This window comes from Heptranchias perlo, chromosome 16 (assembly GCF_035084215.1).
Source record: "Heptranchias perlo isolate sHepPer1 chromosome 16, sHepPer1.hap1, whole genome shotgun sequence".
Taxonomy (NCBI): Eukaryota; Metazoa; Chordata; class Chondrichthyes; order Hexanchiformes; family Hexanchidae; genus Heptranchias; species Heptranchias perlo.
In genome coordinates, this window is record NC_090340.1 from 56,974,584 (window position 1) to 57,118,762 (window position 144,179).

A 144,179-nucleotide genomic window follows, 5' to 3' on the forward strand; every position below is an offset into this window, starting at 1 on the left:
CCCATTCTCTCAGCTGGGGAACAGTGCCTGGTCCATAGAGGCCTAAAAAATTATGTAGAGAACATCATTTTAAAACCAACCAAAAAAAAAAAAATCATAGTAGAGCTGAATTCTGCGGCATTCACCAACTCAGAGTTTGTTCAGAAAGGGGGGTGTCTAATATGCAAACCAATAATATTTAAAAATGTCCCTTTGAAGAATACATGATGAATTAAAGCATTAAAAAGGAATTAAGAAAGTAATGGCATTTAAATGAATATAATGGAAAAACAGCTAATGGTGGTTTTCTAAAGGGATGTTTAAACCAATCCCATGTAACTGGTTGTCTGTTTGACTCTGGTCTCCAACATCTAAATCAAGAAACTGTAGATCACTTTTGTTAATAAAACTCTCCGATAAAAGCTGCACTTATTGATGGATTTTGGATCCTGCTGCCATCTTTGCTTTCACAGTTGTGGCTCTCGTTGTCATAGCAACAATTAAAGATTAGCGAGATCCCATCATTGGCCAAAACTATGTTTGGACAGTCACCTGTGGGTATTTTCAAAAATTTAAAAACAGTTTCTTTGTAATTTTAATATCAATTATTTGTAAAACACATTATTAGTGGCGACATTGAATGTTCTGAAAGTGTTCATTGTCTTGTGGTTCATAATGACTGCGTTCAATGGAGATACATGTGAACACAGACCTACTTATACTGGCAGTAGGATACTAGAATGAGTCCAGGGTCAGTGCCAGTCCAAACTTTAATGGTCAAACTCATATAAAGGAACCCAGCTCTCAGATAGTTTTATTTGCAGCACCAATGATAAGGTGGCACACTAGGGTTTAATGTAGTACAATCAGTGTGCTGGGGGTTAAGTTAGATTTTCTAGCAGCCTCCATTTTGAAAGTTAGCCATGTGAAGAGAAAGGACAGCCTGGGCTACTTTTGAAAATCTCTTTTTGAATTGCAAGCATGTTACCTGGTTGTAAGATGGAAGCTAGCTGCATTTATAAAGTTACTGTCCCTCTACTTGTTCTCTGGGCATTTAAAAAAAATTATTGAAAATTTAGATGAAATGAAGGGCAGAGGGTTCCTGGGAGAGATAGATAGCAGAGCAGCAAGACAGTCTGACAGGGGTGGGGTGGGGGGAGAAGTGGAGCGGCAGTAGGAGTGGCCAGGGAGAGCTGCCTGGGTGAGGGGGGGGGAAGTTGGGAGGGGGAGTACGATTGAGCAAAGAGACTCATTTGGGGCAGAGTGGAGCAGATAACAAGACTCAATGGGACCGAGGAAGACTGGGAGCAGCAAGAGGGATTTGTTGAGAGAAGAATGGGGCAAGAGCAGAATGGAAGACTCTCTCAGGAGAGTAGTTTTGAAGAGAGATCTGGGAGATTGCAATTGGATGGAGAAGACCCACAGAAATGCTTTGGAGGGCATAGGAGGAATGCTTGTGGCTCTCCCAATGGTTCAGTGAATTTAGCCAGTGAACTTCTGCATCCTACAGACAAGAATGGTCCCTGGTTCAATTCCTAGCCAGCCCGGAGTTTGTTGATATCAGCCGAGGAAGTGATAAAGCTACTTTAATTAGCCTCAGTACCCCTGTCTTAGAGAGGGGAAGAACAACCAGGGTTCCCACTGCTGATTGTTATGCAGTGATGGAAGTGATGATGATGCTGGGATAAGGATTGGACGCCAGCAAGGAGTCACTTGCTTCTGGAGAAGGGGAGAAAAAACAGGGGAAAAAAACTGGGACGTCCCTGCAAAGGCAGGACAGGAAGACAGAGTAAAGTTGCTCAATTCTTGCTGGAAGATTCCTTTGTAAGTAAAGAAATTCGAGTCAATTGTCACAATTTTGTCATCAGAAGTTAAGATGCTGATAATTGGCAAAAGAATCAGGGGGGAGATGAGGAGAAATTTCTTTACCAGCGAGTTGTTATGATCTGGAACGCCCTGCCTGAAAGGGTGGTGGAACCAGATTCAATAATAACTTTCAAAAGGGAATTAGATAAATACTTGAAAAGAAAACATTTGCAGAGCTATGGGGAAAGAGCGGGGGGGAGAGGGACTAATTCGATAGCTCTTTCGAAGAGCCAGCACAGGCACGATGGGCCGAGTGGCCTCCTTCTGTGCTGTATGATTCTACGAGTCCAAGGTAAGGCACTCTGTAATTAAGAGATTTTCTTTCTGAGTGTCTCGCTGAGTGATGCACGAACACACACCCAGCCACATCTCCCAGCTTCTTCACAGAGTTGTATGTAGATGTGTCTGGCAATGAAGACAGAGTTCCCAGCCCCTGTACTGGTGCTCCGTGCAGTGGGAAGATGACACTAACTGACGCCATGAGGCCGACTGACTAGGAAGAAACAGCTGTTGTCCTGACTGGTCTGCACAGACCTCACTGCATACCCTGGGAACACTGGAAGTCACACTGCAAATTGTTGAGATGTGAGGTTAATGACACAGTAATTTTATTGAAATCAGTAGGAGGACAAATTGCTGTATGTCGTTTTATAAATAAATAAAGAAAGAATGTAACATTTTTAGTGATGTTGGTGTAACTTTTTCTACCCAAGGCTGTCAAAAGCCAACTGCATTGGAGATCAATGGAGTTCCTGAACTATGTGGGTGAGAGAGGGTTAGTCTACATTTTCTCATTGAGTAAGATAAATTTGAGCCTAACTAGACTCATTTGATCCCCTCCAAGTCACACACCATCCCGACTTGGAAATATATCGCCGTTCCTTCATCGTCGCTGGGTCAAAATCCTGGAACTCCCTTCCTAACAGCACTGTGGGAGAACCTTCACCACTCGGACTGCAGTGGTTCAAGAAGGCGACTCACCACCACCTTCTCAAGGGCAATTAGGGATGGGCAATAAATGCCGGCCTCGCCAGCGACGCCCACATCCCATGAACGAATAATTTAAAAAATTGAAGAGGTGACCACCCAAATGTTTCCGGTGCATCTAATAACTTCAGCTAGGTTTCCATCATTTTTTTAAAAATGGAAATGTTTCAACAGTCAGGCCCCAATTTTAAAGGGGGAGGGGGGACTTGAGCCCCTAAGTGGGCAGTGAATCCAGGGAGTCCGGGGATGTGGAGGCCCCACTGATCTTAACGGCCCGGCCTCGTTACCGTAAACGTTCTCACTGAACAGCCCGCACCCAGCCAGATCCATTACCTGGCCGACGGGTGGGAGCGGGAATTTGGCGACAGGAGGCCACAGCCAAGGACCCGTGGGAACAGTCCCCGTTAGTCAGGAAAGTGGTGAGGTGGGTCTCTGCCCACGATCGGTGGGAGGGAGTGGGGGAAACACGGGGCAAGGGAGGCACGAGGCTCCCTCGTGAGCACTCCTGCTCCTCCTGGCCCCACAATGAAACCTGAAATTAAATTCAATTGCTTACCTGCCTGGGCCTTTTCTAGCCCACGATCCATCTCCCGACAGGTCTGGCCTGGGGGGATGGGGGAGGAGGCGCAGGGGAAGCAGTCACTGCTCCTCCGGTCTGGCCTCTGACCCAATCTGCATATTTAAAATAGGAATCCGCTTCCTTCCTGCAGGTGTCCCACTCGCCTGTTCAAAGGAGCAGGTTAACATCAGGGCACAGGTGTTTATGCGAGTGGAAGGCTGTTTCCAGTGAGGTTCCGTAAGGCTCAGTACTAGGTCCCTTGCTTTTTGTGGTGTATATTAATGATTTGGTGGTACATATTAAGGATTTGGACTTGAATGTGGGGGGCTTGATTAAGAAGTTTGCAGATGATACAAAAATTGGCCGTGTGGTTGATAATGAGGAGGAAAGCTGTAGACCGCAGGAAGATATCAATGGACTGGTCAGGTGGGCAGAAAAGTGGCAAATGGAATTCAATCCAAAGAAGTGTGAGGTAACGCATTTGGGGAGGGCAAACAAGGCAAGGAAGTACACAATAAATGGGAGGATACTGAGACGTCTAGAGGAACAAAGGGACCTTGGAGTGCATGTCCACATATCCCTGAAGGTAGCGGGACAGGTAGATAAGGTGGTTAAGAAGGCTTAGGGGAAACTTTCCTTTATTAGCCGAAGCAGAGAATATAAGAGCAGGGAGGTTATGCTAGAACTGTATAAAACATTGGTTAGGCCACAGGTTAGTACTGCGTACAGTTCAGGTCACCACATTACAGGAAAGGTGTGATTGCTCTAGAGAGGGTACAGAGGAGATTTACGAGGATGTTGCCAGGACTAGAGAATTTTAGCTATGAGAAAAATTGGATAGGCTGGGGTTGTTTTCTTTGGAACAAAGGAGGCTGAGGGGAGATTTAATTGAGGTATATAAAATTATGACGGGACTAGATAGAGTGGATAGGGAGGACCTATTTCCCTTAGCAGAGGGGTCAGTGACCAGGGGGCATAGATTTAAAGTAATTGGTCGAAGGATTAGAAGGGAGCTGAGGAGAAATCTTTTCACCCACAGGGTGGTGGGGGTCTGGAACTCACTGCCTGAAAGGGTGGTAGAGGCAGAAACCCTCAACTCATTTAAAAAGTACTTGGATGTGCATTTGAAGTGCCGTAACCTACAGGGCTATGGACCAAGTGCTGGAAAGTGGAAATAAGCTGGATAACTCTTTTTTGGCCGGCAAGGACATGATGGGCCAAATGGCCTCCTTCTGTGCCGTAACTTTCTATGATTCTATGACATGGCCCAATGTCTGCCCTCATTTTAACTCCCCCCCCCCCCCCACTCGATTTACACTGGGGGTGGAGGTAGGTGGGGGAGTCTCAGTGTTAGATTAGCAGATGGCACTCAAATATTTGGTTCTGGCAATCTTTGCATTCCTCTGTGAGCATGTGTAGTAATCAGCCTGTTATGTCTGTCCATGTACAAGGCACTTTCACAGAAATGGAGGCAGTCTCTATCTCAATGTTAGCTCTCTTGCCTTAGAGTTAGTGCTCCAGAACTTGAACATAAACCCTAGGCTGACATGTCCGTATAGTACTGAGGGAGTACTGTTGGAGCAGCTGCCTTTTGGATGAGATGTTAAAGCGATGCTCTGTCTGCCTGTTGAAGTGGACATAAAAGATCCCATGGCACTATTTAAAGAAGAGCAGGGAGTTCTCCTAGTGTCCTGGCCTTCTGGTTCCTGTAAGTTATTTGAAATTTCAATGGTATCAATGGCTCTTGAAATGATTATTCGAGTTGTCATGCCCTGCGATCGGATGCTTGAATAGCTGCAGACTGATCAGAAAGGAACAAATTGCAACTTGCTCTCTTGAGGAATATGTAGGGCAGGTTGTGTCTTTATATGGAATCATGGAGCATCATAGAGCTCAGGAGAAACCCAATAACATTACTTTCATTGATTTTTGTGAGGATTTTGGTCTATTCCCGCATGCAGACCTCAAGAAGAAGCTGGAAGCTCTTGAAGTAACATAAGAACATAAGAACATTAGAAATAGGAGCAGGAGTAGGCCAATCGGCCCCTCGAGCCTGCTCCGCCATTCAATAAGATCATGGCTGATCCGATCCTAACGTCAAATCTAAATTCATGTCCAATTTCCTGCCCGCTCCCCGTAACCCCTAATTCCCTTTACTTCTAGGAAACTGTCTATTTCTGTTTTAAATTTATTTAATGATGTAGCTTCCACAGCTTCCTGGGGCAGCAAATTCCACAGACCTACCACCCTCTGAGTGAAGAAGTTTCTCCTCATCTCAGTTTTGAAAGAGCAGCCCCTTATTCTAAGATTATGCCCCCCAAGTTCTAGTTTCACCCATCCTTGGGAACATCCTTACCGCATCCACCCGATCAAGCCCCTTCACAATCTTATATGTTTCAATAAGATCGCCTCTCATTCTTCTGAACTCCAATGAGTAGAGTCCCAATCTACTCAACCTCTCCTCATATGTCCGCCCCCTCATCCCTGGGATTAACCGAGTGAACCTTCTTTGTACTGCCTCGAGAGCAAGTATGTCTTTTCTTAAGTATGGAGACCAAAACTGTATGCAGTATTCCAGGTGCGGTCTCACCAATACCTTATATAACTGCAGCAATACCTCCCTGTTTTTATATTCTACATAGTGATAGTGATAGGATCATAGAAAGGTTACAGCATGGAAGGAGGCCATTCGGCCCATCAAGTCCACGCCGGCTCTATGCAAGAGCAATCCAGCTAGTCCCACTCCCCTGCCCTTTCCCCGTAGCCCTGCAAATTTTTTCCTTTCATGTACTTATCCAGTTCCCTTTTGAAGGCCATGATTGAATCTGCCTCCACCATCCCCTCAGGCAGTGCATTCCAGATCCTAACCACTCGCTGTGAAAAAAAGGTTTTCCTCATGTTTGCCAATCACCTTAAACCTATGTCCTCTGATCTTTGACCCTTCCGCCAATGGGAACAGTTTCTCTCTATCTATTCTGTCTGGACCCTTCATGATTTTGAATACCTCGATCAAATCTCCTCCCAACCTTCTCTGTTCCAAGGAGAACAACCCCAGCCTCTCCAGTCTATCCACGTGACTAAAGTTCCTCATCCCTGGAATCATTCTAGTAAATCTCTTCTGCATCCTCTTTAAGGCCTTCACTTCTTTCCTAAAGAACTGGACACAATACTCCAGTTGTGGCCGAACCAGTGTTTTATAAAGGTTTATCACGACTTCCATACTTTTGTACTCTATGCCTCTATTTATAAAACCCAGGATCCCGTAAGGTTTTTTTAACCGCTTTCTCAACCTGTCCTGACACCTTCAGCGATTTGTGCACAAATACCCCCGATCTCACTGTTCCTGTACCCCTTTTAGAGTTGTGCCCTCTAGTTTATATTGCCTCTCCTCTTTCTTCCTACCAAAATGTATCACTTCGCTGGGATTTTGTCTGGGAAGTGTACTCCAGTGCCAGGATCCATTTAAGGGGCGATTCGTTAAACCTATCTCCCCCACCCCACCAAAGAAGAGTGAGTAAAGATGCACTGACACCAATTTGATGCCTTCATCAGAGATGTGTTGGATGCCCTTGTTAACGGGCAGCCTCAGAGTATCTGTTCAAGGCATTTCTGAAAATATTGCAGTGATCCTTTTCACAGATGATGTTGTGTTATTGGTGGCCGTACCAGTGTGTTGCACTCACTACCTTGAAAAATGGGCTAACCAGTACGATATGGGGGGGTGGGTGACCCATGAAAGGTGTTGATTCGAAGATAAAAGGGCCATCTGTCCTGTCGCTTAATTTCAGTAGCTGGAGGTCCTGGTGACGTCAAACCAACCTGGCCATAATCCTTTGGGCGAAAGGGCACTTTGGTCTTTTTTCAATTACAGCAACGTTCCAGTGACAGGAAGTATAAAAAGGAGATTGGGTCTGTTGGGAAGAACATAGCACTGTACAAAAAATTTACACACATATATATATCAGCGGCTTAGCCATGCATATCTATGACTGCAAACTGCGTTGGTTCCAAACCCTGTGCGTAGCACTCATTGGAACCTGAGAAAAGAATGATGCTGAACACAAATGCCAGCCAGCAACCCTCCTTAAGCCGTTAAATACTTAAAACAAAAAAATGATTTTGTTTTAATTTAGTTTGGAAGTGAAAAGGAACATGTCCCTTTAAGAAGGAAGTGAAATCCATACTGTTTACTCAACTTTGAGAAAAACATTCCGAACTGAGTAACAATTGACCGATATCCCCCACACTGAGGGACATCACATGTGAACCATAAAACTGGCACAGAATTACATTAACTTGTGGTCATCTGACATTGGGAACATTCTGACCTCCAGAAACTTTCCTAATGTCCAAACATTTTTTTTTCTTTGCTGGGAAGTCTTGAAAGGTTCACTGATTATGTCAGCCATGCAAGTTCCAGCCTAATCTGACATCTTTCTAAGCTGAACAGTCAAATCTAGATAAAAGCTTGGGTCAGCTTATGGTGATGAGAAATCAAGCATGGAGCCCTTGTTACACACAATGCAAGTTGACATTCAGTGGTATATGCATGTCACTGAATTCCATTTGAATAAACCTATTGATTTTTGCATGTAGATTGGGTCCATTTGTTCCATTCCCACCATTCCTAGCTACATCAAGGTTTAACAACATTAACCCCATCATGTTTTAGCATTTTTAATGTTTTCTGAACTCCATTTTAAATCACTTTTCAGGAAAAAGGTTAAAGCCTCAATTGTCCTCTCTGTGAGTACAAAGGTTGCTTTAAAAGACTTGCATTTACATGACCTCAGGACGTCTCAAAGCGCTTTACAGCCAATGAAGTATTTTTTGAAGTGTAGTCACTGGTGTAATGTAGGAAACGTAGCAGCCAATTTGTCCACAGCAAAGTCCCACAAACTGCAAAGTGATAATGACTAGATAATCTGTTTTTTTGTGACATTGGTTGAGGGATTAATATTGGCCAGGACACCAAGAAAAACTCCCCTGCTCTTCTTTGAAATAGTGCCATGGGATCTTTTATGTCCACCTGAGAGAGCAGATGGGGCCTCAGTTTAACATCTCATCTGAAAGGCAGCACCTTCTGACAGTGCAGCACTCCCTCAGTACTTATCTAAAGTGTCAGCATAAATTTTGTACTAAACTCTCTGAAGTGGAACTTGAAGCCACAACATTTATGACTCAGAGGCGAGAGTGCAACCACTGAGCCATAGCTGACCCCATTTCTGAACCGTGTATAGTTGAGACACAACTAGAATGGTGGTATTCTCCACATTCATCCAACGGTAAACTAAAAGCCACCAAATCAGAATAGGTTTTCAATAATTCATTTAACCATCTATAAATAAGTCTCTTGGTCCCTGTAAGCTATATTGATGAATCTGGTATCCTTACTCTTACAAGATGAAGGAAAGGCAATGTGTTGCATCCAGAACGATGTTGAAGAAAGCACTTGATGTTTTTCAAATTCAGAGAACCCCATCTTGCATACTGACATAGTCAAAGTGCTTGGTGTGTTAGTCAGGTTTGCAAGGCTCCATAAATGGTTGCGTAGTATAAATCAAGGCTTTTTTCTTTACTTTGTTCTCGGGGTGTGGGTGACACTGGCAAGGCCACATCTATTGGCCATCCCTAGTTGCCATGGGGAGGTGTTGGTGAACCTTCTCCTTCAATCATAAGGTAGCACTACTGGCATAGCCAATGTCTGTAGTCCGCATTGCAAGCTAATTTTGCTGAAGTTGACACAGGAGGTTGATTGTGATCTGTTCCAAGTGGGTTCAGCTGACATTAGGAATAACTTGCAGTCGGCACTGTTAGTGGGATTGTCAGACAACTCGGATGTCTAGACCAGTCTTCAAAAGGTTAATCAATGCTTTGAGAGGTGGTGGGGCATCAGTAATTACCTGAGGTAGAACTATTTTATACTGGGCCTTGTTTCAATCAGATTTCAAGTGTCCCGTGTCCAGTGTCCATAAGCTAACTTCTGATATTTACACCATGAAATCCAGCTCTCTTATCGCAGCAGCAGAATTCTAGGGGATAATTTTAAGCTAAGGTTGCCTGTTTTACACCCCGCCCGATTTTACTTACCCCCATAGACTGAGATTTGTGGGTATTTGATTGTGCCTTTGAGTGTTAAGGATAACACGTGAGGGCAGTGCCTTTGATTATAGGGCGTTTGAAGCCAAATACCAAATAAGCGAGCACTCCTCCCTTCTGCATACTGAGTGGACTTTATAACTTTGGCACAGTCTTTCTCATCATACATCCAGACTAATCTCAAGCAGTTCATTCACAAAAATCACACAACACTGATGTTGTCGATAACTTTCACCTATATGTACTGTTCAGCCAGCCCCAAAATCAAGTGAATGTAACTCTGGTGTAGTTCTTCAATTTTCTCCTCTCCCATCCCAAAGGAATTGACTCCCTTTCTGAAGTACAGTTTCATTGGTGCCAGTCGCCCCCTTGCACCTTGTCCCATCGCCATTGTTCTCGCATGAGTCTCGACAGTGAGCGCCGGTAGGCTATTCAACTGCGGAGGACTTCATAGCTGAGCCCAATCCAGATCTCACCCGATTTGCACGTGCAGCAGGAGTTTCGGAATAACGATCGGGAATACGGGGAAATTGTTCCTTCCCTAAACCAAGAACATTGCAGCCAATTGTACTTCCCCTACTCGGTGCCCACTTGAGATCAGCTAGCGCCACATAGGCCAGGCCTTGAACCTGCGACCTTCTTAAAAATTTATGGCAGAGACACGGTTGGGTCAATTTATGAATGCACAGTACAGGAGGAAAACCTCGTTCGGCAGCTGCTCCTGTGGGAAATCGCAGGTGGGTTGCCTGTGATTTTCTGTAATTATATTAATGGAGGGAAAATCATGACAAACATCGTAAGGGAATTTAATTCCCCATTGCAAGCACATGTTCTAAAATTGTCCTGAATATTGATGGAGAGAAATATCTGGAACCATTTTTTTCTGAATAAATGAATTTCATATTATATATAAATATATATATATATGTACGTTTCTGTGGCATTATGTATGAGTGTGTGACTGTATCATCTTTGTGTGTGTGTCTGGACCATTGTGCAGGTATTTGCCTCTATATTATGTACATGTCAATGCATGTATGCATCTGTGTATCAACATGTGTTAGTGAGCAGAGCTAAATGGATTCCATCTGTACACATCCAGTGTAACTTACATGTTTTAACCTCATCACCAGCCAGTTACGGAGAAGTTTTGGGGAAAAGTTACAGTTCCGTTGTTATATTCATTTTGCCTCAATTCCTGCACCATCAATCCCCATATAAGTTCCTGAGGCAAACCAAGAATTTGCTGTCAGGTTTCTCTCGGTGTTGTTCTGAAACTGGACAGAAGCAAGCAAAAGGAGCACAAGTTAACACACACACCAAATAGTCCCTCTCCTCCCCTTGGCGAGTAGCTTGTCCAGACAACCCCGCTGAGATCAGAAACTCATCCCTTTTAGAACGTTAAGTGGAAAGCTGCATCCCGCAAGGAATCATTTTCTTGCAGCTTAAGCCAAGTGCATTGTAGCTTATGCTTTAAAATCATTCTGTTGCAGTGTTAAAGTATAGGGAACAGTTTTAATATAAAATTCCTCCCCATGTATTCAAGGAACAGCTTTGTAAAATCTGTCCCTGTTGGGGGATCCTCCATTCAGCTCTATGCTGATTCAGATCTCAAGCTCAAGGGGAGGTAACGGCAGACATGGGTTTTGTTAGTGCAGCTTTGAGCAGGCCAGAGATGATTGACAGCCTTTTCTGTCATGCGTGCTTACTGCGACGTGTCCCGTGACTTAAAATTCAGCACCAAGTAACACCATGGTGGCAAATTGCCAGAAGATCACGATGCGAGTCAGAGATTTACAGCTTTCATGGCGGGGGTGGGGCGCAGGGAATGGTCAAAATTGCTGTATGCAATTCCGAAAACACTGGGGAAAAATCCCACGTAATAAAAATGGATTTTGACTTATTCAGTTACCATAAACCAGTGAGCCCAATTGTAAAACTAAGGAATCACGGAGATTTCCAAAATACCGCATACACTGGTACACTGTAAAGGGAATTGGACTCAGTCATTGTGAACCAGAGGGCCTGAGTATGACTGGTTAGGGTTAGGAATGCACCTCTCTCCCAATGCTGGTCTCACCTTTTTGGATCTAAACCTCTACTAAACTCTTCCCACTTCGATTTGTCGACCCTACAACTCTAAATTAGGATGCAATATGGGCAATGAGGGTGTACACAGTCCCTGTCCCTAAATTCAATACCAAGCTTAGGATTTTATTAAAATTAAACTTGAGAGGAAGAGTGGAACTGGTCTGACTAATGAAAGGGCACCATGTTGTCAAAATAGGATTTTAATTATTCAGCAAATGTAGTTTTATTTCTGACCCTTTTGTACCTTCCGCCTTTTGACAACTAGTTCTCGACTCCATCTGCATTCGCACTCCCTCAGCAGGCACTGGCTCGTCTAACTCTCATTCACTGCAATAAACATTTGTCACTCTCATAAAAGATCACATGAAAAGTGTAATATGTACAACAAATTATTATAGATTCTAGTTTATTTAGTGGGATGCTTGTGGTTAAACAGGTTCTCCTCGATAAGAAAAGATCAGATGCAATATCCCACTGTTCCTGAAAGACGCTCTGTATTTGTGCATGACATTTGTTCATTGGTTTTTCCCTCAAGTATTAGGACGGCTCTTTTCTTTTTACTTGTGTCTAGCCTATGGCCCTCTGTTTGCCACGATACTTCTGCATCTACTCAACCACTCCCTCAACGCTATTGTGATGCCCTTGTTCCCAGCCAAACCTTTATTCTCTCCCATCCAAGTTGATTGCCCTGATATGGTCCCCATTTTGGCTCTCTCAAATCCAATGGGCACAGACTTGAGTGCATCTGCGCAGAACTGATTTAACTAACCCATCGCCAGATCTGGCTGCACCACGTCAAACCCTATTGGGTTGTACTCTCCACTGCCAAAACATTCCACTACTCCAAGATCATGTAGAAAGCAAAGATAACCCAAACTTCTTTTCTCCACTTCCAACCATTTCCTTCAGCCCCTCTCACCTGACCTCTATCAAGTACAGCTGCCTTTGCTGCTTTCTCTTTCCCACCAAGCCAAACCTCCCTCAGGCTTCCTGCAGCTCTAACCCTAAACTGGTGAGTTTCTTTAGTTTCTCTCTCATCTCTTATGGCCCCATTGAACTCATCTCATATATGAGACCCAACTCCCGCTCCCTTGACCCCATTCCCACGAAACAGCTGACCACCCAACTTCTCTTCCTGCTTCTAATGCTAGCTGGCAATGACCAAACCCATCACCTTTGGCATCCGCCAAAAACTCTATACCCTAGCCACCGATTCCACTCGCCTTGTCAGCCACAGTCTCGGGCTCATCTAGACTGTTTGAAATCTCAATGTCCTATTCAACCCATACCTTCTCCATCACAAAGACAGCCTACTTCCACCTCCATAATATCAGACCCTCCCCTTCTGCCTTAGCACATGGGAACACCACCACCTGCACATTCCCCTCCAAGTTACGCACCATACTGACTTGGAAATATATCGCCGTTTCTTCATCGTTACTGGGTCAAAATCCAGGAACACCCTACCTAACAGCACTGTGGGAGAACCTTCACCATAAGGACTGCAGCGGTTCAAGACGGTGGCTCATCACCACCTCCTTAAGGGCCATTAGGGATGGGCAATAAATGCTGGCCTTGCCAGCGACGCCCACTTCCCATGAACGAATAATAAAAAAAGCCCATCTGCTGCAGAAACCCTCATCCAAGCCTGTGTTACCTCCAGACTCAATTGTTCCAATAATCTCCTGGCCAGCCTCCCATCACTAAACCTCAGCTTATCTGCTGCCTGTATTCTTTTCCACACCAAGTCCCACTCACCCATCACCCCTATCCTCACTGACGTACATTGGCTTCTTGTCCCCCACCCACTGCCTCAAATTTAAAATTCTCATCCTTGTGTTTAAATCCCTTCATGGCCTTTTGTTCCTATCTCTGTGGCCGGCCATAGAAACCCTTCCCCGAACTTTCTGTCCTTCTAATTCTGACTTCCAGTGCATCCTCCTCTCTTCTATCCCCCCCACCCCCCCAATTTGCCCCATGCCTTCATCCACCTAGGCCCCATATCCTGCAACTCTCTCCATCTCCAAGACCCAGCTCTTCCACCAATTGTTTTGGTAGCCCCTCTCAATACCTCCTTTGGCTCAGTGTTAATTATTTCCTTATGCCTCTGTGAAATGTCCTGGGGGTGTTTTTCCATGTTAAAGGTGCAATATAGATGCAAAGTATTGTTATGTTTCACAGCATTTCTACAACAGAAAAGTCCCATACATCCTCTATGAGTAATCTCCTTATTCAAGTATATAGGGACCCTCATGAACAACCCCCAGAATCCCATGAACCACATAGTGGACCCCAATGCACACCCTAACCCTGTAGACCCTATTGTCTCTGACCATAACTCCGTGATGCTTATTTCTCACAACCTCGAGCCTGATAAATACACCATAAAAGTGCTTAAACCTTGATCCACATTGACATCCCATGAGACTCCATGAATTCGATTTGCTTAGATACACCATAGAAATCTATGTTTTGGAATACTCACAAGATCCTGTGACCTCAATCCACTATGAATAATCCACAGGACCCCAGGATTAATATAGATTTTTACATAAGACTTTGCGGCTGCTATTGCATTGCTGTTGATTGATCAACTTCACGAGCAGCCCAGAGGTCACGATTCAGAGATTCTCAAACAGAGGAATTTTTTTTTAATGAACTAAGCATGGGGGAACTGACCCCTGTGACTGGAGAATTTTATTAGCAAGTGGAATTATAATGTAAACTATGAGAAATTTCATCTTAAAGGTTTTTTAAAGCACTTTATGACTGATGCTCTACTGCAACTGGATGGAGGCATGAATGGTTCTTTGGGTATCCAACAGATATTTCCTTAGCCTTGTGCTCTTTACCCAAGCTGGAGCCTCAGAATTTCATTCTAGCAACACGTTTCTGTCAAACGCTGCCCACTGTACTGTAACCACCTCTATCGACAGAGTGAATGATCTCCACCAACAGTCACTCCTGAGGCACACGGCGCCGAATTCAAAGGATTCTCGCACGTTTCTCATTCTTGATCCATCCATGCAGGTCAGATCTCTCCAAAAAGCCGAGACCTGCAGTCTCATTCGAACATGGTCACAGTCAAGCCATTCAGGCGGAAGTCCTCCGCGAGCTGCTTTGAGTGTCGGATTTTAGCGGAAAGCGCTTCGAAAACGTCGGTTTGGTCAACTGCTGTTGCCATTTTGTAAATAAATTCTTCCAAGGACTCGAGGCCTTTCAGCCCAAGGTTAACTCCGCAACCTGCAAGCGAGCAGAAAAATATATTATGTGCCCCCATCAAACCAAGAGGAAAATGACACCAATTAACAAAGAGCATATGACAATATCCATAAATACAATACCAGTTTCCCAAGTGTAGATCAAGACTTTACTTCAATCAAGATTTTATTCTTTGCATTTCACACAATTAATATAGCAACTTCACATCCTCAGGATGGCCCAAAGCACTTCACAGCCAATCAATTGTTTTTTAAGTGTTTAAGTGTAGTCACTTTAGTAGGGAAATGAGGCAGACAATTTGTGCACAGCAAGGTCCCACAAACAGCAGAGAGATAAATGACCAGGTAATCTATGTTAGTGGTGTTGGGTGAGGGATAAATATTGGCCAGGACTCCGGGAGAACTCTCCTGCTCTTAGTCAAAAAATGCCATGGGGTCTTTTATGTCCAGCTAAAAGACGGCACCTTCGACAGTGCAATACTCCCCGTGTACTGCAATGAAGTGTTAACCTGGATTATGTGCTCAAACCTCTGAAGTGTGGCTTAAACCCACGACGTTCTACTTCAGAGATGAGTGCTAACACTGAGCCAAGGTTGACATCTAATATGAAGCTGTCGGTTTGTCATAAAAACCAAACTGGTTCATTAATGTCCTGCAGGGGAGGAAACCTGCTGTCCCTTACCCGGTCTGGCCTATACATGACTCCAGTCCCACATCAATGTGGTTGACTCTTAACTGCACTCTGAAATGGCCTAGCAAGTTTCAGCACCGTCTCAGGACAACTAGGTGCGGGCAATGCACACATCCTGAGAATGATTTTTTAAAAAAGCTTTTAAGAATAGTTTAGATAGGTGGTTGAAGGAAAAGAGGAGGAAGGTATATGGAAACAGCATGGGCACATGGGATCACAACTACTGCTCATGTGGAGCATAAACACCAACACAGACTGCTTAGGCTGTTTCTGTGTTGTAATTTATCCGTAGCTCTACATTTTCACCTTCACTACCCTATCTGGAAGGCCTTTGTCCCATTCCAGAGACTCGAGCACAAAATCTAGGCTGATACTCCAGTGCAGTACTGAGGGAGTGCTGCACTGTTGGAGGTGTCGTCTTTTGAATGAGACCTTAAACCTCAGGTGGAGGTAAAAGGTCCCACGGCATTATTCGATGAGCAGGGGAGTTCTCCCTGGTGTCCTGGCCAAGATTTATCCCTCAACCAACATCACTAAAACAAATGATCTGATCATCATCACATTGCTGTCTATGAGACCTTGTTGTGCACAAATTGGCTGCCACATTACAACAATAACTACATTTCAAAAATACTTAATTGACTGTAAAGCGCTTTGGGACATCATGATGTCGTGAAAGGCACTATATAAATGCAAATCTTTCTTTCTTCCTTTGTGTGAATAAGACCTACCAATCTTATTAAAGAACCTGAGACCATTGTTTCATTTTGTTCTTCCATTCTGGGTTATCTTCCCACTGCTTTGTCGAAACCTAATATTTGAGTCTTGACAGTTGCTTGAAATGAAAGATATATGCTGGGGCCCCGTTTGAAATGATATCTGACATTGAATAAACTAACAGAATACACAAAAGGTAGCAAAGATGGAAGTGAATTGTGATAAATTAAAACAAAACAGGACTCTGTTTTCATTGTTCAGTTAGGAAAAGTTTGTAAAGTCCCTTCTTTTCCATTCAGGCCAAAGACAGAGGGTTAGTCCCTCCTATGATATTCGAACAATGACACTGAACATGGTCTACAACAGGAGCGCTGCAGTCACGGTACGCAAAGGAGCAATAATTCTGTGTTACATCCTGAACATTAATAGAACAAGAAATTCCACCACAGAAAGAAGCCTTTCGTCCCACCTCATCGGTGCTAACTCAACATTCGAGCTACTTTCTATAATTCCATTTTCCCATTCCTTCCCTGAACCCTTTAATATCTTATCTTTTTCAAAGTTTTATCTAATTCCATCTTCAAATGTTCTCTTGCTTCAGTAGTCACATGTGGCAATGTATTTCATATTCTCGTAACCTTTTGCATGAATTTTATTTCTACCCTTAATAACACCCTGGAATGATTAGCACATTAGTTTAATTGGTCTCACATTCACGTTTCTGTATGGGATAAATATATCGCTGTCATTACTCACCTCATGAGAGTTAGTCCGAGACCCAGAGCTGGAGTTGATGTGGTCTTTTCCCAAAGGTAGGGGAGTCTATAACGAGGGGGCATAGATTTAAGGTGAGAGGGGAGAGATACAAAAGGGTCCAGAGGGGCAATTTTTTCACTCAAAGGGTGGTGAGTGTCTGGAACGAGCTGCCAGAGGCAGTAGTAGAGGCGGGTACAATTTTGTCTTTTAAAAAGCATTTGGACAGTTACATGGGTAAGATGGGTATAGAGGGATATGGGCCAAGTGCAGGCAATTGGGACTAGCTTAGTGGTATAAACTGGGCGACATGGACATGTTGGGCCGAAGGGCCTGTTTCCATGTTGTAAACTTCTATGATTCTATGGTCCGTGTGGGTTCCGAAACATGACTTGAGTGATGGAAATTCACCTAACCCAGCTCACTCCCTTACTATATCTGCCCATCTGCTTCAGTAAGTCCCCTTTAACTTACCCAAGCCCAGCACCCCCTGATGGTTTAGCTGCTAATTTCACCCTCCAATGTTTGACTCCCCTCCACAGGCCAGGAAGATTCCAGCTTCAATTCCTGGTCTGTGCTTATCTCAACGAGGACAACAGTATGGCTATTACAATTTAGTATTCCGTGAGCTAGGGAAGTGGGAAGAGGGAAATAAGGCAGGACTCCCAATCCTGACTGCTATCCAGTGATTCTTGTTCGAAATTAAGACATGATTGGCTGTAATTTCTACCTCATGATGAGCAGCTGAACAACATTCACTTTCTAGCCTTATGTGTAAAGAATTAATAAGAGAGAACCCTGTGTCTGTAAACCCAAAATGTAATATTCTGTCACAATGAAAATTCCATATGAATTATTGCAATTAAATGTAGGGGAGATCATCAATCATTTCCTCATATTGCAGCAATTTATCGTAAAGTCTAATAAGTTTAAAGCCAATCATCCATTGTAATCGTGTACAAGACCTTTCAAGGGAGACAAATGTAGAAAGATTGATCTTTGTAAAAAGTGGTTCTGAATCTACCGTGGTAAAATATTGATCTGACACCAATAACATCTTACACAAGACATGAAAGGAAAGGACTGCTTTTTAACGTGAGTGATGAGGAAGTCGGTCCTTTTCACATCTGAGTCATGTAGCCACTTATAGAGTTGCTGTAATCTAGAGATGCTAACAAGCCTGGGGGGGGGGGGGGGGGAGATTTCCTCTGAGCACCATTTCTTGTGAAATGGTGCACGCATTTTTCAGAATGCCATTGTGCTGTTACTATATCACTAACATGTAGCAAGCAAAGAGAATCTCGACTCCTTGTTACCTTCGGGTATAATTAAGAGGATAATTAAGTCAACTAATTGAGTTGGTACATTCCAGATCAACCTATCTGAAAGGGTGGTGGAAGCAGATACACTAGTAACTTTCAAAAGGGAGTTGGGTATATTCTTGAAAAGGAATAAAATTGCAGGGCTATGGGGAAAGAGCAGGGGAGTGGGACTAATCGGATAGCTCTTTCAAAGACCTGACAAAGGCACGATGGGCCAAATAATCTCCTCCATTAAAAATTACTGCAATTACTGGGTTGGGGGAACCACCAATAATTTTCTCATATTGCAGTAGTTCATCTTAAAGTCTAAAATGTTTAGAGTCCATCATCCTTTGATCTCCTTACCCACCTTCATTACTTCTATAATGTTCACATTTGGAAAACATGTCATTCTTCTGCAAAAAGCTTGTGAATCATTGTGCAAAATAGAAGCTTCACTGAATAGGATCATTGTCCAAACCCATAACTTCCAGTGCTTTAGACCATCTCAGTGGACTTCATAATTATCTCGGTAACTCAAATCCATCCTCCATCGCACTCATCCCCCCACCGATAAAGGGATCAAGTACAAGGAGGTGTGGGGGGAGTAGTAAATTATTTGAAATTTTTTCCCTCCCTCTCTCCCGAAGGTGCTGACTCAGTCACGGTGCATCAGGCACTGGCAGTTCTCCTGTACCTCATCCAACAAATATACATTCCATTGAGAAATAAAAACTCCACAGGTAAAGTGATTCATCCGTGGCTAGCTAAAGAAGTTACGGATAGTATTAGATTAAAAAGAGGCCTATAATGTTGCGGAGAAGAGTAGTAAGCCTGAGGATTGGGAGAGTTTTAGAAACAAGCAAAGGATGACCAAAAAATTGATAAAAAGGGAGAAAATAGAATATGAAAGTAAACCAGCAAGAAATATAAAAACAGATTGTCAGAGCTTTTATAAGTAAGTAAAAAGGAAGAGAGTAGCAAAAGTAAATGTGAGTCCCTTAGAGGCTGAGACAGGAGAAATTATAATGGGGAATAAGGAAATGGCAGAGACGTTAAACAAATATTTTTTATCTGTCTTCATTGTAGAAGACACAAAAAGCATACCAGAAATAGTGGGGAACCAAGGGACTAATGACAGTGAGGAACTTAAAGTAGTTAATGTCAGTAGAGAAAAATTACTGAAGAAACTAAAGAGACTAAAAGCCGATAAATCCCCTGGACCTGATGACCTACATCCTATGGTTTCTAAAAGAGGTGGCTGCAGAATGGAGGCATTGGTTGTGATCTTCCAAAATTCCCTAGATTCTAGAATGGTCCCAGTGGACTGGAAGGTAGCAAATGTAACCCAGCTGTTCAAGAAAGGAGGGAGAGAGAAAACAGGGAACTACAGGCCAGTTAGTCTGACATCAGTCTTCGGGAAAATGCTGGAATCCATTATTAAGGAAGTGGTAACAGGGCACTTAGAAAATCGTAATATGATTCGGGAAAGTCAACATGGTTTTATGAAAGGGAAATCGTGTTTGACAAATTTATTCGAGTTTTTTGAGGATGTAACTAGCAGGGTAGATAAAGGGGAACCAGTGGATGTGGTATATTTAGACTTTCAAAAGGCATTCGATAAGGTGCCACATAAAAGGTTGTTACGCAAGATAAGGGCTCATGTGGTTGAGGGTAATATATTAGCATAGATAGAGGATTGATTAATGGACAGAAAACAGAGAATAGGGATAAATGGGTCATTTTCAGTTTGGCAGGCTGTAACTAGTGGAGTGCTGCAAGGATCAGTGCTTGGGCCTCAGCTATTTATAATCTATATTAATGACTGAGATGAAGGGACCGAGTGTAATGTATACAAGTTTGCTGACGATACAAAGCTAGGTGGGAAAGTAAGCTGTGAGGAGGACACAAAGAGTCTGCAAAGGGATATAGACAGGTTAAGTGAGTGGGCAAGAAGGTGGCAGATGGAGCATAATGTGAGGAAATATGAGGTTATTCACTTTGGTAGGAAGAATAGAAAAACAGAATATTTTTTAAAATGGTGAGAAACTACTAAATGTTGGTGTTCAGAGAGATTTGGGATCCTCGTACAAGATACACAAAAAGTTAGCATGCAGGTACAGCAAGCAATTAGGAAGGCAAATGGTATGTTGGCCTTTATTGCAAGGGGGTTAGAGTATAAGAGTAAGGAAGTCTTACTACAATTGTACAGGGCTTTGGTGAGACCTCACCTGGAGTGCTGTGAACAGTTTTGGTCTCTTTATCTAAGAAAGGATATACTTGCCTTAGAGGCGGTGCAACGAAGGTTTCACTAGATTAATTCCTGGGATGAGAAGGTTGTCCTATGAGGAAAGATTGAGTAGAATGGGCCTATATTCTATAGAGTTTCGAAGAATGAGAGGGGATCTCATTGAAACATACTGAGGGGGCTTGACAGGGTAGATGCTGAGAGGTTGTTTCCCCTGGCTGGAGAGTCTAGAACTAGGGGGCATAGTCTCAGGATAAGGGGTCGGCCATTCAAGACTGATAATGAGGAGGAATTTCTTCATTCAGAGGGTTGTGAATCTTTGGAATTCTCTACCATAGAGGGCTGTGGATGCTGAGTCATTGAATATGTTCAAGACTGAGATAGATAGATTTTTAGACCCTAAGGGAATCAAGGGATATGGGATCGGGTGGGAAAGTGGAGTTAAGGTTGAAAGTCAGCCGTAATCTCATTGAATGGCGGAGCAGGCTCAAGGGGCTGTATGGCCTACTCCTGCTCCTATTTCTTATGTTCTTATGTTCTCCCCCCCCCCCCCCCCACCCCATGTATGAACCTAGGATGACTATGATAGACTATTTGATTGTGTGGAGCAGTACAGCCAAGTCCGATCGTGCCCTCAAACAATATCCATATTTTCCAGAAGTTGGATTCAGTGGATTAAACCCTGGACTATAGGGGAGGGGAAAATCAGCCAGAGCCCCAGCCAACTGTCGAACCCTAACTCTCTGTTAACTGAGATCACCCAACTCAGCGGAGACTCGGGGATAGTCCCTGGGATCTTCTGGATCAGTTGTACACTGGGCTGTGAATTTACCAACAGAACCATTGGAAGCTATACAAAAGACTTTTATAAAGGATTCCCCCTTCTTTGTACAGTTATTTCTTTTCTCTTTACCTGTGTCAAAGTTTAAGACTCTAGCTGCTTCTCCTTCTATGGTGACCACAACATTATCTCCTTCGATGTAAGCCGCCGTGACCCTCCTGTGTGACAGCATGATCTCAAACAGTCTTCGGCTGCACTGCAGAAGGTGGATTGTCAAGTCATTCAACCTGGGCTCTATATCCGTTTTGTACGCATTGAAAGACTGATGAAATATATTCTTCATTATCTGCAGGAAGGAAAAGAGCATTTTGTTTGTGAGATTCATCTCTCAGTAGCACTTCTGTGAATCTACAGGTGACATGCGAACCTATATCAGGGCAACTTACAGGCAAATCCTAACAAAACTATTTCCACAGTGGTAGCTGTTCACAGCAGTGGATCCCGCAAAATGGCTCAAGGACCACTTGCAGGCCATCTCTTTCCCACCCATGATCTTAGTGAGGTTCCACATGGCTGTGCTAGTGCTAGGGATTTAGTGATATTCCCACTCCTTTCCTTGCTTCCCAGCACAGTCCGGAGATGGGGCTGTCTTAGCAACCAGTGCACGAGCGATTCCCCACTGTGCCGTGGCTGGAATCAGGAGGAGGCCTGTCGCTCTGCGGTCAACAAGTTGGAACATTCCGAAGAATCGCCCTCAGGCTCGGAATTGCGATCCTCGACAAAACAAAAAGTCAGTGAGCACGGTAGTGTGGTAGTTTATGGTACTGGGCGAGCAACCGAGAGGTTGGGAGTTCACAAGGTGTGAAACTGAATTCAATAAATCTGGTCATTTGTTAGGAAAAAGAAAAAAATGTTCACAAAAGCTTGTCAAGTTGTCGTTAAAAACCCAGTTAGTTCACTGTTGTCCATTCAGGAAGGGAACTGACCATTCCGCTCTGCTCCAGTTTGGCCTCCAGATGACTTTATTCCACTTTACGTAGTTGACTCAATGTAAAAACAATTGCAACAAGAAGAAAGTAGCAAACCAGCATCCCGCTCTGAGGGCACCCAGCGATCATCCCACATCCGGAGAGCAAATAAATGTTCGGAGACATACAGGCAAAGGACATCACACGCTGCCATAGTCTATCGTCTATCAATATGATTTTGAGACGCGACTCGAAGGTGGTCCATAGCTGTGTGAATGAGCTGGGAACTGGCAAACAGTAAATGGAGGCTTTGAATTTCAGTAGGGGTTGTCTTAATCGTAACTTTGGTGGGAGATCGGTGGAAAACCCGGAGAAATGGCCCTGCGGAAATCCCGGGCCGGAAAGTTTGAGAGAGATGCTGGGAAGAATACAAGGTTTTAAAATGCTTCTGAAAATTTTGGAGGTGGAAGTCTGTCAGACAGCTACTGGTGGGGCCGGGAAATGAGGCAGGACCCGGTAACGTTTTGTCCCCGCCCCAAAGACGATTGAGAGGGAATTGCCGCTGAGGGGTGTGGGCAGAGGTTCCATCCATGCCATGTTGGCTTGCCATTAGAGGAGGCAGCAGTGGCCAGCAGGGATGGCATCATCCCTCAGAATTCCTGCTGCTGCCACCTCCTCTGCCCCGTGTCACACTGGACAGCAGCAAGATACCAGTGTCCAGTACAGCGGAGAGGCAGAAATGGTGTCCACAAGGGTGTTCCAGTTTAGGATCATGATCCAGAACACCCCAGAAGAGTAAAGGCCATCAAGTCTCAATCAGCTCTCTGATACAGGAGGCTGATCCCACAGATGGCCGTGCCTTGTGCTCGAGCAGCTTTTTGCTTTTTGCTTGTGCTTTTTGCTCCCTCCCCCAAGAGTGCCCCCACCCCCCACCCAAAGATCTGCCAATACTGGCGTGGGTGCCCGCTTGAATTATTGAAATAGCTTGTCCTGGCCCTGAACCCGGAAACTCCAACTGGATCAGGCCGTCACTCCACTGGTGCATCGAGATTGCCTCTCCGCCACATTTGTGGTGATGGAATGGTATCAAGGGTATTCAAACCCTCGCTCCACAAAAGGTGTACCTTCTTGCATCATTAGTACAATAATCGAAGCAATCCAATAGAGATGAGCGAGCAAACATTGAGTTGATAGGGCACAAAATTCAGACATTTGGAAAAATTCAAATTCAGCCAAGCTTCAGTGTTTGATGCTTCCATATCTTTTAATTGTGCAGAAAACAATCTCTCGTGTTTGCAGTTACAATGAAAATAGATCTATAGCTAAATAGGGGTTCTGTGGTAGAGGGTTTTTATGCCAGCTTTGTAAATATGCATCCAATGGCTGGCAGTTTTCTGTGAGGGAACACTGAATGGACCTGCCCCCTGGTGGTTTAGTACAGACATTCATACAACCCATGGTAGCTCAGAGATGGATTTGCATTCCAATTTTTGGTGGCCAAGTGACACAAAGCATCGACTTCCTTGCTGTTTATTGGGGGAAGGGGCCAGCCCTTGGCGGGGCTACAGTCCCGGTCAGCTCACAACTTTCACGTGCCTTTTATTCCCCCCACATGAAGTCTCACTTCCTATGCTTACCTGTAAAGTCTGTCACCTTTTGTTAAGCAGATATTTTTTCAAAAGCCAACATGTTCTTCTTCTCATTTCTCTATGAAGTCCTATCCTGCAAAGTGCATTAGAACTATAGGATAGTAGAAACCTGCTGGGGACTTACAAGGTAGTATTCAACCTCAATGTTCAGCCGACAATAAGAAACTGCAACAGCAAACCTCATCAATTTATGTATGTTAGCAAAAAAAAAAATCCAATTATTGCCCAAAGCTCACGGCCAGGAATTTTTTTTATATATTCAGTCCTCTGGTTTATTTTTAAATTTAGGTATCTACTTTTTGCATAACCCTGTAAGACTTTGAAGGAACTACTGAGAAGGACTGCAGAAATCAGCTTCGCTGTGAAGACTGGTACTCGTTAGTTTAGTTTCCTCTCACCAGTATGTGCAGGCACCCTCAAAGTACTGACACTAATACTGCGTTCATATTGGAGGTCTATTTCAGGCCCAGTACTTTGCCCAATGTCTGGGGAAAGTACTGGGCAGCACTAGCCTGTGTACGTGGGTGAGAGGGCTTCAGCTACTCAGACTGCCGGCAGTCATCAGGTGCCTCTTCCAAAGGCAGCAACAGTTGTATAGTCACCTGAGGCGGGGTTGCTGAAAATTGACTTGTTGCCTCTCTAAAGGCAACAAATAACCAATATAAAACATGCTATAAAATGATTTTAAGCACAAGATTTCAATGCAATACCAGAGGAACTAGAAATAAAAAAAGAACAAACTTGCATTTATACAGGATATTTCACGACCTCAGGACATTCCATAGTGTTTTGCAGCCAATGAAGCACTTTTTTGAAGTTTAGTCACTGTTGCAAACAACTACTTGTGTTTATTTAGCGCCTTTAACATATTAAAACGTCCCAAGGCCCTTCACGGGAGCGATTATCAAACAAAATTTGACACAGAGCCACATAAGGAGATATTAGGACAAGTGACCTAAAGCTTGATCAAAGAGGTCGGTTTTAAGGAGCATCTTAAATGAGGAAAGATAGGTAGACAGGCAGAGGGGTTTAGGGAGAGAATTCCAGAACTTGGGGCCTAGGCAGTTGAAGGCATGGCTGCCACATGGTGGAGCGATTACAATGGGGAATGCACAAGAGGTAAGAATTGGAGGAGTGCAGAGATAGCGGAGGGTTTCAAGGCTGGAGGAGGTTACAGAGATCGGGAGGAACGAGGCCATGGAGGGATTTGAAAACAAGGATGAGAATTTTAAAAATCAAGGAGTTCCCGGACCAGGAGCCAATGAAGGTCAGCGAGCATAGGAGTGACGGGAGAACGGAACTAGGTGTGAGTTAGGATACGGGCCGCAGCATTTTGGATGACCTCAAGTTGATGGAGGGTGGAAGATGGGAAGCCGGCCAGGAGAGCATTGGAATCGTAGAGTCTAGAGGTAAAAAAGGCATGGATGAGGGTTTCAGCAGCAGATGAGCAGGTGGAGACGGGAGATGTTACGGAGGTGGAAGTAGGTGGTATTGGTGATGGAGCAGATGTGTGGTCGGAAGCCAATCTCAGGGTCAAATAGGACACCAAGGTTGCGAACTTTGCAAAGTAGGAAAGACAGCAGCCAATTTGCGCACAGCAAGGTCCCGCAAATAATCTGCATGACCAAATAAATTAACCAATTTAGTGATGGTGGTTGAGGCATAATTATTTGAAAAGGACACTGGGGAGAATTCCCCTACTCTTCTTCAAATAGTGTCGTGGGATCTTTTACATCCACCTGAGGGCAGACGGGCCTTGGTTTAATGACTCATCTGACAGACGGAAGAAATGAAATGCTGTGAAAGGTGAACTGATGCTCACGAACCAAAAGAAGAGAAAATTGCCCATATTTGAAGCTGTAATTGGGAGTTTTCACCTGTCACACTGTCAGCTTCTTTCTACTGGCAAAACTTCCACTGTGAATGCTTCTGCTTTGCTCTTTGTACATCAACATATCAAACAGACGACAGGCACATTTTACAATAATGACTATTTAAGATACAACTTTGAAAACTAATTCCTACAGTTTTTTTTTAAAAAAACAGCTGTATCCATACAGCTGTATGACATTCTATCTCAGAGCTGAATGGGCCTATTTGGTCAATGCACTACCCACTGCAGCACTGATGTGTAAAAACCAGGATTAAGTGCCGAGTTAGCTGATCTCAGCCAGGGTGGCAGTAGAAGTGCTGCAACTGACAATACTGGGCCACAAATGGGGGAAAATTAAAATTAAAAAAAAAATCAGTCAGTGTTTCCTGCTAGAAAGTTGTCATGTGTCAGTCAAGGGGGTGGGGGCTAACCCAGGCTATGGTGCGTCCCATGGAGAACAATCTGCCAATATTCACTGTGTAGCCTTACATATTAGGAACAGTTACTCAGGTGCGGTAGCTATTTCGTAGAGGAGCAGGGGAGTTTTCCCCGATGTCCTGGCCAACATTTACCCCTCAACTAACATCACTAAAATAGATTATCTGCTCATTATCTCATTGCTGTTTGTGAGAGCTTGCTGTGCGCATATCGGCTGCCGCGTTTCCTACATTACAACAGTGTCTACACTTCAAAAAGTACTTAATTGGCTGTAAAGCGTTTTGGGACATCCTGAGGTCACGAAAGGCGCCAAATAAATGCAAGTCTTTCTTTTTTAATCGAAGGATTGCAAGACTAAAGTTCTTATTTTGGGTTCTTTGTAATCCAGGATCGGATGAAAAGGTTGATCTTAAAACCATTATACAGAGCTGTTCAGCCAACAAGCTCCATCTTCGTTGCTTTAGCTAGAGTACTCTGCCTCTAACCAGTTGTTCAATTGATACATTGTCAAGATATTGATTGCTAAGGGAATGTATCTACTAAAATTTACAATGAAGTAAGGAACATTTGTAATTGCTTTTAGTTTAATAATTGCATCCAGCACTTGAGGCTCCATACCTATCATCAATCACCGCTTTCAGCAGAGAAAAGCAAAGAAAATTGAAAAACAAACAATTACTTGCAACACAAAGCAAGCAGCTTGTTTCTTTTTCCACAATAGCACAACAGAGAATCCCTGTGAAGCTATTTCAGTCACTTTGAGTGCACTTGCTGTCAAACAAGGAAGAATACACGTACAGAGGTCACTTCCATTAAGAGCTGTCGTCATTAACAATTGCTTGAACAAAAAGGACAAAAGTCTTCTCCAGTTGTTCCAACTGAACTTGACACTGCACAACTCTCAATCCTTGTAAGTCAATTGATTTGAAGGTCAATGGAGAAGATGTACATCTATTTTTATAAACAAAGATAGATGAACTTGACATCACATTGCATTGGATGATACTGAAGCTGTAGCATTGAACTTTTTATGTTGTTCGCTGCCTAGGCCCCAACCTCGAATTCCCTCCATAAACCTTTCTGCCTCTCCTCCTTAAAGGCGCTCCTTAAAACCTACTTCTTTGACCAAGCATTTGATCACCTGTTCTAATATCACAAGTTGTTTGGTGTCAAATTTTGTCAGATAATCGCTCGTGAAGTGCCTTGGGATGTTTTACTACGTTAAACGCGCTATATAAATGCAAGTTGTTGTTGTCAGCGTGCGTTCATTGGGTTTGGCTGTAAAGCCTATTGACAGTCGGGGTTGGGGGGGGGGGGGGGGGTGGTGTAGGGGAGAGATTTTAACTCCCGCAATCCAGTGGAAACCAGGCAGAACGATAGTTAAAGTCGAGCGGCTCTTTCTGCTGCTCCAATACCGTTTCCCGTGGCGATTCTAACATCAGATGGCTGAGGCTTTCACCCGAGTCAGGTGGACGCCTCATTAAAATATGCTAATCGGGGCCCTAACACTCAGCTATGACCCCGAGATAATTTCAACAGTTGGCTGGCCAGACCATCCACCAGAGAAACCTGCCTAACACCCAGTGGAGGCTCCAAAAGGTAAGTACTATAAGGATTTTGGACATTGGGTCAAACCCCGTTTTACTCTTTTGAACTACTGAACGATTCAACATAAAGGGTTAACCAGTTCCTTTAAGGATTTGGACATTCACTTGGATAGTACATTTGAAAGCAAGGGTTAATCTGCCCTGGACATTACAGTATAAATGCATAATAGCAAAACAGCAAAGTGCAGACTGTTTAAATTGGACAGTTGGATATCAGTTTAACACTGCAGGAGCAATACAAGTACAGAAACTGTAAACAGGCTGTGACTTTCAGTAACAATTGATAAGAAGAAGCTTTCAGAAGGTTTTCGATGTCAACAGCAACTGTGAAGGACAAAGATAAGAGGACACCTGGCTTCATGTATAGAGGAGGATATAAAGGGTTCATACAGTCCACAAGTGGTCCAACCAGCCATCCGTCTTAATGCTATGGACAAATTGGGCCTTCTCGTAACTTGGTTCACACCCAATTGCTCAAAAGCATATAAAGACAAGACATCGTGGCAGTCAAAACACGATGAGAAGCTGGTAGAAGCTTCAAGAGTTAACGACTGCAGCATGAGCCCCACCAACGAAACTTTGTTTCTGAACTTTGATAAAAAGACTTTGATTCCGAGCTTTGACCAAACCACTCTGTCTCTAAACTTTGATGAAAAGACAAATCTCGATGAGAAGAACCTCGACACATCACTCAACGATGCACCTGTTGCTGCAGCAATTGGACATCCTACTTCTAGACCTAGACGGCTGCTTTGATGTACAAGGTTGTATATGCTACGCGCGGGTTTTGCTTCATGCCTGCATATGTGTTCTTTTTAATTATTAAATAAAGAACGTCGCGAACCCCCACTTGTATTATCGGGTAGAGTAATCCACATATTGATTGAGTTGCTTCATGCTTGCTGTGTGCTTTTTTGAAATCACTAATTAAATAATCACTTTGATTAAGGAAATACCATGTCAGGGTGGCTTTCTTTGTCTGAACCATGTCCAGGTCCAGGTCCAGGAATCACTGGGAAAGACCCTAAATTCCCTACAGTACTAAACTTTTCTTAGTGGGGCCAGGAGGAGCAGGGGTGCTCTTCCCAGGCCCCAGAAGGAAAGCGTGGGCCTCTGCTGTCCTGGGCTATCTTCTTTCTCCTCCCACAAAACCCTACCGAAACCCTGGCCCCTGGTGAGCAGTCTCTGTGCCACCGGATCTTGTCAGAATATCTTTCAGTGTCTCAAGCACTTGCAACCCCCTCATCAGTATCTCATTCAAGAATCCCTTCTTCACATGCGTGTCAAGCAATGAAGTGTAGATTTTAGCTCCCAGGCAGAAAGCTGGTGGAAGCTGTACTAAAGTCAGCAGCTTTTCTAAATATATTGTCCTGGTCAATAATCCTCACTCGCCAAAAACAGATTACCTGGTCATTCATCTTATTTGCAGCTTATGGGATCTTGCTGTGTGCAAACTGACTTGCCACATTTGCCTAAAAAAACAACAGTACCTATACTTCAAAGTAATTGATTACGAGATGCTTTGGGACATTCTGACGAAGGGATAAGATGCTTTATAAATAAAGTTCTTACTTTCTTACATATTCACTGTGGTGAAGGGTACACCAGTTAAAAACTAGTGGGAAGAGAAGTCAGGTCGAATTTTTTGACCCAAAGAATAAAGGATTTGTGCAGTACATTTCCTGAGAAGATCACCAAAGTGGACAGTATGAATGGGTTCAAGGGACAATTAGAGCGTGTCGTTCTGATTTAACTCAGGAGATTGGCAAGTGCACTAAAGCCAGGAGGTGCAAGATTCCATCCAGACGACAGTCTCACCACCTTTTGAGTTTACGCAGTATAACTCCAGTCCTCGAGGCATTTTTGGGGAGCGAAGGGATTGAGGGATATAGTGAGATGTGACTAGGTGGAATTAATCTATCAAACGGACTAAAAACTCATGACCTTGAACATAAACCTGACCAATCTCTGTCCCCTTCACTATACAAGTGAAACTCAGCTAGGGAGAAAAAGGGAGAAAATATCCTTCAGATTTAATAAGTGTTACTGGAATATTCTTATCAGAACAGCCAAACGCAAACTGATCGTATTTTCTGACATGTTTTATCTGAGTTCCAAACCCTGCCAGTTTCCTCATAAACCTAAAATGAGTTATATTGATGTTGTCTGCATTTTAAAACAGCATGTTTCTGTGTTACGAACTGTTTTAAGTGTAAAATTCATGACATTTATTCTGCGACCAGTGAAGTCTAACAGTAACTAACACTTCATACATTCTTTCAATTACATGGAGAACAGTGGATTATTTCGAAATGATTTAGTTCTCATTCCTTAGAGGCCAATGCCACTGTGCATTTTACAAGTAGCACCATCACAATCTAAACTGAGGCACGCAAAACCGCCACAGGCGATCGGTGATCGGAAGCTTCCGCAAGCTTTCATTTTGTACAGAAAAGGATAAAGAAACAGGCATGGTGTGCAGACTGTCTTCCACCCACCGTTCACCATTATCCAGTCTCTCCCCGCAGGTGCTGGCCCCGCGATTCTCTGGTGCACGAGCATAAAGTGCTGTGTAACTTAGTGCCGTCGAGGACTCAGAAAATCTACCCTCCAATTTCCACATCCTTAGTGACACTCAAAAGCATCTGGAGAGATTACAGTAGAAGCATTGCACTCCTGATCTGTACGTGTTGATGTAGATTAAAATTGCACAAGTGATTCCAGCACAGGCAGACACACTCCTCTTCATCCCAGGGCTCCTGGTCCACTGGTTTTCACATAGACAACATGCTCTGCTCCACATACTCAGTTACTTAAAAGATGGGATTGATAATTAGAATTTAATATACTTCAAAGTACATAAACTTTCTTTTCAATTACATACTTACCAAGTGCACTTTTAATCCAGCCAGTCACACCTCCATCTTGGAGGGGGTGGAGGGGAGAAGAAAGATTTTCTTCTCTGGTTGCGATGGGGTAAACTTCCCAGCACCTCTCCTTAGCTCGCATCAGGAGCACTCGTCACGAAGTTGCAAATTTCCCAGCCCAGTGATTTTGTGTTTGTTAATTGCTGGAAACCCGTGGGCTGACTGAAGCACAAAATTGGCGCACTGTCTCCACAAACTCCGTTCCCTAGCCACCGACTCCATCCCTCTCCGTGGCCACTGTGTGAGGCTGAACCAGATTGTTCACAACCTTGGCGTCCTACTTGGCCCTAAGCTGAGCTTCCGACCCCATATCCGCTCCAACATCAAGACCGCCTACTTCACTCCAAAACATCACAAGTCTCTGCCCTACCTCAGTTCATCTGCTGCTGAAACCCTCCACTATGCCTTTGTTACCTCTAGACTTGACTATTCCAATGCTCTCCTGGCTGGCCTCCCATCTTCCACCCTCCATAAATTTGAGCTCATCAAAAACTTTGCTACCTGTATCCTAATTTGCACTAAGTACCATTCACCCATCACCCCTGTGCTTGCAGACCTACATTGGCCTCGATTTTAAAATTCTCATCCTTGTTTTCAAATCCTTCCACGCCTTTGTCCCTACCCATCTCTGTAACCTCCTCCAGCCCTACAACCCTCCAAGATCTCTGCATTCCTCCAATTCTGGCCTCTTGTGCATCCCAAATTTTCACTGCTTCACCATTGGTGGCGATGCCTTCAGCTGCCTAGGTCTTAAGCTCTGGAATTCCCTTAGACCTTGCCACTTCTCTACTTCTCTCTCCTCCTTTAAGATGCTCCTTAAAACGTACCTCTTTGACCAAGCTTTCGGTCACCTGCCCGAATAGCTCCTTATGTCGCTCGGTATAAAGTTTTGTTTGATAATACTCCGGTGATGTGCCCTGGGACGTTTTACTACGTTAAAAGGCGCTATATAAATGCAAGTTGTTGTTGTTGTTTGTGCTCTCAACAGCTATACAGTAGATTTTTACCCCCGTGTGTTAATAAAAATTGGAAACAGAGCTGGAGGATTTCTTTTGATTTGCTGTTCCTACCAATTGAACCAGTATCATTAAGCTTACAACTCCTTACATACACCAACATTTACTCTGGCTGAATAATGGCTCACTTAAGCAATCAATTAACAGTTCAACATTTGCAAACATGAAAAATGAAGTCATTCATCAAATCCTTAAAAAGAAACTACAAACATTAATTTTGTAAAATGAAGACGTAAATTTTAAATACACATTTCTCATAAGGGTGCAGCCTTTTTTTTTTCCTTTTTAAAACGTGCGTTATTTTACATTAAACTAATTATGTCCAAATCAGATGCAGTCACTGTGCCACAGAGTCAGGTGTACAGGTGAGTGAGCGCAGAACTGGGCCCTGATTTTCGCCCAGCTTCAATGGCTACAGATCCTCAGCAGGAACTGAACTTTCACCCTCCAATAATGGTGCACGGACCCCGGCCCATTTTGCAGGGTCAGGGGATTTATAACAACAACAACTTGCATTTATATAGCACCTTTAACATAGTAAAACGTCACCAGGTGCTTCATACGAGCAATTACCAATCAAAATTTGACACCGAGCCACATAAGGAGATATTAGGACAGGTGACCAAAAGCTTGGTCAAAGAGGTAGAGTAAGAATGGACTGGTCAAGGAAGATTCGAGCAAGAGCCCATGAAGACATGGTGTACATATAATTTTAATTATGCTGCCTGGCAATGAAACAGTAAAAATTACAATGATGAAATAACATGTGCTTAGCATAGCTACTATAATGCTAGGTAACGTCTTTAAAATAACTTTGTATGAATGCTTTGTTGAGATAAGCTGCTCATGGTCGACTAGCCCGAGGCTGATTGGCCTCATCTCCTTCCAGTCTAAACTCATCCAGCTGACAATAAACAATCAACCTTACCTTCCCTGATCTTGTTATGTTGGAAAAGCAACGTCACATTTTGAGGCTCCAGACACAAGACTTGTACCGATTACAAGACCAATATAAGTACAGGTGATTGTAAAAGGTCAGTACTAGAGGTAAAGCTACGGAGAAGAAAATACCAGTCCGGTTATGTCTCTACTCATGAAGGGAACGCGGTAATATCATTCTGTTCTTATAACGATCGCTCGAGCATTGTGATTGTCTTAATTTGTGCTTGGTTTGATCACCTCAGTAAAGAAGCTAGTCACCACCACATAAAGTGTCAGGGTCGTATTTATTACAGTAGGTTTTACTACATTAAACGCGCAAGTTGTAGTTATTGTTCTGTTAGCATGCAATATTTTGTCTTTTGACAAACTGAAAATGGAGTGGGGATCCTACATAAATTCCGATAAGCAACTTACTACAATCAGAGTTAATTGTTAAACCCAGGTTATGTTAGTTCTGCAGGGTGGGGAGAAAAAAGCCAAAAGACATCAATTTCAGATCATACAGGATGAGGTCCTCTTACAGAAATTGTCACAAAGCTGTTCGAGTGAGAAAATTATGTTGCAAAAACTCTAACTGTAACAATATTAGAAACCGTACAAATCAAATCTGAACAAGAAGACCTGGTCAAACTTGTATGCACCAGTTATTCATGTGCGTACATCCTCTGCAACTCATCGCTTCAACATAATGACTAAACGAACGGTGTCAATGACAGCTTGCAATGAAAATGTAATCACACACAAATCATTTTTAGTATATCTCCTCAATGAGCTGAACATTAACCCGAGCTGCCTCACATGGCAGGCTACATCCATGTCTCTCCTGGCACCGGCCCGGCTGAAAAATAATCAAGATTCAACAAGCCTCATTAGCAAAGCTGAATTGCCATTATACAATGAAAAATGGGCTCCGGTAGCAGTTATAGTCATTACTTTGCAATTTGTCTTCTCATGTAAATAAAGTTTTATTATTTTATTCATTGAAGGAGCACTGTCTTCATGAAAAAAAGTGTCTGGCAAACTTTTGCAGAGCCATGCATCATTTTTAATCATGACATAACATGCAAGCGCTATGATGGATGATGCATTCCAAAGTGATTTATGTTAATCACACTGAGCGAAAGAAGAAAGGATTCACCCCCATTTTTTCCCCCAATTGAGGCAGTGTCCCTTTAATATTATCAAAGATGAGAAGCCAACAGGGCCCACCCACTCTCCCAAATCAAAAACAAAGACAGACACAACCTTGATCACTGAAACATAAAAGAAAGAACTTCCATTTATACATGCCTTTCACGACCTCAGGACGTCCCAAAGCACTTCACAGCCAATGAAGTACTTTTGAAGTGTGGTCATTGTTGTAATGTAGGAAACGGGGCAGCCAATTTGCTCACAGCAAAGTCCCACAAACAGCAATGACATAATGACCAGATAATCTGTATAACCAGATAAACTAACCTTTTAGTGATATTGGTTGAGGGATAAATATTGGCCATGGCACTGGGAGAACTCCCCTGCTCTTCTTTGAATAACGTCATGGGATCTTTTACATCAGGAGAAGGCAGACTAGACCTGGGCTTAATGTGTCATCCGAAATGATAAACCATGGATTTCTTTTATTTTAATTCTCCCCGAGGGGCTAAGACTCCAGCCCTGTGTCTCTCAGGAAATAGAAAGAGAGACATCTTGAAACGCAAAGATTTCATCTAGTTAATTCTTCACCCCTGTGCTAATGTCCCTTCTCCCGTTTTACATCTTCAACAGTTGAGACATTAACTCACCTGAATTCTCCTGGTGAAATATTAAAATAAGTTACCACAGGATTTGAATACTATTTTCCAGCCACATACAATCTGCTTGCTGCGAATTCATAGACCGAGGGCGTGACACAGTCATGGTGACCAATTCAATCTTGGTTTTTCCCACATCTTACTGGCACCCCCCCCCAGACAAGTAAACTTGTACCTGGTAGCTCCCTGTAGGTTATAGACACTTGTTTAGGTAAAGGAAACAGTCAGTCTCGGGACCACAAACTCTCTTGTGCAACACACAGCCAGTTTCAGTTTACGCGCACTGCCTGAAGCAGCCCAGAATCTAACATTCTACTTGGGTTACAAATCGAATGTTTAGAGAGAGAAAAAAAAATCATTAATTTCAGAGATTTGCTGTAACTGCACTTGATTTTGGCACTTGATTTAAACGATCAGTCAACTGCTGGCACAGGGAAAGAGTTTCACAGCAAGCAAGTTTTAATGTTAGCGAGCTTTGCCATAAAAAAAAGGAACTATTAAAATAAAGAGTAATGAGACTCCACATTTTTTAAAGATAATTTTTAGTCGTTTGGCAGTCATTAAGACTGTCAAAACTTAGTTCAGACCTGGTATTTTTAAGCGTACCTGCTTTGTGGCGATATTAGTTACTTTCCAACTGGACAGAAGAGCAAGTTGGTGCTGGTCCGTTGATTGCAGCTGGCGATATCCCTTTAAGGCGAAACAGATAGAACGCCAGCGAACCAGGAACAGCAAGTTCTGGATTTCCGTGTTGTTTGCACATGCGCAAACACTTACTCCTCGATTTGGCCACCAACAACGGTGAACGCTGTTGAGCTCACCTTTCTTTATTTAAACAATTTCTGGCCTAATATGTTCTATTGCATAGCAATTGCTATAAGGACTGCCGCACCTGCAAGTACACAGCATGTATCAGCAGCCACGTTAAGGCAGTATTGAGGGAGAGGAGCCCATTCATTGTTGCGTTGATTACAGCTCAAAGAGACGGTCTCAATACCTTTTAGCTGTGACACAATCCTTTATATTTAATGGACATCAATTGTAGAGCTGCAGTGCAGCCCATCCATGGCTTTTGTTGCTTTTAAGCTTAATGGGCCAGAATTTGCTGTCAAAATAATGGTGAGGCTAATGGTGCCCCCCGCTATTTATGTGTAAATGCTACAGCAACTTCAGACAAGGGGCAGATGTGCAGTTAAACGCGGAAATTCAAAAGATGCTGACTGAGATGCACCGCTCCACCGTTAGCTTCACGAAAACGGCATCTCGCTGTCTGCCTCACTGTCGAAATGCATTGAACGGCATGAAGTGCTGTGTTTGCGCGGTCAATACGAACCAAACTCGCCAAAGTTAAATCTTGTCCATTTCAGTCTAAGTTCCTTAAAACGGCACAATAAGTGTTAATTACTGCCAGTCAACCTCTCTGGCACTGAAAATTAACTATTAAAGTGTGGAGTCTTGTTCCTTCATGTTTTAATTGTTGTTGGAGATTTTAGAAATGTAAAATTTCAATTTTTTTCACTTTTCCTTTGGCTCTTTTTTCTCTCTTTCTTAATCCAATCTTTCTTTCCCTCTCTTTATTTCTCTTTCTGTACCTGATTTGACATTGAATTCACCCACTCTAATTTATGCTTCCTTCTCAGTCCTTGCACTGTTGTTCATTTCACAATCCTTCAATCGGAGTGGTTAAGCAGATATACAGTTGCTTGCCCTGTTCACTCAGGTCCCAGATGCCCTGTTTCCTTCGTTGTGATGTTATCAGCTCGAACTTTCAGCAACTTGCCACGCAAAAAATGTAAAAACCTTAACATGCACAGGCAAGTCTAACTATTGGCAGATGCCATTAGATGCCCTGCCAAATTATGGCTCAATAACATTTCACTCACACATCAAAACCTGCCACTTGCTTTACCTTGTTGCCGTGACGAAGAACAAAATCATTTATAGTATTCCAGGTCTCTCCACTGTCACAAATTGGTGCTCAACCAGTCAAGACTCGACCAGCGATGTGTAAGCTAAAGAGTGAGAGACCCTCAGCGTCTGGCTCAGAGTGGGATAAGGCTGGGAACAAATCATTTACTCGGTTGTAAGACTGAACAGGCTGGGGCTCTTTTCTCTCGAATAGAGAAAGCTGAGAGGTGACCTGATAGAGGTCTTTAAAATTATGAAGAGGTTTGATAGGGTAGACGTAGAGAAAATGTTTCCACTTGTGGGGGAGACCAAAACTAGGGGTCATAAATATAAGACAGTCACTAATAAATCCAATAAGGAATTCAGGAGAAACTTCTTTATCCGGAGAGTGGTTAGAATGTGGAACTCACTACCACAAGGAGTAGTTGAGGCAAACAGCATAGGTGCATTTAAGGGAAAGCTAGACAAGTGCATGAGGGAGAAAGGAATAGAAGGATATGCTGATAGGGTCTGATGAAGAGGGGTGGGAGGAGGCTCGCGTGGAGTATAAACACCGGCATAGACCAGTTGGGCCGAATGGCCTGTTTCTGTGCTGTAATTTCTATGTAGTTCTATGTAATATCAAGCATATTGGTTAGTTTGCTTTAAGAATTTTAAGGATTGTTACATGCTCTCTGGCTGTTACAAGTAATCTACATGTTTGCTTTAATTCATAAGGAGAGCACAGATTGAAACCAATTGTACAGTAAATACAGAAAATGGTCCCCTGCCCTGCCCCTCCCCCCACAAACCCCCCAGTAGTGGGAAATGGTTCATATACAGATGCAAAAAAACTCTTAAATGGAAGCGGGAGGAGATAAGTAAAACCAATCCTATTTAAATGATGTCAGGCATCACAAAGCACCTCAGACAGGAATGAATAATGAAGTATTCATAGTGGATGGAATATTTTTTGGTGTTCCAACGCAAGATTATTTTTGCATGGATGTTTTGTATGGAATAAAGCATCCAGCAAGCACACCAACTCATTCACCACCAAGAGGTATGGAATATTTAATAGACAGTATCTGTATTCATTGCAACAGCCTCAGGCAGCTACATCATGTGATAGATATTCAGCCTTGGTCTCACAGTAGTGATGAAATGAGTGCTGCTTGTTGAACACCATAAGGAATCTATTATTCAATGATGTGTTTATATGACTCTCTTCTTGTCCTCTCATCGGGTCACACACCATTCTCTAGTAGAGAGAGACAGGAGACTTGCTTCTAGGCCTCTGCTAATGCTGGTCTAGGTCAGGGACTATAACTTGGTGTTGTAAAATTGTTTACAATTGTCAACCCCAGTCCATCACCAGCATCTCCACATCTAGGTCAGGGAGATTTGCCAATTAATTGTCTGTTCCTTCACGTAGGAATTGCACAGTGTGTTAAGAGCAGTAATATGCTGTGCCATCTCTATGTTACTCGTTCCTCCCCTTTAATTTGCTCACTCCTCTCCTGAAGGTTTTAATAAAGGTTTCCCTTGTTGGTCTATTTACTTTAGAGCAGCCTAGACTCAACGGTGACCTGAAAGAGGTCCAAAAAATAATTAAAGGGCTGGATAGTGTCCATATTTATAGATTATTCCAGTTTAACAGGTTGGGGAGGACCAGGGGACATGAGTTTAAACTATGGAAGAGCAGGAATAGACTGGATGAAAGGCAGTTCTTTTCCCAGAGGGCAGTGAGACTCTGGAATACATTACCGGCTGGTGCAGTGGGTGCCGACTCTCTGCCTTCAAGAGGGAGCTGGACCAGTTCCTGGCCAGGGCAGAGGTTACATCATCTAGAAGGTAAGTGTCTTTATAGATAACACTTGGTCCATGTGATCTCCTGGACTGGTTTTGATCGCCTGAGGCGGGAGGTGCGGGGGGGGGGGGGGGGAGGGAGGGGGGGCGGTGGGGAGGAGAAGAGGAACTTTCCATAGTATTTTTGATTATTATTGACCCTGGGTTGCTTCTCTGTTTTTTTGCCTCTCCCAGGAGATTACTTGGCCATCATGAGTGTGGGGCAGGCTTGATGGACCAGCTGGTCTTTTCCAGCCCGTCAAATTTGCATGTTCGTATGTTTCTAGCTCTTGCTGGGTCTGGTGGCATGGGCACTGACCATTTTTCATGTCATGGGCACTGACCATTCTTCATGTCATGGGCACCAACTTAGATGAAGATCTGAGAGAACAAAAATGAGATGGACTGCCATTGGCTCTCCTTTTGCCACCTGATTCCCAATGCTCTGCCTGCGTCTCCCTGACACCACCCCCCCCCCCCCCGACCCCCCTTCCCATTTCCAATGATCAGACTCACCATATTCGTAGATGTCTGAAATCTTCAATGCTGCATTTGCACCAATGAACCCATCCCAACCAAGTAAAGATCAGAGGAGCATTAATATTAACACTGCCTCGCTTCCCCACATGAATGCAATCAAATCCCACCATGGCAAGTTGGGAGACGGAATTCAATAAATCTGGTAAATTGTGAACTGTCCTATTCTCATAACAAACCAAACTGGTTCACTAATGTCCTACAGAGTTTATGGAAGGTGCAAGATGGAAGGCCGGCCAGGAGAGCATTGGAATAGTCGAGTCTAGAGGTAACAAAGGCATGGATGAGGGTTTCAGCAGCAGATGAACTGAGGCAGGGGCAGAGAACCAATGATGTTACAGAGATAGAAGTAGGCGGTCTTGATGATGGAGAGGATATGGGGTCAGAAGCTTAGCTCAGGGTCAAAAAAGATGAAAGGAGGTAGGAGAAAATTTTTTAAAACTTTAAAATGGCAGGTGAGAGAATTGGTTTTAAACCTGGCAATTATGGAAACTAAAATTACAACAGCAAAAGCAAGAATTCCCCAATACTTTATCTTGTAAGGATTTTTCTTCTCATGATCTGCAGCCCTGGCAGTGCTGCGCTGGAACTGCATTACTGCCCCTTTATTTGTTTTGCTTGCTGCGATTTGCAAAGTTACCATGGTGCATGGTGCTCACAGCTTGTGTAGAAACACTGTGAGCCATTTGTTTTGGTATGAACACTGCGGTCATTAGCCATGCATATCACTATCCCACTTCTGTCAAGCCCAGACTTGAGCACATAGGGAAATCAGTGGATGGTACGAAGGGCATCAATCATAGGGGCACAGGAAAGGAAGCATGGCACGAAGCCAATGCTGGGGCCACAATATAAAGATCAAGGCCAGCAGCTAATTTGTTAAGAACGTAGCAAGAGTTGGGCATGCGTCAGGTGCCAAAAGGGCCACAATATAAAGTCCTCAACACCTCTCAGCAAGACACTCGGGAGAGATCAGGTTCTTGGAGTAGTCGGTGAACTGAAGAGGTGAAACCAATCCTTCTCCCCTGCAACAGGCAAGCTGCTCCATATTCACCAGGATGATCGCCAATTTATTGAAGGCTTTATCCTTAGCAAACTGGGTCTCTTCACAAAGACTGATTGTTTAGTGGTAACTAGGGAACTGGACACGTACTTGTTTGTTACTGGTATATTAATAATCTACTACTGAATAGGCTGCAAGAATAACCCCTTGATGCCATCATCAATACTTCGTGTGAACAACAAATGTCAAGTTGGATGGATGGAGGGAGATAAGCTGCACTTTTTTTGCGCTTCAGCGAGTAAGAAGAAAAGAAAAACAACCAGTCTTTAATCAATTCATTATGTGCTAGTGTCACATTAGTTTAACGGCGTGAGATGAAATTAAAAGTCGGCAGAAGGCCAACAACAGCTAAGGTGCAGCTGTGATGTTTATTGATCTGCATGCAGGTATTATGCTAACACCAGTCAGTCACTTACAATTCATCCTACTGCCTGCAAGAGCTAAACATTAGCCAAAACACTTCAAAGCTGACACAAGGGTGTTACCGCAGTGAAAAGAGTGTTGGTTTTGTGGCAGTAGACAGATTTCCTTCATTTAAATAGAGATAGATGGAAAGGAAAAAATAGCTTTTAACCTTTTATACATTTTGGTTGGGGACAATCTCACGAATAATGGTAGTTGGGCAGTCGCCCAATAGCAAATTCATCCTCTATTGACTAAGAACACATTAGCTGTCATATAGATTATGAAGGAGACTACATCTTGTTACCTGCTCAGCTGTAGAATGGTGGTACAAAGAGGCCAATATTGGGCAGGTTAGGGAAAGAGATCCAGCATAACATGACCCCTTACTTCAAGTAGAAACTAAAATGGGACAAAATAAATAGAAGTTTAGCGAGGAACGGGTCATTATTAAAAAGCATCTCCACAAAATAAAGTAGGGGGAGCTTCACCTGACCTAGCCATCCACTGAGGTCGATGTTCTGATCTGCAGAATGATTTTTATAGACTGGTAATCTTTTTCATAAGATCACAGCATTCTGAAGTAACTTTGTTTCTATCTTCAAATTCAAGATAACACAAAAGGCCTTGGATAACAGAACAAAACATAGCCTCACAAAATCAAAGGGCAGAGTACACAATGGTGAGTGACGAATAGACCTTCACCCACAACAACATAACTGTCTCCAAATTGATACATCCTCAAGGGCAAAGAAACACAGAAAACAGCAGAAGCTGGCAAAACAAGGCAGCCATTTAACTCCTGTGTGACTTGCTTTTGCCATGCCTATACACCTGTGCCCAGGTAGAAGGCACGGTGGTTTTCAGTCAAAGAATTGCACACAAAACAGTCACCAACTGCACTACTTTATCACTAATTGTAAACAATTTTACAACACCAAGTTATAGTCCAGCAATTTTATTTTAAATTCACAAGCTTTCGGAGATTTTCTCCTTCCTCAGGCAAATGAAAACATTTGCCTGAGGAAGGAGAAAATCTCCGAAAGCTTGTGAATTTAAAATAAAATTGCTGGACTATAACTTGGTGTTGTAAAATTGTTTACAATTGTCAACCCCAGTCCATCACCGGCATCTCCACATTATCACTAATAGTTACAAGTTATGAACACAGCAGGCACGGATTGAGGCCAATCTGAATTTATAATTAATGCGAACACCTTACTGGCCTTTGCAGAGCTGGTTTCATTGAGTCCAAGCACTGGACTAGCGATTTGAAATATTTAAACACGGATTTACATACAGGAGCTGGATAATCACAAGGTCCCGTGTAGTCACTGAGAGTTTTTGTCGATGGTAGGCGGCTCATCGGAAAATTGTGGGCGCATTGCCAATGATTATCCGCCCATTAATGGAAACAGTGGGAAAAGTACCCACAATTTTCCAAGGAGTCTCCTGCCACGCGTGAAGTCCACCAGAACAATGGAAATTTCTGCCCATGAAATTTTACCCAGTTGGGAAACTCCCATAGAAGGGTTGTGAGTAAAAGCCTCTCTGCAGCAGGTTCAGCAATTGTGCCCTGGGTTAATGCAGCTACAAAACAGGATGGTTCATCCCCCCACCCCTCGCTGGCATAGCCATGGGAGTGAGTCACCTGTCTGCTCTCTTATTCAAAAAAAAAATTAACTGAAGTGAAACTAAAACTGCTGGAGGCCAGTCAGCATTTGAAAGAGAGAAGGGTGGGTCAACATTTCAGGTGGAGGCACTTTGTCAAACCTTTCTGAAATGTTAACATGTCAGCCAGCATTCTCCTCTTTCGGATGAGACATTAAACCAAGGCTCCAGCTGCCCTCTCAGGTGGATGTAAAAGATCCCATGGCACTATTTTGAAGATCAGCAGGGGAGTTCTCCCTGATATACTGGCTAATATTTATCCCTCAACCAACAGCACTAAAAAAAAACAATTGTCCGGTCATTTATCTCATTGCTGTTTGTGGGAACTTGCTGCACACAAACTGGCTGCCGTGTCTCCTACATCATAACAGTGTCTACACTTCAAAAGTACTTCACTGGCTGTGGAGCGCTTTGGGATGTCCAGAGGTTGTGAAAAGCACTGTATAAATGCAAGTCTTTCTTTCTTTTGAGGTGGATTTCCAACCTGGTGGGAGTTCCACCCACCCCAAGCTATTTTCCTGAGTTGGGGCGGGTAGGGTCTCCCAGCGGGATTCCTGCCACCAAGAGGAAGCCCACTAGCTTGAAGAGGGGAATCCAGCGTGGACACCACTGCAGTAGCAGAGGCGGCGGGGCATCTTAAAAAGGAGCAGAGCTGTCCTGAAGACGGCATGAAGTCTACGACTGAAGGCCTCAACCAAGACAGAAGCCTTCAGCTGGTAAGTGCTGGGCACAAATTAGAGGGAAGAGAGGCCTCCACAAGGCCCTCCCCCACTCTATTGGAGCTCAAGGCCTTGATCACCACATTCTGGGGCCTACCGCTAGCTTCCACATGGCAGCCCCAGGAAACGCCGCTAAGTGGGCTAGATGGTAGGGAAATACTCTGTGGACCCAGGCCCCACCCCCACCCCACCCCCCCAAACAGCTCCATTTGCGTGTGGCAGACAGAACAGCCAGCGGTAGTCATGACGAGGGTAATTTATGGCGGGATCGCGGAGGAGAATCCTGGCCATCTTTTCTCTCTCCGATACCGACAAATCTGCAATGTATTTCCAACATTTTCTATGTTTGTTTTAGAACCTCGGCATTGGCAAATCCACCTTTGATCATGACTGAAGACTACTCTGATTGATATTCTACGTTGCATTCTTTACTCTCTCCCCGTAGAGTCAGGTCTCCACATAACTCACGCAATTTAATGTGCAAAGGAAAGTACCCAACAGAGAAGCTGTAACACTGCTTCCTTCTCTAAGTGATAAAATATATATTAAATATTCATCTGAAAAGCCATTAAAAAGAGGCACACTCAAAACCACTACTAGCTGGAGCACATTGAAGGTCAGCAGACATGTTTCAATGTTTCAAGCAGCATTACTCAATCAATAATTTAGATCACCAATGAGAGGGAATTTATACAAGATTACCATTCTCCAGCATTTGTCTATCTACATGCCGATTGAGTTTTCTAGTGCAATTCCCCAATTATATCATAAAATGCTATTGCATATAGACTCATAGAATGATACAGCACAAGAGGTCGTCATTTGGCCCATCATGCCTGTGCCTTTTTCCCCATTTTAAAATTATCCCAGGAGGGTCTCAGATCACTTGGTCCAACTTCAACTCCCAGAGCTGCAGTCAAACCTCCTAGTTGCTCTGCTCCACACCTGCCAAATTCCAGTTTAAGGTCCTCATCCTCACTTTCAAATCCATCCAAAGGCTAGCCCCTCCCTACCTTCAAGATCTCGTTGCTGTGCTCCTCACTGATTGCCCCACACTGCCTCATCATCAGCGGCCATTCCTCCAGCAGCTGTGCCTCAAGCCCTAATACTCCCTCCCAGCTTCAACACCTCTGCCTAGTCACCTCCCTTCACTCTTTCACTCCTCGAGGCTCTTCCCTTTGACTAGACTTTGACCCATCCCCTCTTTTCCCTTTCTCACCCCTGGCGCGCATCCACGAGTTCACCAATATTTAAAGTGCGCAGAGATATCTTTGTACTTGAGGAATGCCACAGCACTGTAAGTTGTTGTTCTGCCTTTCAAGTGTTACTCTTTAGGTCCTCGTTACACTTTCTCCTTCAGGTGAAGGGGCGAGAGATTCTAATCTTGATGGCTGGCAGCATCTAATGGACCCATGGGAAATTTATTTCTGTAGACAGGGACTGATTTCATCAAAATATTTTTCCAGCCTTGTTACAATCCTTGCCTGTTGAGACAGCTCAAGGTAGGATGATAGGATTTGAACTTGGGCTTCCAATTGTCCACCCAGTCAGTTATTTCCAGCTGTTTCCCCTAAACAGTTGTCATCTCCATATAGCTTTCTTTAGCAGAAGTGCTTACAAGTAGTCCTTGAACTCCTTGACTTCAACATCAATTTCCTTCCAGTCCACAAGAATGTAAGTGTTTCTCTCAGTCCCCGGGATTAGATAGGACCATTGTCTGTTAAAAGGGCACAGTCTGAAAGAAGTCAAGAGGAGATAGCAAAGGCTCTGGCCACATTTTCTCTAGTCCTCCTTAAATATGCAAATTGTGCCATTGCATTAGATAGTAGCCAATGTAAAACTTTTCTTCAAGAAGGGAGAGGAAGATAAGCCAGGCAACTATAGTCTGTGGTAAAAATTTAAAAATTCAGGGTTAATCAAGGACATGGGTTGTTAATGGCAAGTGATGTTTGACCAATTTAATAAATCTTTTGAAGAAGTGACCGATTGGATATGTAAAAAGAATGCGGTAGATTTAGTGTGTATGGATTTTCAGAAGGCGTTTGATAAGGCATCTCACAAGAGGCTTGTTAGGAACATTCAGGTGTTTGTTGTTACAGGGGATGTAGCAGTATGCCTAGAAAGTTGGTTGACAGATAGAAAACAAAGAGTTACGGTAAATGAGTATTGGTCAGATTGGAGAAGGGTTGGAAATGGTGTAACCCAGAATGCAGTGCTGGATCCTCTTTTGCTCTCGGTACATACAGATGATGCGGACTAGGGTATAGGGAACGCAATCTGAAAATTTGCTGATGACACGAAAATAGAGGATTGGCAAACAGTGAGGAGGACTGCAAAAGACTTTCAACAAGACACAGGCAGAGTATCTGAATGAGCAGACAGGTGGCAAATGAGGAGAAGTGTAAGGTTTTGATTTAAGTTTTAAAATGAATTTCTTGACATTCCACTCACCGACGAGTTAGGGGTATGACGTAGGAACTTGGCTACTTTGGAGTCGGACGCTGGACAAGCAAGAGCCATGTAACGGTTGCGGAACGTGCCATAAATTTTCAGGTGGAAGCCTGGTCTCGAGGCCGAGGGCTGCGAGCTCTGCACTTCCTTGTTGGCGGAGGCAAACTCCATCCCGTAGGCCGAAAGGTCAAAGTACAAACTGTGGGCGCGGATCTCCGGAGTGGGAACCTGCACGACATCGGGGAAAGAAACAAAAACTGGGATTAACCCGTTGAAGTGACTTGTGGCATTTTTGTACCGAAATAATCCTTTTGTAAAAGTTTTCAGCCTCTTCAAAGGATAAAAGACGCAGGTAGACTTTTTGCTGCCTGTGCATTTCTCTAATTCTAGTCAATAATTTTTTAAGACATCTGTAAAATGAATAAATCAACTTCTCATCGTATTTATGCACCAGACTTATTAGGAATCTATATAAAGCCTACTGTAGTACGACAACATGAGCTATAATGAAAGATATATTACATTTGCAACAATTAGACTCTATTAGGACTGCTTAAAGAACAGATATGAGAAACATCTGGATTGGATCAATATCTGTTGAGGGGGATTGAGGGGTATAAGGTTATTAATAGCGCTTAATCTTTTCAGAGGGAGGTGTGGGAAGGAACTTAGTGTCCTTAAAGTAGTTGACCAACAGATGGTATGGGAGGGAAAGTCATGATAGAATAATCAGATACAGACTCTGCATTTTCTTGTTGTTAAACCTAATGTGAATATTCCTAGCCTGTGCTCAAGAAATATCTTGGAATAGGATCCGTTAACATCAACAACCATCTCTGCGGCCTCACCATATATTGATCTCTCCAATTTTCTCACCGTCATGTGACAGGAGTGTGTTTGAGCAATTGGATCAAGAGGGGAGGAGGGAGGCATCACAGCAAAGTCCAAGTCACAAATGGTGTCAGCCATGGCTCAGTGGTGGCACTCTCGTCTCAGAGTCAGAAGGTTATGGGTTCAAGTCCCATTCCAGGGACTCGAGAGATATATTCCAGGCTGACACTTCAGTGGAGTACTGAGGGAATGCAGCACTGTCAGAAGTGCCATCTTTCAGATATAACGTTAAACCGAGGCCCGTCTGCCCTCTCAGATGGACGCAAAGGATCCCATGGCATTTTCTGAAGAAAAGCAGAGGTGTTCTCGCCAATATTTTATCCCTCAATCAACATCACTGAAAAAAAAGATTGTCTGGTCATTATCACATTGTTGTTTGTGGGACCTTGCTGTGTGCAAATTGACTGCTACATTGGAACAGTGATTACACTTCAAAAAGTATTTAATTGGCTGTAAAGCACTTTGAGACACCCTCAGGATGTGAAAGGCATTATATAAAGCTAAGTTCTTTCTTTCTCTCTTTCAACATCCACACACATGTACTTTCCAACAGGGGGAAACTGGACAGCAATCAAGATCAAGAACCACGTCTGATTTGTGGTTTCCCTAGCCCAGGGACACTGAAGCCAATTGTAAGATCCTTACCAACATCAGCCCACTTAGTACTGACTGGGCATTGAATCTGATCAGACATGATCTAATTGAATGGTACAACAGGCTCAAGGGGCTGAATGGCCTACTCCTGTTCTTATGATCAGTAAAACTCAGTTCCACACGCGAACATCTGAACCATTGAGGGAGTTGACAGATTGTTTTGTATTAAAATATCTTAATTTCCTAAACTGGATTGTAAAATCATCTATTATCAGGAGATATGTTTTATTTTTCTTCCATGCCTTAACCTCAGATTTTAATTGACAAGTTCTTTATGAAACAGATTCATTAATTGCCCTGAATCTTTTTTAAAAAGGCAAATGGGATAATAATTGCATTAATATTTAAACATTTATAAAGAATTTACCTATTTATTGAAGTTGAACATATTCTGGAAACATAGCTAGAAAAATAATTGACTCTCCTGAAGTGAATTGCTCCTGATCAAATGAATTCACGTCGTATGCACATATTTTGGAGTCTGAGTATCCAAACAACCTATAAACTGTACCATTAAATCATCCATCTCTTAAACTGCTTGACAATATATGAATAACTGCCCCTCCTAACCAAATCGCCATTACATCACTATAAACTGGTTGGAACGCTCACTCAATCTGAAACTGGCTTGAAATTGACTGCTGCTAATGCATCGTGCTCATCCAAAGTTTATTCCAGCACTCCTAAGACTGACAAAGAGTAGGCTGCAATTATTTTTCTTTCCCTTTCTTTCTTTCTCACATCACTCACGACCGGACATCTTATTCCAGCAGACTTCACAGCTAGTGTTGACGATCCACGATCAGCCAGCAGGAGGTGCAGTTCCAGCCATTTGAGTTGGGTCTTTGTCAGTTCTCCGATTGGAATGTCTGTGCCCAAACTACACTCAACCCAAGGGCCTGGGCGACAGACCAGAAAAAAAAGATCAGATTTGAGAGGCAGGCAGTTTTGGGGTACAGTTTTGAGAGGCGGGCAAATTTCTGAGCAGGGAGACATTCTACCACTTATGTCACAAAACAGCTCCACTGAGCCCACTTAGAAGCATAATACAGCACATGGGCTGAAAGTGATACAGCATCATTTCAAGTAGGCAAGGTCATATCTACAGTTGGCTCCTTGTGTAAATATTATGTTGTCTTTAGACCTGTGCAGTGTTCCATTAGTATGATCTATTTGTTGTGAGGTCTATTTGAAGAGTATAGAGATTGCCGGAGTAGAGTTAAGAGAGAAATCAGGAGGGCAAAAAAGGGACATGAGATTGCTTTGGCAGATAAGGCAAAGGAGAATCCAAAGAGATTCTACAAATACATAAAAGGCAAAAGAGTAACTAGGGAGAGAGTAGGGCCTCTTAAGGATCAACAAGGTCATCTATGTGCGGAACCACAAGAGATGGGTGAGATCCTAAATGAATATTTCACATCGGGATTTACGGTTGAGAAAGGCATGGATGTTAGGGAACTTGGGGAAATAAATAGTGATGTCTTGAGGAGTGTACATATTACAAAGAGGGAGGTGCTGGAAGTCTTAACGCGCATCAAGGTAGATAAATCTCCGGGACCTGATGAAATGTATCCCAGGACGTTATGGGAGGTTAGGGAGGAAATTGCGGGTCCCCTAGCAGAGATATTTGAATCATCGACAGCTACAGGTGAGGTGCCTGAAGATTGGAGGGTAGCAAATGTTGTGCCTTTGTTTAAGAAGGGCGGCAGGGAAAAGCCTGGGAACTACAGACCAGTGAGCCTGACATCTGTAGTGGGTAAGTTGTTAGAGGGTATTCTGAGGGACAGGATCTACAGGCATTTGGAGAGGCAGGGACTGATTAGGAACAGTCAGCATGGTTTTGTGAGGGGAAAATCATGTCTCACGAATTTGACTGAGTTTTTTGAAGGGGCAACCAAGAAGATAGATGAGGGCTATGCAGTAGACGTGGTCTACATGGACTTTAGCAAAGCCTTTGACAAGGTACCGCATGGTAGGTTGTTATGTAAGGTTAAATCTCACGGGATCCAAGGTGAGGTAGCCAATTGGATACAAAATTGGATTGACGACAGAAGACAGAGGGTGGGTGTAGAGGGTTGTTTTTCAAACTGGAGGCCTGTGACCACCGGTGTGCCTCAGGGATCGGTGCTGGGTCCGCTGTTATTTGTTATTTATATTAATGATTTGGATGAGAATTTAGGAGGCATGGTTAGTAAGTTTGCAGATGACACCAAGATTGGTGGCATTGTGGACAGTGAAGAAGGTTATGTAGGAATGCAACGGGATCTTGATAAATTGGGCCAGTGGGCCGATGAATGGCAGATGGAGTTTAATTTAGATAAATGTGAGGTGATGCATTTTGGTAGATCGAATCGGGCCAGGACCTACTCCGTTAATGGTAGGGCGTTGGGGAGAGTTATAGAACAAAGAGATCTAGGAGTACAGGTTCATAGCTCCTTGAAAGTGGAGTCACAGGTGGATAGGGTGGTGAAGAAGGCATTCCGCATGCTTGGTTTCATTGGTCAAAACATTGAATACAGGAGTTGGGATGTCTTGTTGAAGTTGTACAAGACATTAGTAAGGCCACACTTGGAATACTGTGTACAGTTCTGGTCACCCTATTATAGAAAGGATATTATTAAACTAGAAAGAGTGCAGAAAAGATCTACTAGGATGCTACCGGGACTTGATGGTTTGACTTATAGGGAGAGGTTGGATAGACTGAGACTTTTTTCCCTGGAGAGTAGGAGGTTTAGGGGTGATCTTATAGAAGGCTATAAAATAATGAGGGGCATAGATAAGGTAGATCGTCAAAATCTTTTCCCAAAGGTAGGGGAGTCTATAACGAGGGGGCATAGATTTAAGGTGAGAGGGGAGAGATACAAAAGGGTCCAGAGGGGCAATTTTTTCACTCAAAGGGTGGTGAGTGTCTGGAACGAGCTGCCAGAGGCAGTAGTAGAGGCGGGTACAATTTTGTCTTTTAAAAAGCATTTGGACAGTTACATGGGTAAGATGGGTATAGAGGGATATGGGCCAAGTGCAGGCAATTGGGACTAGCTTAGTGGTATAAACTGGGCGACATGGACATGTTGGGCCGAAGGGCCTGTTTCCATGTTGTAAACTTCTATGATTCTATGATTCTATTTATAGAACAGAAACAAGAAATAATGTTGCTTCTGACAAGCACTATTTTGTTTGGCATATGTGGACCAATGGGCCGGCAAGGTCATCACTGCATTGACTGGGACGCAGAAGACGTACAGATAATCAAGCAGTGCGGTGTAGAGAAGGGAAAAGATGTACAATTATGTAAAATAGCATCAGACAAGGGTAGAAAGATGGAGAAAGAGCATGCAAGGGCACGCAATGGGAACGAGAGAAAGAGCGAGGTTGGAGACTCTCCGATTAAACCAAAAAGGGGGTGAATATGGAAAGAGATTTTACAAAGCACATTTTTGCAGGATTTTGTATTTATTTCTGGGATGTAAGGAGGTTACTTAAACTCGGATGAGTGCAAAATTGGCAAGCTCCAAATGTGATTAAAGATTAGGAGAGTTCCCTCCTCCAGAACTGGAGTAGTGGAATAGACTTGCAAAGAGAAGTGAATGTGATATTGGTTAAATGCAGCTGGATAAATTATTAGGTCTGAAAGGATTAAGGTTATAGGACTAACTATAGAAGTTTCCAGCACAGGCGGCCATTCTGCCCCTTGTGATAGTGCCAGATCTGTGCTAGAGCGATCCAAAACTAATTCCACTTTCCTGCACTCGCCCCCACAGACTCTGCTTCAAGTATTTCTAAGTATATACATGGTCAAAAATACTCTGCAACACCATGTTGGGACCAACAACGACACCTGGAGCAGTGGGGTCAGCAACAAAAAGGTCTGGGTGAAGGGATGGTCATCTGTCAGCATTAAACAGTGCAGACTGTTAGGTGGGCATTCTATTTTTTTGTTGGCGGTCTCCAGACCTATTTTCCTATTTGCTACATCTAGGGAATGCTCAGTCCCAGGCACAGCGAAGAGGAAAAGGATTCAGAGATTCAAACGTGGGGATGATCCATAAAGCACCTAGTGGGATACTTGGCAGAGCAGCTACCCGAAGAAGCAATCGTGATGGATCAGCTGATGATTGTTCAGCCTTGGGGCCTTCTGGCGGTTGCTCTGCCAGCAGCTCAGGAGCAGGTCACTCAGGCCTACAGCTGCGCTCCTGTTCCCAACTCCGATTCCCAATGCAACCCCATGTAAATAGCCCAGGACAAGAAATTGGGGTAATGCGTACTCTTTATAGGTGCAACGCAACTCAAAAGATGTTGCGCCTATCTGGCACCAAGCACGGCAGGGAAGAGAGGAAAATCTTCCCTCTCCTCCCACTGCTGACTAAGGCCCCTCTGTGAATTGAGTTTAGTTGTTAGTGAACATGGGTCCAGGGCACAAAGTTAGTAAATTTGCTCAAGACGTCACAGGAACGGCTGGTGTGGGAGATGGCAATGCCGGACTGCTGCAGCACGGGATGCTGTTCTAAAGTTGTGGCCATTGTTGGGGCAAAGCAGAGGAGCTTTACTCAGCGCAGACTGGACATCGAACCTGGGAGCTTCCTAACCTGTACAACCCAGCTACTCAACGCCTTCACCAAGCCACGAGGAGAACGGTTACGACTTTTAACACTGTATCCTAAAAATTCCCTGGACCCTATTGAGGGGATGGAAGTGAGGCATGGCGAGACTTCACTCCGCCGCATTGGCCAGCCAGCCAGTGATGCCATCCCAAATCTTGGAGATGGGATCATTTAAGCAATCAGGCCAGGCGCGATATACCTGCTGCCGCACAACAGAGGAGTCCACCCTGCTGAAGAGGCAGAAGTTGGAGCAGCAACCTGCACACCTAAAGGGGGCGCCAGGGGACGAATCTGGATGCAGAAGGATCATGGAAAAATGGCACAAAAACTTGCGCCAACCCACAGGCCATTAGTTCAATGGTTATTTATCCCTTGGAGATGGATTGCCGTTCTCCTCTGACTGCTGGGATCTTCCTCGGGCTCTCAGCAGACGCAAGTCCCGCCAGACCGCAACAGAGCAAAATTCATGGGACCTAAAAAATGACCCCCTCACCCCCCCCACTCTGGAAGCGCAATTTAGTGCAGAAGGTGGGGGGGTGGGGGGGGAGGGAGCAAGAACCCAGCAGATCCCGATTCTGACCCAAATTGCGGGCCCTCCTCCTGCATCATGCCGCATTTAGACCCCCTCCTACCACCCCATCCTGTTGGGAATTTTTAGACTACTGTCTCACCAAGTCCTGAAGGCTGAAAAACTTGCAACAGCTGGAGGCAGTTTCATACATTTTGATAAATGCATTCTCTTAAATTTCTCCCACACTGCAAAACTATGAGGGGGCAGAACCTAGAGATTATATTCTCAAAACAAAGCGAACTGCCTTCAACTGTGAGAGTCACTTGGTAACAAACTGTGATAAACATGCAGTGTTATTTTTCTGAAAGATTTATAATGACTAGGAGGAATTATTTTTATATATACATTCATACGCGCACACACACACACACAAGTTATGAGGTGGGGAATGGTCAAAACTATTCTATTTAGGTTGCCCTGGCTAGTGTTTTATCCTGGCCAATATTCCTCCCTCAACCAGTATTATTGAAATAAAATGCAGCTCATTGTTGATCATGGGGCAAAATGGCTGCCATGTTTGCCATCATAACAACTGTCACTGCACTTCAAATAGTGCCAGTTGGGAGCACACTTGCCACCCAAGTTAGACGGTTGTGGGTTCAAGGCCCAGTTAAGGACTTCAGCGCACAATCTGTGCCGACACTTCACTGCATTACTGAGGGAGTGCTATTGTTGGGAGATGACGTCTTTTGGATGTGACATTAAATCCTGTCTGCCCGTTGAAGTGGACATAAAGTGATATTTTCTGCAAAGGGAATCCTCCTGACATGCTGGCCAACATTCCCCTCTCAACCAAAAAACAAATGAATTGGTCATTTTTCTCATTCGAACTTGCTGGGTGCAATTTGGCTCTCGTGTTTGCCTACAGAACAAGAGTGACGAGGCGTCAGAAGTAATTCATTAGCTGTGAAGCACTTTAGGGTGTCCTCAGAACATAAAAAAATGCTATATAAATTCCTTTCTTATTGTACGCGAAGCATTTTGAGAAGTTTCTGAGACATAAAAGTCACTATATATATATATGTAGGTCTTCCTTTTTATTTCTTTATTGTTATGGGCCAATAAGATCCCTAATCTAATCCTCCCTGTGATTTGAAAAAACGTTACAGCTCATTTTTACCGTCATTCATTTGGAATAGACTCTCCTCACTCAGTATAGGCTGGAAATGTTGAGTGCCCGATGGACCTCAGAATGGGAAAAGTTAAGATTTCAAATAGGGCCTTTCCTCCAAATCAAACTGTGTAAAGGATCTGAATTAACATCAGCAGAGATACAGTCATTGCCCTGGTCTGAACTGCTAACCTGATTTGTTCCTTCAGATGCTGACTGGCCTGATGTGCATTTCCATCATTTGGGCTTTTCTCTCATCCCTCCGCAGCATAAAATTAATTTTGCTTCCCTGCTTTGTTTTTTGAGCATTGCTTCACCACCCCCTCCACACCCCTCCCCTCCCCGGCTGACCCTGCCTCACTCCAGACACACTGGCATCACGACGTGCCGTCTGGCAGCCTGTGAAGCGGAGTCAGTCTGCAGTCAACTCAGGCCCAACCACACCAAAGATGTTTGATTTGATCAAAGACTTTCCAAATTTTATATTTTTACTTGGCTGTTGGTTGATAGAACCCCAACAATTAGCTCTTGGTGCCAAATAAATAATATCAGTGTCCATATTTGGTTAAATAATGGCACATTTTAGTCCATTTTGCACCAGCAATGTTACACATTGAGATATTAGGACCAAGCCAAAATGAGAAATCACCAGGTACACAACTTATGATTTTCCCTCCATTCATTTTGCGGGGTAAAATATCACGGCTGTGCACCCACGATGTGCGCCCTGAAAATGCCACTCCCAATGAACGTGCAGAATTGGCCCCCCACTGGGCTGCACACACTAGATGGCACCACACGTCCAGTGGGTCAAGGCTTCTTGCTGAAGAGGCAGAGTGCTTTTTGGGACTCAGTGCATTGGTCAAGCTGAAGGATGTTTGATGAGGAAGGTGTTTCAACACATTAATCCACACCACTACTGCCTACAGCTTTGGGGTAAGTGGTGTCCTGTCAACATATCACTGCTGGTCATTCGGTCCATCTTGAGCAAGTGATGATTAAATATTGAACAAAGTGATGGCGTAGGAACTTAGAAACAGGAGTAGGCCATCCAGCTCCTTGAGCCTGTTCTGCCATTCAATTAGATCATGGCTGATCTGTATCTTAACTCCATCTACCCGCCTTGGTTCCATAACCCTTAACCCTTGCCCAACAAAAGTCTATCAATCTCAGTTTTGAAATTTTTAATTGACCCCCAGCCTCAACAGCTTTTTTTGGGGAGGGGGGGGGGGAAAGAAAGTTCCAGATTTCCACAATCTTTTGTCTGAAGAAGTGCATTCTGACATCACCCCTGAACGGCCTAGCTCTAATTTTAAGGTTATGCCCCCTTGTTCCAGACTCCCCCCACCAGAGAAAATAGTTTCTCTCTATCGACCCTATCAAATTGTTTAATCATCTTAAAGAGTTCAATTAGATCACCCCTTCATCTTCTACACTCAAGGGAACACAAGCCTGTTCTATGCAACCTATCGTCATAATATGTTTCCTCAAACCCTTGCATTCAAAACTTTGGTTTCAATCAAGAGTACTGTCAGCTTCAGAGACATTTTGGGCCCGATATTGCCAGGGCTGCGGGTTCACGGCGGGGGGGGGCTTTGGGCGCGTGGGTAACGCGCCCGGCGAAATCAGTCTGCCCCACGCGTGATCGCAGCCTAATTGGATCCACTTACCTGGTCTTCCGGGTTTCCCACTGCTGATCTGCGCGGCAGGCGGACTGCGCATGCGCAGTAAGATCTGTCAGCTGGAGGAGCCCTATTTAAAGGGGCAGTCCTCCATTGACAGATGCTGCAGGAAATAGGAAAAATTACTGCATGGAGCAGCCCAGGGGGAAGGCTGCTCCCAGTTTAATGATGCCTCACTCCAGGTATCATTAGATGGGGTGAAGAGGAGGGGGAGGACAGAGATCTTCCCCCCGGCGGGCAGGAGGAAGCGGCCTGCCTCTGCCACCAGGAAGGCCTGGCTCGAGGTGGCAGAGGGGGTCACCTGCACCACCAACATATCGCCCACCTGCATACAGTGCAGGAGGCGCTGCAATGACCTCAGTAGGTCGGCCAAAGTGAGTACACTTACTCTTTCCCTTACACTCCGTCTGCCACATCACCGCCCCCACCCCACATCTCCTTCTGCACTGCCAACACTACTCTATCACGTCACTCCTCACACCCACTCAAAGCTCATCCTCATCTTACCTGCACTTACTCACCTCGCCAGTACTCATCCCGCCACTACCACTCAACCCAATCCTCATACAATCTCATGGCTCTATCTCATACTCACCCTCTCATGCATCTCTTTCACAGTCAGCCTCACTCAACCTGCCACGACCTGTGCTGCAGCCACAGGGCATGCATCAGATATGTGCAGTAGGAAGCGTAAGGCAAACGTGCTGTGAGCATGAAGGGAATGCACAAGAGTGTTTGAGGGTTTGTCATGGTTTTTACTTCTATTTAATTTCTGATCAACTCACATTACATATTACATTGGCACCACTACTGCCGCGTCTTTGCGAATCTTGTCTGATTTGTGCAATAATGCCCTTTCCTGAGGATCAGAATGAAGACCCACACCTGATGCCACCCATTGTGTCACTGCAAAGTGGGTGTAGGTGTATTTGCAGGGCTCTTTTGTGCAGACGACTGAACGACGTTGGCGATGTCCCCCGTGGCACCCTGGAAGGATGCGGAGGAGAAGTTGTTGAGGGCAGTGGTGACTTTGACAGCGACAGGTAAGAAGATGGTGCTCGGGCCAGCCGGGAGCAGCTCAGCATGAAGGAGGCTGCAGATGTCCACGACTACATGTAGAGTGACTCTGAGCCTCCATGTGCACTGCTGCTGAGAGAGGTCCAGGAAGCTGAGCCTCGGTCTGTGGACCCTGTGGCGAGGGTAGTGCCCCCTGCGACGCATCTCTCTCTGCGGTTGCCCTCCCTCCTGCTGTGCAGGTGGATGTGTCACAGCACTGTGTTGTGGAGCTCCACGTGTCAGAGGTGGACGGCTTGGCCGGCGAGGCTGGTGATGCTGTTCGCCCTCCGAGGAGGTCATGACTGCAGCTACGGCGGCCCCCATCCGGAAGATGTACATCTGAGGGAGTCCGCAAGGTAGGTACATGTCTCTGGACCCCGGAGTAAGTGTGCAGGTTGGTGACTTTGACTGTCAGGAGGAGGGTGGTGGAGGCCAAACTTTGTCCCAAGTGACAGAGTGGCCTCCTACAATGAGTGAGGGTTTCCCCCCTCCACCTGTCAAATGGACCTTTGCAGCTGCCACAGGCTGATAGCTGCAACACGTCCATTTCAACTGGGAGTGTTTCCCCCAGTATGGGAAACAGTCCCAGTTGTTTCTAAAATCCCACCCCTGCTGACATATTCCCTTAATCAGGTCTGTTAATGACCTGAAATAGCTAGATAAATACTGTCAAGTGACACCCCGCTGGCTTTAATTGCCTGCGGGAGTCCCACATGCGGGGGCTGCGCACGCACGTCGGCGCGTCTGTGGGGAACCCGGAAGTGGGCGGGTTGGAACTGGGCTCCCGACCCGCTCCGGGATTCCCCAATTTTCGGAGCCCCCCCCGCCAGGAACGCACCCGATAGCGGGTGCTAAAATAGAGCCCTTTGTGTTTAACACAATCTGCAGTCTGTGTACTAACGCACATGCAGGTCAAAGTTTCCTCACTATTTTGCCACCACAGGTAGTGATTGTTACACCCTTTCATTCTTTGACTCTCTTCATACAATAATCACACAAACTCACTAACCACCGGGTCTTCTGACCTCCTGGCTGGTGGGTGTGTGTGTGTGTGTGCGTGCGCGCGCGCCAATTTGCATTACTCCGTTTTTGCGGAATGAATGCATTGGTCACAGGGCTCTCACGAAGTCAGCAAAACAAGCCTTTGCTACACCCAAAATCGCCAACCTTTTTCACAGTTAAGAGCTGAATTAATTACTACCAATCAGATGTTCAAAATCAACCACTGTCAATTTGCTGTTGTTCATAATTTTCTTCTGTAGTTAACTGTTCAGTCAGACGATAAGAAATATCCCAGCACAATAATCAGATGCTTAATTTGAATTTTTTTTTAAAAAAAAGACATTTTTCCGCCTTTCTTTACTGTAAGTTCATAGTAAACTAGTTAAAGAGGTTAATATCTGAGGTCCTGGATAGGCGTGCTTTAATTCCAGGCTCCCTCCTACATTAACTACCACTCTCTTGTATGTTCATGTCATATCTTGGTACAGCATCAGTTGGGTCACATATTAACTCTCACAATGCTAGTCTCTGCAGTTTTCCTAGGCTGCCCACTCTGATTGTAAAATATATTCACCACAACTGATTACTCATTAAGGTACATTTTCTGAGTCTGTGCTGGTGCAGAGGTCCTGCCACTGCACAGCAGAAAATAGCAATACTCAAACATAAAGTAAAAGGCCTATAAATTCGGCCATGCAGTGCCCATTCTTCAGGTGCTAAAAGGCCCAGTAAGCCCCCAACATGGCGGGCGGAAAGTGCATGCACATTTTGACCGGTAGCGCACCGCCCACCATATTGGGAAAGGATAAAAAAAAATCATCGCCGAGTTCCCACGCCAAAAGCAGGCGTTAGGCCCTTTGCTTATGCAAATAAGGTCAACAGCTGTTTGAGGTCCCCGCTGCAAGAATGGTTTCTTTGGTAAAGGCCTGAGAGTTTAGCACTGAAGGAAAGGCCAAAAAATAATTCAAGAAGAGATTGTGTCTACCTCCCAAAAAAATAGATCTGCAAAAATAAAACTTTAAGAAAATAACAGGCATGTGGCTCCTTTAACACATTGCAGGATGATGGTGTGTGTGTGAGCGTTTACGTGTACAGAGAGTTAATTCCTGAGACAACTAGGGAATATGATTCAAGACAAAATATTTCCAGCTGGTTAACATCCTCATGCTTTCTTTGATCCTCCGGCAGTAGGACATCTGCGGTGGAAGATCAAAGGAACTGCGATCCACTTCGTTGAAGTGTTAGAACTAGCCTTGCTCACTAAAAACAGACTGTAACCAGGCTCCATTCAGTCTGTTCCGAGAATGCTATAAGAATCGTTATGTCGCTCTATATGCATTGAGCAGTAGGCGTGTCAAGGGACGGAGTACAAGAGCGTGTTTTGGAAGCTGTCGAGCACATTAAGTACTCGAGTTATTTAGGTTAGAACCGCCTGACACTCTTAGCAGGGCACAGTGTGACAGTTTTGGCAAAGGAGCAAGTAGCTTCAAATTTAAGACACTCTAAGCTCAAACCTTGGTCATTTTTTTTTTTGCACGCTTCACTAAAGAAGCTGTTTGCCAGACAATTTCTTCTTCCAATTTTTCTCCCAATTCCAAAGGCAACGACTCATGAAGGGGTGTGATCCCCGAGGCACCGCCATCAACAACAACTTGTATTCATATAGCGCCTTTAATATAGCAAACCGTCCTAAGGCCCTTCAGGCAAAATTTGACACCGAGCTACATAAGGAGATATTAGGATAGGTGACCAAAAGCTTGGTCAAAGAGATAGGTTTTAAGGAGCATCTCAAAAAGGAAGGCGAGAGGTAGAGAAGTTTAGGGAAGGAATTCCAGAGCTTAGGCCCTAGGCAGCTGAAGGCACGGCCACCAACGGTGGAGCAAAAGAAATTGGGGATGCACAAGAGGCCAGAATTGGCGGAGTGCAAAGATCTCAGAGGGTTGTAGGATTAGAGGAGGTTACAGAGATAGGGAGGGGCAATGCACTGGAGTGATTTGAACACAAGGATGAGAATTTTAAGAGGTGACTGAAGACATGATTGATGGCCCAGAAGGCTTTTAAAATTGAGGAGAGTATTAGCAAGCCAGAAGAGGTTTAGTGAGAGTTCCGGAGTGTGGGGCCAAAATAGCTGAAGTTTCATTTCAAAGTATTTAACTTCCTTGTGTTAACGTGTTCATAGAAAATTCCTTGTGTGTGCCATATTAACACAATCATTAACCAAAGAGGTATTAAACCCTCCGCAAACATTCCCAATGTTTAACTGGAGTAAAGTACAGCTCATTCAAGACTGGATGTCGGACAAGCAGACAGAAGAAGTGGAGGGGTCAACAGAGGTGGTGGAGAGCTGGAGACGGGCATCAGCAGCGTATATCTGGAGCCTGTCGTCAGGCGAGTGGCCCCCTCCAAAAAGCAGTCTCACAATGGTTTTGGTTCACAAAGTGCAGTATAACTACAGCCACATAGACAGTCCACTCAAAAACTGGACTGTCTAGTCCAAAGCTTGACAGGCAGCAATTCTACACCTTCCCACCATGCATGAAACACCTTTGATGGGAAAGTGAGAAGACTGAATGGGTAGTAGGATCTCGATGTCATCAGAGTACTAGGGAAACCGGTTCTGCTACTACAGACCCTTTGTGCTGCTGCAAATGTTTTGAAAATTCATCCTCAAAACCATGTAGATACTTTACTTTATAGAGCCCAGCCTTGGTGAAAAGGTGTTGAGTTAACTCTTTTGTTTCGAAGAAAGGCAGCAACCATTTTCATCTCGTGAATGCAATATGCAAAAGGCACAAAAATGTCATGCACAACTCCCGCCAGAAGAAATTACCATGAACATTGCTGGATTGTCATGAAAACCCAACTTGTTCATTAATGTCCTACAGGAATGGGAATGACCCCTACCTAGTCTGGTCTACAAGTGACACCCATCCACACTAAATTGTTGACTTTAATGCCCTCTGAAGTGACCAAGCAAGCTACTCAGTTAGAGTGCTTCAAGCAGGTGACCCACCACCACTTTCTCAGGACAACAATGGACAATAAATGCGGTCTTACCAGCACTGCAAACATCTTAACAAAGAAAAAAGTAATCCTTTAATGCAATTTATGTGGTTACATTACTTAAACATTTTTTTTCCAAGTTTGCCAAACTTTTATTTATTTATGTTGGTACCATTAATCTCAGGGTCTGAAAATTGTGGGTTCAAGTCCCACACCCGGAGTCCAGCATATTGGTTCCAACGACATAGGTAAAAAAAGCGATGGGGTCCTGCAAGGTGAATTTAAGGAGTTAGGAGATAAATTAAAAAGCAGGACTTCAAAGGTAGTGATCTCAGGGTTACTACCGGTGCCACGTGCTAGTGAGTATAGGAACAGGAGAATAGACAGGATGAATGCGTGGCTGCAGGGATGGTATAGGAGGGAGGGTTTTAGATTCCTGGGACATTGGGACCGGTTCTGGGGAAGGTGGGACCTGTACAAGCGTGACGTGTTACACCCGAGCAGGACCGGGACCAATGTCCTCGCGGGGGTGTTTGCTAGTGCTGTTGGGGAAGGTTTAAACTAGAGTGGCAGGGGGATGGGAACCTGAGCGGGGAGTCAGAAGGGAATAAAGTTGAGAGCAGCAAGAGAGGGGAAGACCCAGGGGAAATCTACAATACAAATAGTACAAACAGTTGTTCAAGAACAAGTGAAAGGGAAAAGCGTAGAGCAGCGGAAAGAAAGTGTACTTTAGGCACGACAGATAAAATAAAAACTAGAAGGCGTAAGGCTATTTAACCCAGCATCAAAGCTGTGGCAGGGGGTTGGGAACCTGAGCAGGGAGACAGAGGAAAGCGTGTCAGGAAGGGACAGAAGGTATGGAGTAAAAGGTTAAGTGTTAAAAAAGGAAAAAGCAGGAACTAAGTGTCACAAAACATATTTGAAAGTTCTTTATCTGAATGCACGAAGCATTCGTAACAAAATGGACGAGTTAACGGCACAAATAACTACGTATGGGTATGATCTTGTGGCCATTACAGAAACATGGCTGCAGGGTGACAACGAATGGGAATTAAATATGCCAGGGTATTTAACAATCAGGAAGGACAGGCAGGAAGGAAGGGGAGGTGGGGTGGCTATGTTAATAAAGGAAGGAATCACTGTAATACAGAGAAATGATATTGGGACAAAGGATCAGGATAATGAAACAGTTTGGGTAGAGATAAGGAATAATAAGGGGAAAAAAACACTAGTGGGCGTAGTATATAGGCCTCCTAATAGTTGCAACTCTGCTGGAAGAAGTATTAATCAGGAAATAGTCGGGGCATGTAATAAGGGAACAGCTATAATTATGGGGGATTTTAACTATCATATTGACTGGACAAATCAAATTGGGCAGAGCAGCCTTGAGGACGAGTTCATTGAGTGCATCAGGGATGGATTTCTTGAGCAGTATGTAACTGATCCTACAAGGGGGCAAGCAACCTTGGACCTAGTCCTGTGTAATGAGCCAGGATTAATTAATAATGTCCTAGTTAAGGATCCCCTTGGAATGAGTGACCATAACATGTTTACATTCCATATCCAATTAGAGGGTGAGAAGGTTGGTTCTCAAACAAGCGTACTGAGCTTCAATAAAGGAGACTATGATGGTATGAGAGCGGAATTGATTAAAGTGGACTGGGAAAATAGATTGAAGGGTAAGATGGTACATGAGCAGTGGTGTTCATTTAAGGAGTTATTTTACAACTTTCAAAAAATATATATTCCACTGTGGAAAAAACGGTGTAAAAGAAATGACAGCCATCCGTGGCTAAGTAAAGAAATTAAGGATAGTATCCGACTAAAAACAAGGACCTGTAAGGTAGCCAAACTTAGTGGGAGGATAGAAGATTGGGAAGTCTTCAAAAGACAGCAAAAAGTAACTAAAGGATTGATTAAGAAAGGGAAGATAGATTATGAAAATAAATTAGCAAAAAATATAAAAACAGATAGCAAGAGTTTCTACAGTTATATAAAAAGAAAAAGGGTGGCTAAGGCAAGCATAGGTCCCTTAGAGGATGAGAGCGGGAAATTAATGGTGGGAAACATGGAGATGGCAAAAATGCTGAACAAATATTTTGTTTCAGTCTTTACGGTAGAGGACACTAAGAATATCCCAACACTGGACAAACAGGGGGCTCTAGGGGGGGGGGGGAGGAGCTTAATACGATTAAAATCACTAAGGAATTGGTACTCAGTAAATTAATGGGACTCAAGGCGGATAAATCCCCTGGACCTGATGGCTTACATCCCAGGGTCTTGAGGGAAGTGGCAGTAGGGATTGTGGATGCTTTGGTAATAATTTTCCAAAATTCTCTGGACTTGGCAAAGGTCCCGGCAGATTGGAAAACTGCTAATGTAACACCCTTATTTAAAAAGGGTAGTAGACAGAAGGCTGGAAATTATAGACCAGTTAGCCTAACATCTGTGGTGGGTAAAATTTTGGAGTCTATTATTAAGGAGACAGTAGCGGAACATTTGGATAAACATAATTTAATTGGACAAAGTCAGCATGGCTTTACGAAGGGGAAGTCATGTCTGACAAATTTGCTTGAGTTTTTTGAGGACATAACGTACAGGGTGGATAAAGGGGAACCAGTGGACGTAGTGCATTTAGACTTCCAGAAGGCATTCGACAAGGTGCCACATAAAAGATTATTGCTCAAGATAAAGAATCACTGGATTGGGGGTAATATTCTGGCATGGGTGGAGGATTGGTTATCTAACAGGAAGCAGAGAGTTGGGATAAATGGTACATTCTCGGACTGGCAACCAGTAGCCAGTGGTGTTCCGCAGGGGTCGGTGCTGGGTCCCCAACTCTTTACGATCTATATTAACGATTTGGAGGAGGGGACCGAGTGTAACATATCAAAGTTTGCAGATGATACAAAGATGGGAGGGAAAGTAGAGAGTGAGGAGGACATAAAAAACCTACAGGGGGATATAGACAGGCTGGGTGAGTGGGCGGAGATTTGGCAGATGCAATATAATATTGGAAAATGTGAGGTTATGCACTTTGGCAGGAAAAATCAGAGAGCAAGTTATTATCTTAATGGCGAGAAACTGGAAAGTACTGCAGTTCAAAGGGATCTGGGGGTCCTAGTGCAAGAAAATCAAAAGGTTAGTATGCAGGTGCAGCAGGTGATCAAGAAGGCCAACGGAATGTTTGCTTTTATTGCTACGGGGATAGAATATAAAAACAGGGAGGTATTGCTGCAGTTATATAAGGTATTGGTGAGACCGCACCTGGAATACTGCATACAGTTTTGGTGTCCATACTTAAGAAAAGACATACTTGCTCTCGAGGCAGTACAAAGAAGGTTCACTCGGTTAATCCCGGGGATGATGGGGCGGACGTATGAGGAGAGGTTGAGTAGATTGGGACTCTACTCATTGGAGTTCAGAAGAATGAGAGGCGATCTTATAGAAACATATAAGATTGTGAAGGGGCTTGATCGGGTGGATGCGGTAAGGATGTTCCCAAGGATGGGTGAAACTAGAACTTGGGGGGCATAATCTTAGAATAAGGGGCTGCTCTTTCAAAACTGAGATGAGGAGAAACTTCTTCACTCAGAGGGTAGTAGGTCTGTGGAATTTGCTGCCCCAGGAAGCTGTGGAAGCGACATCATTAGATAAATTTAAAACAGAAATCGACAGTTTCCTAGAAGTAAAGGGAATTAGGGGTTACGGGGAGCGGGCAGGAAATTGGACATGAATTTAGATTTGAGGTTAGGATCAGATCAGCCATGATTTTAATGAATGGCGGAGCAGGCTCAAGGGGCCTATTGGCCTACTTCTGCTCCTATTTCTTATGTTCTTATGTTCATATAAACTAAAATGATGCTTCAGTGCTATACTGGGAAAATGATGCACTGTTGGAGATGATGGCTAGAATTCTCCTCCCAGCAGCAGTACTCAACAGGGCACCATGACCCAATTTGATTTGAGGATCTTCTAATATGCAGGGGTAGCTCGTGGTGGCATGGGGCTTAGGTGCCTGAAGGCATGGTGACCAATACTGGGGGGGGGGGAAGCACAAAAGGTCAGAGTTCGAGGAATGGAGACGTTGTAGACCTGGACGAAATTTGCGAGCTAGGGAGGTATTTAAAATTCTCATCTTGTGATTAAATTTGAGGCAGTGGAGAGGATTGGAGCTGGCATAGGTCAACATGGACATGGGAAATGGGCAAGAAGGACTTGGTGTGGGATAGAACATGGGCAGCAGGGTTTCGGTTGAACTGAAATTTACAGAGGGTTGAGGATGGGAAACCAGCTGGGAGAGTGTCGGAGTAATTACATCTGGAGGTGGTGAAGGGGTTTCAGCGGCAGATAGGGTGAGGTAGGGAAGGAGGCAGGCGATGTTATGGAGATAGAAGTCGGCAGTCTTTGTGATGGAAAGGATGTAAGATCAGAAACTCAGCTCAGGGTTGAACAGGACACCAAAGTAGTGAACAATCTGGTTCAGCCGGAGACAGCGGCCAGTGAGGAAGTGGGGGGGGGGGGGGGTGGGTGTGGGACTGTTGGCAAGGGTATGGAGTTTGTGGTGGGGGCAGAAGACAAAGGTTTTGGTCTTCATGTTCAGCTGGAAGAAATTGTGGCTTATCTAAGACTGAATGTCAGAGGCAATGAAGGGGTCAGAACAGTTGGTAGAGAGGTACAGCTGGGTGTCATCAGTGTACACGTGGAATCTGACCCCATGTCTCTCGATGATGAAGAGGGGGCCAAGGGTGGATCTTCGCGGAACCCGAAATGAGAGTTGCCTCACTTCATCTGGAGGATAGCACCTCTGGCAATGCAGCACTTCGTCAGAACTGTACTGAAGTGTCAGCCAAGATTATGAATTTAAGTCCTGTAACCCGCAACTTTCTGATTAAAGGAGACAGTGAATGGATGTGGAGAAGTTGTAGGATGTATTTTAAATGAACGCTTAAATTTACATTTACAGTACCGCTGGCGTCCTCAATGCTTTGATATATTATACCCTCTGTGGAACTCTTACCTTAACCCTTCTGTCCTTCCAACTCTCGCCCTTTTGTTTCCCCTCTGCAAAGACCCTTAAAACCAATTAGGGATGAGCAATGAATGCAGCCATGCTCGTGTTACCCACATTCTGTGAACAAATTTTTAAAAAATGATTTAATGCAATTTGTGTCGTTGCATTTCCCTCATTCAATTTTCTCTCAAGCTCACTGGGCCTTGATCGTGTTTAATGCCACAGCTGCCAGTCACTGTTTTTTTCTTATTCGTTCATGGGATGTGGGTGTCGCTGGCGAGGCCGGCATTTATTGCCCATCTCTAATTGCCCTTGAGAAGGTGGTGGTGAGCCGCCTTCTTGAACCGCTGCAGTCCGTGTGGTGACGGTTCTCCCACAGTGCTGTTCGGAAGGGAGTTCCAGGATTTTGACCCAGCGACGATGAAGGAACGATTAAGATACTGTCCCGTACCTTACCCAATTGGCAATTCTCCACATGCCAACCCAGACTGCAAATGTCAACAGGCTGTTGGACTGTGGGAGGACATCACAGAGGAGGCCAATCTTGCCCTCGGCGGGCACACTGCTGTATTTTCCAGCTGAGGCCCATGCGTAGCAATCAGGAAAGAGAACCTTGGGCAGTCTTCTCCCTCCCCAACCCAGATATGTAGATGGCAATTGTATCACTGCATCCTGGTGCGCATGGAAGTCACAGATTATGCTCTAGGTCTGCATTTTGATTTTAATTAGACTTGTTAATATTTTTAAAAATTTTAATAGCAGATACAATTACATCACAATATCGCCTTCGAGTTCGTATCCCCTTTACAACCAGATTAAAAAGTCCAATTTATTTTCCCAGGCCAAAGATGCCCTCAATTAAACTTTGCCTTATTTCTATAAATGTAAAGACACAGAGCTGCCAATATCAATAACAAAATTAGATTTTTTTTCTCTTACCCAGAATAAGCTTACGAGCCAAGTTTTCGCTTAAAAGGGGAACAAGTCATCCAAAAAAGTGTGAGCCACTTTTAAACACTTGGTGCTCCGATGAAAATCACATTGAGGTGCATCATTACAATAACAACTTACATTTATACCGTGCCTTTAATGTCCCAAGGTACTTCAAAGGGATGGAATCAGCCCAGCCAAAGGAGGAGATATTTGGAGTGGACAAAAGCTTGGTCAAAGAGGTTGGTTTTAAGGAGTGTCTTAAAAGTAGAAGAGGGAGGTGGAGAGGTTTAAGCAGGCATTACACATACCACAACACTGCTGTGACAGAAAGGACACGTGACTGATCAAACTCTTTTACCTATCGAGACAAGACAGAAGGGTGATCCAGCAGACACTTATTTGTGTGTAGATGTTACCCCAAGTTGTTTGAACTGATTACAGATGTATAGATAGGATGGACCGGGGAAAGAGAACAAGTTGTTTCAGATTAGTTTTTCCTAGAGTATATTGAAAGTCTCCAGCATAGACTGTTCTTGCAAGAGTCTTGTTTACTTCCTACAACACTTTTCCAGTCAGAGATTGTTGATAAAGCCCCTATTGTTATAAGGCACTGTATCCTCTGACTCACTGTGAGCCATGTCATGGGAGATCTAATTCATTATTAGACAGCAACCAAAAAAAAAGACGCGGTGGTATCTCAGTGAGGGGCAGCCTTCAGCGCACGTTCTTGTGCGCGGGGAGAGGGAAGAAAGTCAATTAAAACTTGCTTAAAGAGCACAAGGAAATTAAATGGTACCTGTCGCTGGTCCGCTCTCTCTATGGCTGCATTAGCACCATATGCATTGCAGGATTCCACAATGTAATCTGCGCTGACTCCAAGTACAGAACTCGACCCACCACACGAACCGTCACAAACTATGATCACACGGGGCAAGTCGGAAGTTGGGATCTTCTTCAAGTATTCCTCGGTGAACTTGGAGGGAGTGGGTGGGGGGGGGGTGGGGGAATAAAGGAAAAGATAAATGTTACCGACAAATGCACAGAAAATTCCATCAAGTCCAAGGCAGTCAATAGGATTAAAATGTGCCGGTTCGCTACGTTGTTTAATAAGATGGAAATATCTGTCTGATTCAGTCGGCTGTCAAAGAAAATAAAATCAGAGGTCAGACATGGAGCCAAATCTCCATGGCAACCATACCAGAGGCTTATAATATTAAATTTAATTAGCATCTGCTATGGTTACAAAATGTAGACAGGAATCGGACAAGTTTAGCAGTGTCTTTTATTAATAAGGGCAATGGCCAACCTGATGCAAAGCAAGACAATCATTTAAAAAGGGGATTTGATTTAAATTCAGAAGACACTGAAAAATTAATCTAGCATTTTAGTTCCTAGACTAAACATTTTTATAAAAAGTCTCTAAGTTAGTCTTTCACATGACAGTTAAAAGCCTAAAAGCAAGTTTAAAAAAAAATTCTGATCAGACAAAGGCAGAACATAGAGAATGAGGGTGTATGTGCTCAGGAGATAAGTGAAGGCGAGGGTGGTGGTGGAAGAGAGGTTAGGAGCGAGATTTATCAGAAAGAATAAAATAGTTTGGAAACACATTAAATACATCGGAGAGAGATTTGTGCTGCATTCTGTGTAACAAAACTGTAACTCCATTTATAAGGAAAGTGTTTAGGATTTTGCTACACAGCACTGAGAGTAAATCTTCCTCCAGGGAAGTGTATCTGTCTTTAAAACTGAGGTAGATCAAGATAGGTGACATTTTTATACCAAGATATCTGGCTCCAAATGAGTTAATCACTTTGGTAAAGAGCACTCTATTAAATTTAAAAGAGGAATCATATTTGTGCATATTTTCCCACTGATCTGTCAGTAAGGTACTGTCTGTATTCAATGTGATTAACCACCAGAAAAACCTAGCCAGCCAATAATAAATTGACTGTTATCTTCTCAAACAGCACATAACTCTAAGCTATGCTCAAAGAAAACCAGACTCCACAATATACATATATTAAAAAAAAACTGAAAAGGCATTAGAGTACAGGAATATATATGAACATAGGAAACTGCTGGACCAAAAAAAGACCATGGTCCAATTAGTTCACCTTCTACCATCCTGGTAGTTGCATGGTACAACAATGGAGTTGTTGGCTAATCATATCAATCAACCTCTATCAATTAGTCTATAACAGACCCAGACATGAGGCGAGGAAACCCCCAATGGTGGAGAGCTTTGGGAACCATAGGTCCAAAGTCACCTGTTCCTCCCAAGCATGTTACACTTACCAAGTCAAGTCTCAAATTACTCATACTGTATCCCAAAATATTGCCCACAACAGTCTCAATCTTCAGGAGAGTCAGAATGGCCAACAAGGTACCCCACATTAACAGGGATACAACGGAGAGTTATTTTATGGATGGGAAAAGTGGGTGGGTTCCCTTATGCGAATGTGGTCTATCCTGTATTTTGCTGCAGCCAGGAGATCCTTTACAGCTGTGCTCAGGCCCAGGAACATCTCCCCTTTTATCTCTTCGGTAATAATTTTGAATGCATGCATGTGGAAGGTGACTTACTCAGTGCAAGTAAAATGTGAAACGTGTGTCAATTTACCTCTAGTGCATCATATACTGAAAACAAAAGGGCTGTTGTCAAAGATCACCCATCATTTACAATATTGGACAATCAAAGAATAAGGAGGCAGTTGCATAAGTCACAGCAGATTTACATTTGAAAATGAAAACCTGTGGACAATTATCAGTGTAAGGGTATTGAATCTAAATTCTGATTGGATTTGGATAACTCATTTGCAACAGCCAGACAGCAGAAAGTGTGGAACTCCGTACCTCTGTCTTCCCTGCTCCTACAATCCAAGCTATCTACTTTTTTCAATCTTGGCGGTGTCTTACATTACGGCACCTGGCCCTCCAACCTAGGTCCTCAATTTTAAAAAAGTGATGCCGGTTTGGTTTATTTTAACACAATCCAACCCTTATTGTCATCTTACTCTACGTCAATCACCTTGCACTATTCTATTTCGAATGCATTTAGTTGACAGTGGCAATATAGAGTAATGGTAGGTAGGGCATTAATGTGAATGGTAACATATGACAATTTGTGATAACATTAACCCACACTGGACAAGCCAGGCATTGGCCATTAAAAAGAATAGACTCTGAAAAGTACACACTTTGAAAGAGGAAGATAATTTTTGGAGTATTATTAAAAAATTACTACCTATCTGGGACATAACCAAAGTATAAGCAATTGTATTACTCGAGCGACCTTCTTCTCTAAAGATGAATGTGTCACTCAAATAGAATGAAATTATATGCTGTGCGCTATTAGCACATGAACATATATTGCACCTGCATGAAGTTCCCTTCCTATTTCAATGGCGGCATTAGCCCCATCAAAATAAACTGGCTGTACAATTTCTCATTTTCTTCATGATGACAATCGTTAAAATTTATATATTTTTTTTACAATGATTTGCTCTGAAGAGTAGGGAATGTTCTGTAAGCAAATGCAGCAGCCATTTTGCACGCAGCAAGATCTCACATCAGCAATGAGATGAGTGAGCAATTAAACTGATGATGGTCGAGGCAGGAATGTTAGCCGGGGAACAGTCCGTTTTTCTTCGAATAGTGCTGGTGACCTTTAACCTCCATCCGGACGTCCCATCCAAAATACAGCACCTGTCACTCAGCAGTCTACTGGAGCGATTATTAAAATCTTCTGTTCAGCCTTCGGGCTCAGGGGCACAAGCTACCAACAGAGCCAGGCTGATATTGTTGAATCTCGGCCATGTGCCCTTGCTTTATTTATTCAGCTTAAACCATTTTGCAGTGGTGTAGCTCATTTGAGAAGAGAACAACTTTTCTTTGCCAATAAAATGCCTGCCAGTAGATTCAGGATACCAAGCTTTCCAGCTACATTTCAGTTTATTTGTTTTAAATCCCATTTTATAAGTTATTATCTCTACATCTTAAGCGTCTCCCTGTGGGATTGGCAGGCTATCCGTTGCCAGGATTTGGAGGGAGAGGGAAAACGGAGAGGGCTGATGGGCAATTTTCCTGATTAAAGTGGTATGTATGAGAGGCAGGAATTCTAGAGATTAAATGACCAATGAATGTGAAGTTAGTGACAGGAATGCTCACATGAAGCGATCTCCACCACTGACGATTCCCTAATTGTTATGTCCGAATAAACACTCATATTGGTGTGGTAATAACTAGCTGTTTTTATTTCTAGACCCTCTAAAACATTCCCGTACAAAGAATAACAAAGCAATACAAGAGAGACCTTGGAGTGTAATTGCTACAATGTGCTAACTCCCATCCGGTACCCCTCTAGTGTTCAGTTAACAATATGCCAGTAACATGCATATCACTAACAACTTGACAGTTCAAGGAGGTGAAAAGCAAAATATGTGGATGCTTATTTGTACTTCATTCAATTTAGTATACTGTATTTGCTGCTTACAATGCAGTGAAAGGGAAAGTGTATATATATGTACACACTTGTACCAAGTCACAGAATAGTCATCTGTTCTTTTCCATCTTTCAACTGAGACCAGCCAGCTGGACCTGCTCTAAATTGTAAGGTAAGGGTCACAGTATCTTGTTTCTATATACCCTCTCTTGGTTGGGAAGATAGAACAGAAAGAATTGCTGTTGGACTTTGCAGACAAGGCCAGCACACACTGTGCAGCATTATGGACCCTATCACTGATGGATCTTCAATCAGCTCCGTCGAAGGAAGTTAAAGAATTTTCATTAAAAAACAATTACTTTTGGCCCACAGTCAGATCTATTCTAGTTCTTTTCTCCCCACAAAATATCCCTATTCTTTAAGTGTGTATATTTTCACAAGATCTCATATTTTGAAATAGTTTAGAAATTAAGAAATGGATGGCTTTGACTTGGAGAACCATTTTTCTTTTCTGTTGTCTGAATGGCAAATCATAATCCTGCAGACAGAAATTAATGTTTTATTTTTGCTCTCTTTCTCACTTTGACTACACTCACATATGTCTTCGCTAAACCAAAGCCCGATTTTGATAACCATCAACCCACCTGCGAACACGAATACAGCCCCTGAATGCCCATTTATGCCTAGACTGCCAGAACTACTAAAGACCATAGAACCTCTCTCACTGGATCACCAAAGAAGTTGCCTCAGACCAGCAGTCAGGAATCAACTGCATCAAGGGCAAAAGGAAAATTATAGTGACATATATTTTTAAACAATCTAAAATCAAAAAGGGTCCGGACACAAATCAACCACTTGTCAAAGAATAGAGTTAGATCATCCGAAATATAATCCAAGTTTTGGTAAGTATAGTTTCAAAACTATTATACATTATATTTTTGATTGCATTCTCTACATAGTCCGTAAGATTTTAATCTATTGGGAATCATTAATTGGAATTTCTTTTAAAATTCTTTCAACCCTCCTGTTCCAAAGGCAGTAATTCGTATTGGTCAAGGTTTCACAGGCAGTAGGATATCTCCAGCACATTGCTCAAGCGGCTTTTCTTTATTTGTGACCCTGGACTGTCACAGGTGGTCGGGGACAGGCAGCTACTGAACCATGGGGAGGACATGATAGCCAAGCCGCAGCACCCTTACTGCTTAGGAGATCGAAGGGAGGGAGTTTCTGGTCCTGATCACAACCAAAGAAGTAGGGTACGTGTGACTGGCATGTGAAGGAAAATGGATTGAAAAGCTACCAAATCAGTGACTAAGCACACAGGAAAACAATAAGTCCAGCATGGACCTTCCGTAAAATCTACCAACAAACGGAAGCAGAGGAACCAATCAAATCAATCCAAATATTTGTTTTAAAAATCCTTTTGGCAATCATCTTAATTTCGACACTAAGTGAATATCTTACTGCTGGAAAAACAAGACATTGAAAATGATAACGTTTTCACAAAAATGTTTAAATTTACATATTCAACAACTTTTCTTGTGTTTGAAGTGTATCAAAGGATGTGTTCTGTTGGAATAAGCCTAGGGCTCAAGTTCATGGGACTTCTGAGAGCAATCACTGTCAAATGAAGAGACTCAACAAGGGATTCGGCTAGAATTTCCAGCATAAATTTATGCTTACAACTTCCAGAATTATTACTTTGTTTACGTTTGACAGAAGCATCAAAATAAGGTAAAATGTGAACTATAACTTCCACCCCCCCAAAAAGGTAACTTTCCTCGACCTATATTCAATTTTTTTTTAAAGCAATTCAGCACGTTACATGTGGAATGTGAAAGTTTTGATATTTGCCATTGTTTAATCTTTATATTGTATGCTAAATGGTTACACTAGTGGCATTTACTTTATTTATATTTACCTCAGAACTCAAAACCAAAGCAAAAATGTTTTTTTTTAAAAAAGAATCAATAGAAAGAGTGGACGTTCTGGGAGAACTGATACCATTAACCTCAATTGTGGAGAAGCTGCTAGAAATGACAATCCAGGACAAAATTAATAGTCACTTGGAAAAGTGTGGATTTGTAAAGGAAAGCCAGCATGGATTTGTTAAAGGCAAATCATGTTGAACTAACTTGATTGAGTTTTTTGATGAGGTAGCAGAGGGGGTTGATGAGGGCAATGCGGTTGATGTTATGTATATGGACTTTCAAAAGGTGTTTGATAAAGTGCCATATAATAGGCTTGTCAGTACAATTGAAGTCCATGGAATAAAAGGGGCAGTGGCAGCATGGATACCAAATTGGCAAAGTGACAGGAAACAGAGTAGTGATGAATGGTTGTTTTTCGGACTGGAGGGAGGTGTACAGTGGTGTTCCCCAGGGGTCAGTACTTGGACCACTGCTTTTTTTGATATATAATGATTTGGACTTGGGTGCACAGGGCAGAAGTTCAAAATTTGCCAATGACACTTGGAAGTTTTCAAATATTGAGGAGGATAGTAATAGAATTCAAGAGGACAAAGATAAGCTGGTGGAATGGGCAGAGAATGCAGAGAAGTGTGAAGTGATACATTTTGGCAGGAAGAATGAGGAGAGGCAATATAAACTAAATGGTACAATTCTAAAGTGGGTGCAGGAACAGAGAGACCCGGGGTATATGTGAACAAATATTTGAAGGTGTCAGGACAGGTTGAGAAAGCGGTTAAAAAAACATATGAATCCTGGGCTTTATAAATAGAGGCATAGAGGACAAAAGCAAGGCAGTTATGTTGAACCTTTATAAAGCACTGGTTCGGTGACAGCTGGAATATTGTGTTTAATTCTGGGCACCGCACCTTAGGAAGGATATGAAGGCCTTAGAGAGGGTGCAGAAAAGATTTACTAGAATGATTCCAGGGATGAGGGACTTCAGTTACGTGGATAAACTGGAGAAGCTGGGGTTGTTCTCCTTAGAGCAGAAGTTAAGAGGAGATTTGAAAGACGCGTTCAAAATTGTGAAGGGTTGAGAGAAAGTAAATGAAGAGAAACTGTTCTCATTGGAGGAAGGGTGCAAACCAGAGGACACAGATTTAAGGTGATTGGCAAAAGAACCAAAAGGCGACATGAGGAAAAACTTTTTTTATGCTGTGAATAGTTACGATCTGGAATGTGCTGCCTGAAAGGGTGTTGGAAGCAGATTCAATCTTGGCTTTCAAAAAGGAATTGGATAGATACTTGAAGGGAAAATATTTGCAGGGCTACGAGGAAAGAACGAGGGAATGGGACTAACTGGATTGGTCTTACAAAGAACCAGCAGGGGCTCGATGGGCCAAATGGCCTCCTTCTGTGCCGTAACCATTCTATGATTCTATTTTTCACATTTGGAGGGAGACTCTGAATAAAAGTCCTGAATTTAAACTGAACCTTTTAGCAACACTAAGCACAGGTCCAGAGATGTTTGGCAAAGGACGAAAGATGTAAATTAGTTCAATCTTGTCCAAAATGTTATTTTCTTGTCCCTCAATATAAAAATTCAGACCCGAAACAAATTGCCCAAAGGTAAAGAGCTACTCTCCCATGTTATATTTATTTATGTAACGGTGGTATCTGAGTAGGGTTGCCAAGCATCCAGATGTCTCCTGGAATTAAAAGTTAATCTCCAGGACACTGCTGCAGGCAACTAAGGGGGAAAATCATAGGGGCAGTAAAAAAAAATACATTTTCCATTTTCTTTGAGAAAGGGGATGTGCCCCTGAGGATAAACGTGTCAGGTGACCAAAGGCGGGAACATGGGGGCGGAACGGGGTAGTCAGGTGATGAAACCTCCTGGAATACTCCCAACCAGAGTTAGTAACTCAATGTGAGGGAAACAAATTTATATATCTGCCTGGAGTGGGCAAGGAAAATATTTATTTATTTTCCATCAATCATTCAAAAAAAAACTTAGTTCACTGTCTAAGCTGATCTTTTATAAACTTATTTCCAAATTCCCTTCAGTCAAGATTTGAATCCCTTCCCCTACTTCCTAGCCACAGCAGCCCTTCTTTGCACCAATGTAATCTTTGATGTGTCCATCATATTTCAAGTGTTGTGTTGCTAGACAAATTGCTATGTCACTGTTGAAAAGGGATATAAAAAAATACTGAAAGCCAGCCATTCCCTGCTGGTTTCTTCTGACCTTGGAGAGGAACTGCAAATTTACAAGTAGTTGCCAATCGACAGCAAAACCTCCCCAGCAACTGAGGCAATTGACCTCAGGCTGCGTCTAAGAGCAATTAGGCTTCAGCATGTACTTAGACAGCAAATAGACCTTGTGACCTTAAAGGAACGAGTCAAGTTGCACAGTTCCATCTTGGCAGCAGAATAATACATGGTGCATTGTGCTGTACAGTGCACCGGACCCCTCTAAAATACCATCTCCTCCATCTTACCATGGGCAATGCCAAGGAATATGCACCATTACATTACTTTATTCAGCTCGATCTCTTCTATAATTGTGCACATGCAATCTAATATCTTGATCCATAATAATATTAAAATTAAACTGTTTAATTGCGTAAAGATGGTAAGACTGCCAAACACAAAAGCTGCACTGATGAAACTATTCTTCAATGTAATAGTTGAACTGAAAGGATCCCATCTGAAACGTCAGCTAATCTTTCTCTTTCAGAGACTGACTGACCTGCTATACATTTGCAGCATTTGCTGTTTTGATTTCTGACTTGTTCTATTTGGTTTCACAGTCACCGTGCTTTTAAAAAGTAGTGTAGGGCCAGTATTTTCCAGCGTATCTTTTGGTGGCGTAAGTATCTTTGTTCCAGCTGGGCAGATGGGTAAGTTCACGAATGTTTAATGGTTTCTATGATTTTAATGCACCATGTCCCTTTAATTCGGAACTGTCAACCAATGGGAGCAAGTTTGCGATTTCGGGGTTTTACGGCGCAGATGCGCATTCGCGAACTTGCACAATCGATTTGCCAGCAGAGAGACAGGACGCCATTCAGGGACGGTGAGTAATTTCTGGGCCAATAATTCTGAAACTGGTTCCTCTTTTACTCTGGAGGAATAGCCAACATGTTTCAGCCTTCTATGCTATACTACTGTTGTCATTCTGTCTTAAGTCTCCATATAGTATCTCAACGGGGATGTGGGCTTTTCAGCTGAACATCGAAGGATTGTGTAGGCACCATCATACAGGACAAATTATGCAACTAAATTATGGTCAGCTCTTGACGGAGATTTGTATCATGTAGCAAGGCATCTCATTTTTAACACAATATTTGCTCCCCAAATAATATAAAATTCAACCTGAAGATCATTTGTTTATTTTCATTCAATTGCTCTTTTGGTCTCCCCAGGCCATATATTATAGTCCAACCAAAGGGTCTGGCACATACTTCGTTCTCTAGCCTTTGTTAACATCAATCTTGCAATGGCCACTAGGGAGAGTGGCAGGGTTGGGTAGATTGAGCCAATTCACTCTGCCTCTGTGGGGAAATGGGGTCAGGGAAGTGTCTGGTCTCCATTCTGTCTCCACCCCAAAGTCGGAGCTGAAATGAGTAGCTTACAGAATCAAAGATACAATCCTTCTTTCTACTATTCTGTGGGTACAGTGCGTTGGAGGTTCAATATGCTCTACCCCCGTCTCATTACCGTCTACCATCATATTCCCAGAGTCTGCATTCCAGACTTGAGAGCAGATTGCATTAGATGGTCATTTTAGGATTTAAGTTTAGCTCCAAAGACTGTACATTTATTGAAGCAAAAACAAAATAATACAAAAGTCCTACACAGTGTCAAATAACAACTTACTGATTCTGTCCACACAAGTCTTACACAACTGCATTCCTACAGGAGCAGATGCATCATACAGCAATTGCTACGTATTTCCATTACAATGGTCATACTCGCAATGCGTGAACCACATAACTGGGATATTTGCCAACTGCGCATGAATTCTGATTGAATTAACTTCTATTTAGGTTTGCACTGCTATTGTTCGGGATTGTGCAAGGAGGAAATCGTCACAGCGGTGCAGACTTTGATCAATAAATAACAGATGGAATTTAATAACAAACTTCAGCCAAATAATTCCAAGCGTCCAGTCAAATAACGAAGGTCACGTCAACCAAAAAGAAAAATGACGACACGCTGGGAGCACATCTCAAAAAAAAATGTTCCCAACTGCCTCAAAAATAATCTTTAAGGCTGCCTTTCACAAACTCCATAAAATATGCACCAACCAGTTTGGATTCAGCTGATGGAGGGTACAATTATACTGTCAGTTTCTGCTTTACACTGCTGCAAAAGTAACACAATGAACTCTGGTGATGCAGCCTGCTGGATTTCAGCGTCCAATCAAATATATGCCAAGGAACCAGACGACTCCTTTATCCCCTCCTTTAACTCTTTACTAAGGAGTTGTCTAGGGTTTTTACCTGCCAGCAGAGGTCTAGGGATGAATAATGCCTGATTCAGCTCCTGAACTGTCTTGCATTTAACCCAGATCAGATCAAAATTGATTTAATTTACGAACACTGGGTTGAGTTACCCTCAATCTGAGGAGTGAATTAACTCTTTCTAGTCAAATAGTCAAGGAAAAAGCCATATTACAAGTTATAAACTAAACACTATTTATTGGTTACGAATCACAATTTACAGTTAAAGTTGGGCACATGCACACTTAATAGACATGCATCAGTGTAATCCGAGTAACCTAGCAGTTGAGCAGCAAATCATTAATGGACAGAGTTACTTAACAAAATGAGCAACAACGGTAACACAGTGCACCACAGTAAATCAGTATTAATGGATGCTGAGCATTAATTACAGCAGTGACCAGAGTCCAAGGTTATAAATTGGTGATATTACTTTAAATGTAATTCCTTAGATAGCTGGCAAGTTAACAGCTTTGAATAGCCAGTCTATTAAATAGCCCAACTACGTGTGATTAACAATGTTCAGAGCTTACACGACCCCACTCTCGCGAGCAGAGTCAATGGGCCCGATATTAGGAGGGCGGCAGGGGGTCAACTGGGCGCGTGGGGAACGCACCCAGTGAAATCGGGGTGCTCTGCACGCGATTGCAGCTTGATTGAAGGTACTTACCTTTGCTTCCGGCTTTCGCGCTGGAAAGCTGCGCAGCGGGCGGACTGCGCATGCGCAGCATAGGCTGTCAGCTGGAGCAGCCCTATTTAAAGGGGCAGTCCTCCACTGACTGATGCTGCAGAAAATAGGAAAAATGGCCCAAGGGGAAGGCTACTCCCAGGTTTAATGATGCCTCACTCCAGATCTTATTGGATGGGGTGAGGAGGGGGGGGGAAAGACAGAGATCTCCCCCCCAGCGGGCGGGCGGAAGTGGCGTGCCTGTCATCAAGAAGGCTCGGCTCGAGGTGGCAGAGGAGGTCACCTGCACCACCAACATATCGCCCACCTGCATACAGTGCAGGAGGCGCTTCAATGACCGAAGTAGGTCAGCCGAAGTGAGTACACTTACTCATTCCCCTACACTCCATCTGCCACATCACCGCCCCCACCCCACAGCTCCTTCTGCACTGCCAACACTACTCTATCACATCACTCCTCATACCCACTCAAAGCTCATCCTCATCTTACCTGCTCTTACTCACCTCGCCAGTACTCATCCCACCACTACCACTCAACCCAATCCTCATACAATCTCATGGCTCTATCTCATACTCACCCTCTTATGCATCTCTTTCACAGTCAGCCTCACTCAACCTGCCACTACCTGTGCTGCAGCCACAGGGCATGCATCACATATGTGCAGTAGGAAGCATAAGGCAAACATGTCGTGAGCATGAAGGGGATGCACAAGGGTGTTTGAGGGTTTGTCATGGTTTTCAACTTCTATTTAATTTCTGACCAACTCACATCACATATTATATTGGCAGCACTACTGCCACGTCTTTGCGAATCTTGTTTGGTTTGTGCAATAATGCCCTTTCCTGAGGATCACTATGAAGACCCACAACTGATGCCACCCATTGTGTCACTGCAGCTTGGGTGTAGGTGTATTTGCAGGGCTCTTTTGTGCAGACGACTGAGAGACGTCGGCGATGTCCCTGGTAGCACCCTGGAAGGATGCGAAAGAGAAGTTATTGAGGGCAGTGGTGACTTTGACAACGACAGGTAAGATGATGGTGCTCGGGCCAGCTGGGAGCAGCTCGGCATGAAGGAGGCTGCAGATGTCCACGACTACATGTCGAGTGACTCTGAGCCGCCACGTGCACTGCTGCTCAGAGAGGTCCAGGAAGCTGAGCCTCGGTCTGTAGACCCTGTGGCGAGGGTAGTGCCTTCTGCGACGCATCTTTCTCTGCCGTTGCCCTCCCTCCTGCTGTGCAGGTGGATGTGTCATAGCACTGTGTTGTGGAGTTCCACATGTCAGAGGTGGACGGTGTGGCCGGTGATGCTGTTCATCCTCCGAGGAGGTCACGACTGCAGCTACGGCGGCCCCCATCTGGAAGATGTACATCGGAGGGGGTCCGCAAGGTAGGTAAATGTGTCTGGACACCGGGGTAAATGTGCAAGTTGGTGAATTTTATTGTTAGGAGGAGGGTGGTGAAGGCCAAACTTTGTCCAAAGTGACAGAGTGGCCTCCTGCAACGAGTGAAGGTCTCCCCCCAAACCTGTCAAATGGACCTTTGCAGCTGCCACACGCTGATGGCTGCAACATGTCCATTTCAACTGGGAGTGTTTCCCCCAGTACGGGAAACATCTCAGTTGACTTGAAAATCCCACTCCTCCTAAAATATCAGGTCAATCAGGTCTGTAAACGACCTGAAGTACCTAGTTAATTACTTTAAGTGGCATCCCACCGGCCTTGATTGCCGGCGGGAGTCCCGCATGGGGGGGCATGTCAGCGCGTCACTGGGGAACCCAGAAGTGGGCGGGTTGGAGCCGGGCTCCGGACCCGCCCCGGGAATCCCCGATTTTCACAGCCCCCCCCACCACAAATGCACCCGCTCGGGGGTGCGAGAATCGAGCCCAATATCTTTTGTTCCTAAGATGCAGGCTATTATCCTTTCTGATTGGATCTTCAGTTCCAACTGAACCCATCTCACGCACAATAGATGATACCTCAGCTGGCTTCACTCACCTCTCTCTGATCTCGGGCACTTAAGTGACACTTTTCTTTGCCTGCAATTGGCTGGTACATCCTCACAAGCTAACTCAGTGTTCTAATATGCTGTACCTGTAAAAGGCGTCTTTCTGCCTCTGCTAAGTAAAGGTTCTTACAGAACAAATGCATAAGTGAACTAACAGAGAGACTGCTGGTCCTACAAAGACAAAGAGAGATAGCTTTCTCTCTTCAGAGAAAGATTACTACAGACTGTTTACTACTGACTAACACTGACCGACCTGAGGGGTTTAGAACTCTCTATGTTTATATATTCATTTTAAAAGGGGGGGGGGGTCACCCTACATTCACTTAACCAATCAGATGACATTATTGCTGGTAGATCTCGCTTCCCTTCTGCCAATCAAACCTGATAAATGTGGATTCCAGTGACTATTTAGATGTTCCACCCAAGGCTTGAACTCGGAATAATGGGGTCTCACATTATTAAGAAGTGTCTGTAGTATCAACACAGACCTTTCTGTTGCAATTAACCTAGAGATCTTATGGCTTTAATTTCTTTATGGCCCTTAGCTTCGAAGATTTTATTGCCAAATTATCTGGGAATTTGATAGCCCAAAGCCTGGATGATGGTTTGAATTAGCTGAGAACTTCTGTTAGCTAAAAGCAGTTTTCCCAGCATTCAGTTCAACAGCTGAGCTCCATTTTATGTGGTCAGCTTTCAAGCTAAAACACCATTTTAGGGCATTTTCCCCACGAGCCTCCAAGGTACACTTCGGCATTGTTCCTACAATCCTAACCTGATTCTGGAATGCAACAATGAGCGCCCCCATGGGAGAGGGAGCTCGGGATCAACATTGCATGGAATGTAACTCCAGTGTCGAGTCAAGCTGAGCTTAAAAATGGGCAGAGGATTTCTCTGGATCTCTCGGTCACTTTACAAACTTAAGCAGAGCTTGTTTAAAAGTCCTGAATAAGTGGTCAAAACAGTAACAACTTACCTTTCTGGAGTGGAGCATGCACAGAGTCCTACAACCCTCCAAGATCTCTGCGCTCCTCCAATTCTGACCTCTTGCGCATCCCCGATTTTCATCTCTCCACCATTGGTGGCCCTAATTTCTGGAATTCCCTTCTTAAATCGCTTTGCCTCTTTAAGATGCTCCTTAAAACCGATCTCTTTGACCAAGCTTTTGGTCACCTGTCCTAATACCTCCTTGTGTAGCTCAATGTCAAATTTTGTCTGATTACGTTCATGTGAAGTGCCTTTGGACATTTTTACTACATGTTGTGTTGTTGAGTCAGTATAAATAAAGTATTGTCAATTCAAACTGCTGCTACCAATCTGAGATCGAAGACAGGGTTAGCTTTCTTTGAAAGGATTCCAGCTTTATCCAGTTCATCCCAATTTGATTCATTATCTGTTGGCATTTTAATAGATCAGTTAGCCCTTTAAAAAGTGCTACACACAGAGGAATGACGCACTTCCATGTTGGTGTATGTTGTCGGCTAAGCATTGTACCATGCATATACTACCAGTTACAACATAAGAGCACATCAGGCACACAGTATGTGTTGAACACAGGTTGCAGACTGAAGATACATTTCCCACAGTATTATGAAGTGTCACATCTACAGGTTGCGTCAGGTACATTATGTGGACTGTACGGTTTCTGGGCACACTGGCTCTCCTCCATTAGGCAGGAGACCTGCATGTGAAATTGAAATCTGCTGTTGACCTGAAGATCACAACCCCATGCTTGTTTGCAATGTTCCAGTTAACGCCCAGCATATCTGCTTTCTCTCACTGCAAAGCCAGAGGACATTATGGTGCTATCCCAGCATGCACTGAGGTACTGAAAGCCATCCATGAAAACTCAAGCTCCCACAGTGCTGGAGGAAAAAAGTTAAGGAGAAATAAAAAGAAAAAAAAGGGAAAGCAAAAAAAAAAGGAGAATTTTCTTTACGCAGCGAGGTGTTATGATCTGGAATGCATTGCCTGAAAGGATGGTGGAAGCAGATTCAATAATAACTTTCAAATGGAGAGTAGGATAAATACTTGAAAAGGAAAAATTTGCAGGGCTATGGGGAAAGAGCAGGGGAGTGGGACTAATTGGTAGTTCTTAGAGAGCCAGCACAGGCATGATGGGCTGTATAGCCTCATTCTGTGCTGCATGACAGTGAGATCCTCAAGTCCCTCAGTGGTAGCACTCTTGCCTCGGAGTCAGAAGGTTGTGGGTTCAAGTCCTACTCCAGAGACTGGAGCACAAAATCTAGGCTGACCCTCCGGTGCAGTACTGAAGGAGTGCTGCTTTGTCAGAGGTGTCCTAGGCCCAACCATCTTCAGCTGCTTCATCAATGACCTTCCCTCCATCATAAGGTCAGAAATGGGGATGTTCGCTGATGATTGCACAGTGTTCAGTTCCATTCGCAACCCCTCAGAAAATGAAGCTGTCCGAGCCCGCATGCAGCAAAACCTGGACAACGTCCGGGCGTGGGCTGATAAGTGGCAAGTAACATTCGCGCCAGATAAGTGCCAGGCAATGACCATCTCCAACAAGAGAAAGTGTAACCACCGCCCCTTGACATTCAACGGCATTACCATCGCCGAATCCCCCACCATCAATAACCTGGGGATCACCATTGACCAGAAACTTAACTGGACCAGCCACATAAATACTGTGGCTACAAGAGCAGGTCAGAGGCTGGGTAATCTGCGGCGAGTGACTCACCTCCTGACTCCCCAAAGCCTTTCCACCATCTACAAGGCACAAGTCAGGAGTGTGATGGAATACTCTTCACTTGCCTGGATGAGTGCTGCTCCAACAACACTCAAGAAGATCGACACCATCCAGGACAAAGCAGCCCGCTTGATTGGCACCCCATCCACCACCCTAAACACTCACTCCCTTCACCACCGGCGCACTGTGGCTGCAGTGTGTACTATCCACAGGATGCACGGCAGCAACTCGCCAAGGTTTCTTCGATAGCACCTCCCAAACCCGCGACCTCTAGGACAAGGGCAGCAGGCACATGGGAACAACACCACCTGCACGTTCCCCTCCAAGTCACACACCATCCCGACTTGGAAATATATCGCCGTTCCTTCATCGTCGCTGGGTCAAAATCCTGGAACTCCCTTCCGAACAGCTCTGTGGGTGAACCTTCACCACACGGACTGCAGCGGTTCGAGAAGGCGGCTCACCATCATCTTCTCAAGGGCAATTAGGGATGGGCAATAAATGCTGGCCTCGCCAGCGACGCCCACATCCCATGAATGAATATTTTAAAAAATGAAACGTTAAATTGAGTCCCCGTCTGCCCTCTCAGATGGGCGTAAAAGATCCTATGGCATTATTTTGAAGAGCTGGGGTTTCTTGGCCAACATCACTAAAAAAAAAATCAGATTATCTGATCATTTATATCATTGCTGTTTGTGGAACCTTGCTGTGCACAAATTGGTTGCCACATTTCCTACATCATGGGATGAAAGGGACAGCGGCAGCATGAATATGAAATTAGCTAAGGGACAGAAAGCAGAGTAGTGGTGAACGGTTGTTTTTCAGGTTAGAGGGAAGTATACAGTGGCATTGCCCAGGGGTTGGTGTTAGGACCACTGCTTTTTTGGATATATATTAATGATCTGGACCTGGCTGGACAGGTTATAGTTTCAAACTTTGCAGATGACACGTAACTCGGTAATGTAGTAAACAGTGAGGAGGATAGTAACAGACATAGACAGAGGACATTGGCAGAATGGTGAAATGGGCAGATGAAATTCAATGCAGAGGAGTGTGAAGTGATACATTTTGGTGGGAAGAATGAGGAGAGGCAATATAAACTAAACGGTACAATTTCAATGGGGGTGCAGGTACAGAGAGACCTGGGGTTGCAAGTACACAAATCTTTGATGGTGGCAGGACAAGTTGAGACAGCTGTTAAAAAAACATATGGTTTCCTGGGCTTTATTAATAGAGGCAGAGAGTACAAAAGCAAGGAAGTTATGCTAAACCTTCATAAAACGCTAGTTAGGCCTCAGCTGAAGTACTGTGTTCAATTCTGGGCACCATACAATATGAAGGATCTTGAGTCCTTAGTGAGAGTGCAGAAGAGATTTACTAGAATGGTACCAGGAATGAGGAAGTTAACAAATGTGACCCCGCTATTCAAGAAGGGAGGGAGAGAGAAAACAGGGAACTACAGGCCAGTTAGCCTGACATCAGTCGTCGGGAAAATGTTAGGATCCATTATCAAGAAAGTGGTAACAGGGCACTTTGAAAATCGTAATATGATTAGGCAGAGTCAACTTGTTTGACAAGTTTATTAGAGCTTTGTGAGGATGTAACTAATAGGGTAGATAAAGGGGAACCAGTGGATGTTGTATATTTGGATTTTCAAAAGGCATTCGATAAGGTGCCACGTAAAAGGTTATTACACAAGTTAAGGTCTCATGGGGTTGAGGGTAATATATTAGCATGGATAGAGGATTGGTTAAAAGACAGAAAACAGAGTAGGGATAAACAGGTCATTTTCAAGTTAGCAGCCTGTAACTAGTGGAGTGCCGCAAGGATCAGTGCTTGGGCCTCAGTTATTTACAATCTATATTAATGACTTAGATGAAGGGACCGAGTGTAATGTATCCAAGTTTGCTGATGATACAAAGCTAGTTGGGAAAGTAAGCTGTGAGGAGGACACAGAGTCTGCAAAGGGATATCAACAGGTTAAGTGAATGGGCAAGAAGGTGGCAGATGGAATATAATGTGGGGAAATGTGAGGTTATTCACTTTGGTAGGAAGAATAGAAAAACAGAATATTTTTCAAATGGTGAGAAATTATTAAATGTTGGTGTTCAGAGACACTTGGATGTCCTCATTCAAGAAACACAAAAAGTTAGTATGGAGGTACGGCAACCAATAAGGAAGGCAAATGGTATGTTGGCCTTTATTGCAAGGGGGTTGGAGTACAAGAGTAAGGAAGTCTTACTACAGTTGTACAGGGCTTTAGTGAGACCTCACCTGGAGTACTGCATACAGTTTTGCTCTCCTTATCTAAGGAAGGATATACTTGCCTTAGAGGTGGTGCAACGAAGGTTCACTAGATTAATTCCTGGGATGAGAAGGTTGTCCTATGAGGAGAGATTAAGTAGAAAGGGCCTATACTCTCTAGATTTTAGAAGAATGAGAGGTGATCTCATTGAAACATATATGATTTTGAGGGGGCTTGACAGGGTAAATGCTGAGAGATTGTTTCCCCTGGCTAGAGAGTCTAGAACTAGGTGGCATAGGCACAGGGTATGGGGTTGGCCATTCAAGACTGAGCTGAGGAGGAATTTCTTCATGCGGGGGCTATGAATCTTTGGAATTCTCTACTTCAGAGGGCTGTGGATGCTGAGTCATTGAATATATTCAAGGCTGAGATAGATAAATTTTTGGACTCTCGGGGAATCAAGGGATATGGGGATCAGGCAAGAAAGTGGAGTTGAGGTCGAAGATCAGCCATGATCTGATTGAATGACGGAGTAGGCTTGAGGGGCTGTATGGCCTACTCCTGCTCCTGCTCCTATTTCTTATGTTCTTATGAGAGACTTCGGTTATGTGGAGAGACTAGAGAAAATGGGTTGTTCTCCTTAGAACAGAGAAGGTTAAGGGGAGATTCGATGGAGGTGTTCAAAATCATGAACGGTTTTGATGGAATAAATAAGGAGAAACTGTTTCCAGTGGCAGAAGGGTCGGTAACCAGAGGTCACAGCTTTAAGGTAATTGGCAAAAAAAAAGAGGTGACATGAGGAAAAAGTATTTTACATGCAAGTTATGATCTGGAATGCACTGCCTGAAAGGGCAGTGGAAACAGATTCAATTATAACTTTCAAAATGGAATTCGATTAATAGTTGAAGAGAAAACATTTACAGGGCTATGGGGAAAGAGCAGAGCAGTGTGATTAATTGGATAGCTCTTTCAAAGAGCTGGCATGGGCACAATGGGCCGAATGGCCTCCTTCTATGCTGTATCATTCTGTGATCCCATGATCCCAACAGTGACTACACTGTTCAAAAAGTACTTCATTGGCTGTAATGCACTTTGGGATGTCCTGAAGTCCTGGTAAGTGCTCTATAAATGCAAGTCCCTTTGCTTCTTAAGAGCAGGACACCCCTTGAACTGCCTTTTGACAAGTTGCATCAGATTCTCACCCAGGTCCTGTTATGGGCAAGATGCTGTATCTCAGAAGGAGAAGGGGGAAACCACATGTTATTACATGACTTTTGCTTCAGTTTTTGAAATTTAAATATGACATCTCGCAGCTTTTGGGAGGACAAGCACATGATGTGCATTTGTAAAGCTGCACAGGCTATGTGGTACTCGTGGGTTAAGGAGACGGTCACCCTTATGTAACTCCCACGTGGTCTGTAATGAACAGCTACCACAAAGACATCAGCAAAACATTGTCTTGTGTTGCCCTGCATCTTCTCACACAATAACCGTTTCACTGGCTCGACACGTATTACAAGAAAGCTAACTACAAGACTCATTACTACTGCAGTGAACTCAAAATCTTTGATAGTCTGTGACCGACCATATCTGAATTTAATGCCTCTATCTTGCCACACTGGCACCTGGCCACCTTTACTGTACAGCCATCTGTCTTAAAAGGAAGATTGTTTTCGTGACAACGTGTTTGCTGAACCTTGGTTATCGTTTGTTTTCAAAATAGACTGCCAAATGTTTCTAGTTGAATACATTCTCTCAGGATCTCAAAGCTGCAGAACTTGTTACTCCCAAGGTACTTTTAATATAGTCTGCAGTCAGCCACAGACACAAAGGGGGTGATTTTAAACCCCAAAAACGGGTGGGTTGGGGGCGGGTGGGAGTTGAAAATATTTTTTTTTTGGGTCGCAACCACAAAATTTTCGGACTTTGCATTTCCAGTGGGAAACCTGTACTTTTACGCGGTGACGTTTAACCCGGAAATAAAGCCGGGTTGCCGTCGCGACCCAAGAAACAACTATTTTCAACTCCCACCTGCCCCCAACCCACCCGTTCTTGGGGTTTAAAATCACCCCCAAAATCTTCATGCCCTGGCCAGTGCTCCAAGTATAATCCATAGCTCCCACACAGAGCAGGTGGCAGTATGGACTATGAAAACATGGGTTCCCGAATCTGCCATTGGGTTAAAGCTGCCTGTTCTAGCAGAGTAAACAAGGGAAGCCAGTCTTGTATTTTTTGCAGTCTCCTCACTGAATTGATTAAAGCTTCCATTGTATGGCCTGTTTTCGCTCAGATGGAATCCTTGAGGGACTCCACTGCTTCAGGATGAAAGCCCATGCAGTAGTGCCAACAGTACCCTGGAACCGTTTCCTTATGAACTTGTGCAAGAAAGATCCACCATAATCCACCAAAGTCATAATTAATCCAAATAAGGATGTGCTCCCAGGCCTGTTCCCTAAATCAGTCCCTGACAGGGCTACACAGAGACTTTAACAAAGCAGCAGTATAAATGGGAAAGGCAATTAATAAGGTGTCTCTCCACAGACCACGACAAAATGAAGGGATACAAATCCACTTTCACCGTTTCTTTCTTCCTACGGTCTATGGGACTTATCAATACTTTCAACAACCAAAATAACAAAATCATTTCTAAATTGTTCGAAATTTTACTGAATCTTGGATAAACGCAACATAGGCATTTCAACTCCATGGAGTTGTGCCTCATTGCCTGGTAGAGCAATGGTTCAGCTCAGTGAACTAAAGATACAATCAAAAGATTGCTGTACTTGAACAAAAGAAAACAAAACAAAACAAAAACACTGCAGGTGCCGGAAATTTAAAAACAGAAACAGAAAAGGCTGGAAATCCTCAGCGTGTCAAGCAGAATCCGTGGAGAAACAGAAATCGTGTTTCAGGTCTTGGACCCTTCCTCAAAGACTGTATTTATGTACCGCAGTCTAAAAAGGACATTGGATCCAGAACGGTAACCAAGGCAAATCATGGTGGGAAATGAAACGCATTCGCTGTCAATCAACATCTGCAACTGACATTGTATTACCAAACAATTTCTAATAATCACACAATTTGCATCTGGCAACTTTTGTGAAACCACAATTTTGATGGCCCAGCAACTAGAGATAATGATGATGTCTGCAAGCTTGCATTCTTTGACATCTGTCTACAAATAAGATAAAAGAGAAAGAAAGAACTTGCATTTATATAGCAGCTTTCATGTTCTGAGTTTGTCCCAAAGCATTTTACAGCTAATGAAGTACCTTTGAAGTGCAATCACTGTTATAATGTAGGAAACGTGGCAGCCGATTTGCACACAACAAGCTCCCACAAACAGCAATGAGATGAATGGCCAGATAATCTGTTTCTAATTGTGTTGGTCGAGGGATAAATTTAGCCATATCACCTAGAAGCCTCTCCTACTACTCTTCAAATAGTGCCATGGGAGCTTTCTCGTCCACTGGAGAGTACATATGGAGCCTCGGTTTAATGTTTCATCCGCAATAAGGCACCTCCGACAGTGCAGCATTCCCTCAGCACTGCACTGAAGTGTCAGCCTACATTATGTGCTTAGGTCTTGAACCCACAACCTTCGGACTCCGAGGCGAGAGTGCTACCTCTGAGCCAAGGCCGACACTAGCCTAAACGGTATCCTCCAGCGGCTCCATAAATCGATTAGCTAAAAGATCAAAAGTTCCGAGAGCATTCACAGTTTTAAAGCCAGGAGTGAACATTTTTTAGGATTTAACAGGAGTGTGATTCCAGACGGAATTGTGCATTTGTCCTACCCTTCCTCTCAAACAAACATAAAAGAAACCCTTCCAGAAAGTAGCTGATGGATACCAGTTTAAATTTACCATACTTGCCCCAGCTAAAATTCCATGTGGAAAGATAGAGAAATACCTAACAACATGGTGCAGGACAAAACACAAGTCTCTTGCATCTTTCATCCTGAAGCTTCTAGAATGTCTCTAATCTGGGCATTTTTTTTCTTCAACTTTTGCCACCTCTCAGTTGGTAAATGATCCACAAGGACGTTCTCAGGCTTGATCCTTAGTCTATGTTGAGTTAGCTGCCCTTCGCTGAGGCAGCAATTCAAGCACCACAATTGGCCACAGCTCCCCAACTTAGGATAGAGGGAGCCAAGGGAGGAGAAAAAAGAAACTAATCATGGTTCACGATCCAACATCAACTACTGGAAAGTGTGCATCTGTGTGGAAATCGGGTGAGAACAGAAACAGGCTCTGCGAGCTACCAGAGTGTGGTCATGGTGACAGGACTGTACCCCAGCACGAGTTAGATGAGAACATTGGGATTGGGGGGCAACAAATTTTTAAAATAGCCACAATCCTGGTAGCATCTGAAAAGAGCCTCTGACAGGGTGACACAATAAGGGTATTTTGCATACAGGATATGGAATTGCGTAATTCCCACCTCACTCAGATATCCTTGAAGGGTCTTTGATGAAATAGATTCGTGGAGTCGAGACCCTCAGGACTGGAAACTCCTGGGGCCCCCCCCCGTCTTTGCCACCGTGGGTGTGGTGGATCGGAAGCCCATTCTGCTCTGGTCTAAAGCTGAAGACCCCAACTCAAATTCCAAGAACAGGGTCATTTGCGTAGCTGGGGTGGGCCAACCCATGTCTGCATGGGCGAAGCAACTAACTCAGCAGAGACCAGAGGGCAAACTTGGTAAAGTCCTCATCTGTTACGTCTCAGCTACTCAGTTTGCTGAGTCATTGGAGGAGGTTGATTGTTTATTTCTGCTGATTTTTTTTTTAAAAACAATGACCGCTGAAGGCGACATCCTTTCGAGGAGAAAGACGTGGGAGAACTATCCAAGTCAGAGTTCATTGACGTGAGATACTTGAATTAACATACACTGTTTAAATGGCAAACGTTATTGGGGTCAGCGTGGGTCAGTGATTATATCTACTGATGATGAGTTCAACTGCTCGTTAGGACCAGGAATTCCTCGAAGTCAATCCTCCCGATGAGGCCATCCGCACTCAACTGTTTATTCACAAAAATTTGAAACTTCAGCAGGAAATGAAAACAAATACAGAAAAAAAGCTGCTAAAATGCAATTACATTGCTTTTGTCGTTATGACACTTTAAAACCATAGTAACGTCTTAAATTTAAGGTTTTCCTACTCAAACTTATTCTTTCCATCAGTCTCCTCCCCTCCCTCAGTTTCCCTTCCCTTCTACAATCTGCAAGTTTTTTGAAACCCAAGTGTAGCGTCACCTAAATACTACAAATCCGAATAACCAGGCCGCAAAGGGATACAAACAGGTTAAGTGAATGGGCGAGAAGGTGGCAGATGGAGTATAATGTGGGGAAATGTGAAATTATCCACTTTGGTAGGAAGAATAGAAAAGCAGAATATTTTTTCAAAGATGAAAGACTAAGAAATGTTGGTGTTCAGAGAGATTTGGGTGTCCTTGTACACGAATCACGGAAAGTTAACATGCAGGTACAGCAAGGAATTAGAAAGGCAAATGGTATGTTGGTCTTTATTGCAAGGGGATTGGAGTATAAGGATAAGGAGGTCTTGCTACAATTATATAGGGCTCTGGTGAGACCACACCTGGAGTACTGAGTACAGTTTTGGTCTCCTTACCTAAGGATATACTTGCCTAAGAGGGGGTGCAACAAAGGTTCACTAGATTGATTCCTGGGATGAGAGGGTTGTCCTTTTGAGCAGAAGTTAAGTAGAATGGGTCTATATTCTCTGGTGTTTAGAAGATTGAGAGGTAATCGCATTGAAACGTATAAAATTCTGAGAGGGCTTGATGAGGTAGATGCTGGGAGGCTGTTTCCCCTGGCTGGTGAGTCTAGAACTAGGGGGCATAGTCTCAAGATAAGGGATTGGCCATTTAGGACCGAGATGAGGAAAAATGTCTTCATTCAGAGGGTTGTGAATCTTTGGGAATTCTCTACCCCAGAGGGCTGTGGACGCTCAGTCGTTGAGTATATTCAAGACTGAGATCAATAGATTTTTGGACACTAAGGGAATCAAGGGACATGGGTTTAAGGCAGGAAAGTGGATTTGAGGTAAAAGGTCAGCCATGATCTTAGTGAATGGCTGAGCAGGCTTGAGGGGCCGTATGGCCTATTCCTGCTTCTTATGTTCTTATTCAACTCATCACTGTTTGTGGGATCTTGCTGCCCATGAAGAGGCTGCTTCTTTTGCCTAACTAACCATGGCCCTGTATTTGCTGCAATGGCGACATTGGCGGCGGACGCCGCAAGTTAGTCCGTTGGGCTCCCCGATCCTCCAGTGGCGATTTACGTCACAATTTGCTGGAAAATTAATTAGATTAAGCCGCAGTGAACATAGCGGGGGATCGGGAGCAGCGCAGCCAATGTCTGATACACATCCAAGGTACTGGGGCATGACACAAAACGGAACAACAGGTTATTTCACAGGGACGCGATTTGGAACAATGGCTCCAATCCGATATCATGCAGGAGTGCTGCACTGTCTGAGGTGCCGTCCTTTGGATGAGAGGTTAAAACAAGGCCCCGTCTGCCCTCTAAGTTGGGAGTAAAAAATTCCATGGCACTATTTTGAAGAAGAGCAGGGTAGTTCTCCTTGGTGTCCTGGCCAATATTTATCCCTCAAGCAACATCGCTGAAACACAAGTCATCTGGTCATTATCACATTGCTGTTTGTGGGATCTTGCTGTGCCCAAGTTGGCTGCCGTGTTTCCTACATTACAACAGTGACGACATTTCAAAAAATACTGCATTGGCTGTAAAGCGCTTCGGGACGTCCTGAGGTTGTGAAAGGCGCTATATAAATGCAAGTTCTTTCTTTAATTTTGGATCTCTCTATCAGCCATCTATTATCCTACATTCAGTGTATAAAATTAATCAAAGTCCTCTCCTCAGTTAAGAGAGGAATAAGGAACTCAATTTATCATTTATAATCATGTGTGCCAAGAAAGCCTTCATCATCTGACTTTCACAAATTCGTACAATGGATTGCTATTGGTGACTGTTAAGTAAGCAAGCACGACAGCCCTCTGTACCAGCTAGGCCCACAAACGGCAATGAGATGAAGCACCCATATGAACCTGTTTCTTTTGATGGTATTGTTCGAAGGAGCATTGCTGACCTGGAGAACTTCCTGCTCTTAATCGAAATGCCACGTCAAGCTGAACAAGCAGATGGGAACGTGGTTTAACGTCTCATCCAAAGGACAGCACCTCAAGCAATGAAGCACTCAGGAGAGCATCAGTCTCGATGATTCATTTAAGTCCTGATGTGGGGCCCAAGCTCATAATTTATTTTCTGATCCAGCGGTAAGAATGCTGCCAATCAAGTCAAGATGACACGATAAAAATCTATTAGAATGGAGGTTAATTAGACACAATAATGTCTCTGATTTCAGCAGTCGGTTCATCCATGCCTTTGTTACCTTTAGATTTGACTATTCCAATGTTCTCCTAGCCGGCCTCCCATCTTTGACCCTCCATAAATTTAAACTCATCCAAAACTCTGCTGTCCATATCCTAACTCACACCAAGCCCCGTTCACACCATCACCCCTGTGCTCGCTGACCTAAATTGGCTCCCGGTCCGGCAATGCCTCAGTTTTAAAATTCTCATCCTTGTTTTCAAATCCCTCTATGGCCTCGCCCCTCCGAATCTTTGTAACCTCCTCCAGCCCTACAACCCTCCGAGATCTCTGCGCTCCTCCAATTCCGGCCTCTTGCGCATCCCTGGTTTTGATCACTCCACCATTAGCGGCCGTGCCTGCAGCTGCCTAGAACCAAAGCTCTGGAATTCTGCTCCCTAAACCTTTCCGCCTCTCTACTCCTCTCTCCTCCTTTAAGACGCTCCTTAAAACCTACCTCTTTGACCAAGCTTCTGGTCACCTATCCTAATATCTCCTTATGTGGCTCAGTGTCAAATTTTGTTTGTAATGCTCCTGTGAAGCGCCTTGGGACGTTTTACTACGTTAAAAGCGCTATATAAATGCAAGTTGTTGTTGTTGATCCATTAATCCTGATCTCCCTCACTTATACCATTATTCCTTTTTAAAGATCTCATCCCACTCCACTTAAGGAATGTTTTATGTAATCTGCTTCTGTCTAGAAACCCTACCAGAATATCTTGCTTTAGACCCTAGCCGACAACCACTTCTGCAGATGTTTTGTGGACAGTAAACAAGTTTATTTTGGGATAAAATAAAAAAAATTCACTTCTGTTAACGTCAACATCCTCAAAAGTTCAATTAGATGTAATCAGATTAGCCTGCCATTCGGACAGAAGGATAGAGTCAGATCAAACACTCCACGCCAGCTCAGATCATTCCTGCGTGTCAATATTCAAGGTTGCTAAATCATGATTAATGCCAATCATCTTTTTCTGGACTTAACATATTTGTTTCATTTCACACTCCACTTTCTAAAGTTGCAACACCAACTTGCTGAAATAAATTGGATACCATGATGGAATAGCAATGACTGCGGTTGGTACAAGTTTACTTATTGAATTCATCGATGGCAATAGTGCACAACTGTACCAATCTGCAATAAATTTAAAAAAATGTAAGAGATATTGGGCCAGAATTTGCTGCCAAAATAATGACGAGTTTAATGGCTCTCGCTGTTATTAATGTGTAAATCATCCAGCAACTTGAGGCACGGAAGAGAAATCTTGTGAATTGCTAATCGACACAAGTGGCCAGGCGATTTGTGCCACTCCGCCGTTAGCTTCGCGAAAACGGCAGCTCGCCCTCAACCTCCCCGTGAGTTTCATGAAATTGCTTCATTTGCGCATTAATTGCCAATTAAACTCACTGCAGAAAGTTAGGGCTGCTACTTAACAGCGTAAGCACCTTTTTAATGACGAGATTTAGGTTCCTAAAATGCCACTCAACCTCTCCAGCCCAGAAAGGGAACAAGTGAAACAGTGGAGTCTCATTCCTGCAAGCAGTAAACTGTTTAGAGATTTATTAAATTTTATTTATTTTTTTCCTTACTTGTCCTTTGTCTTTTCTTTTCCTTCTCTCTTAATCCAATCATTCTTTCCCTCTCTTTATTTCTCATTCTGGACCTGATTTGACTCTAATTCACTCCATTTCCTTCTGTCATTCCTGTTTCTTTCTCAATCTTTAAATCTCATTAGTTAAGGAGATAGACTGTTGGTTCCATTGTTCACTAAGGACCCAGATGCCCCACTGCCCTCACCATGCCGTTATCAGCTCGCACTTCCAGCACAAAAAATTTGCGAGATGAAGGGGGAAGAGAAAAGTCTAACCAACAGGGAATGCCGAGAGATGCCCCACTCCAGTAAATTCTGGGCCATAATATTTAAAACTGTGGTGTGTGTATGTACTGGACGAGAATGACAGCCTCACTTTGAGTACTAGATAACGGGCAGTCAATCGATTGTGATGCTTGTATAGCCTTGAATTACAATCAATTTCTTGATCATCACATATCAAAGTGAGTTGAGTGTTGCTGCATAAGTGTAGTACTAAATATCTCATCCTTGCTTAACTCCCTTCAAATTTCCTTTGGTCACAAAGATCAGAATTTTTTTAAATATTTTCCCCTGAAAGATCTGGATATTTTGAAAACGAATGAGAATGATATTACACAATCAAAACAGTCACAGCTTTGGGCTATTTTTCTGCCATGCTTATTTCAGATTAGAATTACTTAAGACTCACATCATCATGAGAACAGGAGAGTGAAGAAGGAACAGCAATCAGGGTGCAACGTGAAGCTCTACAGAAACAATGGCACTTTTGGTGAGGCCATTTATTTTAAACCATGGTGTCACCACCAGAGCCACTTTTCAAGGCCAAATTGCTAGCTCCAGGTTAGATCGTATCAGCGGACAGAGAGGCGGAAGAAAAATCATCCAGGGTTCCTGCTCCCGAATGCTGTCCAGCCACATATATGCATGTCAGTTGAGCACAGGAGTGAACTCAGCTGCGATACCCAGTGGTCATACAGCCTGTTGGCACTCACAGTCAAGGCAGGCAAACATATTAAAAATAATACATATCTGAGATACCAGAATGTTATTGGAGCCCATTGAACTCTAATCCCATATGGATCTTCAAAAAAAAAGGGGGTGGGACGAAGAGGGGGAAAAAAAACAAACTGGTACAAAGAATTATGAAAAAAAACAAAAACGAATCAAAAAAAAGATATTAAATAGAGATTGTTGATGATAACACCAGCAAAGTCAGATTTCAGCAGCTGTTCAGCCTCAGAGTGTGACAGAGCTGAATTAATGTCACCACAGACACAAGTCACTAACCTCAAAACGAATGAGCCCCCACACTATCAGGCTCAATGTCTCTTCCAAGCCAATTATCCTGTTATCTCATCAGCTCTCATTTAAAATAAATATATTTTAACAAAAATCAACTGAGAAACAGGACACCACCACCACCAACTTGCATTCATATAGCGCCCTTAACATAGCAAAACGTCCAAAGGTGCTTCATAGGAGTGTTATCAAACTAACTTTCACACAGAGCCACATAAGGAGATAGAAGAACAGGTGACCAAAAGCTTGGTCAAAGAGGTAGGTTTTAAAGGAGGAGAGAGAGGAAGAGAGGTGGAGAGGTTTAGGGAGGGAATTCCAGAGCTGAGGGTAGAGGCAACTGAAGGCACGGCCGCCAAGAGGATTAAAATCGGGGATGCGCAAGAGACAAAAATTGGAGGAGCACAGAGATCGCAGAGGGTTGTAGGGCTGGAGGAGGTTACAGAGATAGGGAGGGACTTGGAAAAAAAGGATGAGAATTTTAAAACTGAGGCGTTGCTGGACCAGGAGCCAGTGTAGGTCAGCGAGCACAGGGGCGGTGGGAGAACGGGACTTGGTGCGAGTTAGGAAACTGGCAGAGTTTTGAATGAGCTCAAGTTTATGGAGGGTGGAAGATGGGAGGCCAGCCAGGGTAGCATTGGAATAGTCAAGTCTGGAGGTAATAAAGGCATGGATGAGGGTTTCAGCAGCAGATGAGCTGTGGCAGGGGCGGAGACGGGCACTGTCAAGGAGGTGGAAGTAGGCGGTCTTGGTGATGGAGCGGATATGTGGTTGGAAGCTCATCTCAGGGTCAAATCGGATGCCAAGGTTGCGAATGGTCTGGTTCAGCCTCAAGACAGTGGCCAGGGTGAGGGATGGAGTTGGTAGCGAGGGAACGGAGTTTGCGACGGGGACCAAAGACAATGGCTTCTGTCTTCCCAATATTTAGTTGGAGCAAATTTTTGCTCATCCGGGACAACCAAAGTGAAGTTTACGTTAATGGAATTTCCTTGTAACAATCTATCCGAACAAACAAAAATGACACTGATGGCTAGCCTCTTTTATAAAGTGCAAATGAAGGTTATCACAATTAACATCACGTTCTCGTTCAAACTGCCCAACAGTTTTCTAAATTATCCTTACAATCTGAAATCTCTGTCTTTACAGAAATGAATTAATCCTTGTCTTAACAATTAACACTGATGATAGTGAAGTGCATAAGAACATAAGAAATAGGAGCAGGAGTAGGCCAATCGGCCCCTCGAGCCTGCTCCGCCATTCAATAAGATCATGGCTGATCTGATCCTAACCTCAAATCTAAATTCATGTCCAATTTCCTGCCCGCTCCCCGTAACCCCTAATACCCTTTACTTCTAGGAAACTGTCTATTTCTGTTTTAAATTTATTTAATGATGTAGCTTCCACAGCTTCCTGGGGCAGCAAATTCCACAGACCTACTACCCTCTGAGTGAAGAAGTTTCTCCTCATCTCAGTTTTGAAAGAGCTGCCCCTTATTCTCAGATTATGCCCCCTAGTTCTAGTTTCACCCATCCTTGGGAACATCCTTACCGCATCCACCCGATCAAGCCCCTTCACAATCTTATATGTTTCAATAAGATCGCCTCTCATTCTTCTGAACTCCAATGAGTAGAGTCCCAATCTACTCAACCTCTCCTCATATGTCCACCCCCTCATCCCCGGGATTAACCGAGTGAACCTTCTTTGTACTGCATATTGGGATTCATGTAAGATTTCCACTGTGTCTTCAGTCTATTGGATATCATACTCCTAAACCAGATTTGTACAGGCTAAAACAATTAATTCAATGTATTTACACTTACATAACATAGAAGCAAAAGATATTCGGCATAAACTATAAAATACAAGGCAATTACAGGGGAGATTTCCCATTTCAACGCTCCTGACACATTATAGGAGTGCATATTGGGAATCTGTACAACCCTGGACCGTGACTTTCTATCCAATAAAATTACTGAATAGGAAATGGAATGCTGGGGGTGTGGAATTTCCCAATATGTGCTCCCACTGTGCGCTACGAACACTAAAATGGAAAATCTCCCATTACATATCTTAAAATACAAGCACAAACGCAGACAGTCCCATTATTGCTCTCACCAGGCCTTCTCCAGTGATTAGAAAAACCTCTCGGAACAAAACAGTACCTTGCCTTATGGAGAAAGCTTCATAAGAAGTCCACAAGGCAAAAAGCTCATGGATCTCTTTGAGCCTGAACAAGTTTCCGAGCTAATAACTACAGAAAGCTCCTGATTGTTATCCCCCTTAATTGCTATGAAGAAGAAAGTAATGTTATTGATGTAGAAACTCAGGAATTCCGTAATGATAGTGTTCAATGACACAAGGGAAACACAGTTCTGGTAGAATCAGAACTCATGCATGTGGTTTTCACGCACAGCAGCCAGCTATTTTAACACGTGACAACAATTAGGACTCACATTCCTTTCTGATATGAACTGTAACGTATAAGAACATATTAGTAGCACAGGAAGCACAGTCTCACACGACATTCTGCTACCAGATAGCTGAACTGAGCGCACACCACAATTCATCATTCCATTTAACACTTCAAAGTTAGCTTATCTGATCTCATTTCACTAGAGGAAGAAAGCCAACTAGCTTCTCTTTGAAGTAAAGAAAGTACAGACCCCTTTTAACTCTTCTTTAGACTACTTGTTTATTTTTATATATAAAACAGCATAAACTCCACAATTTGTGACAAAAAAGGTCAACATAGACATTTAAAGACAATTTAATTGAATCCTGTCTTAATGACCACATCTAGAAAGACAAATTCACCAGTTAATATCAGACTCAACCAAGGATCAATGGATAAGACTTGAACCTTATTAGGAGGTCACCAGCCTATACAACAACCTCTCAGAAGTTCCATAAAGTTGTTATAGACTAATCACTGTAGATGGACTCGGTAGCCTTCTATTGTAGAGAGATCAGTGCTCATACATTGGAGTGACACAGTGCCGAGATTAGTGCAGGTATATCCTGAAATACCACACTGAAGAAAGATTACTAGAACATCTGCAGCAGGATTGGGTTGGAAGGAATTAATGCAGGACTAATTTCTTTATACAGTGCTATTGGCTTACCGGTGTGCGTGTGCATGAAGGCAAGTGATCTCAGTGCTGGGAATAGAATACTTCCTATTTCATGTGCCCAATAGCAGCGTCAAGCACTCCCTGTTATAGCACAGCCAGATGCGAGTAGAGGTCCCTCTACTCTGCCCCAACATGCCTCAGCTCCAGTATCGGAAGACTATGCCTTACTACATGCTCCCCCATCCCCCTCCCCCCATTTCCCACACCAACAATCCTTAGACTTATCTGAATGAAATTTCAAATTAGTGCAAAATAATGGACAATTCTGTGCTTTCGGCCCATCGAACTCGGAACTGGATTAAAACGGACCACATTTCACCTAGGACCCTTGCAGGCAACAAACAGAGAAGGCTCATCATCCCATGACTCTGACTGGGACTTGAATCCAGATCCCCATGGTTAAAGGCGAGAGTCTAATCCTTACTCCACCCAGGTCCCCATATTCAACTTATATGTGGTGAAGTTCTAAAATGTGGCATCTTTGTATCTGTGATTTATTTGTTGTCTACTGCAATGCAGAATTTACTAAAAAACTAAAAATTTCTGCTCTTGATTTCTATAAAAGAGAAAAAAACATGCAATTATATATCACCTTTCACAACCTCAGGACATTCCAAAGCCCTTAACAGCCAATGATGTACTTTTGAAGCGTCGTCACTTTTGTAATGTAGGAAACGCAGCAGCCAATTTGCGCACAGCAAGATCCCACAAACAGCAATATGATAATAACCAGATAATCTGTTTTAATGGCATTGGTTGAGGGATAAATATTGGCTAGGACACCAGGGAGAACTGCCATGCTCTTCTTCAAATAGTGCTGTGGGATCTTTTAGGTCCACCGGAGGGGGCAGATGATGCCTTGGTTCAACGTCTCATTCAAAAGACGGCGTCTGACAGTGCAGCACTCCCGCAGCACTGCACTGAAGTGTCAGCCTAGATTATGTGCTCAAATCTCTGGAGTGGGTCTTTAAGCTATGGCCTTCTGACTGCAAGGTGAGAATGCTACCCACTGAGTCATGGCTGACAACAATTCCCCGTTGGAAGTATGCAGGTGTGATAATCAGATGAAGAGAGGACCAGGCTTGGTAAAGATGTCTACCCCTTTCCCCAACACAGTTAAATAGCCTGGTAACATTTGCAGTCAAAGCTCACACATGGGCAATTGTTACTTCAATAAGGTGCCAGCAGGCAATTGGAGCCTGTGGGACCATTTACCAGCAAGGAGTGATTGCCTTCAGAAAGGATGAGGGGGGAGGAAGAAAATGGAAGAGAGAAAAGAAGCTGAAAATATCACATTGTGTTTTTCCTGATGCAGCACAGAAATAATTGTTCACAAAGGAATAACAGGTTTACCCTGACCTTCAAACAAATAAATCAGTGCAGTAATGGATGGACCTCTCAGGACCTACATTTTGGGTAAAAATAGCAACAGGAAGAAAGGCAACCTCTTCACAATGGAAAAGCTGGGTCACAAGCACAGGTTTTTGCTTGAAAAAAAATACAATTGCTTAGGAGGGCTTGTCTGTACAGTGAAGAGCACATTCTCTATCAGACTCTAGCGAAAATTCACGGGGGAGCCGGCAATTTTACTGAAATACTACACAAGTGGCATAAATTTTTAAAACTTCATTGTTAAATGCTACATAGGAGTTTATGATGCTCTGATCGTGAGTTCCTGAGGGTGCGCCAAATTTTTTGGATGAATATCAGTGTTGAGGAATGAAACACATTTTCACCAATTTGGACACCCAGTTGCAGCACCAAGTACGCCCAGGTCAGGTATGGCACAAGCCCTTCCAACAATGTGCCTTGACCCTGATCTCAGAAGACCACCCATGCTGCATCAATGAAATTTCCCACCCTCCATTTCCTGCAGTCGCAATCCTCTTGACCTCTCACTGCGAGGTTCAGCTTTTGAGCTGAATTTGGACCAGTTTGGGCTCACAACCACCAGGAACTGGGTTGAGTTCTCAGTGAAGCACCTTGGGGTGCTTTTCTACGTTAAAGGCACTATATAAATGCAAGTCGCTGTTGTTGAGTTGAAACTCATTTTCACATAGAACCCTAACAGACAACAAGTAGAGGAAATGTTACTCCCATCAGTCTGGATTGGAATTTACTATGGTTTCTCACCATCTGCACTACCCATTATGGGAGAAGTTCAATTCGTACCATGGATCCTACTTGGACAAGGCACCAGAGAACTGCGAACACCAATGGAACCAGCATGACTCCCTTCCTTCAAGGGAGAAGGAGAGGCAAGCAGGTGGGGCAGGCTTGGGGAGAGCTACAGGCTCCCAATTTTGTAGGACCCATTCAGTTTGCAGTCCCTAAACCCAGCCCCTACCCACCTCCAGTCTTGTCAGCCCCAATTCTAGAAGTCCAGTGAGTTGGCAGCTTTATAAAGTTAGAAGACATCATTAGATGACCACACAACTACTGTTGCATCTGACAGATCAATATTTTGAGATGATCTATCTTTTTCCTCCTGAAATATCTTGACTCTTTTTAAAGAGAAACTACGAAATAAAATTATTAAGGAATATAAAAATAGTAAAGTATTCAACGAAAACAAATAACAAAAGAAAAATCAGGATAGGGATAGGGCCACTAAGGGATCACAAGATAAACTCACATGTAATGACAGCAAAATGGCAGAAATATTGAATAGTTACTTTGCCTCAATATTACTAACAAGGTGGACATGACATTAGAAGAAGAGATCAAAAAAGATATAAAGACATTTAAGATAGAAAGGGGGGAGATAATTGATAAACTAATCAAACTTAGAGAGGATAAACCGTCTGGTCCGGATGGATTGCATTTGCGCATATTAAAAGAAGTTAGGGAAGAGATAGCAGAGGCACTATTACATATATATAAAAATTCATTAGAAAAGGGAATAGTGCCAGAGTACTGGCAGACAACTAATGTGATTCCTATATTTAAAGAGGGAGCTAGAACAAGTCCAGGCAACTATAGACCAGTTAGCTTAATATCAGTGGTAGGAAAGATAATGGGATCCTTACTCAAAGATGTAATAGAAAAACATCTAGAAACCAAAGAGATAATAAAAAAAAGTCAGCAGAGATTTCAAAAGGGAAGGTCATGCTTGACCAATCTTATTGAATTCTTTGAAGTAACAGAAAGAGGTAGATGAGTAATACAGTAGATGTAATATATTTGGATTTTCAAAAGGCCTTCAATAAAGTACTGCATAGTAGACTCATGACTAATGTCAAAGCATGTGAAGTCAGGGGACAGGTAGCAGAATGGATAGCAAGCTGGCTACAAAATAGAGAACAGAGAGTAGGAGTTAACAGTAATTACTCAGACTGGCAAAAGGTGGGAAGTGGTGTTCCACAGGGATCGGTGCTGGGACCATTGTTGTTCACAATTTACATTAACAATTTGGACTTGGGAATTGGAAATACAATTTCAAAATTTGCAGACGACACCAAATTGGGGGGTGTAATTAATATAAAGAAAGAATGCGATAAAATACAAGAAGATATTAATAAACTTGCAGAATGGGCGTGTAATTGGCAAATGAATTTCAATATAGATAAGTGTGAGGAGATGAATTTTGGTAGGAAGAATAAGAAGGCCATATGTTGCTTGGATAACAAGAGTCTAAATGGGGTAGAGGAGCATTGAATCTAGGGATACAGATGTACAAATCACTAAACGTAGTGATGCAGGTTAATAAGACTATAAAAATAGCAAACCAAGTACTGGGGTTCATTTCTAGAGGGATAGAATTGAAAAGCAGAGAAGTTATGTTAAACTTGCATAGAATCTTGGTTAAACCATACTTGCACAGTTCTGGTCTCCATATTATAAAAAAGGATACAGAGGCATTGGAGAAGGTGCAAAAAAGATTCACAAGGATGATACCAGAACTGAGAGGACATACTTATCAGGAAAGGCTCAACGGGCTGAGACTCTTTTCTCTAGAAAAGAGAAGGCTGAGGGATGACCTGATAAAGGTCATTGAGATAACGAAAGGGTTTGATAGGGTAAACGTCGAGAAAATATTTCTACTTGTGGGAGAATCCAAAACTAGGGGTCATAAATATAAGACAGTCACTAATAAATCCAATAGGGAATTCAGGAGAAACTTCTTCACCCAAAGAGTGGTAAGAATGTGGAACATGCTACCACATGGACTGGTTGAGGCAAATAACAGATGCATTTAAGGGGAAGTTAGATAAGCACAAGAGGGGGAAAGGAATAGAAGGGTATGCTGATCGGATTAGATGACGAGAGGTGGGAGAAGGCTTGTGTGGAGCATAAACGCCAGCATAGACCAGTTGGGCCGAATGGCCCGTTTCTGTACTGCACAAGAGATAGCAAATATGTTGATGTTAAAATTATGGTGCCAGGAAAATATGTTGAAGTGTATGGAAGATTCACTGCTGATTAAACTAAACCCTTTAGAAAGCTTCAACAGACATATTGACATTGTGCAAACCCAAACTGGTTATTTGCTCCATCACAGTACATAAAACTGTTGCCTGACGTATTAATGACTTGTTCAACTCGGGACCCTGAGCAATGCATTAGTAGATAAATAATTCAATCTTACTAATCCTTGTTGGAGAGAGCTAGCATTAACCAGTTCCATTCCTAAGACAAACACACTTGTCACAGCTCAATAATACATCACAGCCCACCATTAATGCTTATATAAAAAAAAGTGTTCCAAGTATTTTATTTTAGTATAGGGAACTTTGTTTAAATTATAGAGAAACTGAACACCATCAAGGAAAGATAAGGTGAATCAAGTAGTGGTTAAATAATGCCAGCGTGGAATTTTAAGAACCCTGTAGATTTTAAGAGGAAGCGAAGGCTAAGAGACTTTTGGAATCCTGGAAAGAAATGAATTAAAGGAGGTCACAGGATGCAGCAAAGCACTTCACAGACAATGAAGTTTTTTTTTAACAAAGTGTAGTCACTATTGCCATGTAGGAAAATGCAGCAACCAATTTGTGCACAGCAAGGACCGAAAAATGGTAATGAGATAAATGACCAGATAATAGTTTGGTTTTTTTTTTAAGAAGTGATATTGGTTGAGGGATAAATGTTAACCAGGACACCAGGAAACCCCTCCCTTGCTCTTCTTCAAATAGCGCTATGGGATCTTTTACGTCCACTCGAGAATGCAGACATGGCCTTCGTTCAACGTCTCATCTGACAGGCGACTTTTAACATCTAAATAGTGAGGATACAGGGAGGAGAAAGTGCGTGCAGGATAGCATATCTTCAGTTCAGGGGAATGGATGTTGTCCATCTCCACCCCCGCCTCAGCTTATCTGCTGCTGAAACCCTCATCCATGCCTTTATTACCTCTAGACTTGAATATTCCAATGCTCTCCTGGTCAGCCTCCCATCTTCCACCCTTCATAAACTTGAGCTCATCCAAAACTCTGCTGCCCTTATCCTAACTCGCACCAGGTCCCGTTTACCCGGCAACTGACCAGTCCAGTCAGTTGCCGGACCAGGAACTGACCTACATTGGCTCCCGGTCCGGCAACACCTCGATTTTAAAATTCTTATCCTTGTTTTCAAATCCCTCCATGGCCTCCTACCTCCCTATCTCTGTAACCTCTTCGAGCAGCACGACACTCCAAGATCTCTGCATTCTTCAATTCTGGCCTCTTACTCATCCCCAATTTTAATCACTCCACTATTGGTGACCAGGCCTTTAGCTGCCTGTGCTCTAAGCTCTGGAGTTCCCACCCTCAACCTCTCCACCTCCCTCTCCTCCTTTAAGACACTCCTTAAAACCTACCTCTTTGACCAAGCTTTTGGTCACCTGTCCTAATATGGCTCAGTGTCAAACTATTGTTTGATAAAGCTCCTGTGAAACACCTTGGAATGTTTTATTATGTTAAAGGCACTATATAAATGCAAGTTGTTGTTGTACGTATCAAATGTCAGCCTTGGCTCAATGGTAACATATTCACCTGGCAGTCTGAAGGTTGTGCGTTCAAGTCACATTCCGGACACTTGAACACAAAATCTAGGCTGACGTTTCAGTGTAGTACTGAGGGAGTGCCACATTGTTGGAGGAACTGCATTTAGGATAAGATGTTAAACCAAAGTCCTGTCCATCTGATCAGACAGATGTAAATTTGAAGAGCAGGGGAGATCTTCCAGTGTCCTGACCAACATTCCCCTCTCAACTAAAACCAACAAATTAACTTATCTTTTATCCCATTTACTGTTTGTGGGATCTTGCTGAACACAAATTAGCTGCTGCATTTTCCTACATAACAACTGTAACTACATTTCAAAAGTAATTCATCGAATGTGAAGCACTTTGGGACATCTCAAGAATATGAAAGGCACCACATAAATGCAATTTCTTTCCTTCTTGCAGTGAGTCTGGATGGTTACTCAGTGCTACATGGAGAATACATTGTGGGGCTGGTTAGAAAATAAACTTGTGCAACGCTGGCTGCATAAAAGTGCCAATAAATCACAATGGCCATAAATTGAGGTTCAATCTCCGTAAACTGCATGCTTTAGTTTTACAGGGCCGGCCCACAGAGGATTATGAAAATGGAAAATATTGGAAGTTCAGAGCCGGATCTATAAAGAGAAAAGACCAGCTAATACTGTGGGTGGGAATTCTTCATCAGAACTCTCACCTGAAAAATTAACCTGACCCGCTGTGCATTTCCAATGGCCCAGGTTTTGCTGGAGCAAGCCCCGTTTGTTAGATTTTTTTCCTCACCCTTCAGCTCGAAAATATTTTGCAGCACAAATTGCTGGAAGTGCGAGCTGATAACAGGGCAACAAGGCATCTGGGACCTTGGTGAACAATGGGACCAACAGTCTATCTCCTTAAACCAATGAGATTTAAGGATAGAGAAAGAATCAGAGGAATGACAGAAGGAAATAGGGTGAATTGGAGTCAAATTAGATACAGAAAGAAAAATAAAGATTGGATTAGGAGAGAGAGAGAGGGGGGGGGCGAAGAGACAGAAAGGAAAAGTAAGAAAAAAATTAAAATTTTAAAAACCTTAGGAACAATTTATTATCCACAAGAATGAGACTCCACAATTTCAGTTGTTCCCTCTCTGGGCCGGAGAGGTTGAGTGGCATTTCAGGAACATAAATCTACTCATTAAAAGGGTCTTTATTTCCTTAAGTACCAGCTCTAAATTTCTGCAGTGAGTTTCATGCTTATTTACTGCACAAATGCAGCAGTTTCTTGAAACTCGCGGGTTGAGGGTGAGCTGTCGTTTTTGCGAGGTTAACGGCAGAGCAGCGCAAATCACCCAGCAATTTGTAGCAATTCTTAACTCACGGGGTCTCTCTTCCTTGCCACAAATTGCTGGGTTATTTACACACTAATAACGGGGTGCGCATTAAACTCACCATTATTTTCCCAGCAAATTCTGGCCTAATATTTTTATTTCAGATTTCTAGCATTTGTACCCTTCCCCTGCTCATCCTTTCTCTACTGCAGAGGATTAATTGGTTATGAGCTTAAATTAATTGCTCCACCAGATAGTACAGGAATGATCTAAACAATAATACATGCACAACAATAAGCAACTCACTGACAAATGTAAACCTCGGTGTAATGATCTAGCAAGCATATAGGCCGAGCTCTAATAGCTCACGGAGATGAATGTGCAGGAAATACTGTCATTCTAGTGTAAATAAGCAGTGCTTTAATGTGCTCTTATAATAGGAGAAATACTGCACATTTTAAATGGGCTTTCAGCACTGAGAAGCTTGAATTTAACTCTTTAATAACCAAGAGTTGTAAATAGTGAAAATTCAGCTTTAAATACCGGGACATAATATTTACTAGCAGCAGAACCTTGCATAATGTCAACGGAGATCAAGGGCAAGTTAGGGATTAGGGGAAGGGGAAGGGGGAAGAGGAAAGAGTTATAACCCATGTCAAAAAAAATGAAGGGAAAACACATCCTCTCAATCCCCCGCCCCCCTCTTCCCCGTTACAATTATTCGGTATCAGACTTGGTACCAAAGGAGTCTGCAGATAAAACGCACTTAAAATTCACTCCTCCCATATTTACTGATCCCACACCAATTCCCAGTATTGCAATAGATTTTAGTTAAACCGGTATCTAGGTCAGTAGTTACTGAATAAGGCAAGTCTGCTTGTGTTAACTTTATGGGTTTGTGATCTTTAACAGTTAAATCTGTCTCCTGAAACAAACGGTTAATTTTATAGACACAAGGCGTGAGAATGGCAATGATTGACCGCTTTCAATGCGTTGAAATATAACTTTTAAAAATTGCTAGCAGAGAGAGAAAAAAGGAATAAAATCGAGAGAGAAACCAAACAATGTAAATTGTGTCATATTACATGGATACTTGGTATTAAAATGAAGGTAAATATTCTAGATTTTTAAAAAAAATGACAAGTCAACGAAAGACTTCGAGGTTCATTATTTTCAAACGTTTCTGTATGGGACACCCCCGATCAGCACACTCCTGGGGACCCCCCCTCCCCTTGTAAATATGAAGGCTCTCTCGGGTCCCCTTGGCGAATATTGATGGATTTTGAAAAGGCCACCTGTCTAACTTCTGAAAAACTGTGCAAGGGGGAAAAAAAGTGCTTTCATTGCAGGAACATCCAGCAACAGAGAGTGACAGCGAGTCAACAAATACAGAAAACTGATGCCAATCGGATAAGACCTTATCGATCTACAGGCATCCCACTGACAGACCCCCCCACCCAAAAAAAAAAAGTCCCAGAGAGCCCAGACTGACACAACCTCCCGTGTGGGCTGCACCAGCTCAGATGACTGGGTGCAGACCCCAACCTCTTTCGCCCACTTACTTTGGTCCCTAGGTGAATCCGGATGTCCATCTTCTGCTTCTTTTTCTCCAGGAGGCTGAGCAGGTACTCCTGGAAGACCCCGACCCTGGTGAAGAAGTGCTCGTTGTGCCAGCAGCCTTCCATGTTGTCGAAGTCCACCCCGAGCCCCAGCAGGAAGCGGACGCTGCGAGGGTCCAGGGCGATCTGCTGAGGTCTGGCCAGCAGCGCCGTGCGGTAGCGCGCTTCCACCAGCACCAGGCGGTGGACTTTGCCGGAGCGGGCGGCGATCAGAGCGGCCGTCAGCCCCACGGGGCCCGAGCCCACAATCAGCACCCGCGCCCGGGCTCTCCACTGCCGGTAGCCGTCAAAGCTCACCTTCAGCAAGACGTACAGCAGCACGGCCACGAAGGTGCTCAGGGCTGTGTCGTACGCCAGGGTCTCGTACTTCTCCATCGCTTGCCTTGTTGCATTTAACCAAGTCCTTGTTAGTTTCAGTGCATTGAGTGTCAATTTCAGTAGCAGGAGGAATCCAGGGCTATTTATTTGCAATGTATCTCTTTTTTCCCCCCCTCTCTCTCTCTCTCTCTCCCTCTCAATTGCAGATTCTGCTGAATCGCTCCATTTCTTGGCTTCTCATCACTCTGGTAGCCAAGGTAACTCGCGAATGGGACTTAAGAGAAGAGGAAAAAGCTCCAATCCCTCTCTCTGTCTCTCTCACACACACACACACACTTTTAAACGTCAACTCTGCAGAATGGAGTTGGAGGTGTAAACACTGGCTGACGCATGTACAGTCTTAACAAACTTTCAATGAGGAGCTTCCGTGCATTCAAACTCGAGCCATGTGAGAGAAAAAAAACCACACACAGAAATTAAAGCAATCAATCGGCAGGATTGAACGAGCCTGCAAAAGTACGTCTTTTCGACGTCACCTAGCAATCGAGAAATCGCAGGAAAGGGTATTAGACCAGCGAGGAATGTTAATAACATCGCCCCCCCCTCCTCTCCCCATCTTGTTTTTTAATCACACGATTTGTTGCAAAACTATGTTGCAATTTATATGAAAATAACATAAAAATCATTGGGCAGTTTTGTTTTTTTTCTCCCCGCTCCCAAATTCAGGTCTCCTGTTTTTAATAGTTTGGAAATATTCCCAACGGAGCCGCCTGAATCAAATGGATTCAGTCCTGATATAGAAACGGTCAACTTGGAATAGGAGGAACCGCATTCGCACCAGGTCTTTCCCAAGCAAAATATATATAGTAGTATCATACTACATAAGAGCACAGAAGGAGGCCATTCGGCCCATCGTGCCTGTGTTGGCTCTTTGAAAGAGCTATCCAATTAGTCCCAGTCCCCTGCTCTTTCCCCATTGCCCTGTATTGTTTTTCCTTTTCAAGTATTTATCCAATTCCCTTTTGAAAGTTACTATTGAATCTACCTCCACCACCCTTTCAGGCAGCGCATTCCAGATCATAACAACTCTACATTAAAAAAAATGTTTCCTCTGGTTCTTTTGCCAATCACCTTAAATCTGTGCCCTCTGGTTACCGACCCTTCTGCCAGTGGAAACAGCTTCTCCTTATTTACTCTATCAAAACTGTTTATGATTTTTGAACACTTCTATCAAATCTCCTCTTGACCTTCTCTGCTCTAAGGAGAACAACCCCAGCTTCTCCAGTCTCTCCACATAACTGAAGTCCCTCATCCCTGGCACCATTCTAGTGAATCTCCTTTGCACCCTGCCTAAGGCCTTGACATCCTTCCTAAAGTGTGGTGCCCAGAATTGAACACAACACTCCAGCTGAGGCCTAACCAGTGTTTTATAAAGATTTAACATAACTTCCTTGCTTTTGTTCTCTATGCCTCTATATACACATATATGACATGTGTCCAGTCCTGCTGAACTAGTTTGCCAATAAATGTTATGTTTGGGCTTGTTTATAAAGAAACATTATTTAAACAAATATACTCCAGCCAGTGCAGCAGATTAATCGGCATTAAAATTCATTGCAAATTGCTCTATAGTTTAGAGTTTTATGGTCCATTTATACTGCAGCGACTTGTCTGACAGAGATTAGAACAGTCTGACTGTTGTAGAGCAGTGTCAGACAACATAAACCGAGTTATATTGTTGACTGCACAGTGTTTGTACTGCCACACGAAGGTCGGTGGGTAAATTCACCCTCAGTGTGGCAGTGATCACTGCACTACTAAATTTAGTGTGTAACTAGGGATTTTACACAAGCAATCTTACTATGGATTGCACTATAACATCTGGGGGGGGGGGGATATCACACCTGAACTGCAGACCCCAGACCCACAGTGTAAGTCAAGTGGTCTGCATGTCAGGTCAAAAGTATAGACGACATCTCCCCTTGTACATCTGATATAAAAATGTTACTAACTCACTGTCAAGCCAATTCACAATTTGGAATAATGGCAAACAAACAATCTTGTTTTAATTTAAGTGTTTCATTGGTCAGTTGTCAGAAATATCATGACATCCTGATGCCAGAATGTCAAAAAAATTAAAACTGATTTTGACAACAGGCAGTAAAATTTGTAAAAGCCTGGATAAATGGTAAAAAGTTAACAACAGTGGATGTCTAAAGGGACTTAGGGGTTCAGGTACATAGATCATTGAAGTGTCATGAACAGGTGCAGAAAATAATCAAGAAGGCTAATGGAATGCTGGCCTTTATATCTGGAGGACTGGAGTACAAGGGGGCAGAAGTTATACTGCAGCTATACAAAACCCTGGTTAGACGGCACCTGGAGTACTGAGAGCAGTTCTGGGCACCGCAACTTCGGAAGGACATAAGGAGGGAGTGCAGCGTAGGTTTACTAGAATGATACCCGGACTTCAAGGGTTAAGTTACGAGGAGAGATTACACAAATAGGGGTTGTATTCTCTAGAGTTTAGAAGGTTAAGGGGTAATCTGATCGAAGTTTATAAGATATTAAGGGGAACAGATAGGGTGGATAGAGAGAAACTATTTCCGCTGGTTGGGGATTCTAAGAGTAGGGGGCACAGCCTAAAAATTAGAGCCAGACCTTTCAGGAGTGAGATTAGAAAACATTTCTACACACAAAGGGTGGTAGAAGTTTGGAACACTTCCGCAAACGGCAATTGATACTAGCTCAATTGCTAAATTTAAATCTGAGATAGATAGCTTTTTGGCAACCAAAGGTATTAAGGGATATGGGCCAAAGGCAGGTATGTGGAGCTAGATCACAGATCAGGAACGATCTTATGAAATGGCGGAGCAGACACGAGGGGCTGAATGGCCTACTCCTGTTCCGATATTCCTATGTTCCTATAAATCATCACTCCAAATCCAAAGCAGACTTGGGAGTGATTCACTCTCAGTCACTTTATGGTGTATGGGTTTTAGAGACTCAGGATGCCAGTTTACATTTTATAAGCCAATGATAAGTTTGCTGCTCTGTTAACACTGTACACTGTAATCTCCTGTGGTTTTTTTTTAACAAACTTTAAAAAGATGTCTTCACACCAATTGCTGTTATACCACGGCTGGTTGTGAGGCAAGCTCATTCAGGCGATGTTGTACTAACTGATGGGATTTGGTATACTGTTCAGAGGCACATGTATAAAAAGTTGGGGAGAGGGAACATCGGAGGAAATCCCAGAATTTGGAGCGAGGGTGGGAAGAGAGGGGATAAATCCCATGGCAAAAAGAAATTGGAGGGATATGTTCCTCTCGCCCCCCTCCCCCCTCCAATTACCCCATCACACTAACAAATAGGCAATTCATCGCCTTGTACATTACAACTTTAGTTGCATCAATGTGATGTGAAAACTATGTCGCAATGACGTGAAACTGTAATTTGTTAAACATCATTGGAGTGCTGAGATAATATTCAATATAATATAAAGGTGTCAGCCGTGGCTCAGTGATAGCACTCTCCCCTGAGTCAGGAGATTGTGGGTTCAAGTCCCACACCAGAGACCTGAGTACAAAATCTAGACTGACACTCCTGTGCGGTACTGAGGGAGTGCTGCACTGTCGGAGGTGGCATCTTTCAGATAAGACGTTAAGCAAAGGCCCCATCTGCCCTCTCAGGTGGACGTAAAAGATCTTATGGCACTATTTCGAAGAAAGCAGGGGAGTTCTCCAGTGTCCTGGCCAACATTTATCCCTCAACTAACATCACTAAAACAGATTATCTGGTCATTATCACATTGCTGATTGTGGGAGCTTGCTGTATGCAAATTAACTGTGGCATTTCCTACATTACAACAGTGACTGCACTTCAAAAGTACTCCATTGACTGCAAAGCGCTTCGGGGTGTCCTGAGGTCATGAAAGGCACTATATAAATGCATTAAAAGTTATTTCTTTTATCTCATCCTTTCAGAAAGAAAAATACCAATAGTGTCCCCATCGTAACATCCAACTGACTCATGAATGAGTCTAACGTTTTGCCTTCCACCCTACCCAGAATTCTAAATTCTAAATATTAAATTACTTTTTGTGAAAAAAAAGTGATTGCTGGCATCAGTCCCCTAACCGAATTGAAGCTGGGCCACCTTTTGGGAGTTTCAACATTGCATTGACACAAACTGTGCATGTAATTCAGGTGTGAAGTCTCCCAAATTGAACTTAGGCAAGCAATACAAGATGTAATCTTGCACTACATCAGCTTCATACTCAGTGCAATATAACTGCAACCAGGTTATGAAGCAAAGTTTGAAAAGTTCCACTTACGAAGTTATTGGAACTGTTTAAACTTTATTTTTAATCTTATTAGATGGAACAGTCAGTTCTCTGCTAACATTAAAATTTAACTAGCAGTTAGTAAGAACAGCTTAACACATGTGCGGGCATGCAGAGCTCAATTTTCCCTGAACAAAGAGTGTTACGGAGCCAGCACTATAACTCAGGTCTGCTGATCCCATGTAGCACCAAACAGATACCGTTTTCAAAACCAGACATGTAGTAAAATGACGCTCATTGGATTATGCGTGTTAGTGAACAGACATCACTGAGCGTGACAAGATTCAGGGATATGTGGAGAGAGCTGTGTAGAGGGACTCGTCTTGGATTGCTGCTGGAAAGTGCAGACACTGACACGATTGGGTAAACATTTTAAAAAAAATTCAGGGTGGTGTCCCTTTAAAGAATCTGATTATCAGCTACAGGTCAGGTACAAGGCATTAATTATTTATGCGAACATCCTATCTTAATTTTTTTTTGGTTAAACAATGGGTGTTGCAGGTCATGTGGTGCTGCCTGGAAGGAGTCACAGAGCTTAATGGTGTGAGAGGAATGGTGCACACATACAGTTAAAGCAGGCACCCCCCCTGGTTAATGACTGTGCAGTCTACTGCTGTTAATTCAGAGTTGTTTTTTTTGGCTCAAAAAATTAGAAGTATTGAGCAATTTAAATAAAACAGCACTGGAGGCAATTTTGCATGATTTCAATTCAAATGAGCAGATAATTTGAAACGAGCAACTTTGAATTAAAAGAAATATTCTGTATTTCTATTTATAAGATAACTCTTAATTTATAAGTTATGCGCTCAAAGTGATAAGGGGTTTTGATAGAGTAGATCGGGAGAAGCTGTTTCCCACTGGCAGGAGGGTCAGTAACCAGAGGACACAGATTTAAAATAATTGGTAAAAAAGACAGAGGGGAGATGAGGAGAATTTTTTTTTACGCAGCAGTTGTTATGATCTGGAATGCACTGCCTGAAAGGGTAGAGGAAGCAGATTCAATAATAACTTTTAAAAGGAAATTGGATATATACTTGAAAAGGAAAAATTTGCAGGGTTACGGGGAAAGAGCAGGGGGAGTGGGACTAATTGGATAGCTGTTTTGAAGAGCAGACACAGGCACGATGGGCCGAATGGCCTCCATCTGTGCTATATCATTCTATGAATCTATGAACTCCCTCACATTGTTATGCTCAGTTAAGGTACCTTTATATTAGAGCAGTGCAGTTTAGTGCAGACTTTCAGTAATCTTGCTGTCTGCTGCACTCCAAAGTATTAATTACTTGACCAGCAGATAACTGACACCATCATAGACTCAAGAAAATATGGATGTACGAATCTACTGCAGGGGTAAATGCCTTTCGTTGTGCAAACTAAATGTAGGAAGCCAGTCCTGTGGATCTGCTGTCGAGTCTCCGTATTACACAGCCTATAGGGGTCCATTTTCAGATGGCCGAGCGGTTGCTGGTGGGGGAGTGCTCCTAAAATTGGGGATTCCCGGAGCCCGGCTCCAAACTGCTCACTTCTGGGTTCCCCAATGATGCGAATCGGTGCACGCGCAGCCCCCGCATGCGGGACTCCCACCGGCAATCAAAGCCGGCGGGATCCCACTTAAGATCATTATCTGGGTACATGAGGTCGTTTACAGACCTCATTAGTTGGATATTTTAGGAGGATTTGGACTTTGGACTACCCAGAGCGTGTTTCCCATGCTGGGGGAAACACTCCCTGTTTAAACAGATGTATTGCAGCCAGCAGCCAGTGGCAGCTGCAAAGGTCCATTTAACAGGTGCGGGGTAAACCCTCATTCATTGCAGCAGAGCACTCTGTCACCTCAGACAAAGTTTTGCCTGCCACACTGTAGTCTCCACACTCCAAATTATTAAATCATACCCTTAACTCTGCTGTCCAAACATATTTACCTACTTTGTGGACCCCCTCACACTCACACTCCGTCAGGATGGGGGGGCGGGGGGGGGTTTCCATTGCTGCATGCATCACTCCATTGGAGGACAAGTAATATCACCAGCCTCGCCAGGCATGCCGTCCGCCTCTGCCACGTGGAGCGACACAACACAGTGCTGCGCAACAGGCACCTGCACAAAGTAGTCGTATAACTACACATACACCCACTGTAGGGTGACCCAATGGGTGGCATCAAGGGTGTTCATGGAGAACCTCATGAAAGGGCATTATTGCACAAGCCAGTCAAGAATGGCCAAGATGTGGCAGTAGTAGTGACAATATAATATGTAATATGAGTTGATCAGAAATCAAATATAAGTAAAAACCATGACAAACCCTCAAACACCCTTGTGCATCCCCTTCATGCTCACGACATGTTTGCCTTATGCTTCCTACTACACATACGTGATGCATGCCCTGTAGCTGCAGCACAGGTAGTGGCAGGTGGGGTGAGGCTGACCGTGAGAGGGTGAATATGAGACAGAGCCATGAGATTGTATGAGGATTGGGTTGAGTGGTAGTGGTGGGATGAGTACTGGCGAGGTGAGTAAGTGCTGGTAAGATGAGGATGAGGTTTGAGTGGGTGTGAGGGGTGATGTGACAGAGTAGTGTTGGCAGTGCAGAAGGAGATGTGGGGTGGGGGCGGTGATGTGGCAGATGGAGTGTAGGGGAATGAGTAAGTGTACTCACTTCGGCTGACCTACTTAGCTCATTGAAGTGCCTCCTGTACTGTATGCAGGTGCGTGATATGTTGGTGGTGCAGGTAACCTCCTCTGCCACCTCGAGCCAAGTCTTCGTGGTGGCAGAGGCAGGCCACTTCCTCCCGTCCACCGGGGAGAAGATCTCTGTCCTCCCCCTCCTCCTCACCCCGTCCAGTAGGACCTGGAGTGAGGCATCATTAAACCTGGAAGCAGCCTTCCCCCTGGGCTGCTCCATGCTGTAATTTTGGCTCCTTTCTGCAGCATCAGTCAGTGGAGGACTGCCCCTTTAAATAGGGTTAATCCAGCTGACAGCCTATGATGCGGGTGCGCAGTCCGCCCACTGCGCAGCTTTCCAGCGCGAAACCCGGAAGCCAAGGTAAGTGGCTTCAATTTACTTATGATCGCGTGCAGAACCCACCGATTTTATTGGGCGGGTTACCCACGCGCCCAGTCGACAACCCGCCTCCCTCCTAATATCGGGCCCATAGCTCGGGACAAATTAGAATGGAGGAGATGCAATGCACCCAGGTCACTTTCGCGGACCGGAACAAAAAAAAGAGGTAAACATAAAAGCCCTTAATTCCCACCTTCTCCCCACCATTTTGTCTGAATTTTACATTCTAACAGAAATAGCGTATACCCTGGGCTGGGGGGGAAATGGGCCAGGGTTCTCCCCTCACCCCCTTCTTGATCACTATCCTGCCGGAAAGTGCATTTGTGGGAGCGTTAAGTGAAAACAAAGCCTTGGCTTCTGATGTCTTCTAAGGTTGAATAGCCTGCCAACGTTCACTGTCGAGGCTGAAACACAAAGAATGCCCATTTGAGACTACTTGCCCGAGGGCTGCTTGGGCCTGTGCAAAACAAGCCCAAGCACAAGTCATTGCCTTCAGAATTGGAGGCAAGAAAGCAATCAAGAGGAAGTCAACAGAGATAAATAAAAATATACAAAAGGATTCAAAAGTTAATGATATTTGTGATTTTTAAATGAAGGGTCAGTGATGGTGAAATTCACTTTATTTCTTTTTTGGATGTTTTCAAAGTAAGTGCCCTTTTTTGGCAATATATCAAAAATCCCTTAATTTTCTTTCCATCTGGCTCTTACTCAATTTAAAATCCACACTTATAACTGGGGCCACATAGTAATGCAGAGTTTGCTTGAGTAGGCTGTTACTCACTCCCATCAATCAATGTGACGGGGAGATATTTGGTGCCTTCCAGAGACCATGTGGGAGAAACAACCTCAAATGGGAAGAAGTGAGTAGAAACACTTTTTTTTGCAAAGATTTAAAAGGCCACTGCCATCATTGTGAAGATTTAAAAGGACACTGTCATCATTGCAAAGATTTAAAAGGGCACTGCCATCATTGTGACGATTTAAAAGGACACTGCCATCATTGCAAAGATTTCAAAGGGCACTGCCATCATTGTGACGATTTAAAAGGACACTGCCATCATTGCAAAGATTTCAAAGGGCACTGCCATCATTGTGACGATTTAAAAGGGCACTGCTATCGTTGTGAAGGTTTAAAAGGGCATTGCTTACATTGTGAAGATTTAAAAGGGCATTGCCATCATTGTGAAGGTTTAAAAGGGCACTGCTATTGTTGTGAAGATATAAAAGGGCACTGCTATCGTTGTGAAGATTTAAAAGGGCATTGCTTACATTGTGAAGATTTAAAAGGGCATTGCTTACATTGTGAAGGTTTAAAAGGGCACTGCTATCGTTGTGAAGATTTAAAAGGGCACTGCTATCGTTGTGAAGATTTAAAAGGGCATTGCTTACATTGTGGCTTTTGTATTGAGGCAATGTAAGTGATACCATCCATGACAGTGATATCATTCACATCACTGACCGTAATAAGATACAAGGCTATGTGGAGAGAGCAGCATAGTGGGATTATTTTTGGATCATTATAGCAAAGATCCAGCACAGTTACAATGGGCCAAATGGCCTTCTTCTAGCTGTAAACTTCTATGGTTCTATGGACAAAAACTGTTATCAGTAAAAAAAAATAAACCTGTTTCATTGCAATGCTTCTCACTGCACAAGGTATAAGTCTTAGATGACTCTGTACTAGAATCATAGAATCATAGGATGGTTACTGCATAGAAGGAGGCCATTTGGCCCATTGAGCCTGTGCCGGCTCTTAGTAAGAGCAATCCAGTTAGTCCCATTCTCCCGCTCTTTCCCCATAGCCCTGCAAAATTTTTCCCTTCAAGTATTTATCCAATTCCTTTTTGAAAGCCGCGATTGAATCTGCTTCCACCACCCTTTCAGGCAGCACATTCCAGATCATAACCACTCGCTGCGTAAAAAAGTTTTTCCTCATGTCACCTTTGGTTCTTTTGCCAATCACCTTAAATCTGTGTCCTTTGGTTCTTGACTCTTTCACCAATGGGAACAGTTTCTTTTTATTTACTTTATCTAAATTTTTCATGATTTTGAACACTTCTTTCAAATCTCCCCTTAACCTTCTCTGCTCTAAGGAGAACAACCCCAGCTTCTCCAGTCTATCCACGTAACTGAAGTCCCTCATCCCTGGAACCATTCTAGTAAATCTTTCCTGCACCCTCTTTAAGGTCTTTACATCCTTCCTAAAGAATGGTGTCCAGAATTGGACACAATACTCCAGCTGTGGCCAAACCAGTGTTTTATAAAGGTTCAACATAACTTCCTTGCTTTAGTACTCTATGCCTCTATTTATAAAGTCCAGGATCCCGCATGCTTTTTTAACCACTTTGTCAACCTGTCCTGCTGCCTTCAAAGATTTGTGCACATGTACCCCAGGTCTCTCTTCCTGCATCCCATTTAGAATTGTATCTTTTGGTTTATATGGTCTCTCCTCATTCTTCCTGCCAAAATGTATCACTACGGTCACATATGAACACACAACATGTTTGTCCACTATTTTAATGGAGGCGCTAACCCATTTATGATAAATTGGTTAACGTGACCTTTAAAATAATGTAAAAAGTAATTTCAAATAACCATTTTCAGTAAAGAATAAAGAGCTATTGGTTCTGTCACAGCCCAAACTTCCCTTCCGATCCATTTGTACTCTAACCTATACAGCATCCAGAAAAAGACAGTCAGTTTTCTTGGGACTGCCTCTCAAGCATTGATTGATCAAGGGAACTCAGCAATGATTTATGCCTCCCTCCCACCCCCCCCCCCCACCTTATGTTATAAAAACTCTACATTCCTGTGTTCTAACAATTGCTAGAGAAAATGCTCCAGGTAGATGATTATGGGCGTGGGCTAGGAGACCACAATTATGGAGACGGAAACAAGTTGAAAGAACCATTGGAGGCCCAACATTGGCAAAGAAAATAAATCAACTCAAGGAAAGGCCCTGTGCTAGAAACACTGGATCGTCCCTAATACCGCCAGAGCAAAGAAAGAAAGAAAAAAGAAAGACTTGCATTTATAAAGCAGCGCCTTTCACAACCTCAGGACAACCCAAAGCCAATGGTGTACTTTTGAAGTATCGTCACTGTTGTAATGTAGGGAAAAGCGACAGACAATTTACGCACAGCAAGGTCCCACAAACAGCAATGTGATAATGATCAGATCATCTGTTTCAGTGAAATTGGAGTGAGTTATCTGACTATCAGTCACATTGTAAAACATGACTTAGTTCTCTGTTCTGTAGCACAGTCTTGTAAGTCTGTGAATTTTCTGCAGATTTGATGCAATTACTAATTTAAGCCTTGTTGGAGATGAATATGTTTACCAGTCATTCTGTAGACTGGAGTGTATCTGGGAAAAAAATAACTCCATAAATCATCAATACAATTTTTTTCCAGAACATAGGACTGTAAAGGCCCCAGTGTAAGGACATCTGAGCATGGAAGCAGCTGACAGGACACAACAACAACAACAACAAACAAACAACAACAACAACAATTTATATAACAGTTAAACATCTCAAGGTGCTTCACAGGGGTGTAATCAGACAAAAATTTGACACTGAGGAAAAGAAGGAGATATTAGGGCAGGTGACAATGATGTAATCAGAGGGTATGCCCACTGTCCTTGTGGGCCTGTGTAAGATATCACGATTGTTCCCATGCCCCATTCGCTTGGTGGGATGACGACAAGCCTTTAATTAGCTCTGTGGAGGAAGGTTCCTTTGGCGTCCAGTGTAAAGATTGAATGTTATTCAGGCTGTGTCAGATTTTACAGAATACTATTCCTTCTCCATCTCAATTTTTCAGTACCATGAGGCGGGGGTGGGGGCAGAGTCCATTTTATCGTAAGGCCCAAGGAATCTCTGAGGGTATTCTATTTTTGAGAAATATCCAGTGGAATATTTTTCACATGTTGTATGAACTATTTTTGTCATTCATGCAAGATTTTCGGTGTAAAACTCACTGGGGTTGATTTTGTCTTCCCACTGCTGTTTCTCAGTATGAGCAGGGTGGTAGTTGGTCGAAAACTGGATGTAAATAAAAGCAGCGACTTGCTACTCGAAGCCCGCCCGTTGCGATTTCCGAGTGGGCCTCAATTTAGGTGACCAGCGTGCCCGCCAGAAACAGGCAAGAGCCTAATGCACATATTTAAAATGAGGGCCCTTTAAGACCCCAACGCATTTTCAAGTGAGTCAGCACTGCCACGACTGCTTCTTAAACTTGTCCACAAGTCATGGGTGGCACAGGGTGGGAAATGGCTAGTTTGAGCGCGACTTAAAGGGACCAGTTAGGGAAAGCTAGAAGCATGTCTAGCATTCATTTTTCCATGATACTTTAGGGAGCTTTAAATCTTGAGGTTTCCTTGAATTCCTTGCTCTGTCCAACACTGAGGTAAGTTGCTCTGTTGCCCCCTCCACTTAAGGTGCTGTTGCAGGCCCATGAAAAGTGTCTGCCCTGCCATTGCTCATTTGTTGTATGGCCATTTGCCTTAATTTCTGCTTCTGTGTATAAATGTATTTCTAAGTAAACCCAAGCAGTAGTTTAGCCTGAAAAAGAGGCCTGATAGTTAATAGTTTCCTTTGTCCAAATTGACAGAAGAGATAGTGAACATGCTACATGTTGTCCAGTAAGCAATTTACTCTGAGCAAGGCTCATTGATTAGACCCTGGCTACACTAACTTAGGGTGGCAGGGTAATAGATGCAGGTTTTCAGTTTATTAGGAAACTGTCAAGATGTTCACATGGGAAAAAGGTATTGGGAAAAGCCTGAACACTAAACTCTCCTCTTGTTATGTGAATCGCTCATTGGATGATGTCAACAAGCTAAAGGCATAATGCAAACGGTATGATTGAGGCTCAGCCTCATCATCAGTGGAGCAGTCTGTCAAAATTAACGTATATCTGATACTAAAAAATAACCTGAAGATACCTAGTCAGGAAATTTTTAATAACTGATCTGCCATTTGCCAAAATTGAAAAAGTTTGACATAAGTAATTTAAACTGTGATCAACAGGGACAAAATATAACATGGATTTGGAACAACTAGAAATCCAATGGTTATAGACTGACAGAAAGACTTGCATTTATATAACGCCATATCACGTCTCTCAGAAATGTCTCCAAGTGCTTCAGAAAAATTACTGAAGTGTAGTCACTGTTATATAGGCCAATGCGGCAGCCAATTTGCACACGGCAAGATCGCATAGCCATCTATGAGGTAAACTATCAATAAATCTGTTTTTTTTGGTGGCGTTGATGAGGACACAAAGAGAACTCCCCGTTTGTCTTTGAATAGTGCTGCAATAGGTAACTGGGAAGAGTTAATGAATGCACTTTTAAATATATTCAATTTTTGCACTGACCTGCAGGCATTGAAGCAAAGACTAAATATTGGATTTGGATTAGTCTATATTTGGGTGATTTTTTTTTATCTTGCCTTCTGGCAGGGTTTTCACCACTGCATTTAGAAGCAATATTAGATTTACTGAAACTGGTGGTTGAGGGCAGGACACGGTACTCAGTTAAGAGACTGTTGGATGCTGTAATGGAAAGACGATAGCGTGACATTTGTGAAGAGTGAGGTCAAATGGACTGAAGGGCCTTCTTCATCCAAAACTCATAAATTAAACCAGTTAATGATGGAGTGCATTCGGTCTTGTAATGGTGTTCACAACCCATGTGTCTCTGTAATATAGCCATCAGTTTGCGTTAACACACAGCCCTTTTAAGAGTATGCAGTACCACATTTAAGTTGTAACTAATAATGCCTCTGATTTTAAAGTCTTGTTAAGGTTTTACAAGGACGGCACATGTTGTCCATTGCATTGTAAATTTGTTGCCAAAAAACCCACAAGTGTGTAGGTTTGAGGAAAGTTGTACTGCAGCTGGATTAGTCACAACCCTGGGGACTAACTAATTACAAATAAATTAATAATATATTTTTATATATTAATTAATATATATTATAAATTAATAATATATTTAATAAATCAAGAAAGTACTTGCATTTATATAGTGCCTTCCATGACCTTGGGACGTCCCAAAGCGCTTTACAGCCAATTATGTGCTTTTGAAGTGTCACTGTTGTAATGTAGGAAATGCGGCAGCCAATTTACACACAGCTAGATCCCACAAACAGCAATGTGATAATGACCAGATAATCTGTTTTTTAATCCTGTTGATTGGCCGGGACACCGGTGAGAACTCTCTTGCGCTTCTTCAAAATATGCCATGGGATCTTTTATGAGGGACCTCGGTTTAATGTCTCATCTAAAAGACAGCACCGCCAACAGTGCAGCACTCCCTCAGTACTGCACTGGGAGGGTCAGCCTAGGTTTTGTGCTCAAGTCTCTGAAGTGGGATTTGAACCCACAACCTTCTGACTCAGAGGCGTAAGTGCTATCTCTACTAACTCATTATCCTCTCCTCTCAGTAGTTCCGGTGCAACCAGTGGCAACCCAAGTGGAAATTTGCCAAATTCATTAAGACCGCCCACTGGGAAGGCAATCTGGCAACTTTATCTCGGGTTTGCTACCGCTGGTTAAAAAAATCCCAGTGGGCTCAATTTCACCCATTCTGCAATGTAACCTTCACGTTCTGACTATTAGCAGATAGTTACATCAGAATGCATTTGGTGCCAGCTTTTATTTTAAATCCTAGAATGTTCCTGTTACTAAACATGTTCTTAGCGTGTGGGACTCCAGCTGGAATTAGTGCCTGCTGGCCAGCCAGTCAGAATGCCCAGGATTCCTATGGACTGTGTATTAATACTATATAATTTATTATTAGCTATCTATAATTGTACCGATGGTATATAAATAGTATCTTAAGCTTGTTACTTGTGTCAGATTAGGTTCTTTATTTTCAAAGAGTAAACTACGTCTGGTGAGCTCTCCTGAGGGCTCAACGGTGCCCTCGTTCTTGATCCCCCACCACAGGAAATAGTTTCCCTGCATCTACTCTAACGAATCCTTTTCACATTTTAAAGACCTCGGTTAGATCACCCCTCAACCTTCGAAACTCAAGGGAGTACAAGCCAAATGTAATAAAGGTCATGCAAAGTCTGGGAAACAAAAGGGAGTTGGGGCCAGTGCTGTCACGTAGCGATGATAGGAAAGGATGTATAGGAATAGGGTCTGTGTCCAGGTGATGAGCTTTGATGAATCCTCCACAGAAAAAAGGAGTCTTCAGCTGCCCGTGCTCCCAGGATATCCTGTCAGTTAAGGTTTCCCCAGAGTGGTATGCTCTCAAATGGCTACAGTCAATGTTTGCATTTTACTGGAATACTTGGAGCCTGTCCTAAATAAAGATTAAATTGATTAATATATGTATAGGTGTGTATGTGTGTCTGATTCGAGAGTTGCTGAACCCAAATGATATTTAAAGACAAGACACAATACCATATTGGCTAACCACACCCACTCACCCGCACATTCTGTGCGGCTGTTTTTCCAGGGAGCCAGAGCGTGCCGAGGCGTCACTTCAGAAGGTCGGCCTTGACAGTGTTGTGTCGTACACAATTCGGCAGGTCACCTGCAGCCAAACTAGCTGAGGTGAGGTGGAAAGAGAAATTGGCACATGAGACAGTAGATCAACAATGGGATGTTTTCCAAAGGAGATTGCAAAGTTGCAGAATAAATATATACCATTAAAAAAAGGAGACTATTTCAAGTTTCAGAATGCCTTGGCTAAATAAAGAGGCTAGAGACTAACTAAGATTGAAGAAGAGGGCGTATGGGTCTATAGGTAGGATAAAAATAAGAGAGAACGTGTGAAAATATGGAAAGTGGTTAAGAAAGGGATAAGGAAGGCAAGGAGGATGTATGGGCAGAGAATATTAAAAAAATATTAAAAAGAATAGAAAGAACTTGCACTTAAAAAGCGCCTTTCATGACCTCAGGACGTCCCAAAGTGCTTTACAGCCAATGAAGTACTGTTGAAATGTAATCACTGTTATAATGTAGGAAACGTGGCAGTCAATTTGTGCACAGCAAGGTCCCAGAAACAGCAATGAGATAATGACCAGATAATCAGTTTCAGTGATGTTGGTTGAGCAATACATATTGCCCAGGACACCAGGGAGAACTCCCATGCTTTTTGGAATAGTGCCACAGGATCTTTTACATCCACCTGAAAGGGCCACCTTGGTTTAACGTCTCATCCGAAAGATGCCACCTCCGGCAGTGCAGCTTTCCCTCGGTACTGCATTGAAGTGTCAGCCGAGATTTTGTGCTCAAGTGTCTGGAATGGGGCAGTAAAGTATTTTACAAATATATCAGTGAAAAGAGGGTTGTTAAATGTCAGGTGGAACCCCTGAGAGGAGAGGATAATGAGTTAGTAGAGGATACGCAGAAATTGGTGGGGATACTTAACAAGTACTTTGCTTGTATTTACAAAAGAGAAGGATATTGGGGAGGAGCTAAATCCATAATTGATTAAAAGCAAGATGAGAGATATCATAATAAATAAAAGTAATTAGTTAAGCCAAAGGAGAAAAAAGTGCTAAGACCTGATGGGTTACATCCAAAGATCCTGAGGGAATTGGGGCAAAGAAATAGCGAAGACCCTAGAAATTATATTTCAGGGTTCTAGTGAGAGTGGATGTGTGCCAGAGAACTGAAGAGTGGCCAATGTAATACCCATTATCAAAAAGGGAGACAGAGCTAACCTGGGTAATTACAGGCCAATTTGTTTAACATCTGTGGAAGGGAAAATTTTGGAATCAAACTAAAGATGAAATTATTAAATATCTAGATGAAGAGAAAATAATTAGAAACAGCCAGCATGGATTTCTGAAAGGAAGATCGTGCTTGACAAACTTAATAGAGTTCTTTGAGGAGGTGATAGATATGCTGGGTATGGACATGCAGTAAATATGATGTACATGGGTACGGTAGCATAGTGGTTATGTAACTGAACTAATAATCTCAGAGTTATGAGTTCAAATCCTGCCACAGCAGCTGGAGAATTTAAATTCAATTAATTAAATAAAAATCTGGAATAAAAAAAATATTATCAGTAATGGTGGCCATGAAACTTCCAGATTGTAGTAAAAACCCATCTGATTCACTAATGCCCTTTAGGGAAGGAAACCTGCCGTCCTTACCCGGTCTAGCCTATATGTGACTCCAGACCCACAGCAATGTGGTTGATTCGTAATGGCCTAGCAAGTCATTCAGTTGTAAAATCTTACTCGGTTCAAGAAGGTGGCCCACCACCACCTTCTGAAGGGCAATAAATGCTGGCTTTGCCAGCGATGCCCACATTCCATGAACATATAAAAAAAAACAAGGATTTTCAAAAAGCCTTTGACAAGCTCCCATACTGAAGACTAATGTAGAAGATTAAGGGATACCAACTTAGGTGAAGAGTAGCAAATTGGATTACAAACTTGGTAGAAGGGAAGAAATGGAGAATAAGGAGTTAAGAGCAGTTTCTCAAAGGTAGGCAGAGGTGTTTAAAATTATGAAGGAGTAGATTGAAACAGACTGTTTCCGGTGATTGAAGGGTCTGCAACAAGGGAACATAGATATCAGATTAATTGTAAGAGCTTTAGAACGACTAACAAGAGAAACTTTGTCACACAGAAGGTTATGAGGCTGTGGAATGCACCACGAGAATTAGTGATTGAAGCAGAGACCATGTCAACATGTTAGGTTGAATAGGTGGTCAAAGAAAAGGGGAATAAAGGGATAATGGAACAGATAAGGCACTTGGGATTAGGAAAAGAGCTCATCTAAAGGAAGAAAAGAAAGTACGTGCATTTCTATAATGCCTTTCACGACCTCAGGATGTCCTAAAGCGCTTTACAGCCAATGAGGTACTTTTGAAGTGTAGTCACTGTTGTATTGTAGGAGTCTCTAGGATAAACACCAAAACAAACTGTTTCTGTGCTGTACTTTCTACGTAATTCTCTATAATTCTTCCACAGGCAGGACACAGTTGGGTTGCTGTCAAAGTTACAACCACTTTTGAGCTTTGGGATCGTTCCAGGCTGCCACTGGGGACATCAGCAGCATAAGCCAATCAGCCATCCATAGGTGGAAAAGCAAGGCATTGATGCCTTGTTTTTGCTCAAACAAGTGAGTTTACCTCATTCCACTGGACAGCTGGCATCGGTACGAGAACACTGTGCAATTCTACAGAGTGGGAGGATTCCTGCAGGTCCAGGGGGTTAAAGATTCCACCTGTGTGGCTTTACACCTTCCTCACACAATGATAACATCTAGCTGAACTGGAGAGGGTTCCACTCAATGAATGATCAGCTTGTGTGTGACCATCAGCGCTGGATAATGCAATTGAATTCTTGCTTCCCAGTCAGCAGGTCACAGTGCTTTGATTTTAAGAAAATGCACCATGCAACCAGTATTGGATCTGGTGGCAGGGTGGCTCCTGGCCAATCAAAGCTTCCACTCCAGAGCCCTGTCTCATAATACCTCAGCAACGGTCGAGGACACCGGCTGAGAACAGGTGTAATGAGGTGTACACTTCCACCACTGTAATCAAAGCGAGAACCACTGGCATATTGAAACAGTACTTCAAGTGTCTTGGACATGTCACAATACAGCCCAGCTAAAATATCAAGGATCATGACAACTTTTTAAAAAATTTGTTCATGGGATGTGGGCGTCGCTGGCGAGGCCAGCATTTATTGCCCATCCCTAATTGCCCTTGAGAAGGTGGTGGTGAGACGCCTTCTTGAACCGCTGCAGTCCGTGTGGTGACGGTTCTCCCACAGTGCTGTTAGGAAAGGAGTTCCAGGATTTTGACCCAGCGACGATGAAGGAACGGCGATATATTTCCAAGTCGGGATGGTGTGTGACTTGGAGGGGAACGTGCAGGTGGTGTTGTTCCCATGTGCCTGCTGCCCTTGTCCTTCTGGGTGGTAGAGGTCGCAGGTTTGGGAGGTGCTGTCGAAGAAGCCTTGGAGAGTTGCTGCAGTGCATCCTGTGGATGGTACACACTGCAGCCACGGTGTGCCGGTGGTGAAGGGAGTGAATGTTTAGGGTGGTGGATGGGGTGCCAATCAAGCGGGCTGCTTTGTCCTGGATGGTGTTGAGCTTCTTGAGTGTTATTGGAGCTGCACTCATCCAGGCAAGTGGAGAGTATTCCATCACACTCCTGATTTGTGCCTTGTAAATGGTGGAAAGGCTTTGGGGAGTCAGGAGGTGAGTCACTCGCCACAGAATACCCAGCCTCTGACCTGCTCTTATTGCCACAGTATTTATGTGGCTGGTCCAGTTAAGTTTCTGGTTAATGGTGACCCCCAGGATGTTGATGGTGGGGGATTCGATGATGGTAATGCTGTTGAAATTCCAGGGGAGGTGGTTAGACTCTCCCTTGTTGGAGATGGTCATTGCCTGGCACTTATTTGGCGCGAATGTTACTTGCCACTTATCAGCCCAAGCCTAGATGTTGTCCAGGTCTTGCTGCATGCGGGCACGGACTGCCTCATTATCTGAGGGGTTGCGAATGGAACTGAACACTGTGCAATCATCAGCGAACATCCTCATTTCTGACCTTATGATGGAAGGAAGGTCATTAACGAAGCAGCTGAAGATGGTTGGGCTTAGGACACTGCCCTGAGGAACTCCTGCAGCAATGTCCTGGGGTGGAGATGATTGGCCTCCAACAACCACTACCATCTTCCTTTGTGCTAGGTATGACTCCAGCCACTGGAGAGTTTTCCCCCTGATTCCCATTGACTTCAATTTTACTAGGGCTCCTTGGTGCCACACTCGGTCAAATGCTGCCTTGATGTCAATGGCAGTCACTCTCACCTCACCTCTGGAATTCAGCTCTTTTGTCCATGTTTGGACCAAGGCTGTAGTGAGGTCTGGAGCCGAGTGGTCCTGGCGGAACCCAAACTGAGAATGGGTAAGCAGGTTATTGGTGAGTAAGTGCCGCTTGATAGCACTGTCGACGACACCTTCCATCACTTTGCTGATGATTGAGAGTAGGCTGATGGGGCGGTAATTGGCCGGATTGGATTTGTCCTGCTTTTTGTGGGCAGGACATACCTGGGCAATTTTCCACATTGTCGGGTAGATACCAGTGTTGTAGCTGTACTGGAACAGCTTGGCTAGAGGCGCGGCTAGTTCTGGAGCACAAGTCTTCAGCACTACAGCCGGGGTGTTGTCGGGGCCCATAGCCTTTGCTGTATCCAGTGCGCTCAGCCGTTTCTTGATATCACGTGGAGTGAATCGAATTGGCTGAAGACTGGCTTCTGTGATGATGGGGATATCGGGAGGAGGCCGAGATGGACCATCCACTCGGCACTTCTGGCTGAAGATGGTTGCAAACGCTTCAGCCTTTTCTTTTGCACTCACGTGCTAGACTCCGCCATCATTGAGGATGGGGATGTTTACAGAGCCTCCTCCTCCCGTTAGTTGTTTAATTGTCCACCACCATTCACGACTGGATGTGGCAGGACTGCAGAGCTTTGATCTGATCCGTTGGTTGTGGAATCACTTCGCACTGTCTATAGCATGTTGGTTCCGCTATTTAGCATGCATGTAGTCCTGAGTTGTAGCTTCACCAGGTTGGCACCTCATTTTTAGGTACGCCTGGTGCTGCTCCTGGCATGCTCTTCTACACTCCTCATTGAACCAGAACTTGGCATGCTGTGCAACGTCACTCTGCAAATAGGCATCAAAGAGGCTGCTGCAGAGCTGAGCTCACCCAAGAGGGCCACCGACAAGAGCAGGAGGAGCCTGTTGAGGCTGCAGAAGAGAATCCGATTTCAATTGCTTGGAGGCCGTCCCATAGATCTGCGGAGCAGACTTTGACTTGGAAACAATCAATGAAAGCAATGCATGGACATGGATCAAGCATCTGTTAACAGGTCCAGGAATCCAGCACTTTCATTTGATAGTTTCGTTCAATTGTGTATTGTATCTATCTGCCAATCAGCCTTTCATCTTCTAGGATCAAAGGGCAGCGGAGTTATAAACATGAAGGGAATCTCTGCTCACTGGTTCTCCCTGTTCTACTGTACTGCAGCCCATGCGGTCTCATGTTTAAGCTTCTGTGTTACAGGCACTGGCCCAAGTTCAGTGTTATTGGGATAGTTACCGAAGATATTTTATTATTTTGAGAACCAAGGTGACATAAAATAAGTGTTGTAATCTAGAGTAAACTGCTGAGAAGGATATGCTGATAGGGTTAGATGAAGAGGGGTGAGAGGAGGCTCATGTGGAGCAGAAACACCGGCACAGACCAGTTGGGCCAAATGGCCTGTTTCAGTGCTGTAAATCCTATATAGTTCTATGTAATTGCAAGAGCCATTCAGCAGGCTCTCATAAAGGTGAGCTTCTCCTAACTTGGAAATGTTCCCACTCCGTTATCAATCCTGTCTCCATCTTCCCATGCCCTCTATTAACATGCCTTCATTTACAGTGCCTTAGCTCTCCCAGTCAGCTCCCATTCCCATAAAATGCTCAAACATGATGCAAAAGCTTAGGAAGAACACTCTCTACACAAAGTGAAACCAACTTTTCAAAAACCCGACATATGATGTGTGTGAACGCCTATTGTTTGCTTTCATGGTGCTTCCTCTGGGTGACAGTGTATGGCATCCATTCTCTTAAACCTGTTCTTGTGTTTTGTTTAAGTGCTGTCTCAATGGCAAGGTTGCTATGTGTCCATAGAATCTCTCGGGATTGAGGTGGTCCTTGCCCCCCGCCCCTGACAGCTAGATCCTGAGATGGACCAACTGTGGGCTCTGCCAATTACACAGAATTACACAGCAGCAGATAATTCGGCCCAACTGCTTTATGCTCCACACAAGCCTCCTCCCACTCTATTTCATCTAACCCTAGCCACATCTGCAATTGTTGGAGCTGTCTGGCCCTGAGTGATTTGTGGCACGTGTGCAGGCTTTGGAGGGGACTGGTAGTTGGTTTTGGATGTGCTGCCGTCCTGACAGACAGCACCATGTTCTGTGCCCTTTCAAACCATGCCCCCACTACTGGCTACGGCCTCACACATACCAACTGATTGATATGACAGCAGACCTGATGGTGCCAATGAGATCAGTGAAGCACTGCCTCATGAAACTCTCTGGCCAGTCCCAAAGCCTACTGAAGTAGGAAGATATCGCACATTCCACCTTAGAACCCAATGTCACTGAGTTTTCATGGGAGACGCACTGACTGGCAGTAGGCTCTCTTCCACCATGGGTGGGGGGGGGGGGGTGGGGGGGGGTGGGGGGGGGGTCCCCTGCAGCTGTCACTGGTCGATTCCAATTTATGGGTCTTTCACAATTCCACATCCATTAATGTAATCTTGAAAATTCAGCATTTCCAGTTCGGTGTCTTTTCATATTTTATTGAAAGCAAATGTTTGGCAGAATGTTCCTAGCAATAATGGGACAGATGTTTCACATTTGTAAAAGTTTGGATTTACTGTGGATAAATATATATAAATACATAAAATGTAATGAGCTGGCTGGAATATAAGTAACATTCCTGTAAAAAAAAAAGTCTGGAACAATAGTGATTCTTTGAATGTATAGAAATAAAATTCTCTCATTGAGTTCACACAAGGTATTATTCGGGACACAAACTCTACAGCGAGGGTCCTGTAATAGCAGAGCTTGAAATTTACACATGGCCAAACAGAGGCCAGTGAAATGAAAATGAAGAAAGAACGACTTGCATTTATATAGCACCTTTCATGACCTCAGGATGTCCCAAAGCACTTTACGGCCAATTAAGTACTTTTGAACTATAGTCAATGTTGTAATGTAGGAAACGCAGCAGCCAATTTTGAACATCAAGGCCCCACAAACAGCAATGAGATAATGAGCAGATCATCTATTTTAGTGATGTTGGTCGAGGATAAATGTTGGCCAGGACACCGGGGAAAATTCCCCTGTTCTTCGAATGGTGCCGTGGGATCTTTTACATCCACCTGAGGGGGCAGATGGGGCCTCAGTTTAACATTTCATCTGAAAGATTCCCTCAGAACTGCACTGAAGTGTCGGCCTGAATTGGGAGCAGGACAGTGACTGATGGAATGGGCTACATTCTGACACTAGCCCATGCTTACCTGTACCATGCCCCATGCAAACTGGAAGCTTCTGGTGCTGGCATTTTATCAAGTGCATCTAAAAATGCCTGTGAGCATGAAGCAAGTGAGTGTACTCATGGTTTCTCATTTGTTAATGAACTGCAGTCTTTTTACTGCTGAGTTGTGACTTTTACCTGCTTCTGGTTCTGCGGCCCAATGCTTCAGCGACCTTAGCGTTGAACTCTGGCATGTTGAGGTTTAACCCAGATAAATACATGAACTAGTTTGCCAAGATATTTTTGTGCTTGGGACAAAATTATGAAAATAAGCAACTTGTTTCACAGCCCACTTAATCAGCCATTTGACAATTCTGTTAAATCAAAGACATTGAGCAACTGCTTAGAACTCCCCCACACCACCCCCACTTCTCTCTGAAATGCCTGACGCTTACTGGGTTTCAGTTCCATAGCCACTTTCAAAAGGGAATTGGATATATTCTTGAAAAGGAAAAATTTGCAGGGTTATGGGGCAAGAGCGGGGGAGTGGGGCTAATTGGATAGCTCTTTCAAAGAGGCACGATGGGCTAAAGGGCCTCTTTTTGTGCTGTATGATTATATGATTGATTCCATGATCAGGTCTCCAGTACCTCTCGTAAGGGGCCAGTTTTCATGTATGAGCCCAAATGTGATTCTCAACAGGCTGTTCAATAATAGGGGGTGGGAGAAGTTTTACATCTGAGGTCAAGCCTGCATCCACACATGCACTTTCCTGCAGCACTCACTAGACAGTATTCAGAAGCAAAAATCCCTGAGGATAATTTCCCTCTCTACCACCACCTGGTATGGCTTAGTTTCACACTGGGCAGTGCATTTACTAACTGAGCCATCAGGAGATTTAATTATTTCCCCTCTTCTTTTATTCACCAATTTTCTCCCTTCCCTCCTTCCTCTCCTGGAACCACAGCCTGCTCGCTGATGCACAGGTCCTGGTGGCCATTCTTCATGTTTGAGCTCAGACTATTTGGCCATGGGGGCCATTACTACCTAGCCCAATCCATACACATGCATATCCCAGCAGGGATCACTGATCAGGAAACAGCCCTGGCTGATCTTCCACTCCTGGGCCTGAATTGCCAAGAGTAGTTGCAGTTCAGATCAGCTAGCTTAGCACAAACCAGGGAAGCACCTCGGCCCTTCCTAATATTTGATTACCCCTCTTTGAAGCGCCTCGGGATGCTTTTCCACATTAAAAGCACTGTATAAATGCTTGTTGCTCTTGTTATTATTATTATTTATGCTCAGTTCCATAATGAGAAGTGGCATTACCAGCAAAGCTATTGGGAGGACATGTGATTGGATTTGTAAAAGGCACTGCTGCCTCTATGTGATATTTAACAATGATTTAAGAAATTTAGCATGCTGTGAATAACAAAATGAATAACAGGGAAACGTTAATATTCATATGTTCTGCTTGATTTAGAAGTTTTAGTCAGTATGAATGACTGGGAAACACATTGAAAGTCTACATTTAAATTGGAATTTCCTTGGACTTAATATGCATTTATTCGGAGTCTCTTGAATCCGAGATGAGGAGAAATTTTTTTACGCAGCGCATTGTTACGATCTGGAATGCACTGCCTGAAAGGGTGGTGGAAGCAGATTCAATAGTAACTTTCAAAAGGGAATTGGATCTCTACTTAAAGAAGGAAAAATTTGCAGGGCTATGGGGAAAGAGCCGGGGAGTGGGACCAAAAACAGAAAATGCTGGAAATACTCAGCAAGTCAGGCAGCATCTGTAGAGAAAGAAACTGAGTTAACGTTTCAGGTCGATGACCTTTCATCAGGAGGGGAGTGGGACTAATTGGTAGCTCTTTCCAATAGCCGGCATAGACATGATGGGCCAAATGGCCTCCTTCTGTGCTGTATGAGTCTATGATTCTATCCTGCCTTTAATCCCAATCTCAGATAAGTAGATTGCCATTAGGCTCAAACATATTAGGAAATAGATTGAGATTGACTACGTTAATTTCATGTAGGACCCTTGCGGCCAGAAAAGACTACATTCCATCAATTGTGACTGGATTGAAGCCGGAACCCATGATGAAAAGCAAGTGCTGTAAGCATTACATTACCCAGTCCCTGAAGAGTAATACTCTTCAATAAGAGAAAGCTTAAGGTTGATTAAAGATGCATAAAAGAAAGAAAGAAAGACTTGCATTTATTTAGCGCCTTTCATGACCTCAGGACGTCCCAAAGCACTTAACATTCAATTAAATACTTTTGAAGTGCAGTCACTGTTGCAATGTAGGAAACGCGGCAGCCAATTTTGCACCCAGCAAGGTCCCACAAACAGCCATGAGGTAAATGATCAGATGATCTGTTTTAGCTGTTGGTTGAGGGACAAATATTGGCCAGGACATAGGGGAGAACTCCCTAGCTCTTCTTCAAAATAGAGCCGTGGGATCTTTCACGTCCACCTGAGTGGGAAGACGGGGCCTCGGTTTAACGTCTCATGTGAAAGATGGATGCCCTCCAAGCACTATGGAAAGAACCAGAATGTTGTGGAGGGGAGAACGGGTCCTATTTTAAATAGCTGTGCGGAAAACACAGCAAGGGGAGAGGGAAGGGATGCAAGTCTCATCAAGTATTCAGATGGTGCCCAGTGGATTAAGATTTATCTCTGATGCTTTTGGAGAAAGCAGAATAGATTAGCCTTTCTTCCTGTACACACATCAATTGAGCTGCAAGTGACCACCTCAATATCAAATTCCATTTTATGGAGGATAAGAATGCAATTTGAACGATAAAAGATCATTCAACATTTCTGGATTGTCTTCTTGTTTAGGTCCATGTTCAAGACCTCCTGAGACCATTTCTCTCTTTCTCCTGCCTTAACAGGAAACCTGAACCACCTTCTCCCTCAGGAATCTGTCCCATTTCTTTTTCAGTTGGGTTTGTACTGCTGCACCAGGTGGCGGTGCACTCCATAATTAACAACTCTGAACGTGAAATAGTTGCTCCCGAAGTTACATTTAGCTCGCGATTTCTGAAGCTTGCAATTAGTTCTATTCTCCTGGTTCAGGACGGAAGACTTCTCAGTATTCATGCCAGCAAGTCCCTTTGTGATTCAATCAATGTGGATCCATTTCACATCTTCCTCTAAATGTGCATTTGCAGTGTAAAAGTGAAGCCAACTTTATTCCTACCACAGGGTACACTGAGGCACTAGGTACCCCAACACACCTTGCCCCAGTGGCGGTAGAAACCTGTTTTATCATTGGTCTCGAGAATTTCCGCTAGATTTATTGGGCCTGATCCTGCCCAGCACCTGATGGAGAAGGGAGCCCTACACCAGCCCCCAGAACCACCACAAAGTTCCATTTGTCTTTTTTCATGGCTCACTAAAGGAGACACAATTTTATCTTCAGCTAAAGAATTGCCCCTGTCTCAGGAGAGCGGCCGCTAGCCTTAACGAATGCGATGGGCTCTGATACAGATCGGATTGCATTATTGAACGCAATGTACACCATTTTCATTCCCTTGCTCTCTAAAAGTTGGCAGTCGCTTTGCACCAATCGATCTCCTGGCATATCATTTCCAAACTGGTCTGCAGCTGACTCTTGGCATTCCGCTCAGCTCCAGTTTCCTGACTACACTACATGCAGATATCAAGATGCTGAATATATATGTGGGAGACCGATTCCATGCACTTACTTTGCTGAAATTGGCAGACTGTCAGCATCACTTTAAAAACAACAACAACAACTTGCATTTATATAGCCCCCTTATTGTAGTAAAACGTCCCAAGGCACTTCACAGGAGAGTAATCAGACAAAAATCGACACCGAGCCAAAGAAGGAGTCATTAGGACAGGTGACCAAAAGCTTGGGCAAAGAGGTAGGTTTTAAGGAACATCTTAAAGGAGGAGATGAGATGAAGAGGTTTAGGGCTGGAATTCCAGAGCTTAGGCAAAGAGAGAGACTTATGAGCAATTATTAATATAACATTTTTTGTCTTGTGTTTCTTGAATATCTTTGCTCAAAATATTGAGCGCTGATGGAATTATCTTTAAGTATTATTGAAGCTGAGACATATATCTCCATTGGAAGCTTTTTCATAATTTGGTAGTTGTTCCCAATTTGCTGCATTTACATGGATTCAGAGCCTCATTAGCAATGTTGGAGTAACTGGGCATAGACAAGATTTATGATTCTGGCTGTAGACTTTCCCCAGTGCCAAAAGAAGCTCCATACAGATGAACAATGTGGAAACCGTGCATATGGGTGGGCTGAGCTGGGCTGAGCTCTTAGACATCTGATGAGAACAAAATGGAGATCTTGATGGCAGCACACATGGCAGTGTTATTTAGGTTTGACATCAGCAGCGAGACTTTTCCCGCAGAGGCATGTAACCAAGCCAACTCAACATGTCGTGGTTCCTGCCTCTGGTAGCATTAACGCTGCCTTGTTTATATGGCAGAACTCCTCCCGGAGACAGCTTTTTATAACATAAATGAAGTATCAAAGGCAGAATTTACAACAGTGGAGATCTGAGCCGTTAGCCCAGGGTCTTTCAGCAATCTTTCAGTGCTACTTGACAATTCATCTCTCTCGCACTATTGAGCTTAGCAACAACTGCAAGTCAGTTCTCCCCATGGATATCATTAGTTCTCATTGAAAAAGCAGAAAGGCATAAAAAATGAACTAACACTGGTGTGAATCATTCTTTAAAGAGGAACTTTGCTCTGGGGCAAAGCACTATTATTGCAAAGAACTGCCCCAGAAAGAATAGGAAGGAAGATTATTTTATACCTCATCTACCTAGAGAAGCTATTTCAACTGGTGTTAGTCCAACTGGGAAGCCCATGTAAAGTTCTTGCTCTTGGATACCCATCCTATCACATGGACAAAAGTAAATCAAAGACTCGGTAGTGATGGGTTTCAATATAAGTTGTGGAGCATTCCACAGATTTGCCTGTTACTCTTCTCAAGAAAAGGAGGCCCTTCAATGGTTGAATAGCTAACTGCACGATGTGATGTGATCCCATGCCATACATCTGAAAAAGGTCCCGCATTTGGAATTCCTAGGTCTGTGGTGAGTTAGCCTATTTGGGACATTACAGCATGCTCGGGCTAGGTAAAGGCGAGAAAGATAAGCCAGTGTCCAGCTCCGGAAAGGTCCACATGTTTCATAGAATTGTAGAATGATTCAGCACAGGAGGAGGGCATTCGGTCCATCGTGCCTGTGCCGACTCTTTGAAAGAGCTATCCAATTAGTCCCACTACCCTGCTCTTTCCCCATACCCCTGCAAATTGTTCCCCTTCAAGTATTTATCCAACTCCCTTTTGAAAGTTACTATTGAATCTGCTTCCACCACCCTTTCAGGCAGTGCATTCCAGATCATTACAACTCACAGCGTAAAATCATTTTTCCTCATGTTGCCTCTGGTTCTTTTGCCAATTACCTTAAGAACCAGATGATGGTGCGTACGGGGCAGTGGAGGGTTGCCAGCATAAGCGCCAACATTTTGGGAGAGAGGGGGTAAATTAGAAAAAAAAGAAAAAGATATTGCATGAATTATAACTCCAGTTGGTGTGAGAACCAGATTTAAGAAGTGTTCAAAAGGGAGTCTGATCTAAGCCGAAGAAATGTTTCTTTTTAAATTGTTTTGAGAATGTGGACGATCCTGAGATGTTCAAAATTTACCAGCCCAGAGTGGAGATCTGCACAAGTGTCAAAGTATGAATCGTCCAGAGGACGAGAGCAGGTATGAAACACCCAGCGTACAACTAGCAGCCAGGGGCAGACCGCACTGTAACATAAGTATTGCTACTACGATGACTAAATTCCTGACCGTCAGCTCAGCAGCGACGATGGGGCCGAATGGATTCGCTCCACGGTTGGCGGTTCTGAACTAGCTTGGCCGCTTCATTCATCTGTATCCCTTTCTGTGACCAGTCCCTCTTGACATTGTATGTCCAACGCTTCCTTGGTAATGGTGAGTGCGGCCCCTGTTTATCTGGGTGATGATCAGATCGGCGTAAATTGTCTTTCTCATCCTCCATAATTCATTCAGTTTCGGAGGTCTGGAATTCGCCGAGTGTTTGGCCATCACCCCTTGGCTACTCTCAATAGGGTTTATCACGCCAACCGAAGCAAGGACGTGGTGTGTGGCACTTCGGAGAGCTGGGTGAATCATCGGGACCAACTGCTGGTAAAACCACCCTTCTGGGTGCAGTTGTTTGTCATGTAGAGGTGCTCACCCCATACACCCCAACTTAAGTATTGCTGGGTGCAAATTGTCCTACGATCTCAGACTATTAGCACAGCACAACCACGGGTTTGGATACTGGAGCTGCTTAATGAGGATGTGCGAACAGGCCACATACTGGATACTAAACAAAGTGCCAGTTGTATAGATACCGCCTCGTTTATTGTTAAATGAATGTGCATATTAACAATGCTGCCTGCGGGAGGGGTGGTGACAGTGTACACCATCTAATTAGTCCCTGCTGATACATGTGGCGGTGCCTGGCAACCAGAGAAATGCTGCTGCTTTCCCGTCATTACTACAAAGGCAAAGTCCAAATCTCCAAGTTGAAAAGTGTTTAATCAGTGGCTACAAGAGAGGCCATTTATATCCAGAGCTTATTAATCCTTTTACTTATGCTGAAGTATTAGCAGTTTACATTAGAGCAAATGTCTTTTATTTAAATTACCTTTGCCCATCGAGCAAGTGCTATTTACGCAGCTGCCTGTTCCGACTGTGCATCTCCTTCTCAGTCATTCGATAGCTATTGGAGCTGTATGTATGTTTTACAAAGAAAATTGTTTACCTCATTTTCTTCCCTTTTCCCTTGTCATTTCCTGAAGGTGTTATTTGATTATGAGGGGAAAAGTGGGCCATCCCTGCTAAACTAGATTCTGTCTTCACCTGACCCCGCATTTCCTGTCAGGGTTGAACAGACAGCAATCAGGACTAGGAACCCTTGTCTGATCTTTCCCTTCTCTAACCAAGGCGAGCCGAAACAATTGCCATCTTGGCTAAGTTCAGCTAACTCGGTAAAGACCAGGGGCTGTACCAAGGATTACCCTGTCAGCTGTCAGCCTTGGCTCAGTGATGGCACTCTCGCCTCTGAGTCAGAATGTTGTGGGTTCAAGTCCCACTCCGGAGACTTGAGCACAAAATCTAGGCTGACACTTCAGACAGGTGTTAAGGGAGTACTATCTTTGAGATGAGATGTTAAACCGAGGCCCCGTCTACCCCCTCAGGTGGACGCAAAGGATCCCATGCCATTATTTCGAAGAACAGCAGGGGAGTTCTCCCTGTGTCCTGGCCAACATTTATCCCTCTACTAACATCTCCAAAACAGATTATCTGGCCATTATCACCATGTTTGTGGGATCTTGCTGTGTGCAATTTTGGCTGCACGTTTACTACATTACAACAGTGAATACATTTCAAAAGTATTTCATTGGCTGTGAAGTGCTTTGGGACGTCTTGAGGTCTTGAAAGATGCGATATAAATGCAAGTCTTTCTTTAGTGTATTATGTAAGTTGTATTTGTATAGTATATTATTTTCATCAGTGTATGGGCTGTCTATGTAGCTTTTTTTTAAAACTGAGGTTGAAAAGAACAAGAAAGAAGGAATGATAAGCCAAGAAGTAGTGCAATGCCAAGCTTCAGCTTTAAAAGTCTGCAAACTGTAGGAGGAACTAAGGGAGATAAGAAGTTCTACAGTTTTGAGGTCCTAGGAAAGAATGAGAGAGTAGGAGACAGTGTGAAGAGTTTTTATTTCAATACAGTGAAGATGCAGGGGAAGGGAAGAACATGTCGGATGGTGTATTTAAAGCTAAGGAAGAACAAGAGAGGAAAGTTAAGAGGAGCAATGACTATTGTAATATTGATATAGTAAAGAAAGAAGAAAGGTGCAAGAGAAAACATAAGAACATAAGAAATAGGAGCAGGAGTAGGCCATACGGCCCCTCGAGGCTGCTCCACCATTCAATGAGATCATGGCTGATCTTCGACCTCAACTCCACTTTTCCGCCCGATCCCCATATCCTTTGATTCCCTTAGAGTCCAAAAATCTATCTTTCTCAGTCTTGAATATACTCAACGACTCAGCATCCCCAGCCCTCTGGTGTAGAGAATTCCAAATATTCACAACCTTCTGAGTGAAGAAATTCCTCCTCGTCTCAGTCCTAAATGTCCGACCCGTTATCCTGAGACTATGTCCCCTAATTCTAGACTCTTCAGCCGTTGGAAACATCCTCTCAGCATTTACCCTGTCAAGCGCTCTCAAAATCTTATATGTCTCAATTAGATCATCTCTCATTCTTCTAAACTCCAGAGAGTACAGTCCCTTTCTACTCAACCTCTCTTCATAGGACAACCCTCTTATCCCAGGAATCAATCTAGTGAACCTTTGTTGCACCGCCTCTAAGGCAAGTATCCTTCCTTAGATAAGGAGACCAAAACTGCACACAGTACTCCAGGTGAGGTCTCACCAAAGCCCTGTACAATTGCAGCAAGACTTCCTTACTCTTGTACTCCAGCCCTCTTGCAATAAAGGCCAACGTACCATTTGCCTTCCTAATTGCTTGCTGTACCTGCATGTTAACTTTCTGTGTTTCATGTACAAGGACACCCAAATCCCTCTGTACTCCAACATTTAATAGTTTCTCACCAGAGAAGGGAAGAGGAAATGGACGAGAAGAAAGGAAAAACAGAAATGGAGAACACTGGGGGAGAAGGAGTGTGAAAATGGAGAGGGATTAAGAGAGGGGGGAAAGTTAGAGACTAGAGGAAGGAAATGCACCAAGCTGAGGCCAGGCACCTCATTGGGGACAGGAAAGGAAAAGCAACTGGACAAGTCTTCCTGAGCTCTTGTACACACTGGTTGAAATGTAGCGATAAGGCAGAGCCCTGGAGAAAGTTACCAAACCACGCAGTCAGTCAGGCAATGATATAAGTCATGGGAGTAATTTAATAAAACTGGATCATTTTCTTTATAACAAATTAAATAAATTATACATGTGGCATAAGCTGGCATCTTAGTTAATGTATTAGCTTTCATGTTATTAATGACACTTTGAATGAGCCTTAAGTCACACATAAATAGATTGCTAGTGATTGCAAGTGACATTTATGAAACATGTTCCTCTCCTGTTAAAAATTGTGGGAAATTAGTTATTTTATGTACATCAAAGAAGTAAAGCTAAGGCATGCTGTACTATATAAACTAATTCATTTTGACACCCACTGTGTTATATTTAGGATAAAGAGATGTCCAGGACTGCTGAATGAACCTATCAGAAATGGGGGGTATTTTAACTGGGGGTGGATTTCAAGCGGGTTGTGGGGCCAAAGGTCAAACCCACCTAACGTCGTCAGACTGAGGCCCGGGCTATTTTATCTCCCGGGCCTCATTTACATCCAGCCGGCCCCCGAAATGGGCAGAAAAGAGGCAGCTGGCTGGTTTTGAGCAGGTCAAAATCGATGGGCCCGGAGACCTCCTACTGGCACCAAGGTAAGTCTGGGCAGCAGGGCCCAGATTTTCCTTGTGGGACCGGGAGGAACACTCCTGCTCCTTACTTTGGAGGGCCTCTTCTTCTTTCTCACCAGATGTTGCAGGCGCTCCGTTCATTCGGCCGTTAACATGCCATTGGGGGTCCTAATGACATCGTAGGACCCCAATTAGCATAAATTATTGACTCAAGCCAGCACCTCGGCCACCTAAAAAAAAAGGGCCCAGTTAAGATAGCGACAGGCGGAAATCGAACAGTAACAGGGCATTTTAACTGCGTGCCCATCCCTGTTCCCGCCTGGCAGGGTGGGTTAAAATTCTTCCCAAAGTTCTCTGATAGCTTGATGGACAAATGCACTGCCTTGCATGGTATGGAACCAAACAGACCAGAAGATTCTCGACACGATTAATGCAGCTCGCACGGTTTTCATGCTTTACTGCCTTTACAGTTTGTTAATTTATACAATATATACTAACTACATTTTTAATGAAAGTTTTTATGAAACAATAATAGGCTATTAGGGTGTACAATCGAGTCCAGAAACAATCAGTGCTTTCCAAAAAAGGAGAGCAGAGAACTGGAAAATAAATGAAAAGACAGACGATCGATCGAACTCCGAGACACTAAAGTCTCTTTTATGGCGAACTCCAGAAAAACTCATCCAAGCAGGAATTCCAGTGTGCTTCTCATTGTGTAGATTTCCTGATCCAAATACAACATCCAAATATAGATTCCTGCCCTGACTTTAAATAGAGCAAATTTTACTAGCAATTAGATTGGCCAGCTATATGCTCGGGCACTGGAGGTTGGCAGTGTGACCTCCACTCTCTGTTACAGTGTGCAGAATCTCACCGTCATTACTATATATCTTTTCAACACCGCTTTTGAACACTGAACTTCGAATATAATGAAAGGGGATTAAACCTGAAACTGAGGCCTCTCTGCGCTGAACAAAGAACTGAAATTATCTCTGATTCTTGTTTTAGTTTTTCTTCCCCTTCTCTTTTCAACACATTTATTCTCTATTTTCCCCCCATTGCTTTTCTCCCTGTTAAACGCCCCCATTTCTCTCACAACCTCTAACTTTTGCCTCTCTCCCTGCCTTGCACTTTCTCCTCCTTGCCATGCTCTCATTACATTCGATGCACTTTATGATTTTTGTCCTGCCCTTGTTTTGCAAAACTTTTTAAAAAAAGATGTGCTTTTTAATTGACAGTGGATTTAGTTGGCAGTGGATTCACTGTAATTGTGATTCAAACACGGATGACCTGACAAGGCAGAACAAATAACAAAAAAAAGTAGCATTTATTTGAAGTGGAGTAACACTCCAACTATCCTGCCAAGGTAATATAATAAACAAGAGTTATTATTAATTAGAAAAATGTCACCAAAAGTAATAACTAAACTAGGGAGGCATCAATCAGACAGAGATAGAATGACAGCCATGGGAAAACAACCAACTAATGGGATACTGAGGGAAAGAAACAAAATAATCAGCTGTGGGGCTAAAAGTCAGAGGAGGTCAATGATCAGCCAGAGAAAATAACTTTAAAAAATGGCCAACATTGCAATGAAGCCAGATGTTTTCACATACTGTCAAATGCCCTCACTGAGTTTGGTCTATTGTTTCCCAACATTTTTACTTAAAATGTACTTGCCAAAATCTTTATGCTAAACTGTTATAAATCACTGGTTAGGCCTCAGCTGGAATATTGAGTCCTATTCTGGGCACCACACTTTAGGAAGGATGTCAAGGCCTTGGAGTGGGTGCAGAGGTGATTTACTAGTATGGTACCGGGGATGAGAGACTTCAGTTATGTGGAGTGACCAGAGAGGCTGGGATTTTTATCCCTAGAGCAGACAAGGTTAAGGGGAGATTTAATAGAGGTGTTCAAAATTTTGAGGGGTTTTGACAGAGTAGATAGGGAGAAACTATTTCCACTGGAAGGAAGGTCAGTAACTGAAGGACACAGATTTAAGATAATTGGCAAAAGAACCAGGGGGGACATGAGGAGAAATATTTTTATGCAGCGTGTTGTTATGATCTGGAATGCACTGCCTGAAAGGGTGGTGAAAGGAAATTCAATAGTAACTTTCAAAAGGAAATGGGATATATACTTGAAAGGGGAAAAATTACAGGGCTACGGGGAAAGAGCAGGGGAATGAGACTAATCGGATAGTTCTTTCAAAGAGCCGGCACAGGCATAATGGGCCAAATGGCCTTCAATGATTCTATGAACTGACTGGGGCATAAAGACTGCCAAATTGGTTATTTCTGTTTGTGGTTTACATAGAATCCCTGATCTGGCACCAAACATTCTTTAACAAAATAGTTATAGCTGTTTGTGTGCTATTCGTGGGTTAACTGTTAGACACTGAAGGCAAAACTTGCATCTTCGGCAGATTATCAGAAGAGATTACGAAAAATAGAACTAGCTTTTTAAAAAAAAAAATCTATTCATTACCGGGATGAGTCACTCTTCTGTATTCATTCGGGTGGAATTGAATGTCTCCTTGAAATTTTACTATTAAATAAATAAACCAATTACAACACAGCAACAGTTCAAAAAGGCATTTTGAGCTATTCCTCCCTAATGACTCACAGTAACACTCTAGTCCAATGCAATAATCGCAGTGTTTAACCTTCACTTTCTATATGCCTCGAGTCTCTTCTTTGGCACTAAACCAATAAGCCACAGGCCCTGCTTCATGTAATAATGCTAATAGCTTTGTAAATTACATGTCTCTAAAATCGTTTGCGTGTGCACTGCAACAGGAGACACATGATGTCTTACTTTAATCACATTTGTTGTTTTAGTGCCTATAATTCTGAGACTAGTCATTTCTAGTTACACACAAAATGCAATCTAGTGCCAGGAATAAATTTGGGTCTAGGCAGAGTACTCAGTTGGAATGTTGTTTTTTTAAATACATTTCTGGGTTCCAATCCAGCCTAGACTGTTGGGATGAAAGTCTTCTTTCTCCGCAGACAGCAAGGGGTCCTATGTAAAATGAGTTTGGAACGGCCGCCACCTGGTTCCTGGTCGTCATGGAACAACAGGATAAATCTATCCACACTTCAACTCAAAGTGGCATTAAGTTGACAATATCACTCATCAACCACGGGAACGGATGGTGCAGGACATATCACACTGCTTCAATGGGAGTGCTCTTCTGAAACTGGGTTTAAATGGCCTTGCTGAGCAGCGTAGAAGGAACTTTGCTCTGCATTTATCCATGCTGTATATGGATTATCTGAGGAGGAAGCGTGGAAGGATGTTACCACATTACCCTATGCAGTCATGGCTCATAGAAATACGTAGGGCACTAAATTGGGCCGTACAGTGCCCGTTGTTTCAGCGCTACACCCCTCTCTGACATCCAAGATGATGTCTTGGATGCACACGCGTGTTTCCAGCGAGACGTGTGCCGGATGCCATGTTGGTATAGGAGTTAGCAGAGGTGCAGATAATGAATGCTGGAATCATGTGAATTAGGGAGAAAATGGACACAATCAGTGTGCAACGCTGATTTAAAGTGATAGACACCATTTTGGGACCTAGCGCTCAACTCAACGCACAGTCTTAACCCCGGCCATCTGAACGTGTCTTAGAGTGCCTGGAGGACCCCCCACCAGTGCTATTTAAAGGGACCATGCAGGATTTACAGGTTAGTAGCTGGATTATTGCTTCTGGCTGCCGAGATATTTGTAACTGTTTTTGGAGGTCTCCTAGACTTGAATACTAGGACGTGGGGACATAGCCTAACATTTAGAGCCAGGAGGTGCAGGAGCGAAGTTAGGAAATGCTTCTACACGCAAAGGGTGGGAGATGTTGGAAACGCTCTTCTGCAGACAGCAGTTGATGCTAGCTCACTTGTGAATGTTAAATCTGACATTGATAGATTTCTGTGAACCAAGGGTATTAAGGGATATGGAGCTAAGGCAGGTATATGGAGTTAGGTCACAGGTCCACCATGATCTCATTGAATGGTGGAACAGGCTCGAGGGGCTAAATGCTACTGCCACTTGCTGCCTCCCGATATGCGCCACCTTACCCTGCAAGAAAGCAGGACGTGTATCTGGGTGATGTGCCTGTCATGGTTGAATAGCTGCTAATGTGCGTGGCCTGTGAGTTGTGGATGGACGGCTTGAAACAGTGGTAATGTGTAAGGGTGAAAGGAAGCATCCGGTTGGAAGAGTTGAGTACTGATGGAAAGAGTTTGTTGGTATGTGGGTGATGAGGGGTGCAGTGTGTGGTGTGATTGGTTGGAGACGCCACTTGACAGTTGACCTCACTCACCTTGACCACTCATGTCAAAGCATTGAACTTCTTCCTGCACTGCATCCATGTTCATGATGCTTTGCGCCTGGCATTGACTTCGTCCCCCGCTGCCTCCCACTGCCTTTTTGGATATATATTTGGAGGACCTCTTGCCCCCCCGCCCCTGCGGATATAGGATGTCCCTCCTTCTGTCCACCTCTTGCATCAAGGTCTTTAGTGCATCAGCAGAGAACCTTGGTGCATGCACTCTCGCAGGCCTGGTACCAACTTAGATCGGCAGATTGGTGAGGTCTGGCGGGCAGATTGGAGGATGTGGGATTTAGTGGTGCGCAACCTTTATTCAATGTTTTAACATAACTCATCAGTATGTAAACATAGGGATAGGACCTGCACCTGTGTTTTACGTGTGCAATGCCTGATCTCTGTTCAGACTCCGTGCAGACAGCAGACTGTTATTTTCAGCAAACAACTGGTACCAGCTACCTTTAAGAGATTTCTAAAAAACATCCTCCCTTTAAGAGATTGGGCTCCTCCTGCTGGCGGAAAGTGTGAATTGCATTGATTCCACGTGCAAGGCCAAGAATGGAACGCTGGTTGCAGGTTAGTAATCAGGCCGGCCGAAACTCGGGTCCTGCCTGCGCAGGGGCCATTGGGCGGGAATAATAGCGCATCGCACTACCTACACCCAAAAACGGCCCTTATCCAATTTTTTTCCCCCTCTGCAACACGGAAATTCGGTCTAATCGGTCCACGTCAGTATTTAGCCTCCACACCAGCAAATAGTTCCAATCACATTCACTCACCCTTTTCCCAGATCCCTTTTCCTTCATCCATCTATCCAATCTAATGTTGATACAGTTTCTGCCTCAAACACCAACCCTGGAAGAATTCTGCAGCCTCACGACTCTCCCCGGGGAAGAAGTTTCTCGTGCCCTCTGCTCTAACTCTCTTACCTTTAACCTTGTATCTGTGGCTCGTGACTCCTGTGTGGCCTAGCCCCAGAGAGAGAGGCAGAGCGCAGGCGCAACGAGGCTCATGCTACAACCAGAATGATCAGATATGCCATCGGGGTCTTGAAGCAGTGCTTCACATTGTCTGGACTGATTGGGACAGCCTCACTGGGCAGCTCTTCTCTCTCCCTGGGTCTCCAGAACAATTGGCATCGTCTGCATGCTCCATAACTTCTCCT

General features: G+C 43.5%; 1 protein-coding gene across 2 annotated transcripts; it reads right to left on the minus strand.

The window, feature by feature from the left end:
• Positions 1-11,959: 11,959 nt before the first annotated feature.
• On the minus strand, positions 11,960-107,175 carry si:dkey-234i14.6 (uncharacterized). Of its 2 annotated transcripts, XM_067998156.1 has the most exons (5): positions 106,367-107,175; positions 66,393-66,569; positions 45,082-45,309; positions 21,426-21,639; positions 11,960-14,824 (listed from the first exon to the last, which is right to left on the minus strand). In XM_067998156.1, exons 1-5 carry the CDS (start codon positions 106,796-106,798, stop codon positions 14,646-14,648), a joined length of 1,230 nt encoding a protein of 409 aa, XP_067854257.1. In that variant the 5' UTR covers positions 106,799-107,175; the 3' UTR covers positions 11,960-14,645. The 2 variants fall into 2 exon arrangements, with proteins under 2 accessions (XP_067854257.1, XP_067854258.1); XM_067998157.1 differs by lacking the exon at positions 66,393-66,569.
• Between the last annotated feature and the right edge of the window lie 37,004 nt (positions 107,176-144,179).

Excerpts from the sequence above, each read along its gene's own strand:
- si:dkey-234i14.6 (XM_067998156.1), bottom strand. The coding sequence starts at position 106,798 with ATGGAGAAGTACGAGACCCTGGCGTACGACACAGCCCTGAGCACCTTC. Across the intron at positions 45,310-66,392 it reads AGAGAGCGGACCAGCGACAG|GTTCCCACTCCGGAGATCCG; the intron begins GTACCATTTAAT and ends GATGTCGTGCAG. Across the intron at positions 21,640-45,081 it reads GTCATACCCCTAACTCGTCG|ATAATGAAGAATATATTTCA; the intron begins GTGAGTGGAATG and ends TCCTTCCTGCAG.